Raw genomic sequence first — 144,179 nt, 5'->3', positions numbered from 1 at the left:
TTCGGCTTTTTCCCAGAGCTTATAAGTTTCACAGTAAGACACAGACAAATACAGTGAAACGTCTACAGACTTCTACCTAAATTTACACACACAGTGAAGTAATGTCCTTAATTATTAAAAGAAAGCCTTTAAATTACAAATATTTACATACAATCCAGAAAAAAAATATACATGGGTAGCAGGTGTCATGCATCTGCATTTTCCGTGTTACACTGTCTTCCTTCAGAGCGCCTGAACTACAGCGGAGAAGGACCCAGGAGCAGATGTGTAACTTCCTCCGTTCAAAGCATGTCGGCACAACGGGAACTTGGTGAACTGCCCTGTCATTAGCTCACGCCTGTCAAAACAGCTGAGCTAGAAAGATATCACACAGATCAGCCAAGAAAAGAAAATAAGTGGAAAATCGTGTAATCGTAAATGTTTGTACAGCGGTAAGAGGAAGTGTCACGAACATTCTGTAACTCGCCACCATGGGATATGAAGGTGGGGGTGGGTGGAGGGCACTTTATGGTTAGTTTTTGTATATTTTTATTGGATAACTTGCAACCCGTGGGCCCTAGCAACAACATTTTCTTGAACAAAATTAAACTGTACTGAATTTCTTTAAAAAAGTATACTCATTTTTTCTTCAGTACAAATATTTTCTTCATTTGAGGGGACGGAAAAATCGAAGAATATTAAAAGCAGTGTTTCAGTGATATAAAATTACTGTTTACCGTTAAATGAAGTGGGTTAAGAACAAATGTCAACTGTGTGCACCATGTCTGAGTGCAGCAAAGCCGTAATGAGGGATAAATTGTGTTTTGGGGGTGTAACAAGATGGAGAGTGCTGAGGAAGGAGGGCGTGATAGAGGGCGGAAGTGCAAGTGAAGATGGATTACAGGATTGTAATCGTGCACTTCCCCGCTTCGTAGGTCGGCAGACACACCACTCTATCTACCCCACTACGAAACAAGAAGTAACGACGTTAACACTGCACGGAATTCAGACATGAGTTACTAGAAATGCTTACACAATAAATGGACACGAACATAATCTGTGTAAATCTCTGAACATTGATTTACACTGCTAGAGTGAAAATTGATTCCTAGCCATCCTGTGTGGCAGCTACCCCCACGAGGAAGGCTGCTCGCTTTTCAGTTTACAGATAGATTATACGTCCCTAGCGTTTCGTATCCACTTCTCTTATGTCAGCAGACAAAATAGCTTCACTGATCTCGTGTTTACAAAGTGTGTCTCTCCTTAGAGTCGTCAGAGAGATATTTGCAATGCCGCTTTGGAAAGGTGTAACTGGTGACACCACGAAAAAATACTGCTCATCACATCAGTCATGTGACTCCCAGCGTCGATGGAAAACGTCGGTTTATTTCTCATTATAAACAAGATTATTTTAAACTGAAATTTTACGCATCCATTCCATAGTACTGTTTCAAATTAGTGTAGTGCGTTATTCGTTTTATCGGTGTGTATTAATAGTGACAGTATAAAACAAAGAATATACAAGACTCTAACAGCGACAGCATTGTCCTGGACCACGTTGAGTGCTGCCCAAATATTGCGCTAGGAAAATATGAGACCTCTCTATCGGATAGGCTCAAAAAGTTCTGATTTTCTGTGATTGGAAACAAGCCGACACTTTCAATTGAAACTGTGTGCTGTGTAAACTGTATCATGAGTGGGATTTGTTTTGGCTGCCTCCAGTTACACGTTACAAAAATCTGCAACGAAAGTTCAAATATCTGCCTAAACAGCAAAGAAAATGTGCCTGAAGACCCATAGGAAAGACAGCCAGTATAATGGAATTATTTTCGCTTTACTAAATCCGTACTTGTTTGCAGTTCTTAATTGAGTTTTGTGTTAAGTACGTTCCTAAGAACAATGGTATAGATGCATATCATTTGTAAGTGTAATGTTACCGGTGGCCTTTGTAGTGTTGGTGAGAAAGGGAATCGATTGGTAAATTTAGCACATTGCCACAGTCTTTCGTTGACAGTCATTGTTTGACGAAAAGAATTTCTGATTTTTGCTGCTTGGGGCTCTGAAACATTTCATTGGTGATAAATAAAAATTTGTGCCAGACCAGGATTCGAACCTGCATTTCCCCCTTTGCACGCGCAATTGTCTTAACTGCTTCGGCTTTCAAAGAACGTCTCCTGTCTCACCAAAGTCTCTATATACTGCACCGAGCGAAGTGGCGCAGTGGCTAGTTCACTGGACTCCATTCGGGAGGACGACGGTTCATTCCCGCGTCCGGCCATCCTGCTTTAGGTTCTCCGTGATTTCCCTAAATCGCTCCAGTCATATGCCGAGATGGTTCCTTTGAAAGGGCACAGCCGACATCCTTCTCCGTCCTTCCCTAATCCGATGAGACCGATGGTCTCTTCCCTCAAAGAACCCAAACCCTCCTCTCTATATACCGCACACTACATCTTTGTGCCTGCCCCCCCCCCCCCCCCCCCCGTCTGTCCGTCATTCCTCTTTACTCATTGCCCTACTGTATTCCCACGAGAGGTTGGACATTACTGTGCATCTGCCATGAGAGATCGATGCGTGGCCGGGTGCACGTATTATGTTGGTAGGTGTCTGTTCTTTCGGAGATGCAACCTGGTCGGATCAACAAAAAATACATTTCACTGCAGATTTCGTGAAATGGGAAGCTGCTATTTGGGCAACTGATGGTCCAAATTGCACTGAGCACAATGGGACTTAACTTTTGAGGTTATCAGTCCCCTGGATCTTAGAACTACTTAAACCTAACTAACCTAATTACATCACACACATCCATGCCCGAGGTAGGATTCGAACCTGCGGCCGTAGCGGTCGCGCGGTTCCAGACTGAAGCACCTAGAACCGCTGGGCCATCCGGCCGGCTTGGGCAACTAAAATAGATGAAAACTGTCAAACTTATGAACAATCTGAGAAAGGGTTCTCCTCAAAGTATTGGTCGAACTGTCAACAGGAAATGCTTTGCAAAGATGTGTTGAACCCCGAGTCATACCACAGTAAGCAAGATAGGCTTTGAACATAGTTTCAAAGTATGTACATAAAACTACATATTGGGATGGACCTACTTCGCACACAGATGCGTTACGAATACCATAATCAAATTTGCCTCTTGTCACAAAGGAGAAGTTAGTACACGTTCCACAGACCGATTTAGAATACTTTATGTCCATACTAGAGTCTACTGATTTACGACATGAATATTCTAAGGTGAATAATAACAATAACAATAATGGTGGTGCAGATGTGTCCACTCTGTCTTGCACACAGTTGTACACTCAAAGCAGATCAAAAGACTACAGCAAAGTGCTCAAGAAAGATAAATATTTACTGTTACTTTTCCAACATGTAGAGGCGTGTGCAACAATTATTAAAAACTTTCAAACAAATGTTGTTATGCAGAACCGCACAACCATTTAGACAGAAGAGGAAATGAAACTTAATTTCTTAGACATTACCATACACGGAATCAACAACAAACATAGTTTTGGAACTTTCAGGAAACCTACAGCCACAAGTACAACCATTAACATCAACTCCAACAACCCACAAGCACACAAACTCTCCATTTTCAGACACATGCTACACAGGCTCAACAGAACTCCACTGTAAAATCTCAGCTACACACTGGAACTAAATACAATACACCAAATATCCAGAGAGAATGGGTACAACATACAAATGATAACCAAACTGAACAACAAAATTAAAAAACAAAGTAAAAGAGAACAAACCATCAACAAATCACCGGTCTCAACAGAGAGCCAAGAACACAAGAGCCATGCAAACACAGGATACCAGGAATACCCTACAAAGAGTACAGCATGACACACACTAACATACAGTAACAAAAATGTAGACAGGGGGGGAAACATACTGAAGAAACAAGGCTACAAATATCCTTCCGCACAAATCTGGAATATATCAGTTAACCTGCAGTTCATGCCAGTCGTTCTACATAGGCCAAACATGCATAAAGTTTAAAACGAGGTACTCCGAACACCACGAAGCCTTAAGAAGTGATAATACACACTCCACTTTTACAGACCATGTAACACAAGAAAACTACCACCCAAAAAAACATGGAGACTGATCTTAAGATCCTCAGAGAAAGCAACAGTCTCTATCAAATCTCACAATAAAGGAGAACAACCACATACAAAAAGCAATAATACAGGGAAAGAAAGTCCTGAAAGCAAACACAACAATGTGCAACAAAACACTGTTTGGAACACTCAATGAACTATACAAAAGTGACTCCCCACAAGAAACATAAAAAAAGGAATAAAAGCTTCTGTTTTCTCAACCCACCTCTCTTACCATCTCTCTCTCTCTCTCTCTCTCTCTCTCTCTCTCTCTCTCTCTCTCTCTCTCTCACACACACACACACACACACACACACACACAAGAACAACATACTTACATTCAAAATCAGCGCCATAACAAACACAAGATCAACGATGAACAAATGAGCAATGACAATAATATGACACCTTTCATTCAGTGTGTTGTCAGAAGTGTCTGTGCAGATCACATTTCGCCACATTTTGTGTAAGCGCATGTGAGATGAAGTAGTGAGCGGAAATTTGTGACAAACTGAGTGAAAGCAATGCACTAAACAGCAGCTGATTGAAACACCAACCAGGGACAAGAAACAGGACGGAAAATGTAAGTACAGAAACATACATAACCTCTACCCTCGAAACAGCTCGCCACAAACACGTAATAATTTTCTTCATGGCTAGTTTGCAGATGACATGCTTTCAAAAAATCAAGGAAAACGAGCACTAAAGTCGATGTATAATAATGCAGTTCAGTTAGCGATGTAATTTTAAGGTGAGTGTCCAAACGTAACGAAGCAAATTGCAAATATTGTATTTCCCAGGCCTACAGCAGTTAAATTATTACAAATGTGATATTGTACTTTACAGTAAGAAATTTTTACCCACAGAAGATGACACCTTGGTATCAAAACATATCTGGGTAAATATAAAAAATAAACTAATTGTGTTCCCATAAGGCTGATTTCCAAAACCACCCAGCCTTTAATGTGTCTTTCCTTAGTTTACACTTAACTTTCTTACGTATGATAAAAATTACAAAACTCCACACCAGAGGTAAGTGGTATACTTCCCTAAAGAATGAAATTCATTCAGAGCCTAGCTCTCAAAGGACAAATTTAAGTCTTCAAGTCCTTTCATTTCAGTCAGTCTAATATTTGTAGCGCCAATGTGTTGACCTACGTATAATTTGCCATACAAAATTCAGGAAATTCAATAAATTCAAGTTTGTCCTAAAGGTAGAATCTTGTCTTTACTATTGAACAGAATATGGGAAATAGTATTCATAGCATAGAAAGATGGTGCATATTTCCTGGATTTTAGTTTGCTGGCAAGTACCTGTGAAGTCCTTGCTATATGTAGCGTGGGATCCATTTGTTGTCACTATGTGACTAATGTGCAGTGTCACTAAAGTGGTGTTACATTTTGTGTCGGTTTTCTGCTAAGTGTGTTACAAATTAAGGTACGACTACAATCATTGCTGCATTCTGTTTTAATCATTTTAATTCATATTCATCTTATAATTTTCGTGTACAGTTATTATCATGAATACTAATTATCCCTGGAAAACCAGTCTTTGTAGAGCGGAGATCGAGCCGTTTGAAATACGGTGCTACAGAGAAATGTCCAAAATTAGATGGACTGTTAAATTAAGTAATGGGGAGGTTTTCCGCAGAAACCATGAAAAAAGTAACATATGAAAACGCTGACAAGGAGAAGCGGCAGGATGACAAGATCAAATATTCAGCGATGAGAAGGAAGATGCGGAACACAAATGGAAAAAATTTAAATGAATGATTCAGTATGCCTGAGACATGTACGTCTTAAGGGATAGGAAACACCAATCGTGGTTTAATAGTTGTGCTGCAAAGCTGCTACGTAAACAGGGAGAGCTTCATCTTAGATACGAGAGTTGGCAAAACCTAGCTGATAAACAAAAGCTGAAAGAAGTGAAAATGAATGTAAGGAGGACAATGAAAAAAGCGGTCAGTGTCTTTGAAAGTAAAATTTTGTCAACCTGTCTGAGTATAAACCATAACAGATTTTGGTCTTTCTAAAATCAGTAAGCATTTCGAAATCATCTGTTTGTCCAGTCGCTGACCAAACTGGCACAGAAACGGAAGATAACAGATAAAACGCCATATACTGAATTCGATCTTCTGAAATTGATTCACCGCAGACGATCGTAAAACGGTTCTTTCTTTCAATCATCTTACGAACGTCGAAACGGCTGATTTTGATATAGCCGATCACGGAACGGAAAAGCAACTCAATCGCTTGTTAATGGAAAAGCATAAGAAACAGATTCTTATCGTATATCGGACCGATTTGTGGCTGGATTCAAGACTCCCTCGCAGACAGCACTCAACATGTCACTCATAACGGAGCATAACCGACAGAAGTGAATGTCATTAACGGAGTACCCCAAGGAAATATGAAAAGGCCATTATTGTTGACAATTTACTAGCATAAAAACCATCTAGTAAAAAAAGTCGGATGCTCTGTAAGACTGTTCGCAAATGGTGCGGTTGTCTATAACAAAGTAGCAACTACAGATAACAATATCGATTTGGAGTTTGACCTGCAGGGGATTAAAGAATGGTTCATGATCTGGTTGGCCCCGAACGTAAATACATTGATGCGCCAAAAAAACTGGTATAAGCATGCGTATTCAAATACAGAGATAGGTAAAAAGACAGAATACGGCGCTGCGGTCTACAACGCCTATATAAGACAGCAAGTGTCTGACGCAATTGTTAGATCGTTTATGGCTCCTATAACGGCAGATTATCAAGATTTGAGTGAGTATGAACGTGGTGTTACAGTTGGCGCACGAAGGCTGGGACACAGTTTCTGCGAGGTAATGATGAAATGGGGGATTTCCTGTACGACCATTTCATGAGAGTACCGTGACTATCATGAATCCAGTAAGACAGCAAACCTCTGACATCGCTGCTTCTGGAAAAATATCCTGCAAGAACGTGACAAACGACTGAAGAGAATAGTTCAACATGACAGAAGTGCAACCCTTCCGCAGATTGCTGCAGATTACGGTACTGGGCCACCAACCAGTGTCAGCGTGCAAAGCATTCAACGAAACATCATCGATATAGGCTATCGAAGCCGAAGGCCCACTCGTGTACCCTTGACGACAGCACGACACAATGCCTTACGCCTCGTCTGGGCTTGTCAACACCAACATTGGGCTGTTGATGACTGGAAACATGTTGCCTGGTCGGACGAGTCTCGTTTCAGATTGTGTCGAACAGATGGAAGTGTACTGGTGTGGAGACAACTTCATGAATCCATGGACCCTGTACGTCATCAGGGGACTGTTGAAGCTGGTGGATTCTCTGTAATGTTGTGGGGTGTGTGCAGTTGGATTGATATGGGACCCCTGATACGTCTAGATACGACTCTGACAGGTGAGACGTACGTAAGCATCATGTATGATCACCTACATTCATTCATGTCCGTTGTGCATTCCCGTGGACTTGGACAATTCCAGCTGGACAATGCGACACCCCAATCGTCCTGAATTGCTACAGAGTGGCTCGAGGAACACTCTTCTGAATGTAAATACTTCCGCTGGCCCTGAAACACCCAAGACATGAACATTACTGAGCGTATCTGGCATGCTTTGCAACGTACTGTTCAGAAGAGATCTTCACCTCGTCGTACTCTTACGGATTTATTGCCAGCCCTGCAGGATTCATGGTATCAGTTCTCTCCAGCACTACTTCAGACATTAGTCGAGTGCATGCCACGTCGTGCTGCGGCGATTCTGCGTTCTCGACGGGACCCTACACGATATTAGGCAGGTGTGCCTGTTTCTTTGGCTCTTCAGAGAAAATGTAACATACTGCTCATATATAGGAAAGGAAGTCTGCTATTGAAGGCAAGGTGCTGGAAACAGTGACTTTAAGTGAAATAACTACACAAAACAAATAGCAGGAAAGAAGATGCTAGGATGATATTTATCAGAAATAACTCAACGAAACGTTACTCATCCAAAATGGAAGCATCTTATAAGATGGTTGTTCGACCGACTCTTTTGTTCATCAATGAGAGGTCCTTACCAGACAGGGCCGATAGAGAAGATCCAACGAAGAGCGACGAGTTTCGACACCGGGTCCCTTAGTCAGCGGGAGACCGTTACCCGTACGCTCGACAGATGTTACCAACAGGCGTTGTGCGTCACGGAGAGATTTGCTACTGAAATTTCGAGACAGTATTTTCAGGGAAGAGCCGAACAACATATTTCTTCCTCCCACCTACAATTTGCGCATTTACCACGACGAGAAAGTTCGAGAAATTAGAACCAATACAGAGGCTTAAGGACCGTCATTCTTAACGCGTGCCATTCGCGAGTGGAACAGGGTAGTGGGTGATCAATTGGCGGTAACTTAAGTACACCACACAACAGTAGGTGGCTTGGTGAGTATGATGTACATGTAAGGCATGTGAAGATATCAGGGAATAACTTCGCGGAACTGGATGGAGATGTAAAGGGCAAAACTGTAGGGGAAGGAAGAGATTGGAATACATCCAGCAACTGAGGACGTAGGTAGGAAGTGCTCATCTGATATGAAGAGGTTGGCACAGGAGTGGAAGTCGTGGAGGGTCGCATCAAATCAAAGACTGATGATTCAAGAAATAAAACAAGAAGTAGCTATTGATGCGTGGACTATCTGTTTAGTATTAAATTTTCTGATAATTGTCTAGACAGCCGAAAGTCGCTTCACAACGAAGTCTAAAAGAAATATTGTTGTGCAACATCAGTACAGTGAATTTCGTTTTTCATTTTAAAGAGTGTGGTCGCAGTAGAGTATGCGGTTTAGGAAAGGAACATTTCGGTGTAACCGCTATCCTTGTCGAAAACCGCTGACGTGCAGGGAGGTTGGCGCAGCGCGTTTGTGGACCGTGGCCGGCACTTAAGCCGAGGAGCGGCCGTGTTTGCGCAGCTCAGTCCCTGCCCGTGCTGCTCCGAACCGCGATACTCCACACAGTTTGTGTGAAGCAGGCGCTACGTTTCACGACAGACGACGTTCGTGCAGGACGACACGTGAGATAAAACAGAAAAACTCAGAGCGCGACAGTGATAGCTGCAGAGAGGTTGCAAGGTGCGCAGACTGTAGTAAAACGTTATTACAGCTCGGGAGAGACATGCTAGGTATAAGTAGTTGCATTACATGGATTTGCACTGCAGGAGTAGGACTGTGCACTGTGAAATTAGCATGCTTTTAAGTTTAGTAATTAGAAAGTGTGTGTGTGTGTGTGTGTGTGTGTGTGTGTGTGTGTGTGTGTGTGTGTGTGTCTGTCTGTCTGTCTGTCTGTGTGTGTGTGTGTGTGTGTGTGTGTGTGTGTGTGTGTGTGTGTATTGTACGGGCATGTACACTACTGGCCATTAAAATTGCTACACCAAGAAGAAATTCAGATGATAAACGGGTATTCATTGGACAAATATACTAGAACTGACATGTGATTACATTTTCACGCAATTTGGGTGCTTAGATCCTGAGAAATCAGTACCCAGAACAACCACCTCTGGCCGTAATAACGGCCTCGATACGCTTGGGCATTGAGTCAAACAGAGCTTGGACGGCGTGTTCAGGTACACCTGCCGATGCAGCTTCAACACGGTATCACAGTTTATCAAGAGTAGTGACTGGCGTATTGTGACGAGCCAGTTGATCGGCCACCATTGACCAGACGATTTCAGTTGGTGAGATATCTGGAGAATGTGCTGGCCAGGGCAGCAGTCCAACATTTTCTGTATCCAGAAAAGCCCGTACAGGACCTGCAACATGCGGTCGTGCATTATCCTGCTGAAATGTAGGGTTTCGCAGGGATCGAATGAAAGGGAGAGCCACAGGTCGTAACACATCTGGAATGTAACGCCTTCTGTTCAAAGTGCCGTCAATGCGAACAAGAGGTGACAGAGACGTGTAACCAATGGCGCTCCATACCATCACGCCGGGTGATACGCCAGTATGGCAATAACGAATACACGCTTCCAATGTGCTTTCACTGCGATGTCGCCAAACACGGATTCGACCATCATGATGCTGTAAACAGAACCTGCATTCATCCGAAAAACTGACGTTTTGCCATTCGTGCATCCAGGTTCGTCATTGAGTAAACCATCTCAGGCGCTCCTTTCTGTGATGCAACGTCAAGAATAACTGCAGCCATGGTCTCCGAGCTGATAGTCCATGCTGCTGCAAACATCGTCGAACTGTTCGTGCAGATGGTTGTTGTCTTTCAAACGTCCCCATCTGTTGACTCAGGGATCGAGACGTGGCTGCACGATCCATTACAGCCATGCCGATAAGATGCCTGTCATCTAGAGTGCTAGTGATACGAGGCCATTGGGGGGATCCAGCACGGCGTTCCGTATTACCCTCCTGAACCCACCGATTCCATATTCTGCTAACAGTCACTGGACTTCGACCAACGCGAGCAGCAATGTCGCGATACGATAAACCGCAATTGCGATAGGCTACAATCCGACCTTTATCAAAGTAGGAAACGTGATGGTATACATTTCTCCTCCTTACACGAGACATCACAACAACGTTTCACGAGGCAACGCTGGTCAACTGCTGCTTGTGTATGAGAAATCGATTGGAAACTGTCCTCATACCAGTACGTTGTAGGTGTCGCCACCGGCGCCGCCCTTGCCTGAATGCTCTGAAAAGCTAATCATTTGCATATCACAGCATTTTCTTCCTGTCGGTTAAATTTCCCGTCTGTAGCACGTCATCTTCATGGTGTAGCAATTTTAATGGCCAATAGTGTATGTGTGTGCAAGACAGTACATGTCCGTAGCAATGTGAAAGCAAGTTCTTTTACATTTCGATGTCTAATTTAGAATCATCTTTGCTACCCTCCTTTTAAACACGTAAATCATAATTGTCCAAATTACTTTTCATGTATTTGATACCAATTTATCTAAACTGCATCAGAGGAACTGTACATGATTGTAAATATTGGTTATTATCAATTAAAATGGCTTTGTCGTGAAACAGTCACAGAGTGGCTAACTACTGTGTAACAAAAACTGAGCACTGTTACTAAAAGTAGCTATTGAATTCTTATAGAATTTTGGTAATGGAAACTGTTTGTGTTGTTCTCACAAAAGGTTCGTTTAGGCCCTACAACGGACACTTACCTTGGCGACAAACAACTCGGCTTCGCTACGTTGGCAGCGCAAAAATGACGAGCCGAAACAAATCTCTGTGCGCCGGTTTGTCTTTCTAGTTCTTTTACCAGTCTGTATTAGCAAATTAAACTTCTTGGTTCTTTTTCTATAAATGATAATAGAAGTTCACGCATTGTTAAAAGGCGTCAAAAATACGTTTTTAATTAAATCAGTGGGTATAAGCTTTAGTGAAATCTTTCTTAAATAAGTAAGAGGATAATTTGCAAGTGGACTGAAACCTTTTAATAACACACAAAGATCTCGAACTAACATAAATTATTACTGTTTCTCAACATTTTCTTTCTTATTATTGTCATGCACTATGCTGAATACTGTCAACACACACACACACACACACACACACACACAAATATAATGGAATGTTTACTCTTATAGGTGCCTAATGAAATATGTCGAAGTTTATCTTGGTGACGGAAACTAATCAGAATACTCAACAGAACTGTTCCCTCTGAATACCAACATACAGATATTTTTAAACACAATGAAATCACACTACAATAATGTTATTATTTTATCCATCTTCAGCAACTGTATTCTTATACATGAAATAATCAGCAAACAGATCACGAAAGGAATTTCATTCCCTTAACCGTTTTCAGACACTTAGTGCCCTTCTTGAGAATGTTAAAACGTTTAGTGCTTGAAACCAGTGTATCAAATAAAATTTCCTTATTTAGATGTATAATACAATAATTATTAACTAGCGCTTGCAGCAAAATAAACTCTATACGAATAACCCTATTTTTAAATGAAACATCTCTCTATAAAATCATCCTCTATTCTCCATGCTGCACCTCGAAAAATCTCAAGTAAATCTGTTTGTGTGTCAGATCCGCTACCCAAGCTTCTCACTCTGCTACGACCCAACACTCTTTCTCTCTTGCTCTCTGGCCGTCAACTGCGTCCGACTTCTTCGTTAATCACGGTTCTATTCAATAATATTACAACCTCTGTTGGCCAAAGAATGTGTATCACCTATGTGTTCCACACGTAAAGTGGTGAAAGTTCCAAATAAACTGTCAAATATTCCAAACAAACTGACGTTCCTCGAGATATATACATCATCCATAAACATTTCTCCGTTCGGCAGCTGTATTAAAAGATGCAACGATTTGAAATGCTGCAAGTCGATTGGGTACGCCCATGCCACTATCGGCGCTCACAGTGAAACCTTCCCCGCGAAGTCGAGACATGAAGCCAATGGCTGACAGGACCTGAAGCTGCTCTACACTCGAACGAGTCCAGGTGCTCGAGTTCCGTGCGATTCAGCATCCACTATTACCGAAGTCTGAACTATCATTTCGATTTGATGGCTTTCTCAGCAGACATGTTCCCGTATAATAAGACCTGGTTCGTAGTAGGTATTTAATGCCTCACTTACTCAATAATTTTACCAGAGTGACAGAAACATGTCGATGTCAAACCTCTCCATAAGAAAGTTGATAGGAGAGAAGCCAACCAATGAGTAATGTCATATCTAACCAGAACGAATGCACTATGGGGATGTAATATTGACAGGTGAGAAATCACTATAAGGTTCCGCAAGGCTCGATATTGGGTCCACTCTTGTTCTTGATATTTGTAAACGATCTTCTATCTAATGTACAACAAGCAGATGTATTATAATGGATCGGTGCATACGTACAGCAACAGAATAAATAGAAAATAATGTTCTCCAAAATGTCATTGACTACTTTTTTTGTGAATGGTACTGCTTCCAATTTTAAAAATATACAGCGTTTTCAGTTATGGACATTTAGAGGTACTACACCAATTATAAGCGTATCACATGGTAAGGAAATAATAAATAGGGGGAATCTCAAAATGTTAAGGTACTCTTTGTGATAAGAATTTAAATTGGATAAAGCACATTTTGGAACTTCTAAAACAACTTAGTTCACCAACATATACAATTAGAATCATCGCAAATTTTGGGAGACACTTATTAGTAAGCTGACATATTTTACATATTTTCTATCAATAATGTCATATGAAATAATATTCTGAGGTAGTTAATCTTCAAGAAATAAATTCTTCTTGTTCCAAAACTTTTTGTAGGAATAATACGTGGCGCTCAGCCACAAGCATCTTGTAGTCGTCTACGAAATATGCGTAGATCTGTAGTTTAGCAAGCTAGGTCACATGAAAAGTTATACAGCAGGTGAAGAATGACTTTACTGATGAGAAAAGTATGCATGATGCGTTTCAGAAAGACTCCCATCTTCAGAAATGAAAGTGCACAAGTAGCACAAGGACAACAACACTGTAAGTTGTGTACGCAAGATGAGATGATAGACTACATCTAAGAAGTTACGCATTTTGACAACATCTTCATAGTATATTTATTCAGAAATGTAGAAATATACCAACTCACACGTAACTTCTGTCAAACTCAATACATACGACAAACAAGCAGAAACTTCTGAACAAAGTGCATAAAGCACATGAGAGTTCTGAAGAGTAACAGAGCACACACTTCACTTTCACGGAACACCTAATGATTAAAAACCACCATCCCACTAATTTCGAAACTGGTCTACACATTCTAAAACACATCAACAGTTTACACTGAAAACTAACTTCAGAATAAAATTATTACATACAAAAGGCTACGGTTTGAGGGAAAAAAGGAATAAATGAATACACAACATTTTGCAACAGTACACTCTTTACTGCTCTAATGAACAGACACAGGGCACAGAACAGAAAAAAAACACACACACGCATACATATATACACAGACATAAATAAGGAACAGAAGTCGTCAAAACTCCTGCTGCAATTTTCAAAACCTTCTGGCAATATACGACACATTCTTGCAACACACGTGAGCAGTGAGATGACGTAATGTTTTGAATTACTACCAAGACGCAAAAGTTACGTTTATCTAAGTTTAAAAGCAACTGCCTGTCGACCAATGAACCATGAGAACGTGACAAATGACGCAACAACCTATACACACCGAAGCTGTAACCACAACACTACTGTAAGTGTCACTGCATAATGCTGATATATCTAAGTTCACTTTCTCGTGTTTGTTAATAACAGCCACTCATACAGTTGCAGATGAAGAAACAAATGAAAAATCAATGCAGTGACTTAAGGTAAATAACGTATTACGAGTCTATTCACAAATACAATTTTTGGAACTAAACACATGTAATAACGTTTTATATTTAACGTTTTATATTTATAAAGTTGATGGCTATATTGTCTCTGAAACTAATTTGAGAAATAATGTAAAATAAAAACAAAAGTGTTTTGCATCAAGGTGGATCCACAATCTCATTTCCTGTTTTATATTTATTCTCTCGTGAACTGTGTTATAAATAATCCACTACAGATCAAAAGGAACAATGGTGTACATAATTACAATACCAGAAGAAAAAAAGACATTAAGATTGTATTTAGCATAAATAGTGGTGTAAAATGCTGCAACCAGACAACTGGAATATGAAAAGTTTCTCATTGACGACACCTTCTGTTCCACAGAAGAATTTCTGTTATTTTAAGGTGCAAAGTTGGTGACATTTGATCACGGAAAGCTTCTCATTGACAACTCCTTCTCTTCCATAGAAGGATTTCTATTATTTTAATGTGCAAAAGTGGGTGGGTAGGAGTTACTGACATCTACATATTTTTAAAAAAATACAGGTAAAGACGTTTTAAACCATCTGCATGTACCACATTTCCAAAACCATTCGTGATGTCAGTATGAAATGACTCGTTTCAATTCATCGTGCAAATGGCCCACGAAACATGAAAATAACTAACCAGCTACTCTCACTGTTCTAGGCTCATCACTGAGCAGAACAACTATACCCTGATCAAGGGTGAGGGAACCCTCACAGCGTCTCAGACTTGCTCATTTCGTGAAGGACTGCCGAAGAAAGTAGTCATTTGCTTACAGTTTGGTATGACATAGTATGTGATTCGTAAGAATCGTGGCACAATGTAATTAGTTACTAGCTTAATGCCAGCATCTAGGCCAGAAATAATGATAGCGTTACTTCAATGAAGAGTTAGACTAACGAAGTTTGGTTTACAGTCTAGTGTTTCGTGTTATTGGAATTACGAAATTCGCCTCATCATGCCTGCGAATAAATCTGACGATCAAAATAAATGCTTGCTTCTGCTTTTTCGATGAAACTTATCACCCTGTTGATCCTAGTTAACGTTTCAACATCCTTCCAGACGGTGCTTGGTGAGTACTATTTCCAGCTGTTGTGTATCTTTTAGGATTTCATGGAATTCTTTTTGCCTCAATCCGTTGCGTTACAGTGCCCAGTACAAAGAGACTGATTTATAAGGTAGCACGTAATGCGGTGCAGCTCAAGGTGCAACCAACTCACGTACGAAGTTCCGTAACCATACAATACCTTCGACGAAAAACAAGCTTTTCAATCGCTTTGCCTTATTGACGAAGAAAAGGTAATATGAAGTGCAATATCAATCTAATCATTTAGAGATACGTTTACTTCAATAGGGTAATGGTTGAAGGATGCTCAGGTGTTGACTATCAGCTGACACTCCATGAAATAACAGAGAAGTTTATCGTGAGAATAGAAATTATTTACGCAAGTTATAATATCTTATATAGTCAACGATGGTTCTTTACTTTGAATATTCTGATATCAGAACAGCTGAGACTTTAGTGAGAAAAAGGTACAACGAAGTGTTTAGCCTATTGTACAAAATTATTTTATTTACTATTTTATTTGCTATTTTCTTTTAGTCTGTTACTTCTGAAGAAGGACAGGACGAATATTGAACATGAATCGGTATGAATACATCACATGATATTTTAACATGTGAAATTATGCTAGTATTATGTTGTTTAAAGGGAAACAGTCTACACATAAATCTACATAAACAGAAAAAATAATTAAAAATGACTGAAAATAAATGTCTACATACTACAATCTTGTGGAGCCTAATTCATCAGAATTCTGGCGTCACGTTGCAGGTGTTGTAATTGTGGTAGAGGAAACTCTTGTAACTTGTCAAGGTAAATATGACTGTCGACAGTGGACTCGCAGTTAAAGAATGAACCAACGATGCAGCTGTGCATAACACCGCGCCACACATTGACTGCGGGTCTGAATCTTCAATTTCATCTGTAGCAGGAGGACACTCTGATCCACTTATAATGTTGTATTCATTAAATAAGTTTGGCGGCCAAGGTAAGAGGCTACAGGAACCGAAACCACTACCACAAAAGTTGCTGTACAGAAATTCCATGCTTGCAGGCTTGCGACGAATCCGATCACAGCACTGCCACAAATAAAAGAGAACGTTATTAACACCAAAAGTATCAAATAACAATCATTTATTAAAACGCTGTACAAGATAAATGTTCGTCTTTAGTTTGATGATGAGTAAGATAAACGAACACTGATCTCATAGATTAATTAATCTATTAGTTCAGTCTGCGCTTTAGGACATTTCGAGAGACAAATGTTGAGTCTGACCTTTCTTTTTGTTATGAATATTAGATGAAAACTGTAGAAATTGCAAAAAGATTGGAAGTTAAGGAGATGTGAACTGGGTAAGTTGAAAGAACCAGAGGCTGTTGAAACTTTCAAAGAGAGCAATAGACAACAACTAACTGAAACCGAATTAATGATTACAGCACAAGAGGAATGGGCAGGTTGAGGAAATGAAATAGTGAAGGCGGCTGAGGGACAAACAAAAAGGCGAAGCCCATAATTGGATATCAAAAGAGACTGAATCTAAATCATGAAAGGAGGAAATATAGGCTTGCAACAAATGAAAAAGGTGAAAGGAAATACAGACGTCTAACAAATGTGCTCCGAACTATGTAATAAAATCGTTTGGCCACGAAATGATGAATGGGTTAAGGAAAACTGGAATGAAGAACGCTGTAATAGTTATACGAAAACAATACCCTAACATTACATGTAAAATACTAATAGCAGAACCACCCTCTGAACATTTCAATTTGAGATATCTGAAACTTCAGCGGGTCTACATTTTATAAGGACGCGGTATCTAGACGGACGTAAGCGTCAAAACATACGCTGTGGTTACCCTATTACCGTACATTTCGGCAAGTAAGTATGTGCGCTTTGGAATGGAGCTCGTAATGTGTCAGGGTGGCAGAATTTTCGTACTATGAACGTTGAGACTACGATATCTGTTGTAATTAATCTTCATGTCTGTCAAATGCCTGTAGCATTTTTTCTCTCATTGTTTAGGTTGTTTCTAATGATTTAAAATGCCGAGTAGGAAGCAAAAAATAGAAACAGATGGAAATCTCTCTCTCTTTGGTCTAACCCTACTCAAGGGAGTAGTGACATAATGTGGTAAACCCCTTGGCGACCTCCGCCCACGAATCTCTGAAACGAAATGTGGTACGTTCCCATGGGACCAAACTGCTGAGGTCTGCGGTCTCTATGCCTTTACACTAGCTTACGCTGAGGACAACACACACATCGATGCCTTAGGGAGGACTCGATCCTCCGGCGCGGGGGGGGGGGGGGGGGGGAGGAGGGGGCGAACGTGACAAAGTGCCATAGACAACGCGGCTTCCCTGGGCGGGTGAATCTCTGACTTGCTTGCTCCAAGCTCATCCCAGTAAGCTCTTAATTGGTCTTAATTTAGTCTATCCACCGCGTTTGCTCTATGTCCTTGGCCATCAGGTATTCCACAATTGTTCCTTCTACTGCCTGTTGCTTCCAGCTATGTGATCATGGTTGGACGTCATATAAATCGCTCCGTTTTCCGCATTACGACAACAACTACACTGTGTTTGCAGTCCCTCGATACGTTATACATGCCTTCCACTGCTAGTGCTGCCGCCTGCCGTCTTTGTATGATTATTGAATTTTGACGTGCAAAAGGGGCCGTTACGACAATGTGATTGGACCGTATATTACACCCTTGCAAAAGAAAATACGATAGCTCAAAATTTAGACACCGGTCAGAGATGGAGATGTGAGAAAGGACGGGGAACGCCTACGAAACAAGGAAGTACTCCAACTTGAGTAGCGGACACGGCAGACGCGAGAATCCACAGCGGGCCAGGGGTGATATCAGGCAGGAAATGGGGGAGAAGACGTCAGGCCGTGTTTGTTCAGCGCAGTCCTGTGACTCTTGCGTCAACTGAGCGGCCGGGCGGGCAGCGATCTTCCAGATGGGTGGGCGCTCGCGCGGACAAACTCCCTCTGTGGGTCTGCAGATAACCCGAGTCTCCTACCGTGGGCTACAGCAGACCGCTGGAGTGAGGCGATGGCGGATTGGGTGGGGGGGGGGCAGTGGGTTGGAGGTGATGACGCCTATCGCATATCCAATGAAGCACTCCACTCTACATGGGAGGAGAAAGACAAATAGTGTCGGTGATGAGGTTAACATTCATTTTGTTCGTGTTTAAGGGAACAACGCGAATACCTTCTACGAACACAGTTTGCAATCTCGTCGTCATCAGGGATAAAATACAGGATGTCCATAAATTATCTTTACAACTTTAGACTTGATTAAGTATAGAACTACACTAGATAAGGAGAAACTGAACATGTTACCAAATAACTTATACAGATTATGTATTTATTTTTCAGTTGCCACAGATTTGAATAAAAATTTTGATGTCACATGACAAAATTCAACGTGAAGTCAGGTTCATAGAGTCAAAGTCGAATACCCAGATAGAACCTTACTGTCACACACAGTCCCACGTAAAAGATTACGTCTTTAAGCGTTCGATATGGAGCTGCTTCAGGCACTAAAGCTGACAGCAAATGTCAACGTGTACAGTTCACTGCCAAAAGTAACGCAACATGACCCAATTGAAAACATTCGTTTCTCTGATGATTTAACGTTTCACATACGCGACTAATTAAACTGTCGTAACATCCCTATATGCTGTGTGCCTAGCCACACACGGTAGGCAGCTATACTTACAGAGGGTGCTACCAGCCAAGCAGTCATCAACCGTAGCGGCACAACTTATAATTAGTCAAATACGTGGCGCACATTACAGGACATTAAGATAGTTAGGTCAGCAGCCATAGCGGGCGTTGACACCAGGGGCTATTTCCCATAACTGACAGAGTGCGGATGACGGTACATCCACCAGACACGGATGAAAGAGCGTGCACGCAAGAGCCCTGGACGCGCTTCTGTTGTGGAAGTGAGAGCGCTAATACGTTTCACGAAAGTTGGATTAAGTTGCCGAACATTACCGATGCTAATGACAGCTTCGTGAGCGCACGTACACGCGAGTGACACAGCCGCGAGAGCCACACGGATTTCACGAGCCTGCACTCCCTTGCGCACAGGCTGCGAATTTGCAATGTGCGTGTGCACGACGCGCTCCTTTAGCTCTAGACTTGGGAGCAACTTATGCGAATCTTGAATAATACAGATATAGATTGCTATTAGTTATTCGTGACAAATACTGTTCGAGACATTGTTCACTTGAAGAAATAAAAGCACTTATTCTTCATCTATGAATAAAAAGTGCTAACAATAATACATAAATTTGAAATCCAGTTGTATTTTAACTCCAGCTGCAGTATTTTGTCATTTATAAATCGGATGTACTTTTCGTTTCTTTTAAATTAGTTTTAAGGACAATGATTCATTCGAAGTGAATCATCAGAAACTTTATTTGATTTACAGAGATATACCGTTGTGACACCAAAGAAAAGCAATGCACTTCTGAATTCGTCTTTAATGACGACTTTGAATTATGATCTTTAGCTCATAATTTTCTTCAGCAAAAATTAAGGAAGTCATAATTCCGCTTTAGTTTTGGCAAATAATTTCTTGTGATTCCACTTTAATTTCATTTCACATTCCAAATTAAATCTTTTTACGTCGTAATGTCATTCGAATCCTGTGACCAGATTTCTTTGACATTTATTTTGTTATTATGCACCTGCAGTTTTTAGTAAGCCTCCGTTGGTCATGGGGAACAATAACTGCTTCTTTTTTAATCGCGAATGAGACCTAGCTGCAATAATTTCAGTTGGTACAGAAGGACGAAACACGTCTTCGAACCGTCTCTGGACACTTTCACGATACACATGTTGCAAGTGTACTGCAGTGTTACGAACTCCTTTCTACAGAGTGAGTCGCTAACTGTTGCCACCTAGAATAACCCCGAAAGTATGATGGGAACTGAAAACTTTGTGGGACGAAAGTTGCGTGCGACAACGGGGCCGTAATGTAACGTTGGTTTTTGTTGCTAGGAGGGGTCGCTTCAGAAATATGATCAACTTGGTTTTTTAAATGGGATGCTATAGTTTGGTACTTATTTTCTGATAGCGGCTATCGAGACGAATCCAATAATGTGTATGAGTAAGGTCTTTGAAGGTCAACGAACGTCACAAGGGTTGCATGAACGTCCATTTACAGAATGTGTTGGAAGTGCTGCAGCCTTCTTATCATGTATTGAGTGGTATTCTTTATTGAAGCACATGCTCTGACAGTACTCTCTCGCATACCTTCAGGTGTAGTTGGAACGTCTTTACAAACAGTGTCTCTTACGAATCCCCAACAGAAAAATCCAGAGGCGTCAAGTCTGGCGAACGATCCAGCCACGATACGTCTTCTTCGCGTCCAATCCAACGATTTGGGAATTGCCTCTGCAACTCATTTCTAGCCATTAGCGAAAATGTGCCGGACACCCATCGCATTGATACCACATTCTATTCTTTGTTCCTAAAGGCATTTTTTCCAACAACAGACAATGTTTCCTGTAGGAATATGGTTTACTTCCTACCATTAAGATTTCCTTCGATGAAATAGGGACCTATAATTATGTCCTCCAGGACCCCACACAATACATTCACCGACCACCGCTTTTGGTGTGCAACTTCCAGCAGCCACCATGAATTTCCAGTTGCCCAATAATGCAGTTATGCTAATTAACATTTCCATGGTTCGTGAATGTAGCCTCGTCAGTAAATAAAATCAAATTAATAAATGTGTGATCTGTCCGAATCTGAAGTTGATCCCGTCGGCAGAATGCAATGATACGCATACAATCCATATCAATTAATTCTTGGTGGAAACTAATATGGTATGGATGATATTTATGGTGATGCAGAACACGAACAATACTACCATGGCTCATGCCAGACTCCCTTGCGATTTGACGCGAACTAACACAAGGATCTCGAACCACAGTGGCAAGAGTACCAATTTCCGTTTGTTCGTTAGTAACCTTCCGTTGCCGGATATGTTTCCGATGTGTTAAAAATCGAGTTGTTCTCAATTTATCATACGTTGAGGATATCTTTCAGTGTATAAGTCTCTAGCTCTCACTGAATTCTCCGTAAATGAGAAGCATATCGACTTGTTCTTTGAAGAAATACGTCATTCACATTCGCTTGATTCGTCGATACTACTCTTACCGTTTTTATTAGCGTTGTATTGCGAAATCGTCGAATGGTGTTTATATGCAGTGGCACGTTAGATGGATACGCCGCATTCGACGAATATGTACTATTTGCACGTTACACGGGAGGGAATGCTCGTAGCATGTGCTTCGATAAGTCCCGAAGTGACACGGAATACCACTCAATCCATACAGCACTGCATTGATACCAATGGTCATCTATTCGAACACCTTTTGTAAATGGTCGTTCATGCCACCCTTTCGACCTTCATTGGCCTTACTGTTACACATCATTGGATTCGTCTCGATAGCCGTTATCAGAAAATAAGTACCAAACTCTAGAATTCCATTGAAAAAAAAAGGTTGCCGTTCATATCTCTGACGTGACCCCACCTAGCAACAAAAACCTACGTCATATTATGGCCTCCGTTGTCCCATACAATATCTGTTCCACAAACATTTCATCTACTATCACACTTTCGAGGTTATTCTAGGTGGCAATAGTATACTCTCACCCACGTCTCTTCCGAAACTTCTGAATCTCAAAGCTCTAAGTAATTGAATAGGCGTATGTCGGATTGAAAACTATTCCGTATTGTAACTGTAAGTGTAGTGGCGTGGCCAGACAGCCAAGCCACTCGGAGGTAGCCGAAAGGCATGCGTTAAGTTCACGCAGATTGGCGTGAGGTCTGGAACAAGGTAAAGTAATTATCCTATAAAGAAAAGAACGTAGTTCTTGGAATACTTAACTTTAATCCACAATTGGAGAACATCTCTCGTTACTGTACCAGCTTCACAATATCAATTATCAAATGCTATGGCGCCTTGCTAGGTCGTAGCAAATGACGTAGCTGAAGGCTATGCTAACTATCGTCTCGGCAAATGAGAGCGTATTGGTCAGTGTAGCTTCGCTAGCAAAGTCGGCTGTACAACTGGGGCGAGTGCTAGGAAGTCTCTCTAGACCTGCCGTGTGGTGGCGCTCGGTCTGCTATCACTGACAGTGGCGACAAGCGGGTCCGACGTATACTAATGGACCGCGGCCGATTTAAAGGCTACCACTTAGCAAGTGTGGTGTCTGGCGGTGACACCACTCTAAGCTATAACACTTTGCATGAGTCTGGATCTCCAACAGCATTCCATGGAAGATTTATAATACTTTAGTTAAAATTCCGGTGATGTTAATCGTTAGGAACCACTGTGTTCTTGCTTGGTTCATTCAGTTAATAGCAATACAGTTACAAATTGCGTAATTATAGAACGGAGACAGGCATAATCGATAGTGCTAGTAACGCACTAGATAGGCAGTTTGAGGCAGCCAATTAAAAAAAAAAAAAAGTGCGTTGTAGTGGGCGCCCCCGCTGCGACAGCCAGCTGCCAGTTGTGAGCAGGTTGTCTCGTGGAGAACTTACGTCGCTGCCTTCTGTGTTCGTTTTCGAAGCAGCCAGATCTTCCATGCATCCTGAAAAAATTTCATGATGACTCACTGGAAATTTGTGGTAAGTTCCTATGGGACCAAACTGCCGAGGTGGTTCCTAGGCTTACACACTACTTAATCTAATTTAACATAAGGACAACGCACGCACACACACACACACACACACACACACACACACACACACACACACACACCCATGCCCGAGGCAGGGCTCGAACCTCCGATGAGGTTTGCCGCTCGAACCGTTACAAGGCGCCTCGTGATGACTTGTGGCAGCTTGTAGAACTTGGAGAATTTTCGGTTCTGGGGTGACGTACAATATTTCTTCAAATTTATAGCAATCTCTTTCTGGCACATTATACTGTAAAACACAACATGCATTTATTACGGCAATTGAAAATTATTATCGAACATTCATTGGGCAATTAAAATTTCTCCGTTCTTCACTTATTTGCGAGAGAGTTTTCTATTAACCGCCTAGTCCGGGACGGTCGGCATTTGAAGGGTCTTAAACTCCTTCCTCCATAAGGACACATTAAATTTTCATATATAGCAAATGCCTCGTCTCCGACAATGATCCACGACACTGGTACTTCCTTGTTTGATGTGAGGCTTTTCTCCTTTATTCGTAAAATTTACTAACGAGATTGTCATTCAAAATTCGCTGCATAAAAATAGTTAAGTTACAGCCCCAACTGTGTAAGTGAACTAGTAATACGAAGTGCTTAAAGCAAATGAAACAATGGAAAAACAATTTTTATAATTATTGTAAAGTAGGTTTGTCCATCTCGTTCGGCTTATCGGTCACGACTGACCGTCAGCAGGCTGACTAAATTGGCTGCTTAGCACTGCGGCTGGCTGGTGCGTTATAGCTGAAACTGCTGAAGTCGTCCGCCTGGTAAGCATTTTGACTTTTCATTTATTACGCTGTAAATCAAGCAAGACTGTGCTCAGATTAAAGGATGGTTTCAGCACTCCAGTGCTTTACTGGGCATGGTGATGTGCCCTTGACTTTCTACCACCTACGAACAGCCGCAGCTGGTTAGAAGAATCTACATTTCAAGATATACTCCGAGATAAGGTGCACCCTGACTTGACGTTATCGCCATTTTTACAGGTGAAAGAAGCGATAACAACCGAGAAAATTGTAGGACCGTTCCGGGATCGAAATCTAAGCCTAAGTTTTGTTGTCTGGATCTGAAGCCACTGATCTACAAATGCACATTTCTGGACAAACCAATAATAAGTTAATAATAAGACAGGAACTGCCCTGATCCAAGGGAACAAACATTAGTTCTGTACATGAAGTAAACAAAGAAAATGCAGAGGCATTATATGCCATTCGTTACTTAATTAACAAATAATTTATTGGTGAATACATTTGCTTGTAGAATCTACTTACTCGAATAATTACAGAGACAGAGATTTATTCGAACAATAACCATCTCTTTTCTCCACAAAACCTTAAAATTCCTTTCTCTTTCTGTTCATATTATCAAATGTAACCAGTGCTGCTAGTTAATTTGTTTGATTTATTCACGAAAGTCTATGGTGTAGCTGAATTGAAGATTTTTTGGTACTTATAAACAAATCTGACAATTATAGTCTGTTGTTAAACTTTCAAAGTAAATCTGCTTAATTTGTTCTTTTCAAAATGTGTATAAATGCCAGTGGGATTTTAACAGCTGATGGAAAGCGAGCATTAATTCATCAACTATTATTATACAGTTCCACAGCTGAAACAATGACCTTCATTATTACCCAATATTAATTTTCCTTACACTATGGCAGTAATTGTTGAATCTGAGGTCTGCAGCATACACCGTCTCCATAAAAAACTTGCCAAATCGACATTTAAATAGAAATTCTAATTGAAAATGCATTCGACCACTTGCCAGGCCCATTAGTGTCGCGACGTTATGTCAAAGCTCTATAAGGTGTAGTGTATGACTCCTTTACCACGTGGCAAGGACACGTGGCTGTTGCCTGTCTCTCCATGTGTGAGCACCGCGTGAAACCGAGTGAATGTACTGCCGACCGCTTGCGCGTGCCTAGAAAGTGATGTAGACGAGCACTGCTCACATGGATTCACCACATGGATGCAGTGACCTAGTGCGCACCTTCACTTAGGCGGCTACTGACGGGTTCCAGTTACTGAAGACTTGCCACAGATGTCACAGATGTACAAATGCCAGCTTTATAGTCCAGCAGCAGAGCTGCACTTTACAAAAACTATGGTTCAGAAGTTTTGACACACTACATAAATGACGCACTAAATGGTAGGATTACCAGTAGTATTCTTAGAATTGGAAGGGGAGGAAATATAAATGAATTTGTCAAGAGAGAAAATGACAGCCGACCCCTTATCTCGACTTTTTTGTTTGTTTGGTTGCTTGTTTTGCACATATTTAAAACTGCACCTCATTCAGTGTTAGACCACTGTGCATTTTATATGCAACAGAATATGAAAAATTTCGATTATGTATGTTCTGCACTTTAATGTAACCAAAGCAATTACTTTTGTTGCAAGTACAGTTCCATGTACATACACAATGTATACAGGGTGTTACAAAAAGGTACTGCCAAACTTTCAGGAAACATTCCTCACACACAAAGAAAGAAAATATGTTATGTGGACATGTGTCCGGTAACGCTTACTTTCCATGTTAGAGCTCATTCTATTACTTCTCTTCAAATCACATTAATCATGGAAAGGAAACACACAGCAACAGAACGTACCAGCGTGACTTCAACACTTTGATACAGGAAATGTTCAAAATGTCCTCCGTTAGCAAGGATACATGCATCCACCCTCCGTCGCATGGAATCCCTGATGCGCTGATGCAGCCCTGGAGAATGGCGTATTGTATCACAGCCGTCCACAATACGAGCACGAAGAGTCTCTACATTTGGTACCGGGGTTGTGTAGACAAGAGCTTTCAACTGCCCCCATAAATGAAAGTCAAGAAGGTTGAGGTCAGGAGAGCGTGGAGGCCATGGAATTAGTCCGCCTCTACCAATCCATCGGTCACCGAATCTGTTGTTGAGAAGCGAGGCCAATCAGCTGCTGATAGTGCCTGCACACGCTGTACATGGTACGGGAACAACTGGTTCTCCCGTAGTACTCTCCATACAGTGACGTGGCCAACGTTACCTTGTAGAGCAGCAACTTCTCTGACGCTGACATTAGGGTTATCGTCAACTGCACGAAGAACTGCCTCGTCCATTGCAGGTGTCCTCGTCGTTCTATGTCTTCTCCAGTCGTGAGTCATAGGCTGGAATGTTCCGTGCTCCCTAAGACGCCGATCAATTGCTTCGCACGTCTTCCTGTCGGGACACCTTCGTTCTGAAAATCTGCTTCGATACAAACGTACCGCGCCACGGCTATTGCCCCGTGCTAATCCATACATCAAATGGGCATCTGCCAACTCCGCATTTGTGAACATTGCACTGACTGCAAAACCACGTCCGTGATGAACACTAACCTGTTGATGCTACGTACTGATGTGTTTGATGCTAGTACTGTAGAGCAATGAGTCGCATGTCAACACAAGCACCGAAGTCAACATTACCTTCTTTCAATTGGGCCAACTGGCGGTGAATCGAGGAAGTACAGTACATACTGACGAAACTAAAATGAGTTCTAACATTGAAATTAAGCGTTTCCGGACACATGTCCACATAACATCTTTTCTTTATTTGTGTGTGAGGAGTGTTTCCTGAAAGTTTGGCCTCACCTTTTTGTAACACCCTGTATATATTATGTATGCTGTTACTTTGTACGAAATAGAAGGTTCATCATCATGAGTCTCATGTTATTATTGATAGGGTCGAAAGTCATTTATGATTAACAAACATTTTTATGTAAGTTCAATCAAGAACAGAAGTGAGGTTTGATACACACCGGAGAGCCAAAAACTGACACACCTGCCGAATACCACGCAGAAAACACGCGAACACGCAGAAGTGCCGCAACACGACGTGACGTGCACTCGACTCAAGTCTGAAGTGATGCTGAAGAGAACTGACACGATGATTCCCGCAGGACTGTCCACACATCTGTGAGAGTACGAGGTGGTGGAGATTTCTTCTGAACAGCACATTGCAAGGCACTCCCGATATGCCCAATAATGGTCATGTCTGGGGAGCTTGGTGGCCAGCGGAAGTGTTTCAACTGAGAAGAGTGTTCCTGAAGTCACTGTGTAGCAATTCTGGACATGTGGGGTGTCGCATATTCCTGCTGGAATTGTCCATGTCCGTCAGAATGCGCAATGGACATGAATGTATGCAGTTGATCAGACAGGATGCTTACGTACACGTCACCTGTCAGACTCGTATCTAGACATGTCAGGGGTCCACATCACCCCAACTGCACCCGCCCTACACCATTACAGAGATTCCATCTCTATACTGCACACGTCCATCCGCCCGATACAATTTGAAACTAAACTCGTCCGACCACGTAATATGTTTCCAGTCGTCAGCAGTCCAATGTCTTTGTTGCCTCGTGCAGTCATCAAGTGTACACGAGTGGGCCTTCGTCTGTGAAAGCTCATATCGATGATGATGTTTCGTTGAATGGTTCTCACGCTGACACCTCTTGATGGCCCAGCACGTAAATCTGCAGCAATTTGAGGAATTGATGCACTGCCGTCATATTGAACGAGTCTCTTCAGTCGCCGTTTGCCCCACTCTTGCAGGATCTTTTTCCGGCTGCAGCGATGTCGGAGATTTGATGTTTTACCGGATTCCTGATATACACGGTACACGCATGGAATGGTCGTACGGGTAAATCCCCACTTCATCGCTACCTTGTGTCCCATCGTTCTTTTTTTTCTTTGTTTTCGTTTTTCTTTTTTTCTTGCAGTCAGTATGATAGAGCTCGCGGCCGCTTCCCCTGGACGCGGTTCCTTCGAAGAAGCAATGTTTATGATACGATTTGTTTTGGACCTATCCACTACATTCGAATGTGGCAGTGTTTAATCCATCACACACCGTCTATTAGCGGTGTTTTGTTTTGACTGGCAACGAATGTTGGGAAAAAAAATTCCGAGGTTTTCCTCTCTAATGTTTTAATCGTGTGTCACATGAAGATGTGGTTCTTAGCCCCACGAAATCGGTAGTGGTACAGTAATAAAGGATCAAATGCAGCTGAAGTGCCTATTAATACCTAAGACGAATACTCAAGGTGTGGTTGCACTACCTACAAGATTGTCTGCAGTTCTTTAGGTTACCTGGACCCTTACATACCATCCCTCAGATTCTAAATGGTTCACTGCTTCCGGTTTCTAGTGGACTCTAGCCAGACATCGATCTCATATGTGAAGAAAGCGATCGTTTTGAGATAACGCCCAATGTACACCCAAGGCCGGTACGACCTACACTGACGAAATCTACTAGGAAAACTGCCATAGTCCAAAATGGTTCAAATGGCTTTGAGTACTATGGGACTCAACTTCTGAGGTCATTAGGCCCCTAGAACTTAGAACTAGTTAAACCTAACCAACCTAAGGACATCACACACATCCATGCCCGAGGCAGGATTCGAACCTGCGACCGTAGCGGTCTCGCGGTTCCAGACTGCAGCGCCTAGAACCGCACGGCCACTTCGGCCACTGTCATAGTCTACGATGACTTCCGGTAGTGTACGACGGCACACGGCAATTTTATACCTCTACCCACCAGCTATCAACGAGTGATGGTCAAACAATCCAAGTGTTTACCATAAAATGAATTTAAGCCAACATTGCAATCGGAACAGAAATTCTCCTCAACATTGAGGAAATAGAGAGGCTACTGTTCAGTATTGTGCTGCAGCTATGTGCATATGGCTTTCTACGCAGATGACCATAGGGAATATGTTTCATATGAATATCTTGCTTGACCCTTTCCATCTATTTGTAATTCTGTTATCGCTTTGTATTTCTGAAATATTACTACAAATCATACAACTGTGCGAATAAAAATACTATAGTAATTTGAGAGAAACGATGATGAATTCAACGCTTATTACACAACAGTATTATGTAAAGGAGAGTTGCTACTCATCATATAGTAGAGATGCTGTGTCACAGATAGGCACAACAAAAGAGTGTAGGGAAGACACAATACACACATTGACACTCACACAAATGCAACTCATACGCACCGCGCACAGTCTCCTTTTCATAACTTTTCATAATATTGTTAAATTCCATCCTGGGTTTTCCATTGCTCGTTTATCAAACAACAATTTCATCGCCCTGACAAAGCTCATATTCTCTCTTTCCGCAGTGCATGGAAATAGGGTAACCGTGGCGTTGACGTTATGTGACATTTACGTCCGCTCAGATATCACTTCTCTATAAATCTGCAGCACACAGAATTGTAAAAGTATCCCAAATCTAAACGGTAGCCAAGGTATATCAGGAACTAGTTCTGTTGTTAGTGTCTTTCATCTAGTCGTTGGCGTATGGCTTTTGTTATAATTACTACACATTTCTTTATTCCAACATTTCGTAAGGTTCGTTCATCATTTGGTAGCCAAAATATTTTATTACCTTGTTCAGAACCCATATTTTATACACCTGTATTTTATTTACTCTCCTTCGTTCGTTTTCTGCAGTTTTACATTTTCTCCTATTATCAATTTAATTCAATATCTTTCGTGTTGTTCAGGGACAAACTTTGTTTTTTTTTTTTTTTTTTTTTTTTTACCAATTTGATCCTATTCTACCTTCGCTGTTTCATCTCTTAAGCTGCAGTTAGACTTCTGCTGTATTCCTTTCTCCTAATTTCAGTCAATCTTTTCCTAATGCTCCCTTTGAAAGTCCCAACAGCCTGTGAATCTTTCAACACATCCGGGTGCTATCTCTTTAATTTTTTGTATTTATGCAATTTCTGCAGTTTTAATCTCCGGTTCATAAGCAAAAAATTATGGTCAGAATACACGTCTGGCCTGGAAATGTCTAAAAGTTTAAATCTGGTTCCGAGATCGCTGTCTTACTATTATTTAATCAATGTGGAACATTTAAGTGTCTCTGAATCTCTTCTACATACACAGTAATTTTCTTGTAATTCTTAAACCAAATGTTAGCATGATTAAGTCATTCTATGTGCAAAATTCTACCAGACGGCTACTTCTATCACTTTTTCCACCCTTTCACATCCTCCCATTACACTGGGCAACAATGAAAATGGTTCGGGCTAAAAATAGTAAATTTACATGTATTTCCATCCGCTGAATTAAAAAATGACATTTCATTTTTTAGTGTGAAGATTTTAAATATGTGGGAATTTTTTTTTTGGCAGTTGGCACACCTGTCAAATAACAAAACACAAATGCTCTTCAGCTATTTGTAAGTCATAAACATAGATACTGTTGCTGTGACTGTGAATTACATGTAGTTCCTACTCAAATTAATGCAAAATTTCTGGTTCGCGAGTGCTTTTTTAGTGTAAAATTGGTAAAAATGCCACGAAAATGTGTAAATATGGTGAATAACTTTTGTTATATTTATGATGAAATAACATTTTCCACACAGAAACGCAATCTGACGCCTCTTGTAAAGACTGCCCGTCAGTATTATTTCGGTATGAAAGTAGGGGACCAGGATAAGTCTTGGACTCCACATACACGTTGCAACGCATTTTAAGTTACACTGCGAGAATGGCTGAAAAAGAAGAAACGATCTATGGCTTTCGCTGTGCCTATGATTTGGCGGGAGCCTACAAACCATACAGATGACTGCTATTTCTGCCTGACTCCACCTATAAAGGCACGATTGTGTATGAAGAAAACAAGAACAGTTCAGTACCCGAATCTTCCATTTGCTATTTGAGCCATTCTACATTCGTATAGTTTACCAGTTCCTACTCCAGCATAAAATTGTGTGTTTGAAGTAGAAAATGAAGACAGTGTGGAACAAGAAGAACCAAACAAGCCTTCCACATCCCATGACCCTGATTTTGAGGGAAAAGATGATAAACCGCACAGACTGAGTCAAGCGGAACTGAGTGCTCTCAGTAGAGACCTTGGCCTGTCAAAGGAGAATGCAGAAATTCTTGGGTCTCGACTACAGCAATGGAATCTTTTCCAAAGTGATGTGAGAATCTCTCAGTACAGAAAACGTCACATGGAACTGCTTCCGTTTTTTGAGAGGAAAAATAGTCTTGTTGTTTGCTGCGACATTAATGCCTTGATGAAATCTTTGAATTTGAACCATGATCCAACTGAATGGAGGCTATTCGTAGACTCCTCCAAGCTTAGTTTGAAAGCTGCGGTACTTCACAACGGGAACCTTCCTTTATATATTCCTGTTGGTCATGCTGTTCACATGGAGACATATGCAACTATGACAGCTCTCTTGGACTCAATTAAATATCATGAACACAAATGGAAAATCTGTGGTGATCTAAAAATCATTGCCATACTATTAGGAATGCAGCTGGGTTACACAAAGTATTGCTGCTTCTTATGTATGTGGGACAGTAGAGACAGGAAATTGCATTATGTTAAAGATGACTGGCCTGCAAGAAATCTACACCCCACCGAGAAATATGTCATTGCCAAGCGTCTTGTGGACCCAAAAGGCGTTCTTCTTCCACCTCTGCATATCAAGCTGGGTTTGAAGAAAAACTTTGTCAAAGTTATGAACCGAGAAGGATGGGCCTTTAAGTACATAAGAGAGAAATTTTCGAAATTAAGTGATGCAAAAGTTAAGGAAGGCATTTTTGTCGGACCACAAATAAGAGCACTTCTAAAGGATCCTGCATTTGATCAGGCTTTGGAGGGGAAATAAAAGGAAGCTTGGGAAGCCTTCAAGCATGTTGTTCATGGATTTTTAGGCAACAAAAGGGATGACAACAACAAGCATTTGGTGACAGTGCTTCTGCAAAAATACCGTAAACTTGGATGCAACATGTCCCTTAAGATCCATTTTCTCCACTTCCATGTAGGCTTTTTCCCTCCTAGTTGAGAGATTCCATCAGGACATTTCTGTTATGGAAAAAAGATATCAGGGCAGTTGGAATGAAGTAATGCTTGCGGATTAATGTTGGTCTTTGCACAGGGATTCTGCGGAACTCCATTGCAAGAGGTGAGCTAAAAGACGACGAAGTCAGTAGGCCACCACATGATTCTCTTCAGACACGACCATCTGCGAAGTATTTTTCCAGCAATTTAGAATTCTTAGCATGTAATTACCAGTTAAAAAAATCAAATGCACTTTCATTGTTGTTAGCGTGTACGTAATTAAAATGTATCCTTTTCTCTCAATCTGTTAATATGTAATACTTCCACCTTGTATGTATCATAGAAACTACAGCTAATAAAAGTTTTTCATTGTCATATTTGTTTTTCTCAACCCAAAATTAGTAGGAATTGCCTCATAAAGTGCTCGAAACATTCAAAAATTATTTTTTTGTTACCCAGTGTTATTTTTCCTTCTCGTCCTTTTCCTAGCATTGAGCTCCAGTCACAATTAAATTTTCCTCTCTCTTAAGTGTCAGCATATTTTTTTTTATAACATCGTGCATTCTTTCAATCACTTCTTCTTCTACGCGGCTAGTAGACTTACAGACTTTTACTTGGGTGGTGGTTGTTTGCTTCGTATCTATGTCGGCAATAATAACATGTTCACTATGCTCTTCATAGCAGCGTACCTGAATCCTGTTTCCTTAATTAGTCTTAGACCTACTGCAGCATTGTCTATATTAGATACTGTGTTCATCCTGCCACGAAACTTAACTAAACACCAACGAGTCCACTTTCAACTTATTCATTTCCATTTTTAAATTCTCTAACCTACCTTCTGATTTGGAGATCTAAGAATCCACGCTTCGTCCCGTAGAAAGCAATCTCGCGTTATGTGTAAACGACATGCTCCTGAGTAGCCCCCCCCCCCTCACCTCCCCCCATCCATTAGAGATCTGGATGGCGTCGGTAAAAATGGCTGTAGTTTTCCATAGTTTTCAGCCTTTTGCAGCAACAGCACAGCAACGCCATGTTGACCAATATTACAAGGCCGGATCAGGCGGCCATCCACACTGCTGCCTCTGCAATTTCTGAAACTCACATTTGTCTGGCTTTTCATCGGTATCCCAGTATTGTCGTTGCATCTGCAGTACTACCCTCTGTATCGTTTGGAATACAAACCTTCTCACCTCGGCTGCGTCCGTAGTTTGTAGAAGGATGTCCCGTGTACGACACTTCAGCCTACTCTAGGTGTTGCGTGTGGTGTGATTGAGGATGCTATATCCGAGTAGTCCGTTATATGCAGGTAAGTGTTGAACATGTAAGCACTGCGCAAGTTAATAGACTTTGAACGTGGGATGATAATTGATGCAAGATTCTTGGGCCATAGCGTATCAGAGATTACACAGTAATTCAGATACTCGAGGTCAACATTGTCGCAGGTGGATGTTCAAAGTCGGAGAAACAATGTTTCTACTCGTATACACCGCCGCACAGTACGACCACAAGTATTTTGTACAACGATGTCCCGTCTTGTCCAAAGAGCTATACGTCAGATCGTAGCCCATTTGAAAGTGGAGTGCCAGAAACTTACTCACGCTAGGCTCGTCCGGAGTTATATGTACTACCAGAGATCGGCTCATACTTGACGGAAAAGAACATTACAACATTTTACTGCATAATTCAAATGGTGGAACTCACATAAGCATTTTGCGGAACCGAACGGGACATAATTGTCAGTGTTGCTCAGGAGTAAAGTTCTGATACTAATGTTGTTGTGGGGTTGGGGGAATAATGTAAATAATACGGCAGTGGCTAACAGTGGAAGTTAAACTATAATATTTACGTAGTGCTCACACATCTTATAATATTTGATTTCGTCCTATTACGTTTTCTCATTCTTTATTTTATATGCTTTGTTTTAGTAACGTATTGCAAACGTTCCATAACTATTCTGGCACTGTTTTCCATTGATTGTTCTTCCACAAGAAAGAATATACATCTAAAGAATAAATATTTTTTTTTTTACAAGAGTTGGACGAAATAAAAACCTACACTATGAATATAATGGCATAAGCCTTAATGAGATCTTCATTAAAAAACTTTTTTAAACGGTGAAAAGCCGTATTCATGAAAAAACATGTAGTTGTTGCTGACGCTATTTGGAAGTTAGAAGAAACACGCTGGATAAGGTCAAAAATTTTCTAAATTGCCTTCCAAATATTGTTAGATGGGTTTCTATGTGTATATTTTCCTTGGAAAATAGGTGTTGATGCAAGATTGTACGATAGTTCACCTATTGTTCCACTTCTCAGCATTTTGGTACACATAATTTTATCAAGAACGTCCATTATATGATTTTCTTTCGTCATTAATATACTTTAACATTTCTGATTCATGAATTGTAATACTATCAGAAAATCCTCCGCCCCCCTCCCACTCACGTATTCGTTAAATAATCGGTCTATCATCTGTAAAACCTCTAAATGGATTAAATATTAGTCCTTAAGCATGTAAAGAAATTTTGTTTAAGGTTTGCTGGAAGTCGCTATCTGCTCTTATCGTCGAACACTGGATCGTTGCTATGCATACACCGAACTCTATCGATGATTTCGTTGCTATATGCTTATTCTCTCAACCAAAAATTTACTTGTAATACTACCTGTAATAAGTGATGCTATATCTGAGATTATTGGTAGTTCGTTGATGCTAGATTAAATTTTTCTCTTCCCGATCTTTGTGGAAAAAAGTCTGGGAGTAATGCGACTGGTTTCCGATTTCAGCAGGCCGCCCATCACTAATCCTAAGGACATATTCCTTAAATCTAGAAAACACTTACGTGGACCTAAAATGTACCTCTGACACTCGGGAAGCCGCTTCGTCTGCTTTTACCTTTGACATAATCAAAACGGTGTAAAGAAAACACCCACCAAAATTACATGCATAAGCTCTGCGCCTACCAAGTATTATAGCTGTTCCCAGGAATTTAGGTTCTTCGGCTTTGTCAACACACAATCAGTACCCTTTCGACTTAGTCTACATAAGGTGCTACACTGCATATCACTCTGCGTGGGAAGTAAGACTCCAGTGTAACGAAACTAAGCCATAAAATTCTGTGTTACCTACTCCTGTCTGGAACTGGGCCATATGTGAAGAAAACAGTGCTCAGAGATCTGCTTTGCTTAGTTTATTCTATGAGCTTTGGTTATTTACTTCCAAACTTAACGAAAGTAACCACGATAGAGTTTGGTCACAAATACCAATACAGCATAAAACTGGAAAACTCCAGTGAATCAACAATGTTTTCACACCTGCCACTGGAACTTAGATGCAGGATAATGACAGAGAAGCAAAATAAGGCTGTATTTTTTCTATTCTTACTCTGCTCACGTATGGCGTCATGCACTTCAACGTGATACTTTATCATACATCTAACCTTTGTATCTGCACAGTGAGTGAACCTATGTGTGCAAACTTAGCTTACCACTTAGCGCGCAGATGGACAAAACCTCACAACTGTCTCCTCAAGCCCAGGGTGTCAAACAGATTTTTTAAATAAATATGACCCTGGCTCTGTAAGGCAGCTAATATCAGGTGTGGATGGTAACAAAAATAATTAGAAATGCTGCTGTAAAGTACCTAGAATGCATTAATTAATAAAAGTGAAAATTTGGGCTCTATTCTAGAAAGAGAAAACAGCTAATCCGTTTTTTATTCTACATATAATTTATCAACTGTAGCTTTCAGGGTTCAAATGATAAACAACACTCAATTTCTATTGCTTTTGATAATCAATAACCAATATTTAATTCTTGGGCATATTGAAGTGACGATTATTAAAATCGTTAACTCTACACATGAAAAATTTTTATCACAGGAAAAAATGAATATTTAATATCCTCATCAGTTCATTTAAATCTACGTTGTCGTAGCTGGTCAGTGAGCTGAGTTGGTGCAGAACAAATTTACTTTTTGAACCAATGAAAAATACTCTCATGTACTCAATGTGAAGAAAGGTTAGTTAGCTTTTGATTTTCAATGGTCAAAGTGTACGCAAGTTGGAGTGAGCAAAATGTAGTCTCAACATATACTGTGGCCTAATGTGCGATGTTACTTCACCAAGTGGCATCTGCAACGGCGTTGTCTCCGTGCTGGATCTGAAACGCTAATTCCCTACTCTGGCTTCAAGTGAATTCACTTAGTCGCAGCTTTCCTGCGCTGGGTGCCTTACAACTTCATGAGTCTAGGCTTACATCCAGTACCAACAGATTCAATTGGCAACTAACCTTTTTTTTCAGCGCTAATATAATTGCTTTTGCTACATACCTGTGCGTCCTTCGAATTTAACTGGCCATCTGTGAGTCTTTCTTGTGTCATTATCTAAGTGATAAAAGATTTTATTAGTAATATTATTGATGCTTTTTGAACTAAAGTGTACATTTACATCTGTATCTATAGCTATATTTTGGGTAAGGCACCTAACGACGTAAAACTGAGAATCTATATGTAATTCCGTAGCTTGATCAGTTAACAAAAAACTGTTCCAAATCGTAAATTTAAAAAAAAAGCAAAATGTCACTAAACAGATAAAACCGTTAACCTACTTTACATCATGACGCCGCTCTTCACTCAGAGAATTAGGGATAAATGATGATATTTAGTAAATTTCTGTATTTTGCCTCATCTCTTGTTTATTTCGGGACTGGTGCGGGGGGAAAACATCTCTGTATTATCACAGTCGGAAACACACAGTTGTGGCACTAACTGTTGTGAAAATTGTCATCGTGTGACAATTGGCACTAGTTTCCCAAGTGCCGACAAAGTCAGTCGTCAAATAACTGTCATTAATTATATTTCTACTCCATTAATGGAATGATAATTACATTTTTGCATTTCGAGCATTAGGAAATAATAAAGAGGCATGAATTATAGCGAAAAAGAACGTAAGAGACACAACCAAATCTCAGTGATTTTCGTGAAGAAGTACTCTCGTATTTGCGTATAACTGCAGCTTACTCCGCTGAAAGCAAGAGAATATACATGCATATACTGATGACTCAAAACATTATGACCACCAACTTAATAGATTATTTGTCTGCCTTTGGAACGAATTATATAGTTGATTCTGCGCATCAGGGATCCGACAGTTTTTTGACAGGCTTGTGGAGGTATGTAGCATTAGCTGTCTATGCACAGGTCACGTATTTTGGGTAAATAACAGGCCGCTGATCTGCCTAAGTGATTACGGCATCGTATAGCGACCCAGGTGGGTTCCAGGGGATTTACATCAGGCGAATTTTGTCGCGGAGATATCAAGGGGAGTTCAGTATAATGCTCCACGTACAATTGTAGCACGGTTATGGCGTCGAGACAAGGACAGTATTATGGCCAAAAAATCACATCGCCGTCGGGAAATAAATCAAACATTAAGGGTTGCTGGCGGTTTGCAGCTGTCAGCATGTCTTCCATTGTCATCATAGGTCCCATGCAAGAACATTGTCAGTAGCAAGGCAAATGTACCACGAAAACAGTTTTGACATCAAATCAATTATGCAAATTAATTAACTGTTCAATTAATTACTTGGTAGATGACGTCATAAGTTTTCTCCAGCCACCATGTGGGTCCCTACCCCTCCCATACTCCTCCCCTTCCCCGTCTGCTCTATTGGCGGGAATTTCAAGTTTTGGCTGGAATTCCGAATTTTTGGCGGGAAATTAAAGAAATTGTGAGAATTTCAAGGCTGTGGTGATCTCACACCCGCACACTCCACCTGGGAATTGAAATTGGACGAAGCCCTTTCTGGAACTTGAACCTATGCTCATCTGGGTGGAGAGCCCAAGGGCAAACCGCCCCCCCCCCCCCTATCCTACAGTAGAGGAAGGTCAGGTTAGTGTGCTTTATTCATTTTTGGTGGCAAACTGAAATAAAGGTCGGCCCTAATTACATAATTAATCGTAAAAATCGATCCTATTTACACTTCTATGTGGACAGTGCTACACAAGAAGCTCCTAAATTCGCAGTAAATTTGAAAACAGCTGGTATTATCCTGCTGGGTAATCAAATTTGCAGTACCGTTTGAAACTAGTAGTAGACATACCCAAAACAAATAGCAACTCTACATAGGACGACCCCTTTACCTACAAATCTAAATAGAGTCTAAATATTGATAGTTGATTATTGTTAATGATGTAAAAGATACACTTAGTGGACACCAAATGAAAAAGCTACTTCTTATGTTACAGATCTAGACTGCCATAAAACTGCAAAGGAACTGTTAATCCGAACTCAGGGAGAAGTTCTAGTCTAATTCACAATCGATTTATTGACCTTAAACATGACAAGACAACAAAATTATTAAAGAAACACCATACAAAGAAATTTTATTTAACAAACGCCTTACTAAAATGGGATCTATGGTGGACAAAGTGATCCGCTGGGGATCAACACACGACACTAACCAGATCACTACTCACTCTATCTCACTTCATACACGTGAATCCATTTTACGGCATCAAACTGTGTCACCACCAAGCATCTATATTCTACCACACCAAAAAAGAAAAATATCGTTTGAAAGATCAGGGTGCTGAGAAATATGTATTATAGCTTTACATCGCAATAGTGAATACTTTACTGTCCTGCTATGATGCGTTCAGTGACTGAAGTCATGGATGTCGGCAATCTGTTGTTAAATGTGTGTTCCCAAAAAATGCAAGTACTCGGTCTCACGTTAGGTTAATTTAGAATGCAGGTACTTCCCTATAGCCTCTGAAGCCCTGATGGATTCCAGTGTGCAGAAGGACCCGTTTGCTGGTCTGCCAAACCAATTTGACTCCATGCCACAACCGAGCGAGGTGGGGCAGTGGTTAGACACTGGACTCGCATTCGGAAGGACGACGGTTCAATCCCGCGTCCGGCCATCCTGATTTAGGTTTTCCGTGATTTCCCTAAATCAATCCAAGCAAACGCCAGGATGGTTCCTCTGAAAGGGCACGGCCGACTTCCTTTCCCATCCTTCCCTAATCCGATGAGACCGATGACCACGCTGTCTGGTCTCCTTCCCCAAACCAACCAACCAACCAACCAACTCCATGCCACAACTGTGCATGTCGCAATATGTCAAATGTTTAGACGGCCGACACAAGACAATTAAGTACATGCACGTGTCACTTGTTGTGACCATCATGGTATAAGCAGTACCTCTGATGGTTCACAAGGTGACTGGCACAGGCTCTAAGACGCAAACTAGCAAAGGGCACAAGTCTCACCACTTAGGTAGAGACCTGCAGTTCTTTACTAGCGAAACTCCAGTACAAGAGACTTGCACAAGAGTGATCCTTCCTCCTTTCTCTGTGTTTCCTCTTCAGCACGGTTCCAAAAGCACATTTCTCTTTTTGACTTCCCCCACTTTCGAACAAGCCAATCACAAACTGGAGCCTGTCATTCTAAGTTCGGAGAGTGGTCCTTGCACTGCAAACAGATTTGATCAATCAAAGCCTTTAAAGTTAATTGGCAGAAAATGGAAAAATAATTCAGCTTCATGGCCTCTTTCCCACATGTTTGCCATGTTTTTTGCTAACACAATACAGGATGGAAGCACAGCCCTCCATAAACAGCTTGTTATCTCCCCTGTTGCGTCCATTTCAAAGTTTGCAAAGGATGGCCATAAACTCGCAAACAGCTTTGTTCATTGACAAAACGTGTTTTGAAACAGAATCTGGACGTCTGGGTGCCAGTTTCCCTATCACAAGGACATTTGCAGAATGTTTACATCTCTTTTGACGGCTAGCTCGCTAACAAGGGTATCATCCTCTGCTTTATTCCTGGCCTACATTACGCTGTCGGCGACTTTTTGGCGCTAGGCCGTATACCTGGACGACTTCCTCCTGTCTGGCGCCAAGCTAATGTATTTTTGCACAATGCGCCTGCAGCAAGCAGCCGTCTCGAAATGTCTCCTCACCGTTCTCCAGAAAAAACGCACTTTGTCGGCCCACCAACGTCGTGCTTTTACTGCAGTCGTTTAAGTCGACACCCTGTTCCTTTGAACACAGATAAAGCTTACCGTATTTCCTTCCCTATAGCACACAAACAAGACCATAAACTACTGCCCACCATTTCATCATAATGTATGAAATCCAATCACAGTAGATCGTGTTTCCTACATTGAATCAGAAGTAAGAGTGCCCTGCAATCTCTCAATATATCTGTCTGGTCCACTTGTGAATTAGCTGGAAAATGGCTGGAGTGGAGGGCAGTGTCATTGATGGGAAATGTGCTCAGCTGACTGGATGTTGGTGTTAGACAGAGGAGTTTAATAAGTGTATTACCTGTAATAAGCATATAGCTGTGGATTGTGTCTACAACCTCTTACACCAGGACGAGCCAAGATGGAATACTTGTCAGCAAATACTGGTGATGCAGCAGGGTGGACTGAAGATGCATTTCACAACTCACAGTGACTGTTGCCTGTGCTGGAGCTGTTCGTTTTTCTGAAATGGCCGATCAGTCCACAGTGCAACAGGCGACTTCACATGCTCACCACCATCCCTTTTCACCGATTGTGTGTGTCTGTGTGCATCTCGCTGTCTGGCGTCAGAGTTCGCTACAGTCACCTCCCGCCGGATTGCTGTATGTCCTACTAGGCAACACGCTGCAGCCCTGGTGTTCGAAATTCAAACAAACGGTGCTCTCTTCATTTTTCGACATCTTTGTCGTATTACACTGCCCCTGAGAGGTCACCTTGATACAGATGGAGAAGCTTGTTCACAGATACATAGTAAGAAGGGGCACGGCAGCATACCATCAGTGAAGTGTAGGATGGCCAATACACGCTGCCACATCCCTCGAAAAAAGCTCACTGTTCTAACTACACATCAAAATTCTCGTGAAAACACAGCACTCATAATCAATGGGTCATAATGTAACATACGTACTGGGAATTGAGAAAATTCATTCCAATATAAAACTACTGCAAAAACCGACCCCAAAATATTGCACCAGCCAGAGGAGCGGCAGCTCCAAGTGTATTTACACTAATGTGTGTTAACGGACTAACCAGCTTACAATCTGTTTTACCTTCTCTTCTAGCACCCCTCTTGCCTCCTTCTTGTCACCATAGGTAGGGATGCCCACAAGTTCTATTTTATCACCGACGGTGCACAAAGAGATCCATGTCATAGCAGTGATATACTATTTCTAGTCTGCAGAAAACAGTCCCAGATAGGAAAAAGACTCAAGAACAGGATGCTTCGTGCAAGCTCTTAGACGAAATTCTCTGATGAACTGTGTGACGTTCTTACAAGCTCAACTGCTGTGACGCCAGCTATTTATTAAAAAGAAAAGTGAGTGAATAAACACAAACACTAATTTGCTGCGTGAAGTATTACCATCGTGTACTCTCTAAGCGTGATGCTTATGCTTGCTTCAACGAATATCGAAAAATTGTGTAAGGGGTGTAGTGTTATGCTTTTAAATCAAATACTGTGACGTAATGAGTGAAAAACAAAGGATATAGTAATAAAATCAAGAAAATGTAGGGCTAAATAAGTTTAATCTCACTCTCGTGATATGGAATAATGGCATCTGCAATGAATATTGAACCGAGAACGTCGTATCTTGCGTTGAATATACTACAAGATAAGCACTTAACACCATCCAGCAGTTCTTAGACACATATTCGGCTAGAAAGTGCACACACTGTGGGGAGCAGAAGACATGACCAATAACATGAGGGTGACAAGACCGAACAGTAACACGATAACCTACATGAAAAAAAAAGAAAAAAGAAAAAAGAAAATCACGAATTCAGCTTCTAAACGAAGCGTCTGCACACCAGCCTTGGTTCAACAGGAATGTAAAACAAAGAAAAATCAGATGAGGGTATCGCTTTTCATGTTAAAACTGTACGTTATTTTATAAATCGTGGTTGCTAGTATTGTATCGAGGAACAGTACTGATTTCTACGATTTATTAAAAAAACCACGGTCGTCCACTACCATCTATTAAAGCCGCACTACACGTTGGTTGTGTCACATTAATCACGTATTAACTTTGGTGGGAAGTGCAGGATCGTGACGCCAAAAAGCAAGACGCCACATAGTGTAAGGTAGTAATAATACCTAATTTTTAGAAAGTGATGACATGCCCAAAGAGCTGTAGATCAGTCACTAGAATCTAATCTCATCTGCGAAGAATTTTACAAAAATGGTTCAAATGGCTCTGAGCACTATGGGACTTAAGGTCATTAGTCCCCTAGAACTTAGATCTACTTAAGCCTAACTAACCTAAGGACATCACACACCTCCATGCCCAAGGCAGGATTCGAACCTGCGACCGTAGGTGTCTCGCGGTTCCAGACTGAAGCGCCTAGAACCGCTCTGCCACAACGGTCAGCAAGAATTTCACCAGCAAACTCGAAAAATTGGAGGAATCTGGTAGTTCCACACTTGTAAGTACTTTTTTGTAATGAATACCGATGTCAGTGAGATCCAGATCATCCCTGTACTTTTCAAAGTCATCTAATGTTTGAATATTAATAATCATGTGTGTTTCCCATGTCTAGGGCACAAGAAAATATCTCTTCCACTGGTGTTTAACTATATTGGTCCAAACAACCCAGGTTCGAATCCTGCCTCGGGCATGGATGTTTGTGATGTCCTTAGGTTAGTTAGGTTTAACTAGTTCTAAGTTCTAGGGGACTAATGACCTCAGCAGTTGAGTCCCATAGTGCTCAGAGCCATTTGAACCAAACAACCCAACACAATAGATGTTTCTCTGATGATTACGTCTCTCTCCTCCTAAGACGCACTGTTGCCACTCACAATAAAAACACGTCTATCCATCCCGCATCTTTAATGTTGGTTATTGTGTTCTTGTTTGTTCCTACCAGCGTTACATTATGGCGGATGTCTTCTACTCACCATAGTGTGTGGCACTTGCTTGCTAAATGTGTATTTGAGGAATGTTGGATGGTGTTCCTTGCTTATTTTGTAATATATTCAATGCAAAACATAATTCTCTCGGTTCAATATTCATTGCTGCAAGCATTAGTTCATACCACGAGAGAGAGTTTATACTTATTTAAACTGAGATTTGCTTGATTTTAGTACTATATCCGCTCTCTGCACTATTTACGTCACGGTATTGGTTTTAAAACTTCGAGACTGTTAGTACAATATTCTTCAATATTCATGGTAGCAGGAATAAGAATCACACACAGAGGATATACGATGGTAGTACTTCTAGCAGCATATGAGTGTTTGTGTTTATTCAATCACTTTTTATTAAATAAACGAACTGACATTACAGCAGTTAAGCTGTTAAGAACGTCAACACTTTAGACAGGCACACATTGTGTTTCTTCACGAGAAGCATGCGACTTGTGTAAAATTCCTCCAGCTTCTATTTATCCAACCTCTGTATACCAGACATTCAGCTCTTTCAACACCAACATCCCTTAATGGTTGCGTGCGTGTACTATTTCTGTAGCAGGTTTCAATCATCCACGGTTATACCGCACATTGACATGTACACACGCACAACTGCATAACCTCTCTCCTATTGCGATATTTTGGGTCGGTTTTTACGGTAGTGGTGTGATTAAAATGATTTTTTCTCAGTTTCCAGTACGTGTGTTTCACTATGACTCATTGTTTGTAGTGATTTTTTTTTCAGAGGAATTTCGATGAGTAGTTAGAACAGTAAAGCATTTTCCATCATCTGTGGTAGCATACAGTTGTGTGATGGTTTCCTGCCCTCCCCCTTCTTAGGATGCATCAGTATTTCCCGCCAGTTCCTGGCGTCGACGGGGATTAGGGGTGTGATGTCAGCACAGCATTATGACAAGGAAATTTACACCATTTTTGAAATTCCTACCATTTATTAAATTTCCCGCCAAAATTCAAAATTCCCTCGAAAATTCGAAATTCTCTCCAAAATTCGAAATTCGCGCCAATACTACTTGTAAGGAGGTACCCACATGCCGGGTGTTGAAAACTCATGTGGTTATCTTTAGGTGGGAGGTGGAGGATAATTAATTAAACAATTAATTTATTTGTATAATTAATTTATTATCAAAACTGTGCTCTTATAAGTTTTGCTCTACTACTACTATTGTCTCCCATGGTATAATATTCCTTCTACCAGTCTGAATGCGAGGTATGCTACACGATTGGAGCTGCCATCCACTTCGATGACAGCGTTTATGAAACGGCCATCTACTTAGTGTAGCAAAAATGTGATTCACTCGAAGAGACACTTTTCCATTGATCGACAATCGAAACTCGGTGGTAACTTGCCTAATGCAGTCGCTATTGACGATCTTGTTGGGTCAACATGTGAAAAATGTACCGGTGGTCTCCTGAGGAGCTTTATTTTCAACAACGTATGATGAACAGTGTGCTGCAGAACACTTGTGCGTGCACCAGCGTTGTGCTCTTTCTGCAGAAATGCCACAGATCACCAGTGTTCTACTTTACGGAGCAGACCGCCTTCAAACTCCAGGTTCAGTGAAGAGTCTTAAATGTTCAAACACTTAAAGCCCAACGGTAGATTCACTTTCATTCTACTTTTTCTGTAGATGCTGACGATAGTAGCATGTGAACATTCGACCAGCTTCGCTGTTTTCTAGACACTCGTTCATTGATTCTGCGTGTTAATAACCTGAGTTTTGTCAAAGTCGCTTATCTCAATGGGTTTCTTCATCTGCAGCCCGCATCAGCCCATATCTTCGCTAGGATGGTTCCCCATACGTGTCCCCTCCGCTTACATACTTTTGCTACCGCATCATGTGCCCGCAACGCCAACAGAACCATCCAACGCTGCGGAGGGCAATGTTTATAATGCTCATTTTATGCATGATAATCATACATTTATCTTGTTCTCGATTCTTATTACGATAAGCAAGTACGTTTAAACTTAACAACTTGGTATGGAGTCCAGTGATTCAAAAATTCTTACTCTTTTCGCGATTTTCTAACACGAATATTTTTATAAAAGTAATTAATTTTGCTTCAGAAGTAAATATAATGGAGATTATTGCCATTTGTGTCTCAGTTGTAGCAACAATTGGGGAATTCGATTTTTCTGTCTTTTCCACTCACCTTACAGTTGTAGTGGCTTATTTGGTTCTTAAAGCAACGCAGGTTTTGATTTCCATAAGAGTTTCACACATTCCACATTCTCTTATATATGTGCCGCTCGTGGTAGCCACGCGGTCTAGGGCATCTTCCCACGGTCCGGGAGGCTGACCCCGTCGGAGGTTCGAGTCCTCCCTCGGGCTTGGGTGTGTGTGTTGTCCTTAGCGTAAGTTAGTTTAAGTTAGGTTAAGTAGCGCGTAGGCTTAGGGACCGATGACCTCAGCAGTTTGGTCCCTTAAGAATTCACACAATTCAAAGAAACGTCAGTTTCCAGTAAATACCTATAGGTTCCTAGATAATCGTAAATAAATTTCCCTGTAATAGACTGTTTCATACATCCTAGGGACGTTGGGAAACTAAAGAAGACAAATGTTGCGTCATTAGGATTTCGTACTTCAGCCCATAAAACAGAACCCTTATGGAATCGCTCTGTTGTCCGTCCATCTGTCGTCCGTGAAATTTGTAACGTCCCCCTGTGGTGTAAAAAGTTTATGCTTCTAAATCAATGGAATCTAAAGAGTCGGCTATTTATGTCAATAGTTTGAATATTTGATAACTCACTCGTCTAGATCAGTACAGTTCTTTCCATTGACCTAGCATCATGTGATTTGACAAGAGGCAAAAATAAAGGAAAAATGAAGGAAACGGTTAATTTGTAATTACATCAAACGAAAAAATTATTTTATTTTTTATCCGTCTGTCTGTTAAGATTCCTTTTCCACAGGAGTGGGTAGACGTATCAAGTTACAGTTCATGTCACATTGTAAGGTCTACAGTCTTTCAACAGTGGAAAAATTTAAGATTTTAAGTCAGTGTAGTTACAAAATAAGGCCATTTATGTCACGTATTTCCCTATTAGCTAATTCACTCATCATCACGTATCGGATACTGCCACTCGATCTAGAATCATGAAATTTGGCGTGAAACAATGTTTCGCCGGGTAAGTGAAGGGAAGAATTCCAAGAACTGTTAAACTGTAATTACGTCACATAAAGAGGTTTTCTACCATTAGACCTTAAATTTTTAGTATACATCATACATCAAAAGCATAATAGGAAAACATTACTACTTTCAGACATAAAATGATATTTTTAGTTATGTTTCAGCAAATAAATGGAAAGGATTTTATAAAAATCTTCTCTCCCTACATATACAGGGTAATTTTCTGACCCTGTACAAATGAGAGGACGTGGAACAAAGAAGGTCTAATGAAATTATGCCCAGAAATGTGTGGTTTCCATTCTAGAGACCATTTATTCTGTCACACTTTGTTACAGAGGCTGCAGTCTAATATGTTCTGTACCATGCAGTCACAGTTTCAATACACATGGTTTCCTCTTAGAGGGTGGTACTGTCCCAGTGCCCTCTACTGTCATAGTAATAGGAAATGTTGTGTATGATTCACTTCTCTTGTTGACTCATCTTGCAGTGGATGTTTTATAGCGTTGTACACAATGGCTCTGTACTCAAATCGAGAGCTTGCCAGTACAGTGTTTACTTATGCTAAGAGAAATAGCAATGGGCTGCAGTCGGAAAGGTTGTATCAGGAGACTTATCCCCACCAGCAGCAACCACAGCGTTTTCTATTTGCAACATTGTATCGTCATTTATCTGAGACAGCGTTATTTCATGAAGCAGAAAATCGTGAAGGACATACCCAAAATGTCCCAACACCAGACTTGGAGGGAAATTTGATTGACACGATGGAGGGCGACTACCATGTCAATATGAGGCCTTTGGCCTGCCAGCACAGTGTAAACCAAATGATCGTGGAACGTTCTCCCTGACAATTGTTACTATCCTTATCATTTACAGCAAGTGCGGGGCGTACTAGCGACGGACTTTCAACAGTAGGAGCAGTTTTGTCACTGGTTTCTTCACAAGGTTGTAAGGTGTCAAACAAATAACACACCTTACGTGGAATTCCTGAAATAATTCTGATTAACTCGATATATTACATGAGATAGTTACTTGAAAATGTATGAATTATTAATAGACAAAGCGTATAAAGAAACCAGCATTTTGTGAATATTACCAGTAACACACACATTAGTGACTGTATACAAGTAATTTCCCAAAACTAAGCTATGAGGCGCAGTTCTGAGGGAAGGAGAATTTAACGATGGCAATGCCCATCCCAATGTTAGGAGGAAACCCACACAGCAGGACATCTAGCAAAAACAATGGACACTGGAGAAACTGTGCACACCATCAGCAAAAGCCACCCTTTTCTTTGCTTTTAACCACAACCCTTTGGAAAGCCTTTCTACAGGAACACATGTGCAGACGGCAGATAAATGTCCAGAGAAACCCAACTCAAAGCAATGGTGACTCATTGTACCCACCTGTGTTAAAACTTGTATGAAAGAAAAAGCTGTTTATCTCAGTATTACGTAGCAGAAGTTAAACTCTGATGTATGAAAGAAACGATGGCTGTGATAGGCTACAAAAACTCTAATGGGTGGAGTTGTAACCCAGTACAAACTCTCTGACTGCCCAGTAAGAAAATGTGTGACCACCTGTTTGATATATGCAAATGTAGACAAAGAAGTTAGCTCTTTCTCTTGCAGCATATCATAGAGTGCTTGAAGAAGACGACACATGCCGTGGTCAGATGATTGCGAGAGTCGTTATGTGAACACTTGTACACAGGCTCGTCTTAACTCGTAAGGAGTTAAACTGCAATGTCTTTTAGTACAGAGAATTGCTCCAAGCACTGACAGTTAACGCAAGAGATTCAAGGGCAATGACGTACCCGCTATTCCAGCCAAATAGCGTGTACCATGCCAATTAACTCAGATAGGGAACTGCTAGGAATCTCGGTTTCACCGATGATGTAGGAAATGTCGAGAGAGATTTATACTCTCAGGTTCACAGCTCGCGACGACAGCCACCACTGCCGCCGCTGACCAAAGATAAACATGCGCGCTTGCGCTACGACAGCAAGAGATATTCAGTTGACAGTCAGAACTGCGGATGTTCCCGTCACTCCCATTTTTTTCGTACATTCAGCCATGAATTGTAGTTAAACATATTCACAATTGTCAGGCTTAACAGAAGCAGAAACGCGAGATATGCAATATAACGAATAGAGTTGATCAGCCACTGTAGAGGGCTCACACCCTAAAGTTATAAAATTATTTAACTGTGTACCTCTTTTTGATTGCTCGATCGTCATTTACTTTTGGGTCTTTTAATTGTGAATTTCAGCGTAACTTGTATCTCTGGCTCCGATTGTATTTCATTTGTTCGTATTTTATCAAGGACTAGACATGATCATCAACCATCTTACTATTAAAAAACCTCTGAATAGCTAGAAATTATGCTTCACAACACTCACTATCCATATTTTATCATAACAGTCATCTGTGGGATAGTACGCACAGCCCCTATGGTATGGTGACAGCGAATCATAAGCTTCGATGCAGCCGGAAAGTGTGGGCTGGGACCGGTCTTCCTTCCATGTCGCCTAACAGGCCGGAACTATCGGCGTATCTTGTGGGTGACTTTGCTTCCCCATCTGGAAGAAGTGCCACTGATGATTCAAAAATGGTTCAAATGGCTCTGAGCACTATGGGACTTAATAGCTGAAGTCATCTCTAGAACTTAGAACTACTTAAACCTAACTAACCTAAGGACATTACACACATCCATGCCCGAGGCAGGATTCGAACCTGCGGCCGTAGCGATCGCTCGGTTCCAGACTGAAGCGCCTAGAACCGCTCGGCCACCTCGTCCGGCCGTTGATGATTCAAAAGATATGTGGCTGCTACATTATGGTGCTCCAAACCACTTCGCCGTTTATGTCGGGACGCATCTCAATCGTGGCTTAGCTGGTTGATAGATCGGACAAGGAGGACCAGTTGCATGGCCTGCTCGTTCACTGGATTGGAACCCACGCCATTTCTGGTTATGGGGGCATCTGAAAAGAATCGTGTGTGCAGAGCCCATTCCAGATGTGGAGGGACTGGCGCAGCTTATTCGTGCTGCCTCTGACACTGCTCAGATGCAGTATGGCCCTTGTCAACATGTCACAGGACATGCTACGGTAGGTACAAGCTTGCATTGAGACACATGGAAACTATTATCAACTGTGGTTACATGGTACAGCGCGTGTTAGACCGCAGCCTTTGTAGCAATGTATGGTTGAATAAATGGTCTCTAGCATGGAAACCGCGCATTTCCGGAGATAAGTTCATAAGAACTTATTTATTCCATTTCCTCTCATCGATCAACCGCTAGAATTTGTACACAGTATATACACTAAAGTTCAGATGTCGCTTCTTTTTGTGTGTGTGTGCAGTCTGAAGAACTAATACAGAGATTTTAATACGGTCTTACAATTCCTAGGACCCATATCTTTCCAGTGTCGACATCAGTAACAAAGAAAAATTGATTCGCGAAAGGGATGAACTACCTATACGTACAATTAATTTTCTGCGGAATCCTCAGTGCGCAAGTCCCTCTGAAATCGGCCAATTGACATTTTTTCATTAGTGCCGATTTTTATGGCACGACATACGCCCGCTAATGTACGAGGGTCACTCCAAAGGAAATGCACACTATTTTTGTAAAAATACAGTTTTGATTCTGCGTGTGTGAAAGTTTTACAGTCTGTAGATACATCCTTCCCGCTTGTTTTCAAATTTAGTTGAACCTGTTCCCGTGAGTGTCGCCGTCGCAACATGTCTTCAAGATGGCTGCTACACTTGTTCGTCGGAAGCAACGATCTGTCATAGAATTCCTGTTCTGTGAAAACGAGACAGTGGGAAACATACATAAGAGGTTGAAAAAGGTGTATGGAGATGCTGCTATCGATCGCAGTACAGTTAGTCGGTGGCTAAGTAGGTTACGTGATGAAAGCTGGCACGGCAATATTGAGGATTGTCCTCGTAGCAGCAGGCCTCGTACTGCACACACTCGGGACAATGTGCAGAGAGTTAAAGAATTGGCGACTGCTGACAGACGCATCACATTGAACGAATTGTCACGCTACGTTGGGATAGGGGAAGGAAGTGTTTGCAGAATACTGAAAGTGTTGGCGTTAAAAAGGGTTTGTGGCTGATGGGTTCCCAGGATTCTGACAGTGGCTTACAAAGAAACAAGAAAATTCCATGCAGCGAACTTTTGGATCAGTACGAAAATGGTGGAGATGAATTCCTCGGATGAATTGTGACAGGTGATGAAACCTGGCTCCATCATTTTTCACCATAGACGAAGAGGCAATCAGTGGAGTGGTATCATTCAAATTCACCCCAAAAAAAAAATTCAAAACCACACCGTCTGCTGGAAAAGTTATGGCTACGGTGTTTTTCGATTCCCAACGGCTCTCGCTTGTGGATATCATGACAAGTGGAACCACCATAAATTCTTATTCATATGTGACGACACTGAAGAAACTTCAAGCTCGACTGAGTCGTGTACGACCACGTCGGCAAAAGCAGGATGTTTTGTTGTTGCACGACAATGCACGGCCACATGTCAGTCAAAAAACCATGGAAGCGATCACAAAACTCGGATGGACAACGCTGAAAAACTCGTCTTACAGCCGCGAGGGATTAACCGAGCGGTCTTAGGCGCTGCAGTCATGGACTGTGCGGCTGGTCCCGGCGGAGGTTCGAGTCTTCCCTCGGGCATGGGTATGTGTGTTTGTCCTTAGGATAATTTAGGTTAAGTAGTGTGTAAGCTTAGGGACTGATGACCTTAGCAGTTAAATCCCACAAGATTTCACACACATTTGAACATTTTTTGTTATTCAAACGAACGGTACATCCTCGGAATACCAGTTCTATTCCGACACTCCATTTCCGTGACAGTGGAATTTGTCTCTCTCTTATTTGTTTCACTTGTCTCTGCAGTATATACAGCAATATTCGCAACAAAATATTTATAAACGTCTTCACCCCTCTTGTTATATTGCTGCTCCAGAAGAAAAGGAGATAGCTTACTGCTCTTTTCTCTTGGCCTATTTCGTTCCATATGGCAGAAGCCTGAACGTGGTAGGGAAGCTAGTAAAACCGGAAAGGGAAATGCAAATACTCAATCTAGATATAGTAGGGGTCAGTGAAATGAAACGGAAAAACGACAAGGATTCCTGGTCGGATGAGTATAGGGTAATACCAGCAGCAGCTGAGAAATGGTACAACAGGTGTAGAATCAGTTATGAATAGAAAGGTAGAGCCGAGAGTGAGTAACTATGAACAGTTCAGTGATATTGTTGCTCTTATAAGAATCGACAGCAAACCAATACCGACAACGACAGTTCAGGTATGCATGCCGACATTGCAAGCTGTAGAACAAAGGAATAGAGAAAGTATATGAGGATGTTTAAAGAGTAATACAGTACGTAAAGGGAGATGAAAAACCAATAGTCATGGAGGACTGAAACGCAGTTGTAGGGGAAGTAGCGGACGAAATGGTTACGTAAGAATATGAGCTTGGGACAAAAAATGAGAGAGAGAAAGACTAATTCTGTAATAACTTTCAGCTACTAATACCGAATACTCTGTTCAAGAATCGTAAGAGGAGGAGGTATACTACACTGATAAAAGACCGTATGATACGGGTAGATTTCACTTAGATTACATCATGATCAGCCAGAGATTCCGAAATCGGATACTGGATTGTAAGACGTACCCAGGAGCAGATACAGACTCTGATCACAACGTAGTACTGATGAAGAATAGGTTACAGTTTAAAAGGCTGGTCAGCAAGGGTTAATACGCAAAGAAGTGGGATACAGAAATACTAAGGAATGACGCGATACGTGTGAAATTCTTTAAGGATATAGATACGATGCTAAGGAACAGCTCGGTAGGCAGTACAATTGAAGACGGGCGTCTCTATAAAGAACAATCACAGAAGTTGGAAAGAAAAACATAGGTGTAAACAAGGTAATGGTGAAGAAACCATGCGGAACAGAAGAAATACTCCAGTTGATCGATGAAAAGACGAAGTACAAAAATATTCAGGGAAATTCAGGAATACAGAAATACAAACAACTGGGGAATGAAATAAAGAGAAAGTGCAGGGAAGCTATGACGAAATTCCTGCATGAAAAATTTTAAGAAATGGAAAAGAAATGATTGTCCGAATGACCGATTTAGGGAATAGGAAAGTCAGAACAGTAGTCGGTGGTATTAAAAGCAAAGGTTGCAACATTAAGAGTGCAACGGGTATGTGTGTTTGTCCTTAGGATAATTTAGGTTAAGTAGTGTGTAAGCTTAGGGACTGATGACCTTAGCAATTAAGTCCCATAAGATTTCATACACATTTGAACAACACCCCTTACAGTCCTGACCTGGCTCTATGTGACTCTTCATCACTTTGGGAAACTGAAAGACTCTCTTCGTGGGACAAGGTTTGAAGATGATGACTCCGTTGTGCACGTTGCCAAACATTGGCTCCAACAGGTTGGTCCAGAATTTTACCGTGCGGGTATACAGGCGCTGGTTCCAAGATGGCGTAAGGCATTTGAGAGGGATGGAAATTATGTGGATAAATGAAAATATGGTTCCTAAAGGATGTATATACACACTGTAAACCTTTCAAACATGTAGAATAAAAGATTGATTTAAAAAAAATATAGCGTGCATTTCTTTTGGAGTGACCCTCGTAAAAACTATTTGTAAATTACTATTCGCATGGATCAGATATCGTGTTGAGGAACGTAGCTTTGTGCCCGCTTGTAGCGCTGCTGTCGCCGTGTATAGCGAAGATGAGAGGGGGTGAGGTGACCTTGCACCGTGGTACAGCTATCTCAGTACTGCACGGTACCCTGGTGGCGCTGCTGTTTCGCCTCCGCGGGCAACGTAATCAGGAAATCATTACCGTTTTCCCCCGGCCTTTTGTCATGCAAATAATACGGCAGCGGCAGGGGCTGCCTCTGCTCGGGGACTGGGTGCCGGAGTGGCGCCCGGATGCGGCGCGTGCGGGCGCCTGGGGAGGGCCTGCCAGCACAACGGCCAGGTGCGCTCGCTTTTATCACAGCCCTGCCCGGCTGCGCTCCACCACTCGGCAATTAAACACTGCGCCTGCAGAGCTGAGCTGAGGTGCTAAAGGGCCGCTCCAATTGTCGCCGCTGTCAACTTCGTTTCTCTCTCGGCTTTTATCCGCCGCCTACTCCTTCCCGATTGCGTGCGGAGCGCTGAGGTGAATGTTATGGTCTGTTTCCTGCCTCTTTACAACTTCGAGATCGGTTACCACTGGAGAATTTGCTCATTTACAATACAGTGCTTATGCCGCTGGTCTTGTTTATTATAAACGAAGAATAAGAAGTGGCAACTTGATTGGCATGTCAGCCCTTCCAGTAATTAACAATTTTTAGCTGACAACGTCTTCACGAAGTTAACAATTAGGTATTTCGGTTGTTAAAAAAATGTAATGAAATCTTCCATTGATAAAGAAGAATACACTATATTTGGTTGTTGCTAAGTGTTCTCTCCAACCCGGAACGTTGCAAATATGTGATGCTCTAACAGCCGTGAATCAAGACAAATGCAGTACCAGCTAGACGTATCTACACTTACATCTACATCCATACTCCACAAGTCACCTGACGGTGTGTGGCAGAGTATGGAGTACCTCTATCGGTTCTCCCTTCTATTCCAATCTCCTGTTCTTCGTGCTAAAGAAAGATTGTCGGTATGCCTCTGTGTGGGCTCTAATCTCTCTGATTTTGTCCTCATGGTCCCTTCAAAAGAAAAGAAAAAAAAGTGGCTCTGAGCACTATGAGGCTTAACTTCTGAGGTCATCAGGGCCCTAGAACTTAGAACTACTTAAACCTAACTAACTTAAGGACGTCACACACATCCATTCCCGAGGCATGATTCGAACCTGCGACCGTAGTAGCGGTCGCGCGGTTCCAGACTGTAGCGCCTAGAACTGCTTGGCCACACCGGCTGGCATATGGTCTCATCGAGAGATATACGTAGGAGGGAGCAGTATACTGCTTGACTCCACGGTGAAGGTATGTTCTCGAAACTTCAACAAAAGCCCGTACCGAGCTGCTGAGCGTCTCTCCTTCAGAGTCTTCCACTGGAGTTTATGTATCATCTCCGTAACGCTTTCGTAATTACTAAATGATCCTGCAACGAAGCACGTTGCTCTCCGTTGCATCTTCTCTCTCTCTTCTATCAACCCTATCTGGTTCAAATGGCTCTGAGTACTATGGGACTTAACATCTGTGGTCATCAGTCCCCTAGAACTTAGAACTACTTAAACCTAACTAACCTAAGGACATCACACACATCCATGCCCGAGGCAGCATTCGAACCTGCGACCGTAGCAGCCGCGCGATTCCGGACTGCGCACCTAGAACCGCTAGACCACCGCGGCCGGCAACTCTATCTGGTACGGATCCCACACTGGTGAGCAATATTCAAGCAGTGGGCGAACGAGTGTGCTCTAACCAACTTCCTTTGTTTTCGGATTGCATTTCCTTAGGATTCTTCAAACGAATCTCAGTCTGGCATCTGCTTTGCCGACGAATAATTTTGTATGGTCATTCCATTTTAAATCACTCCTGATGCCTACTCCCAGATAATTTATGGAATTAACTGCTTCCAGTTTCTGACCTGCTATATTGTAGCTAAATGATAAAGGATCTTTCTGTTTAATCGCAGCACATTACACTTGTCTACATTCAGATTCTGTTGCCATTCCCTGCACCATGCGTCAATTCGCTGGAGATCCTTCTGCATTTCAGAACAATTTTCCATTGTTGAAACCTCTCGATGTACTACAGCATCATCCGCTAAAAGCCTCAGTGAATTTCCGATGTTATCCACAAGGTCATTTATGTATATTGTGAATAGAAACGGTTCTACGACACTCCCCTGCGGCATACCTGAAATCACTCCTACTTCGGAAGACTTCTCTCCATTGAGAATGACATGCTGCGTTGTGTTATCTAGGAACTCTTCAATCCAATCTTCTCTCTCTCTTACTTTGTTCATTAAACGACTGTGGGGAACTGTATCGAACGCCTTGCGGAAGCCAAGAAACACGGCATCTACCTGGGAACCCGTGTCTATGGCCCTCTGAGTCTCGTGAACGAATAGCGCGAGCTGGGTTTCACACTATCGTCTTTTTCAAAACCCATGCTGATTCCTACAGAGTAGATTTCTAGTCTCCAGAAAAGTCATTATACTCGAACATCATACGTGTTCCAAAATTCTACAACTGATCGACGTTAGAGATATAGGTCTATAGTTCTGCACATCTGTTCGACGTCCCTTCTTGAAAATGAGGATGACCTGTGCCCTTTTCCAATTCTTTCGAATGCTACGCTCTTCTAGAGACCCACGGTACACCGCTGCAAGAAGGGGTCGAATTATTTCGCTTACTCTGTGTAAAATCGAACTGGTATCCCATCAGGTCCAGCGGCCTTTCCTCTTTTGAGCGATTTTAATTGTTTTTCTGTCCCTCTGTCATCTATTTCGATATCTACCATTTCGTCATCTGTGCGACAATCTAGAGAAGGAACTACAGTGCAGTCTTCCTCTGTGAAACAGCTTTGGAAAAAGACATTTAGTATTTCGGCCTTTAGTCTGTCATCCTCTGTCTCAGTACCATTTTGGTCACAGAGTGTCTGAACACATTGCTTTGATCCACCTACCGCTTTGACATAAGACCAAAATTTCTTAGGATTTTCCTCCAAGTCAGTACATAGAAGTTTACTTTCGAATTCACTGAACGCCTCTCGCATAGCCCTCCTCACACTACATTTCGCTTCACGTAATTTTTGTTTGTCTGCAATGCTATGGCTATGTTTACGTTTGCTGTGAAATTCCCTTTGCTTCCGCAGCAGTTTCCTAACTCTGTTGTTGTACCACGGTGGCTCTTTTCCATCTCTTACGATCTTGTTAGGCACATACTCATCTAATGCATATTGTACGATGGTTTTGAACTTTGTCCACTGATCCTCAACGCTATCTGTACTTGAGACAAAACTTTTGTGCTGAGCCGTCAAGTACTCTGAAATCTGCTTTTTGTCACTTTTCATAAACAGAAAAATCTTCCTACCTTTATTAATATTTCTATCTACGACTGAAATCATCGAGTAAGTGTGCACCACACATTCATGTCTAAGTACGAGGAGCACTCAGGAAGTGAAACAAAAATTTTTTTCTCAGCTAATTTAGGTTCAAGAAAATGTAGAGTCTTTTACGGAACATGGTTGAATATTCCCGCTGCATCAGCTACAGTTTCATGAACTTTCAATAGGGGGCGGCGCTCTGCGTAGCCCTCAAAATGACGTGTCTAACGGAAGTGCGTTCCTGGCTGGGAGACGTCACTGACTTTCTTTTCGAGGAAAACCAGAGCATCGCAGATATTCACAGTCTCCTGCAGAATGTCTACCGAGACCTTGCTGTGAAGAAAAGCCCGGTGAGTCATTGGGCGAGGCGTCCGTCACGCCGCATACCGGTGGGATGCGCACCGCTGTGACTCCTGCAGTGTTGGAATGTGCGGACACTAATTCGAGGTGACAGACGAATTACGAGCAAACAACTCGCTACTCAGCTGGACGTCTCTGTTGTTAGTGCTCACACACTCGTCCACTAGTTGGGGTACTCGAGGGTGTGTGCCCGCTAGGTCCAGTTTCCTACTTCAGTCTGTTTATCCCAGTGAAGGATGCTCTACGCCGATAATGGGGAAGTTATTGATGCAGCAAGACGTTGTCACTTATGTCGACCAGTTGAGTGATTCCACGCCAGCAAATAGGCCCTCCCAGTAAGGTAGCGTAAGATTTTCTCGTTGAGCGGACATTATGTTGAAATACAGCATTTTGTGACCAAAACAGTGGGGAATAGTTAGTTGTATTGGAATCTTGAATGAAACCACCCTGATTTCAGAGAAGAAAGTGTTATTTTACTTACTGAATGTCTCTAGTAGTTCTGTTTCGCATGGTCCCAAGGAAACTGGGAGATATAGAAACTAATAATATTAGTTGAAAACAGTCTCGGTTGTAATTTTAAATTTTTATATATGAACTACGCGTTTCACCTTATTTAGGCATCTTCAGGCTGATCCAAATAGAAAACAGAGAACACTAAGATCTATTTAAAGATCTCGATCGCGTTGTGCAGATTTGGATAACCTAAAAGCATGTTTAAACCGAAAACTGATAGAGGACATACCTTAATTTGGTATTTCTTAGGGATGCTCCCTTATACCACAGCTCCCATCAATTCTCCAGTCCCATCTCCACTGTTCCACCCCACTGTCCACTTATAACTTCCGCCACCTCAACACCCTCAACCTACTCAACCCCCTCCCCAACATATTATGTTTTTCTCGCACTTCTTTCATTTTCTGTGTATTTAAAACGTTTCCTCCTCCTCCTCTTCGTCTCCCCCAAATTCCTATCCCACGTCTTTCTGACAAAATGTCAACTAAGACTGCAGTGTTGTATAATCACTGTCTGATATATATTCTGATTTTCTTTGCAGTGTGCAGATAGTTAGAGGAAACTGTTACTTTTAGTACGTAGAACATTCTTATTTGGTAGATTACAGTCACCAATACAGTTATTTAACTGCAGCTATATTCAGGAAGTTACATCAGTAGGTTACAATCAGTTAGTTAGTTTCAATAGTTTCCAGAAGGTCGTTCTGAAAAAGTCATGAGTTTGCCGTTTGTTAGCCATATACATTTACGTTTAAACTGCTGTCCAAAGCTATAGTTCGTCAATATTTAACTGTTTTTCACACTTGTTGCATACAGGTAGTTTTTATCTTTTTTAACACAGCTCTTCTAGTAATGTATCGTCCGTAATTACAGTGTGTCAGTAAGCAGCAGGTATAAGTAGTGATCCTATTTACAGTTGTAAGTGGTTAGCCACTTTCATGGCCAAGTAGTTCATTTATTATTACAGATGCTAAGCCATTCACGACTTACAGGTGGTGATCCATTTTGTTACAGGTGGTTAGCTATGTGTAAGCTATGGCCTGTAGACATTATGTTTTTACGGTTACAGGTGCTTTACCTTGTAGTTATCTGTAGTATTTACGGTTAAAAACACTTTTAGTCACTCAGCGTCAGCTAATCAAACCTTCTGTACTTCCAAAATGAAATTCTCACTCTGTAGTGGAGTGTTTCTTGATATGAAACTTCCTGATAGACTAAAAGAATATGCTAGACCGAGACACGAGCTCGGCACCATTTCCTTTCCCCGGCAAGCACTGTGACGACAGATCTACCCAAGCACGACTCACGACCCGTCTTCAGAGCTTTACTCCCGCCAGTACTTCATCTCCTACCGTCAAAACATTAGTAAAGTTCTCTTGTAAAACGGCTCTTCCGAGTTCTTTTGGCATTTTATTGTTGTACTACGTATTGTTCTGGTAATTTTTAGGAGTACAGTAATCCGCTGAGTACACCTGTATATTGACCCTCTCTAGTAACGCGATAATGCTAAGTATGCACCATCCCTTTATCTTTAAATTTTTATATTAGGTCTACAACTTTTCTTCCGCTGTCTTGCAATAAATGGCAGTAGAGGTAGGTGATGGATCGTACCGGTAACTGTTACACAATAAGCTTAGGTGGTTGTAAACATAACGCCATCCAAATATTAGTGGAGTTGTGATTCCATCATAAAGTTATTCTCAACTGAATACATCACCTTAAGAGACCAATGCTCCTCATTTGCGGGAAATTTTAATTTGACATGTGGCTGAGACACACAAAATGATCAGTAAGACCTAATTAATGAAAGAGCGAGCAGCGAATTAAGGGGTGATTTTGGTGTCGAAGGCCGGCATGGTGATTTAAGAGAGGTTTCCGAAGTTACTGAAACCGGCAGAAACAATCACAGATAGTTTTCGAAAGAAATTTATGTGTTTGTGCCGAACACTGAAAGACAAACGGACACATACAGCGAAAAAGATAATATTGCAGTATAACACTGCTCAACTCTATATCACAAAACACGTCAAAACATACTTGGAGGCGTTGAAATGAGATTTCTTACCCCACCACCGATTCTCCACACATTGCTCCCTCTGTCTACCATCTTTCCCGAACAGTGGCACACGGCCTGGATGACTAGCAGTTTCGGTCATATGAATAAGTGCAAAATTCGATCGATTGATGGATCGCTTCAAATGATGCACGGTTCTTGCACCGCGGGATTCACATGCTGTCCGAAAGATGGGAGGAAGTATTTGCCTTTTGAGTCCTATAGTTTTTGCAAGTTTTTTACAATAAAGCCATTAACATCGAGAGAAAATGGCGGAAGCAAAGTTGTAGACCTAATACTCTTCTTTCTTATAGCGTGGACTTATTTATGGTACGTTTCCGTGTACATTCGTTCTGCAAACATTTTATAAAGCACGTGTTGCCACTTTGATGTTTATAAATAAGATGAGGTACTGTCAGTGCAGTCTGAGTTGGTCAGGCTTGGAACAAGCCTGCAAGGTTTGAAACTTGGCGCCTAATATAAGAACTGCTGCTTTTGACAAAATTGTTATTAAAAGCTTTAAGAACCGATATTTAATTTGTGTAGCTGGTTGCTGATTTTTTTCAATGAATACTCGTACAATTGCTGAGGATGGATAAAGCACTAAACATCAGAAAAGTAGCGATTGCTTCTCGAATTATCTGCTATTCAGTCTAGAGGTGATCATGGTGTAAACCCACATGTCATTCCATACGATCACACCTGTCTGATCCCGCACGTCGAAGATAAATGCGGTCTGGCAAAATTGGTTCCCCGCAGAAAGTCCACACAGCGGTATGTGCATCGTGATGTGTCTCCTCTGTCCAGTGCTGTCATTGGACGCAGCATTGTCAGCCATCTTTTCCCTGCTACCGCCTCAAGGCAGATCGCCACAGTGGTCGCAATCCAGATAGTCCGTGGCACTCCTGACGTTGTCGCAAATTCCGCCTCGATCCTGGCCTCGCTACATAATGGTTCAAATGGCTCTAAACACTTGGGACTTAACATTTGAGGTCATCAGTCCCCTAGACTTAGAACTACTTAAACCAAACTAAAATAAGGACATCACACACATCCATGCCCGAGGCAGGATTCGAACCTGCGACCGTAGCAGTCCCGCGGTTCCGGACTGCAGCGCCTACAACTGCTCGGCCACAATGGTCGGCGATCTCGCTACAGACAAGCCCATTTCCTGAATCGAGGTTCGTGACTTGACGTGACCGAACAAAATGTCTGTCACGTAAGTTCGTAGGCTTCCACGGCAGGTGTCGTTTTGGATAAAATAATTTTGGGTATTGGGTCGCGTCATTATAAACTACTATAACAGCAAAACTGCCTACATGTCGATCGACTTTCTGCGATATTCTCTCCAGGGCAGTTTAATGCAGTGAAACTGGAATTTAATGCAGCTAACTGTGAAATATGAAATCTTACATTGACATTTTATAACGTATTTCAGTTACTATGTTGTGACACGTTTATACGTGACATCGGCAGCACCAGGTATAAAGTTGGCTGTAGAGCAGTGATTGCAATATCTATGACAGCGTGTTTTCAAAGGTAATGTAGTATTCTTATTGAGCGAGATAATGTCCTATACAGGATCATTCACCTGTCCCTATCGATGTCGTTTTATGCAACTTGCAGTGTTATATGTCGTCTTCAAAAACCAGGAGCAAAATGCTCAAACTCTCTCGCTGACTACGTGCAAACTATTAGTCCTGCAATTAAAATGAAGACGACCTTTATGCAACAGATTCAATGTAGTTACATCAAAATTTTCACTGGATACCATGTTTTTCAAGTTACTCAAGAAAAACGTACAAAAGTGGCATTATTAGGCACACCCACTACCACACTCTTCTCAACCGGTCAAGATTTTTAATATGTTGTTCATGGCACCCACTCTTACCATTGTACAAAACTTTGTGACTTCACTGCGAGGCCTTCTTACTCCATAGGCTTAGCCGAGCACTTTAAAATCGTAAGAGTGGCGTTTGTATGAATTGTACTTGACAATTTTATGAAATTTAACGGTATAAAGTAAATAATTACATCGTTGTATTCGAGAGAGCTTTTGATTACGAAACTACTGTGGCTGTAAGGTTTACGTCTGGATCAAACTGTCAGGTAGTTATTAATTTTGGGGTAACGTTTATGAAAATCGTTTTTCTTTCATTACCCTCACGGAAACGTTTAAATTTATAATGTTAACTAAACAGTCGACTCCACAGGTAGCGTAATAGCCCACTTATTAGAGATCAAAAAGGTCGAATATCTGGAATAGTTCGTGTAGTCGGAAATTCTTTTACAGTGATGGGATGGTGCTTAACGAACAAGATATTATAAATCATGACTGGTGAAGGATGAGTGTAAGGTGGGGTACATTTGAATGTCGCTTTTGTATGTCTTTCTTGAATAACTCGAAAACCGTGGCCTACAGCGGAAATGTCTCCAGTATAAAATTGAAGTACATTAGATTTAATTCAAAAAGGTGCTGTTCATGTTTTCTATAGGACTAACAGTTAGCCAGTAACGAGCAAGGAATATGAAAAACACGCATGTGGTTTTTGAAGGCCACATGTAACACCGCGTGTTGCATTAAGCAAAACCAATAGGGGCAGCTTAATAACTCTGCATACAAGGTGGCCAGGAACAATATGAAAAGGCTCTGAGAATGTTTTAGGGCAGGTTGTGATGACGAATAATTGTTAACCAAAAAGGTTGGGATCGTTGCACCGTTAATTAGCATTGAAGCAAGTCAGTGAGAACTTTGCAGGCGCAAATTCAAGCGGAACGGTAGAGACAGTGTTGTCAAACTTGTACTTCATTTGGTTTCCTAAAACTGAACTAGGGAGTGACACAAAAATTAGACGTGGGGCGGTAGCAAGGATCGAACACAAGTTCCGTGAGCTATCATCTAGACTATGACAACCACAGACTCATTTATTGTATCTGGCGGGCTTCTCGAATTTGCGCGCACAACGACCCGACTTGGTAATTTCAGTGCTAATTAACTCGGAAACAGCACAACGTATCGAATTTTTTTTCTTGCTATTTTTTTCTCAGCATAACCTACCCTTTAACACCCTTACAAGGTGTCCCTACGGTTTCTGCCCATCCTGAATATACTCATAAGTTCGAATATACTTCACAAAACCAATGCATTTTAGCTACCTCACTAATGTCGAAGTAAGGTGAACTACTGTCCTTTGTAACGAAATTCATATTGTTACCGGAAACAAATATCTATATTTCAATCGCCGCTATTATGGTCGTGTATACAGATATATCATTCCTGCACTAGACAAATATACTAATTGCGAATTGTGGCAATCCTGATTAATTTATTTTCAGCAATCGCTGCTTCCCCTGCAGGCAAAGCACGCTCTCGCTAGAAATTCTAATCACTCGCATATCCAGACATCTAGTACACTTTTTGTAGTTTGTCTTTTGGTGAATGCAGTTGTTGTAGATTTAATTAGCAGCGAATTATTGAGTTCTAACTTAATGTTAAAAATAGATAATGGTTTTTACAGACAAGTTTAGAGTCGTTACCAAATCTTGAGAGAACACTTTTTTGTTTCTACCGCTCAAAAAGTTTCATTTTAGTTCCCAGAGGATAATTACCTCAGATTGGGAACCACTGCCCTAAAAGGTACATCAGTTTTACTCATGAAAACTAATAAACTTTCTGAAACCTGGTAATCAAGGAGTGCAGTATTCGGTTACGATTGTGGATGGGGCCATAATCGGTTACTATTGGTTCCCTTTTGCACTTACACACATTTATTTTAAAACGGTAATTCCAGACTCGGCAGTAAATCAAGATATCACATTATGAGACTGGAATAGAAGGGAGAACATATAAAGGTACTCAAGGTATCCTCCGCCACACACCATCATGTGGCTTGCGGAGTATCGATGTAGATGTTACTAATGAAGGAATAAACAACTGTGTAATTAATAGTGCTTTCTATGCGTTAAAATTTACCGAATGAGCATAAAATACAGACACAGCAAATAATGTTTTAAACACGAGCCAATGTGATCAAAATTAGAATTTTAAGGTAAGTAACTACAGTCACGGCTGAAGAGCTTTAACGCGAAGAACGGAAATTATTAAAAATTTGATAAACATACTGTAAAACAGCAATGAATTAGCAAAGGTTAATTTGAAAGGACAAGCAACTGATCACCAAACAGGTGAGGCAAAATGATGGTTAACTTGGTAACACAATCATTTAAACCTGCTGTAGTGCCAAGAATGGCAATTATATAAAAAAAATTAGAAACATACAAAAAAACAGCAAATACAATAATAAAACACAAGTGTCAGTTACAGACGGTGCACCTGGAATCGACATCTGAGTAGGTCCGGCAAAGAACATTTTCGTGAGCGATGAAATAGGTAGCCAAGAGTTGCATTCACTTCACAAAATGGTAACTCAGACTAGTGGCAGTCTAACGAATGACTAACGATAATCTAGCTGAGGCTACCTAACGTCCGATAAACCAAATGCAAAGATGTAAAATACGCCAAAGCTGGAACCGGTGGTCTGGGTTCCACCCACAGAATACTGTGCTTAGAGCGCCCAGAACGAGAAAGGAATCACTACAATCAGAGTAGAAGAATCGCCAACCAACCTACAGTCAAGAAACTACACGCCTCACCAGGCAGCAGTGGCAAGGCGAGGAAACGTAGACTGCCGTTACATGCACTAACCCCCAGGGCAGGTAAGTGGGATGTTAGCAGCCTCAAGGCAGGGAAAATTACCACTTGCTGAACTAATAAATGATAACAAACTGAAAGTAGTAAATAGTAATTAGAATTCCACGAAAGCTAATCGGAATCGGCTTCCCCAAACACTCCACTCGCTCCTCTTCACCTCGGCAACACTACGAGCAGTAACACGAACCCAAGTCACTGGACAATCAAAAGATCTCACAATGGTGGAGGTTTCTCTGCTTGAATCCAAATGCGCTCAAAGCTTGCAGGATCCGGTTTACGACGGGGTCGTGGTCGTGCACCCTCGTGGCCACGGGCCTTCGATCCAGCAGCCTATGCGCGCCGCCAGCGGTCACAGCTTGTGGACACACTGCCGGATCTGGCTCTTAATGAGTCCCTAACCGAACTTCCCACTCACACGACCCATAAGAAGCACGAGGTCACCCCAAAGATAGGGCCACATTTACTACATATCGATAACCGCTGCTGCTGCCACTAGCGGACAGGCAACACTTGATAGACCAAGTGGCGCCAGTCAACAAGAGAAGAAGACAAACTACCGCAACCATGTCAACTAAACGATGCGGTCTGGCCTCCAACAGAGGACAGAAACCTACAAGCAGGACCAACACGAGCCGCAGCACGGCTCAGTTTCGTCACGTGCTTTTCGTACTCAGCGATGCACACAGTTGTAATTCGATATTGATACCACAAGCGGCGTACGACACTCAGTTTTAATACGCATTTCACTACCAGCTCCTCCTTCCGACGCACTCGATGTCGACCTGCATCTCCTATCCTCAATACAGGTTTTTATAATTTTTCCGTAGCGTAGGGTTGTCATATTGCAAGATCCCCTTGTGGTACCAAACCACCATAAATACACTGACAGAAAAAAAGTCGCAACACCAATAAGGAGCTATGTGGCATAAACGAAAGTTGTTAGGCGTGTTTTACATCAGAAGGATGATGCATGTTCAAATTTGGTGGCAGACGCCTACGAGTGGCAGTAATAGCGCCACTAGGAATATTCAGATACGCACTGTAACGGTCGTGATACTTAGTTACGTTTCATATTGGAGGTGGTGAGTTGATATTCCTCAAGAATATCTTTAATGTGACAAAAACGCCGTTATCAGCACCTCACTGGGTTCAAATGAGGTCGTGTAATAGGGCTACGCGGATCTGGTCGTTCATTCTGCTATATTGCCCAAAGACTTCGCAGGGATGTAGGCACTAAACATGATTTCTGGCAGTGATGGTCAGATGAACGTTCGGTCGCAAGAAGATCAGTCTCCGGACTGCCATATGGCATTACCGAAAGGGAAGACCATCCTGTTCGGCGTACGGCTCCGGCGCATCGTACTTACATATGGAGCAGCAACTTCAGCAGCAGTTGGCACCATAGTGACACAAAGAACTGTTACAAATGGTTTACGTTAAGGACAGCTCCGAGCCAGACAAGAGAGAGCTCATTGGAGGGCAGGGTGGAGGTCTATTGTGTTTTCTGGTGAAATCTGGTTCTGCCTCAGTGTCAGTGATGGGCGTGTGTTGATTAGAGGGAGGGCAGTTGAAGTCCTACAGTCAACTTGTCTGCATGCTACACACACTGGATCTACACCCGGAGGTTCGGTGTAGTGTGCTATTCCGTATGACAGCAGTAGCACTCTCATGCTTATTATACTCTACCAGACTGCAAAACTATGGGTCAGTTTGGTGAATCGTCCTGTTGTGTCGCAGAAAGCATTGTAGGGGGTGTTTTCCTGCTGAATAATGCTCTCTCACATTCTGTTGTTGTAACCCGACACGCTCTACAGATTGTCAACGTCTTCCCTTGGCCTGCATGGTCACCAAATCTGTTTCCAGTCCGGAACTAGTACATCTTTCTACCGTGCAGTTCCGCCACTAGCGTTGACCCCTACCCTACCACACACTTACAGCTAACGGAATATCCCAGTATTCAGCTTCAGTTTCCTACGTTGGAAGTATGACTAAATTGGAAGTTTGCTATCGTTTTTGAGAAATGTGGAATTATTGTTGTTGTAGTTAATTTTTAGACCATGAGACACCACAGTTAAAATACTTAAACATAGTTCACAGAGCATTCTGGCAGTAAAATGTAGATGATAAAATAAAGTAAACTGACAAACACAATCATACAGCTGAATGAAAGCTCGTTAACCCACTCTACTTGTATTTATTGAAGTCCTTTTTGACTCACACTCTAGATTTTAATTGAATCTTCTAGTTCATCTCCGTATTAAAATCACCAGAGTTATCATTATAACGAAAAAGTAGTTACGTAGTCATATTACATTATTTATAGATTGAATAACTATTCTATGTAACATCCATATTTAACTCGTTGGAAGTGCCATAAGCTATGTAAATGTTGTTGTACATCACTCTTATATAGATGTTGCACGCGTCAACGCATTACAGTTTCTGTGCAACAAAAGTAACGTAATTCATATTACGAGCATTTGCATAATTACAGCCTTAGCCTGACAAAAAGTTAATGTGAGACAAATCGGTACATTAATTGGCACTAATGGCACACTTCCAACGTAATTACCCTTTTTATTAATTTTATTACACCTTTACTGTTACGGAAACAGTTAATCAGATACTCAAATAATCCCCATCCATCTAGAAACGATTGTTACGGTTTCTTAGATATTACGTAAAAAGGCAAATAAACTTTTTCATATTAATTTTTGTACGTTCTGTTTTTTTATTTAGTATGTCACTGGAAACAAAGTAGCACATAGAGACAATTACTCTCCACTGCTACACACAGCAAAAGAGGATTTGGGAGAAATCTTTTACCAGTTAGTGAACAACCGGCCCTTGAGAGAAATAAACAAATAAAATAAGAAGTTCAAATTGACATATTAAAATCTTGGAAAGAAATCTGTATATTAGCCCAAGCCACAAATAGGATTTACGGTCAACACTGTAGACCTAGAATCAATATTACTTCGGAAGTTACTAATTTGGAAAACTAGTACTAACCTACGAGTAAGATGCCATCATGGGTACTTCGGAATTCCTTTGTTTGAGCTACCTCTCGAGAGAACATCTACAGTGCTAACATCCTTTTATAAATAAAAATCTGATGTCTCCGATCAGACTGTCGAAAAATCACAGGGAGAAAGACAGTGTTTCAATAATGTTTATGTTATTGTCACGGAGAATGAATTTAAGATATTCAACGATACCTTGAAGGAGGAATCTTTCATCTGAATTTGTGGAAGAGACGTATAGAAGCTGAACTGCAGGGGATTAGCTGACAGCTATCTCCATAGCGTTACGGCCACAGTTCAGAGCCTAGCGACCCATTTCGAGCGAGTGCAAGTACGATCTAAAGAGTCTTCTTCGATGTTTCTCAGATGACGCTGCCGTTTACCCTCTAGTAAAGTGATCAGGAGTTCAAAAGTAATAGCAAAATTACTTGGACACGATATCTGCATGGTGCGAGAATGGCAATTGTTTCCGCGTAAGTGTGAGTTAATCCACATTAGTCCAAAAAGAAATCCCCTAAATTTTCGTTACACGATAAATCACACAAATTTAAAGGTTGTTATTCAATTAAATACCTACAGATTACATTTACGTGCAGCTTAAATTGGAACGACCGCTTTCAGATTCTTATGGGCACGGCAACCAAAGACTGCGATTTATTGGCAAAACACTGAGAAGATGTAACAGCTACTAATGAGACTGCCTAGACTATGCTTGGCCGTCCTGTGCTAGAAAAGTGCTGTGTGGTATAGGATGCTTACTAGATAGGGTTCGTGGGGGACATCGAAATGGTCCAAAGGAGGACGGTTCGTTGTATATTACTGCGAATTGGGGAGAGAGTATCGCAGATATGATAAGCAAACAAAGACGTTTTCTGTGGCATCGTGATCTTCTCACTCGTCCTCTGAACTAGTGATGGTGTTTGTAGCCCATCTATGGTCTTTTCCTTGTGTACACGATATTTTCCAACCTAAACTGGTAATATTTTTGTGCTACGGTTGCTGAATATTAGTGATCATCAGTTTACTTACGACTACGCGAAGGGAACTGCGAAATCAATCCCTGTCACTGTCAGTGTGTAACAATAGCACGAATGCTGGAGTATATCCTCTGCACAAAATGCATGTATTTCGACGCGTTGTGGGTATAATTTTGTTGCTGAGGATTTTAGATGTTCTACGCATTCATCTTCACACTGCAAGCCACCTAACAAAATGACTCTCTATGAATTTTAACAGTTAACTTCACCGTTATGCAAAACGCCTCTCTTGCAGTGTTCGACACTGAAATCAGCTGAAGATCTCCGTGACTTTTTCACATTTTCTAAATCAGCCTGTACTGAAACGCTGCTTTCTTTTGGTTAGTCTCTACTTCCTCTATCAGTTCTGTCTGCTAGACCGACGAGCAATATTAGAGTATTGAGACTGAACTACAGCTCCTAAGGATTATTTGAAAGCACCTTACATGGCATCTCCCTCACTTACTAATAGCGTTTTGTAGTTGTTCCTCTGTTAATTGCTCTGTTCACATGTTCCTAGATATTTCACAGATGTGACTGCTTTCGGTAATAGTTCTCAAACCTTACAATCATACAGTAGGTGTTCCTCTCTATTTACACTAAAAAATTTAAATTTGTGTTGAAATTCAGCTGCCAATCCTTGTATGGAGCAGTGATCCTTTACAGGTCCTCCAGCGTTTTGCTACAATTTTCTTACATTTTTAGCCAAAAGACTCATAGATCTCCTGTCCTTATGCACTCACCTCGTTAGGAAGAATTAGAAAAAAAAACTTCATTGGGGAACGCCAAACGTTACTTTCACATCTGAAGATCTCTCTCTTGTAAAAAAGACAAACTGTGTCCTATTTACCAGGAACTCTTCGGTCCACCCACACTTCTGGACTAAAGGTAATGCTACCTTACTAAAAAATAAGGTAGCAGAGTTTGCTTCTCTAAAAGAAAAGACCAAATACAATGTAGTGGTCAACATACAAAGCGTTAAAAATGACAATGAAACACCTAGAAGGGTAGGAGAAAATGATCCAAATCTTGACAGGCTTGGATGGTTTGTAATGTTATTGCATTACTTAAAACTCGAGTCACATTTGCAATGAACTTATCAGTATGAGCCCAACTACTGGTATAGCATTGCACCCTCCAGGCCATGATGCATGTACTTATTGGAAAGGATAACTTAAAGCCATTGTTTCCTCTCTTCAGCCAAGCTGGTGGTCAACTATTGTAATTGGTCCTTGATGTCCAACCTGGCCTCACCCAAGTTCTGTGAGTGACAGATGTAGTGAACCTGCTGGTCATAGGAGTAGTATGTTGAGAGTACTGGATCAAAGTGCATTTTTGAGTAAAAATTCCAGGTTGAAAACCAAGAATCGTATTTTGCAGTTTTCCCCAACCAAATTCTTCACAATACAATGAAAACAGAATGACCAATAAAGGTATGTTATTTAAAAACTTAGAAAATTATAGTATAGGAAATTTTAATTTAATTAAAAAACACAAAAATTTTCGAATTTGTGCAATACGAATAACATGAATTGAATGATATTTATTTATTTTTACCATGATAAGTAAATTGTAATCCTACAATTATATCAAATATATCATCGACATTTGTAAGGATTTTAGCTTAATGATGTACGAGAGTATTTTTATATTTATCATCTAAAAGAAATAATATTTTGTCTCCAAATTTAGATAATAATATTTCAGATTTTGGAAACACATAAGATTTATGTTTTTAGCTTCTGATAATTTAGTGAACACTTCTGAGCAATCATTACTATAATTGGTAACTTCAGTAAATAGAACTCCAATGCCACCATTCCTGTTCAATTACTTTAATATAGAAAAAATTGAAGGAATGAAAAATTATAACAATTTCTTGCTATTTGGAGAGCATTTTAATTTTTGAAAAATTAAAATTTACAGTTTATAACATGACAGTTCCCCAAAAATATAACAAAAGGAAATGAAAGCAGGAAGTTCTATTTTTTCACTCAATTATTTAATTGAGAATCTTCAGTAAGCATTCTATATTCTCTATCAAAATTTAAATTCTTTTTCGCATACATATTAAAATATGAAATTGTATGATTTGCAATATTTTCATTAAAGAATGCACATAATTTAGTTGTTTTTTGAACACTTAAGACATACATTCTTGTAGACTTATTAATTACATCATGAGGATAATTTTGAATAAAGGTAAAAAGGCTTATATTGCCATCACTATTTAATTACGATATTCTATTAAAGTATCTAAAAGGGTCATCATGTTTTAGGAAGTTACTGGGCAATTCAAGATTCCCAAATTCTTGAGGAATAACTTCACTTCTTCCATTTTAAAAATTGATATTTTGTGATTTAACAACATCAAATACGGAAGAACAAGTAATTTTTTCGATTAGTTTGAAAACAATAAAGCAAAAGTTAGTTATATCAAATTCTGTAGAATTATTATAATTAGTAACATCTACTTCAAAACTACTTTTTGCCTGTAAACCAACAAATTCAACTGCTTGAAGTTGAAAGAAAGAAACTGAAATCTTGGGATTATTAAGTCTTTTTGATCCTCTAATTCAAGTGAATATATCCCGGTTAATAAGTACAAGCAGGAAGGTGAATTTGCATGCATTTAACTACAACTACAGAGTAGAGCTATTATTTTCTGTTGTCCAACGAAGAATAGAATTATCTTGAACTTGTCTAGAACTCCAAGTAAAAACCCATGTAAATCTTTAAAAAATCAAACATATAATTCGAATGGATGAAGAACTTCATCTTGTTCAGTTCTAACTTTTTCCTTGTCAAGAATATATCTTTCCATATTAAATTGAATTGTAAGGGAAGAAATTATTGACTAACAATGGAGAGGAAATAATTGGATTTTACATACTGGATAAAATATTCTTTCATTGTCTAATTATAACAACATCAAATAATTTAAAAGTAATTATCAATTAATGTAACATATGGTTTACATCACATGCAAAAAGTCAACTCCACCTGTGTGAATAACATCAAACGTCATATAAAAATGTGAAAAGTTTGGATAAATCAAGTGATCACCAATATTAATATTATTTTCAGTTTCCTTGTTAGGAAGATATTAAATATTTTTGGTTTTCTGAGTAATGGGAAATGAGTAAAATTTTTAACTTTAGATTTGGTTAATGTTTTATTAAGGAAAAAATTAGCACTTCATTGTTAAAACAACTGTTACATAGAAACCATTAAAGTAAATTAAATTATCGTTTTCATCTGTTATAGTTATTCCTAAATTTTCTGTAGTATAGAAATTGGCATCTTTATTGGATGATTTAGTTCATGTTAAACAAATATATCATCAGCTACATTACAGTTTACATTAATTAATTCAAATGGGATAATTTTAAGGAACATTTTTAGCAACAGTTTTGTATTCAATTGAATAATTTAATTATTCATCCTAAAACCTTACCACAACAACCTTTCATCAAAATGGTTCAAATGCTTCTGAGCATTATGAAACTTAACTTCTGAGGTTATCAGTCCATTAGAATTTAGAACTACTTAAACCTAACTAACCTAAGGACATCACACACACCCATGCCCAAAGCAGGATTCGAATCTACAACCATAGCAGTATCACAGTTCCAGACTGTAGCAGCTAGAACCTCTCGGCCACCTCAGCCAGCCAAACTTTTTTATTCATAAGTAATTTAACACCACCTTAGATAATAGTTCTATTTAAAATTTCATTTGATGTGATGAAAATACTTAAATTCTTTATAAGAATATTTTTTTTTTTAGTTTTTAAAAAAATATTGACCACTTGGACTATGTATTGTTTCTCATTCACAGTATTGTTTAGTATTTTTTGATGTAATATTTGGAGTTAAAGTTGCTCTCATTGGAACTGTTCATCTTTTTTACAGAACAGGAGAATTATCACTCAGTTGAAATAATCTACTAATTTATATTAGGAAAAATTATGTAAATAAGTGACATTCTGAGAACAAAACATAAGAATTGCAAAAAAATATTAAATAATGAACACCGTACAAATTTTCGGAATTCAATTCGATTTGCAGTTATAAAACATAGTCTTTCAAAATATTTGGTGGTGAAATTAATTTTTAAAATATTTTGAGACACGATGATGCAAATGTAAGTCATATTTACCATGAATTTCTTGGTGGTGGTTTAACATATGCTGAATTTAAAGAAATATGTGGTATATGTTGGAATAAAGATGAATTTGGGTTTATTATGAATAATTTGGGAGAAAAAACGCATGACCGTTAGTAAAGAAGTTGAAAAACATGTAGTTCCTTACGATTAAAATTAATTGGAAGAATTTAATGTTTTTCAATTAAATAAAAAATATGGAATTTCACATTTTGGCAGTGCAAATAGTTTGATAGAGAATTATGAAAAGGAATTAATGAAAAAGACTTAAGAGAAAAGCAAAAATGTTGAAAATGTAATATAAGGAAAAGAATGTTTGAATTTTTTAATCATAGTGAAGATAATGCTTCCAGATTTAGACCTACTCGACAATTTAAATATGCTGGAAAATTAGCAGTCGAATACAGGCAATAAATTAAAAATTGATTAAAGAGAGTATGATGAAACTGGTCGATTAATGTAACTTTTAACTAGAACACTAATAACTATAGTTGAATTAGTTATTGAAATTTGAATTAGAAGAAAGATTAGCTAGAAATGATAAAAGAATTAAAACATTAGATGAAAAATTTAAGATGATGATATTTTTGTAGATGAAGGGGACTTTGAAAAAAGAAATGAAGCAGATAAAAATCACATCTATTTGCAAAAAAAATGAATGTACGGAAATGGTTTTTCATTAGGAGAGAAAGTTTCTGTAAGTGCCATTACAGAAATAATGTTTGGAAAACGAAAATTCGGAATTCGTTTAAATATTGACAAAAATCTATGGGTTTTATAAAAATACTTTATTGTTTATTAATCTGTACAAATGAATAACTTTTCAGTTATTTAGACTTTGCTACCTACTAGTAAAACTAAACTGCTATTAAATGAACTTAAACTGAGTAGTGCAAAATTAAATTATTATCGAACAAACAGAAAGAAAGAGAGAAAAAGTTTTGTAAGCTTATTTGTTTCATTAACTGTTGCTTTTCTTGCAAAATTTATATGAATATTTAACGAAAAAGAGGAAAAATCACAAGTATGGGGATTTTTACCATTATTGTTACACAAATTACCTTACTTAGCAACAACTGGGCCACTAGGGGATGGAATTGCTACAACTGCAAATGCAGTTAAAAATAAGAATAAAGGCGATAAAGAATTAGAAAATCTAAAAAGGAATTGAAAAGAAAAGAAAAGGAGTAAAAATATCAAAGAAATAATTAAAAAGTTTAATAATCCTTTTTCTAATTTGATATTATTTGTTAAATGTTAACGTTTTTTGTGGCGTTTTATTATTCTTGAATGATTAACAAACAAAAAAGAAATTTGAATGTAGAATAGTAAATATAGATACTTCTGTTCATGGTGGAACCCATTGAATTTGGTCTTATGAAAATAAAGATTTGGATTTGTTTTTTATTCATATGGTGGAAATATCGCTAAAGGTCTTGTTACTTACTTGAGTATAACTATCTTTACGTTATTCTCGAAAGAGCGCTAATCACTGATGAAGTTGACTTGTGGACATTTGTCTATTGTTGTTTTAAAGCTATTAAACGTGAATTATAAATTCAATGATCATTTATATTTATAAGTGGTTTATTTTTGGAAATAACGACGATTTATGTAAAATAAAATATTTTCTGTCATTAGATAGAAAATTTAAAAATAAATAAGTTCAGAAATCATAGTATTAAATTATGAGTAAACTTAAATAGAGTTTATGTTGTTAAGCATTGTCAGAACGATTTGAAAAACATTTTACCATAGCTGAATATTACATTGATTTTAACCTTAATGGAATAATATATTTCAAAGAACCACCAGATAATTTGGATGCAGTTAGTAAAATGATTTTGGGAAACTAGACTTTTAGAACGTAAGTAACAATATTAAATGTGTTAACTACTTTTCAATTTTGTTCTTTGAAAGATGCTTTGTCAGATTATTTTCCCAAAACAGATTTACAAAATCTTAACGATAAATTATATGATAAACAAATTATAGAACTTACTTTTTTGATTGGTGGTGAACAAAAAATGCACAAATACAGTAAACCTGTGTTTATCCTTATAAAAGTTGTTGTTAGTGGTGAAAACATGAACACATATGTCACATTTATTGATTTCGACATTTAACTAAGTGCTGTTGACAAACTTCATAAAATAAGTCATGAAATCCACAAAATAAAAAAGGTCACAAATCAAAGTTTGTTTCTTTCACATTTTTGATTGTGTAAAAACTATTCCAGTTGATGTAATGATAATTTTATTTGGTGAAAAAATTAAATAATTTAATTCTTTATAAATAAAAAATGAGAACCACATTTACTGTCTGAAGTGCAAAAGGATCACTGTAAACAATTCACCAACATTCGTAAACAACTAAATGTGGGAAATAGAATCAATAATGACTTACATAGACAAGTTATATAAATTTTAATTCAAAAAATGTAATTCCTCTGGTGTTTATATCTATGGTAATCTGATTTATTCAAAAGGATTCTGGAAATCTGATTGGAATTTTGAAAATGAATGATGTATGAAAATATTTACTAACTGCTATCCATATTTTTTCTAAATTTGCATGGACAATTTCAGTAAAAGGTGAGACATGTAAAAATATAGATGATTCTCTTAGACAAATATTTGAGTTGAGGAAAATAAAATATTAACAAAAGGTTAATAGCAATGAATCTTATTAGCTATAATTTCTAGAAATAATGAAAAAATTAAACATCAATAATTATTTTTCTTTTAATGACAGAGAACCTACTGATATTGAACGATTTAATAAAGGATTGAATGATAATAAATGTGGAAGTAATTAGATCTTAAATGTGTACATAAATGTGCTGATTTTTTTTCAAAATTAATTAATCAACACAATAACACAGACATTCGATGACAAAACAGATGGAAAGAAAGAAACTAAAAAACTCTCCTGAAAACAGTTTATCTAACAAGTTTGTTAGTTACTGAACTTAAATATAAAATTGATGATAATGTAATATTAAGTAAATTCAAAGGAATTTTTAAAAAAGATATACAGCAAGTTTTGCAACAGCATTTTTTGAAACAGAAGATATTAATCATTTAAATCCACTCATTTATAAATAGAATGTTTTAAATAGTGACCAAACGAGAAAATTTCTATGAACAAGAAATAATGGAAACGAAGTTTTCAGATGCTAAGCTTGTTTAAAAGTTTTAAATGATGAAGGTAATGAAGTTTATGTTAAAAGTTTAGTTTAGGTAAACCACACAATATTTGGTTATTTTTCCATTGCTGAATAATGAAGTTTTTCTAAAACCTAAAATTTTGAGAATTAATTTTTTTATTCATTAAATTTTTTGTACATAAATGGAGTTAGTTAAAACAGCTTCCTATGTGTTCAGTATTGAATATAATTTTCATTATGCATATTGTTTCATGAAGAAAACTTTTATATTCAAATGGACGCCATCAAAAACGAATTATTGAAAGATTTTAAACATTAGTTTAGGGTATTATATATATTCAATGTTATGTGTTAGATGCTTATAAAAAATTCTCATTAATAGTATTTAATATTTGATTATGGAACAAGTTCTTGAATCTAAGTTCTATGGTAGTTTATTTATATCTTTACACAATTCTTAAGGTGAATATGCAAAAAAGTATTCAAATGATCTTGGTAGGTAACAATTCTTGAATTTGGTTTCACTCATTTATATAAATGTACTGAATTTGATACATAGTCAATTTTTAAAAATTCTTCACTAATAGATGTTGTTTCTGGTAATATCTATTTCAATTGGCACGTTTTTAATTGTGGTCAAAATATTTGTAAGTAAAATCATGAAATCGTAAAACGATATGTTGGTCTTAAATTTTGTTGTCTTAATTGAGGAACAATATTGGTAATTATATATTTAATTTTCATTTCTTTCACTTACTAAATTTTGCAAGTTAATTATTTTTTCTTTCAATTTGTATTCACCATGTTTCCTAATGGATCTTAAAAGTTCTTCATATATTCGATCTTGAAAACTTTCTGGTAATAGCATTTTGGATTTCATAACTAATGAATATAAACAAGATTCGATAACAAAAATATGTATCTGAATGTAAGAGCAGCTTTTTGATACACTTCAATTCTTTCAATTTTTCCTATATTTACTATTAACAGTACCTCCTAAAGCTTTCCTATTTTTGGAATGTTCTGAATTATCATAAAAATTTTAACTTTAAATCATGGTTTATTTATTTCCATCAGTAATTTTAAGAAATTGTTTGATGTTAATAATAAGTTTATAATTTCTTAAATCCACAAATGACTCCATTTGTGTACAAAAAATTTAATATATACTTGACTTGTAAATACCAGTATATCTTTTCCTGTATAAATAGAAAGCGAAAATAAGATGATTTGCAGAGTGTGCAATGAAGGAATGGAAATTCACAAGGAAACTAAAATAGAAGAAACATAACTTGCTTTCAACTTCAGGTTGTCAAAACTTTAAAAGAATGAAACAAAAAGAACATCTTCATTGTCAGTATAATAAAACATTTATTTCTGAGAAATAAGGAAAAAAAATTAAAAATTCTACTAAATATGTTGATAACTCTGACCATTCACCATATGAGAAATTAGTTTAAATGTTTCAAAAAGAGAAAGTAAGAGGATACAAAAAGTTGAATGTTTATCTGGATAGCGTATTTATAAATTTTATTTAATGATACATAACAAATTAACTCTTCATGAAATAATATTAAGAAGGTAATTAACTTGTTGTTTTTATTGTTAAACTTTCAATCCTTCAGTGCACCTGTTTAACTTCCATATAAAAATAGTCCATGTTGTAATGCAATACATGTATGATGATTTGAACTTAAAACAATTTTAATTCATCCGACTCTATACAATTGATGTTTAAATGATCCAATAAAATACATTTTTATGTTCATTTAAGTTGTCAGTTAAACATTCTTTATAATCAGTGAAAGTAGTTTCATTTTTCTCATCAGATTTTTTAACTCCTAAAGATTCTTTCTCTTCTCTTATACCAATTTTATAACCATACATTTTTGACCTCAAATCAATGTGTTCCAACACATTTCCCACTATTTTAATTTTTCATTTTTCTAAAACTTTCTTATTATTTGCAGATGTCTATAAATATAACCTTTTGTACGAACACTTCAAACAAATAAGTAAATCATTGATTTCACACATTTATAGATACCTCCAGTATATGATGAAAATGAAAGAATTGGTATCCATCAATAATTTCCATATATTTTGATTTCATAATGTTGTAATTTTTTCAAAATATGTTGAATACTCATTATAATGTAATTTGGGTTATTGATCATTATTTTAATTTTCTTTTTATGATCTATTACTAAATTGTCTGTAAATATATTAATTTTTTCATAATTTGGGTTTGAGGTATAATTGGTAATTTTCTTGGATATCTTGTTATTTAATAGTTTTTCCATTTCTTATATTTTCCATTAAATCTACTAATACAGAATTTTTCATTAAATTTCAGAAATCTTTTTTAAAATCGTTAGTTTCCTTTTTCCTCATTTTTGTATTACAATCAATATGTATCTCTGACAATAGATTTTTTGAATGATAAGATTCTATGAATTTTCTTGAACACTAACCCAAGATTTAAACATTCTTTAATGAAAATCATATATTTTTTATTATTTACTGTTAGTAAATTATTTCTTCCATCGCTGCTAAAGGCAAATGTTCATGTAAATCATGTAATTTTCTTAGATATTCTAAATCAGCTTAGAAAATACAAATAATCTGACATTTTAGGTATTTTTCAGAATTAAAGCTTTTTGGTTCCACCCAACTACAATTTTTAAATGGCAAAAACAGATGATTCTCAACCCATTGTCATCTCTTATGCAATATCATTTTATTGTTTTCTGGCTCAAAATTTCTCAAATATTTATTATTTGAATTTTGATGTCTTTTAATACTTTGAGAAAACCCACCTTTAATTCCTTTTTCAAGAAACAAAATCATATCATATGTCTAAAAAACAAATTCAATTATTTTCATTTATAGAAAAGAATCCCAAGATAATACTGAAACTGTAAAATACCCAAAAGGATCTAGTTTATAAGGTTTTGTACATGTATCTTTAAAACATTCAAAAATATCTGTTAAATTTAAAACATTCGATTTGTTGTATACTGTAGTATATCAATTTTAATTTTTTGATTGTATTGTTGCTAAACTGTTTCCACTCTTTGATAATCTTCATCAAAAATATTACCTTTTTCAAATTTAGAATAAAATCATTCTTCTTTATGTAATTTAGATTCTTGTAAGTTTCCTTCAGAATCCATATATTCATAATTGAAAACACCTTTTTTAATTACTGAACCTATTTGTTAACCTTCAAATTATTTTGCTGTTTCTCTAAATTGTTCTTTTGTAAGGTTGCAGATAATTTATGAATACATGAAGCCAAAAATTTAAATGTATTAAAAAATCTTAATGTAGTTCCTTCATATTAAGTAATGGAAATATATTTTTGTTCCGTACTTTGAATTGCATCAAGATCTTTATTATCTATTGCTAATTCCTTAATAACTTGGATTTTAGGAATAGGCAAAGGAGATGTTTTGGTTGAGGAAAACTCCAAAATACGATTCTTGGTCTACATCCATGAAGTTTTCTCAAAAATGCACTTTGGTTCAGAATTGGCATCAGTATACTACAGGTGTACCTCAACAACCAGCTATCTGCTCATAGAGGCACCTTCTATATCTGGATGAGCATTGTCTTGACTAATAACACCCTGATGCTGTCACACAGAATATAAAACGTGACACAGAATGTCTGTGATGTAACATAGTTCTGTCAGTGTTTCCCCAATCACAAGCAGTCGTAACCTGAACTCATGCTCGATAGTTCCCCACACCATGATACCAGCAACATCAACACGTTTCATTTCTAAAAAATTAGAAGTTTCGGAACTTGCTTCAGGTCAATGTCACACTATTCACCAATGGTCATTCACGGTGTTGCAAAACCGCACTTCACCGCTAAAGACATTGTAATGCACTTTGTCAGCTGGCCATGTTACAATTCCAAACTCAGTTTGTGTTGTGGTGTTAATGGCAGCCTATGTGTGGCATGGTAACATCCCAGTTCAGCTGCTCCAATAGATGTTGCAGGATGACAGAATGTTCCATGGAAACCATTACTTGTTCTCGAATGGCAGGCACAGGTATGAAGTGGTGCAGAATACGACGACTTTTGTCTGTGGTGGTTTACAGACATTGTCACCTGCAGTGTTGTTGACATGTATTCCTGCCCTTATGTTGTCATGCAGCAAACCACTGGGCCACTGCCACATCCCAATGGCACCACTTATATGAGCACAGCATGATTCGACCAGCTGCCCTAAGGGCTACCCATAATTCCATTTTCAAGCATTGTCATGTGCTGTTAATGGTGCCTCACACAACAATGTGACAACTGGATTTTTTTGACAGTGATCACTCAACAATGGACGTTGCTCACGGTCCTCATATACTGTACTAGGCATTGTCACAACACTGAACATGAGCGACTGTGATATTGTAGAGAATATCACAGAGAACTGAAATGATAATCGTTTACAAATCTGCCGACGGTGTGTGCATGCATAAAGTAGCAATTACATCGAATCAAGGTGTTTGATTGCTTCATTTTTTGGTGAGGCAATCTGTAAAGATGATCCAAAATGACTTCGGCAGGCAATCTGACTATAATTCGCCTACACTGAGTTCAAAATTCTTTCATGGTTCCCAAACGTCCATACAAGCTTGTGTTTGCAGCACTCATTCTGTAATTTGTAGTATAGCTGACATACAGTACCAAGTCTTCCCACTGGAGAATGCGCTAGTTGAGATATCACTTTCATGGATTATCGTAGTAAAACACTGAGTAGCTTCTCCTACCTACTCTCCACAAAGCTCTACTAGATATGATCCCCAAAGCGGCTCTTGTAGAGCACTGCATTCTTCAGAGGAGTTAGCAGGCTACCTGTGATTCTCTATGGTGGTAGGGTATCTTATTTATATGAATTTAGACACGGGATACTATTGCGATGCGTTTATTTGCATACACAATAAAACAATAACATCTTATTATCATGAAAGGATTCCTCCATGAAATTAATAAAATCCGCGATCATAGTTAAGCTGTCTGTGGGGTTAGGGATGTCATCATCGCTGACTGACAAGGCTGGCGTGCAGACACAATCTCTTGATTACATTGTAGTTCCTCGTTGATCTTCGATTATATATATATATCTATATATCTATATATATATATATATATATATATATATATATATATATATTGCATCTATTCGTTTACTGCACAGTGTTAGTGTTACACTGAAGCTCCGACAGCCATAGACCTCTCTTTTTGCCAGTTATGCCAGAGAAGGACTTTAATAATTAATATTTAATAAAGTGAGATCAATGTGTCGCCCCAAGACGCCAGTGTTCCCCTTCATATATTGTATGTATTGTATGGTATGTTAACCGGGGACCTAGAAACGACAGAGAGGCTCTGTCCCCGCTGCAGCCGCAGTGATCCACAACCCCACGACATCTACCGCAGTCCACTTCACCCCTCCGCCGCCCCACACCTAACCCATGGTTATTGTGTGGTTCGGCCCCCAGTGGAGACCCTCCCCTCCCCCCAGGGAACATCTAACACCAGACGAGTGTAGCCCCTGTGTTTGCGTGGTAGGGCAATGGTGGTGTATGCGTACGTGGAGAAATTGTTTGCGCAGCATTCGCCGACATAGTGTAGCTGATTAGGAATAAGGGGAACCAGCCCGAATTCACCGAGGCAGATGGAAAGCTGCCTAAAAACCATCCACAGACTGGCTTGCTCACCGGATCGTGACACAAGTCCACTGGGCGGATTCGTGTCAGGGACCAGGCGCTCCTTCCCACTCCGGAAAGTCGTGCGTTAGACCGCTCGCCTTACATATCTGTTGCCAAATGATGTCAAGGCATACGTCCCCCTCTCCCCTCTGATTCGCCAACGTGCCATATGGTCCTGTAACTACCTCTGTTTCTGTGGAAACCAGCTTCCTGCTTGCTGCTTAATGAAGTGAACTGATTTCTGCTCTCTGCCGAGCTCCACTAAGCGTAAAATTTGGCAAATTACATACTTTTCGTGTTGCGCCACAAAACCTCCGAAGTCGGCACAAAAGGAACGTTTCAACTCAACGGCCATAATAACGCGAATGCTTTCGTTTCGTTCCTCACTCTGCCTCATGTTCGTAGTGGAACAAGTTAACAGGATAGAAGGTGTAGCGGTATCTATAAAACACCCGACCCTACCGGGAAAGGCGATGTCACTCTGTTATACACGGACTTTCGCCCCTGGTGCGAGGTAAGCGGTCAGCGCCGTGGGCGGACGACGAGTGTGTGGGGCGCTGCGTCCGGCTGCGGCCGGCTCTAATGGACACCCCCGCGCACAATGGGCGGGCACGCTCTAAGTCGCGCCTCTGCTACTGTGCGCAAGTCTGTTCCAGTGTTTGCCCGCCACAAAGGGGCCACACCACACAGTAATGGCCTCCACTTCTTCCTCACCGCAATTCTCTACCGTTGTAGCTACGCCCCCGGCTCACTTGCGCGCTCACACACACACACACACACACAGACACACACACACACACACACACACACACAGACAGAGACAGAGAGAGAGAGAGAGACAGAGAGAGAGCGAGATGTAGATACATTATCGTTCGAACTTACGGAGCCGGCCGGTGTGGCCGTGCGGCTGTAAGCGCTTCAGTTTGGAACCGCGTGACCACTGCGGTCGCAGGTTCGAATCCTGCCTCGGGCATGGATGTGTGTGATGTCCTTAGGTTAGTTAGGTTTAAGTAGTTCTAAGTTATAGGGGACTGATGACCTCAGATGTTAAGTCCCATAGTGCTCAGAGCCATTTGAACCATTTGAACTTACGGACAAAAGCCACTTTCCAAAGAACTATCGCTGCCACGTAACTATCGCTACCACGTAACGTACCTCTGTGAAACATTGACCATAAATAGGAAGAACTGCTAAATTTACAGTAAGGTGACAAAAGTCATGGGACAGCGATATGCACATATACAAATAACGATAATATTTCATACACAACATATAAAATGACCGTGCATTGGCGGAGCTGTCATCTTTACTCAGTTGATTCCTTCTGAAAACGTATCCGACGTGATGACGGCCACTCGACGCAGAATAGTAGTCGGAGTTAGACACCATGGACGTTCCATTTGAGAAATCGTTGGGAAATTAAGTATTCCGAGATCCCCAATGTCAAACATGTGCGGAGAATATTATATTTCAAGCATTGCTTTTACCCCGAATGACGCAGCGACCGACAGCCTTTACTTAACGAGCGAGAGCAACGGCGTTTGCGTAGAGTTGTCAGTGCTGACGGGCAAGCAACTCTGCATGAAATAACCGCTGAAATAACTGTGGGACTTAGGACCAACGTACCCATTACGACAGCGCGACGACATTTTGTGTTAATGCGCTATGGCAGCAGGCGACCAACAACAGTACCTTTGCTACCAACACGAGCTCTCCTCCAGTTCGTCTCCTGGACTCTTGACCATATCATTCGGACCTTAGACGACTGTAAGACCGAGACCTGGGCGCTGATCGTAGAGTTCGAGCTTGGCGCAGATGACACGATGCCATTGACCCAAATCGTCAACGAGCCCCTACGAGCCGGTGGCCTCTCCACAACGGTATGTGTTGTAAATGAAATGATCGTGTGGTATTGATGACCGGGAGGACCCATCCAGGGAAGTTCGGCCGTCGAGTACAAGTCTTATTTCAGATGACACGTATTGGTCGACTAGCATGTGGGTGGTGATGAAATGATGATGAGAAAAACACAACACCCAGTCCACGAGAGGAGAAAATCTCCAACACAGCCAGGAATCGAACCCAGCCCCACTGCATGCAGGCAAACACGTTACCACTGAGATAAGCAGGCGGACTTTATGAATAGAATGGCAGAGAGGTAGCATGGAGTGGGTCCATTGATCCAACTGGACCGATCATTGACAGGAAGTAGTTCGGTTACTTTTAGACTACCGGCAGCCATTCATAATGCCAAACAACGAAGAGCCATGTCACGTGTCCACAACTGTTCGTGATTGGTTTGAGTAACATCCTGAACAATTGGAGTGAATTATTTGGCTACCCAGATGCCCGGCCTAGATCCCATAGAACATTTACGGTACATAATCGAGATGTCAGTTCGTGCAAAAAGTCCTGCACCGGTAACACTTCTGTTGTTATTGACGCTTATAGAAGCAGCAGGGGTCAGTATTTTCACAGGCTCGTTTAGTTCAGGCCACACAGAGTTGCTCACTTACGCCAGCCAAAAGGAGGTACGCCCCGATATTAAGAGGTACCCAGTGACATTTGTCACCTCAGTTTACAAGGCACCTGATAGAAATGCACGACGAGTGTATATGAAGTGACACTTTTATACAAAGACAATAATTACACTCAACAATCTATTCATATTTATGAGCCACAGCGTTTGAATGATATCCCCCCACCCCTACCCCATGTGACGAAACAAATCTTACCTTTATTTTATATTACTGTCATAATTTCGGCCTTTAGCCATTTTCAGGTGCCACAATGATGAATGTAATTAGACTTTGTTAAATGAAGTCATTTTCAAGATACGAAGAACTGGTTACTGAGTACTTTCCTACACACTGAGACACAGAGTTCCATAGAAATTGACCATGACTTCGTTTAACAAAGACTAATTATACCGAACATTCTTGTACTTGATAATGCTTTAAGGCTGAAAACACGATGGTAATGTAAAATAAAGAAGTTTGTACACTTAAATGCTGGCCGGCCGGAGTGGCCGAGCGGTTCTAGGCGCTACAGTCTGGAACCGCGCGACCACTTCGGTTGCAGGTTCGAATCCTGCCTCGGGGATTAAGTAGTTCAAGTTCTAGGGGACTGATGACCTCAGCAGTTAAGTCCCATAGTGCTCAGAGCCATTTGAACCACTTAAATGCTGGTAACACTATTCAAACCAATTACTCTGACGTTACCGCGATTCATACTTTCCTGAACGTTACAAAGCGCAGGCCATGGTTCTCAATAGTTTATGTGGTCAGAAGGACCATAACGAATGCTCTATGACGTGGTCCCGCGTTAACCTCAAGGAGGTGAAGAGTTCTTGAAGTAGAGCGTTCCATTTATCCAGCAGCCACCACCATGGCTGACAATCGATGGAGGGTCGTTTCTGCATGAGAATGTGCTCCAGTATGTGTCCCCAAAGTATCCCACAATTGCTCGATGCGATTTAAGTCGGGGAAATCGGCAGGCAAGCCCATTCGCTGAATACCTTTCCTTCCAAGAGCTCCTCGGTTGGAGGGCAGAGGATATTAACTTGATATGGAAATCAATTTATTTATCATTTCTTCAGTTTCTCTTGGCGTATTTCTTGCTCGAACAGTCCACAGGTGTACTGCCGGTCCATAGTGGCCAACGGGCACTATATTTCGGCGATCAGACATGTCGCCATCGTCAGGTGCGCTGATGGATTGAGCTCCTGAGGGCTGTCGGCTGTCTTAAATCCCCTCCCCCAGCGAGGCGTTCTCTCCGAGGTCCACGCCCTCGGCCGCGCGTTGGCGGTCGTTGAGACGCTGGCGTCGGCGTCTGTGGTGGCATCCGTGTAATTGCCTTTTCCGTCCTGGTCGCCCGTTCGTTTTCTTTGCTGCAGGTCTTTTTAACTAGACTCAGTTTTGGTTCCCATGCTTTTCTGAGGTTGTAGCCGCAATCTCGATTGATGAGCCTGTCCCCGGTACGAAAATCAATAGCGTCTATAACGACGCTGTCCCAGTATTTAGACGTCTGTGCCAAGACCCTGGTATTTTGGTAGTCCATTTCGTGATTTTCGGACAAACAGTGCTCTGTGACCGAGGACTTGTTGGGGTACCTTAGTCGAGTGTGCCTCTGATATTCTCGGCTACGATATTCGATGGTGCGCGCTGTCTGTCCAATATGTCTTCCCATGCTGACACGAAACTGGTATATGCCAGCCTTCTGCAAACCGAGATCGTGTTTGACACTTCCCAGCGTCTCAGCGACCGCCGACAGAGACAACGTCTCGCAGGGTGACGATAGTGACATGTCTGATCGCCGAAATATTGTGTCGGTTCGACTCTATGGACCGGCAGTACACCCGAGGTGGGGGGGGGGGGGGGTCAGGCAGTTTATCGATTGATTCTTGCCCAGCTCCCCTCCTCCGGGTTTTCTCCAACCAGCACATGGGACCCTTCCACTTCTCCTCCTCTACCCTCCCCTCACCACCCCTCCCCCTCCTACACCCACCCTATTGGTGGAAATTCTGAATTTTGACTGAAATTTCGAATTCAAGAAATGGCAAGAATTGGAAAAACGGTGGGAACATGTTGGTCCCAAGGCTGTACTGACATCCCGCACGACAACGCACCCGGCAATAGGTGGGAAATATAAAATTGCGGGGATCCTTTCCGGGACACGAATCCTCGTCTTTCTGGGCGGGAAGCTGTTCGTCGCAGGGCGTGCAGAAATGCAGCGGGAGGTGTATGCGGCGAACTTCGACGTCAAACAGCGGAACTCATACGCGGTCGGTGAAAAGGGTTGGCTGTGCGCGCGTGAAGTTTACTATTGCACATTTCAGAAACATGAAAAGCTCCAGTACAGGCAACAGTCTAAGAGTTGTGAAAAGTATCTTCAGACCATCCCACTGCATGACCATTATTTGCTGAAATGTATTCCGCCTACGCTCGTACATTATCATCTCTTTAGATTCCTCGTGTAAGAGGGTATAGACTCAGTTTGAAGCTGTATGCTTGCGAGTAATACACTTATTAAACACCTCTCTATCCAACACGAGCATCTCGTCACACCAAATATAAAGATAGCACCTTCCACTCCCAGCAATTCACAAGTTGATGAGAGAGATTTATTTCGTTTTGTAGGCAAAGAGATAATTCTACGTAGGGTTACTAAGTTCCTTTAAGTATGTATGCTATTGTGAATGTTTTTTTCCAACAGGATAACACCTGTTTCATGACATAGTCATATTTTGAGCTGTATTGCTATTTTAGACGTTCTTTGTGTAGCTTTGTGGATATAGTAGTGTAATGAGGACCGATTTTTTGATTAATTATGTAATTGGGACCCACCTTTACTTCAGTTTCCTGGCCCAAAATAGATAAAGAACACTAAACTAACCTTCCTCACCTACATCTGGTCAGAGATTGATCATTTACAAGTGCAGAGGGGGTGGGGGGGGGATGGGATGCACTTAGGCTTTCCACCCAGAAGGACCAGTTTTTGTGCCCTGAGAAGAGCGCCCGCCATTTTCAATTTCCCGCTGATTCCGGGCTGGGTATGGGTGTTGGATGTTAGCACAGCCGTTGGACAATACCCGCCATTTAAGAATTTGCTACCATTTTTCGAATTTCCAGCCAAAATTAGAAATTCCAGGGTAAATTCTAAATGCCTGCCAATAGTGCAGGCAGAGGAGGGGTAGGGGAGAGGAGCGTATCAGTTGGACGAGGATGTGAGGGGAGGGGGGAATGGACCCAATTGCCAACTGGGGAAAACCCTTGACACCATCCAGGGGTTTTGTGTGTGGCTGTGGTATTTAACTGATCAATTAATTAATTTGCATATCAATTTAATATCAAGACTGTGATCGCACCGGCTCTGACTTCCTCCTCTCCTTAACCTGCGCTCTCCGATGAGCATTGTCATACCTAACGCGAAGTCAGGGCCAAATGAACTCTTGAAAAGTCCTGCATTGGGAAGGAGAAGTGTCATAATAACACTGACCGGTGAATGTACCTTGTTTAAAGATTTGGAGGTTAGTATACCCTTGCAAAACTTTTTAACTTTTTAAATGTCCAGTTGATCATTATGAATCGCGATGTGTTCAGTGCAGTTACCGTCTTAAAACAGAAGTGTCACTTCTGCTCGTCTAAATGGGTATTACTCCCCATTACCTTCTATTACCTTCAGTGACATACGATGTGAAAGTTACTTACTTCCTCTTGTTTTGCACACCAACGCAGTAGTGTGTATCTATACTTAATGACAGTAGGAGGAATTAGATGGTTCACTGGATATTAACGCCTACATACTGGAGATCTGTGACATTTAACGTAAATTTGAGAACAGTACTCTTTTTGGGTCGGCCTATTCCACGTTGGACCCCGTTAAACATTGAGAGGAGTCTGATTCACCAACAGAAACAGCGGTCTTCAGTCCGGATTAGATGCAGATTTCTACGCTTCTCTTTGTTATGCAATCCTCGATGCAGTTCTATAGCTTTGCCACGCCACACCCAGCTCACATTACTAAAACCTACGTTAGTTTAAATCTTCCTTTTGTAGTCAAGTCTTGGTCTCTGAAACCTGTTGAAGTGCGTTGCCTTTTATGGTTTGTTATCAACAGTAATATGCCTGACTAGATGCAATAACACCAGATATACTTAAAGATCCTAAAATATGCTTTAATGACTACTTGCTGTCACTGTCAGTGACGAACACCTCAAATTCTAACAGTTCTCTTGTCAATATTTCATCCAAAATAGTTCACTGCTCGAATAATATCCACTGCTAGGCTCTCATTTGCCCTTTTCTATGGTTGGTAACGTGACATACACATACACACATGCACAAATTCGCATTTATGGTACATGAAAAATGAAATATGAAATCACTAGGACCTTCATATAACTGTTTAGAGAGATATTTCTTTGTTTTCGACTGAACTCCTGTGTAACAGTATGTTTAATGCATCTTTTATTGTATAGTTCTAAGAACGTATAACCTTATGTGAATTATTGACATTGTTGAACAAATTGTAACTAATAAGTTCATCTAAAGATAGATTGAAGCATATACTACCTAACGACTGAATGGTTGTGCTTAAATGTACTTGGACCTCCTTGTGTAAATTACGGATTATAAACTTTCATGAATTACCTAAATTACTGAGTAACTTTAGAGCAATGTTAAATACTTGGATGGAAAAGTAACGGGAAGTGTCTATCACCGGATTTCTATTGTAGTGTATGTAACTGTACCAATCAATCAATCTCATCTTTTACAAAACTGCTTTGAACGGCAGCCTTATAAACTACAGTTGACACCTGAAATAAACTTCATTTAACGCTGTTAGACATTAAGTACTATTTCACAGTCAACTTTAGACAGTGGATTGTACATCTGACTGTAAGAGAATTCTGTGCTTGACGGTTAAGTTACAGTTTTTTGAGTTATTGCTATTATTATTCTGATTAATTGTCTCCATCTTTAACATATTTTACGTTTGTCTAATTCTAGTTCTCTCTACGTAAAGTCTATTTGGACTAAGTATTTACTGATACATCAAAAGCAATGTCCACAGTCAGGAGTGTGTCACTGTGGTCCCTCTTTGATTCACGACAGATCTGTATTAATTGAGAGTTGCAGGACTTATGTAGCGTGAGAAAGAAAAGTGGGTCACAGGAAGATGACAATATTGCTGGAAGCTATCTTGTAACTAGTGTACTGTCGCATTGTACTTATAAAACTCAAAACACTGAGCTTCAAGGACTGTTTCAGAAAAGGTGCAAAAACACCCTTTTTTTGCACACGACAAGTCATTCACGCTTAAATAAAAGATCGTAAAAAATTTATGATTTACAAATTATTTACAACTTTCATAACAATCGTCGTTATCATGATACACTGTTTAATTAATAATGGAGAAAATATCTCTTCTACTACCAGTACAATTATTTCCCAAACACCTCGCGTAACTACCGCATCGATCCCTCCTCGATGCCTCAGGGTGGAAGTTATGTCACAAATTTCTTTCCATTTAGTACCACCTCATTAGTTACTCCATCTACCTATCTAATCATCAGCATTCTTCTCGAGTACCACATTTCAAAAGCTTCTGTTGTCCACTTACGGTCGTCTATCTTTCACTTCCATTAAAGACTGCACGCCAGAGAAATATCTTCAGCACAGAATTCGAAACATCCTCCATTTACGTTAGATGTATACGAATTCCTCTTTTCCACAAATGATTTTCAAGCTACAGAAAGTCTTATTTTTATATCGCCTCTACATTGACCATCATTAGTTAATTTGCTGCCCAAATAGCTAAACTCGCCTATTTTTTTTTTAGTGTCTTGTCCTCAGCATCGCATGATTTAATTTGACCACATTCCATTACCGTTGTTTTACTTTCGTTGATACTCACCTTATTACCTCTTTTCCATAGAACTTCTCTTACATGTCCTAATAGAATCAAAATTCATTGGCAGATCTCAAGGTTTTTCCCTTGATTTTAAATCCCTTTTCAGATTTCTCCTTGTTTCTCTCTACTGCTTGCTCAGCGTAAAGATTCAATTACAACGGTTATAATCTAAGCCCTATTTCACTTCCTTATCAGTTACTAACTCTTTCATTCCAATTAAAATTTTCAAAAATATCATCTAAATCAACAAAAGCTGTAAATGAAATTTTGCCTTTTTTTAACCTATCCTGTAAGATAAGTCATACGTTCATGTTCCTACATTTTTCCAGAATCCGAACCAAACTCCCCTGACGATAGAATTTATAAGATTTTCCATTTTTCTGCAAATAATTCGTGCAGTATTTTTCAACCATCACTCATTAAACTGATGGCTGTTAGCACCTGCTTTCTTTGGAATGGAGATTGATACAGTCTTCTTGAAATCTGGTGCCAAATAGCCTGTTGGGCATATCTTACACTATCTACAGTAGCTTTTTCAGGGCTACCTCTCTTAAGGATCTCAATAATTCAGAGGGAGTAACGGAAATTCCGAGAGTCTTGTTGAACTTAAATCTTTAAGAGCTTCTTCAAACTCTTCTCGCAGTATCATGTCTCCTCTCTTCGTCTACTTCCTCTTCCCTTTCTATATCGCCTTCAAATTAATTTCCACGTTTCAGCTCCCCTTTCTTTGCTTAGTGCTCATCTGGGTTCTTGGTATTCATACGACGACCTCCATTTTGTCCAAAAGCCACTTCAATTTTTCTATAGGCAGCGTCTGCCTTGCAATGATCGTCTAGGCAGTCCGGCTTTTGTTAATCTCATTTTTTTAGGCGTTAGACGTCTGTATTACATGTCCTCTGCTTTATTTGCTGCAATTTATAACGTCCTCTTTCGTTGATTGTATTTAATAGCCCAGTTTAATTTTTACTAGGCCTTTTCTGTCTACCTATTAGGTCCCCTGCTGCCTTCACTATTTCATCTGTCAAAGCTTCCCACTCGTCTTATATCATATTCCCATACCCTGTTTAAGTTCATCGTTGCCGAATTCTTCCTCTGAATTTCTCAACAAATTAAGTTTCTTTCAATTCATACAGTTAGCATATTTTTAATTTCCAACCCTTTAGCAATTTAGAATGAGAATTTCACTCTGCAGCGGAGTGTGCGCTGATATGAAACTTCCTGGTAGATTAAAACTGTGTGCCCGCATCTCGTGGTCGTGCGGTAGCGTTCTCGCTTCCCACGCCCGGGTTCCCGGGTTCGATTCCCGGCGGGGTCAGGGATTTTCTCTGCCTCGTGATGGCTGGGTGTTGTGTGCTGTCCTTAGGTTAGTTAGGTTTAAGTAGTTCTAAGTTCTAGGGGACTTATGACCACAGCAGTTGAGTCCCATAGTGCTCAGAGCCATTTGAACCATTTTTTAAAACTGTGTGACCGACCGAGACTCGAACTCGGGACCTTTGCCTTTCGCGGGCAAGTGCTCTACCAACTGAGCTACCGAAGCACGACTCACGCCCGGTACTCACATCTTTACTTCTGCCAGTACCTCGTCTCCTACCTTCCAAACTTTACAGAAGCTCTCCTGCGAACCTTGCAGAACTCGCACTCCTGAAGGAAAGGAAATTGCGGAGACATGGCTTAGCCACAGCCTGGGGGATGTTTCCAGAATGAGAGCTTCTGTAAAGTTTGGAAGTAGGAGACGAGGTACTGGCAGAAGTAAAGCTGTGAGTACCGGGCGTGAGTCGTGCTTCGGTAGCTCAGTTGGTAGGGCACTTGCCCGCGAAAGGCAAAGGTCCCGAGTTCGAGTCTCGGTCGGGCACACAGTTTTAATCTGCCAGGAAGTTTCTTTAGCAATTTCTTCAGCTTCAGTTTGCAGTTTGTAGCCAGAATCCATATATGCCACTGGAAACGATTTGAATTCCCGAATCTGGCTTCACAGTATCCGTCTTACCATTATATAATCAGTCTGAAACTTCCCACTGTCTCTAGATCCCCTATACGCGTATAACATGTCCCAGGTTAGACTGTCGGTACGGCACACGTTCTTCATCTGTCAGGATATTTCATATCATTGCACAGTCCACTGCAGAGTGAAAATTCATTCTAGAAACAAGTACTACAGGTTGTGGCTAAGTCAAGGCTCCACAGTAACTTTCTCAATTGGCCTGAGGCGCAAAGGAACTCAGACCGAGAGTCTCATGCATTATCTTACTCCTCACAACTGTTCACTCATAGTTACAGGCTTAAAGTTACTTCTCTCTAACGTAACACCATAGAAACGGAAATTCTTATTGACAGTGACGCAGGTGAGTGAGATTGTGTATCCACAATCGCTCACGATTTACCATTTTGCTTCAAATTTGTACAATTCAAATTGGCGAAATTTTGTGCCATCACCATAGACCGAGAACAATGCCCAACGCTACATTTAGCAGGCAGTGACCGTAATGTCAGTTGCTTTCTTCATGCCCAGCTCTATGACAGTGAAGCGAACTAAATAGTTGTTTAAATCCCCTAGCATACTACTTCGAACATTGCAACCAAAGATCTGTATCAGTAAAAAATAAGTTCTACGTGTACAAAGTTTCGAGTGCAGCTACAAATAAATACCTAGGCAAAGCCGGGTTCTCATTATGTGTATATACAGTTTGTTGGAGTGTAAGTGCAGATACTTTTTCTGGGGTCCGAGGAAATGTACTGAACAGCATAATATCCTTATTTACTTCATTTGCAAAAAAATAATTATAGCTATTGACTAGTGTGTTTTTAGGTTGTTTCATACCTCCAGATAAATATGGCAAGAGCAAACCATTAATACCGTTTTTTCCTGAGCAGCAGATCTCATGCTGAAGTGTGGATGCATGGACGCAAAACTGTAAGTCTATACTGACTGCAGTAGTTAATGTAGTGGTACAGTTCTGACATGCGGATAACATCAGGTAGTAAATTAAGAGCATGATTGTGGGATAATTGTTAGGCACAAAAAAAAAGATCCTAACACACTGCAGTGGGTACATATTAAGGTACCAATGAGCACAGTACCTCCACTTCTACCCCTAACACTATTTACATACAATTTCATTCTATCTTGGCGTGGTAGTACGACAACTGTCTATTGCTACTGTTTAAAAAAACCTGTGATTGTTAACACACACACACACACACACACACACACACACACACACACACACACACACACACATCATTCGAAACTAAGAAGCCAAGTAGACATGAGCTCTAAGACACACACTTTAAGAGCTATGAGATATTCTTGATCTTCGATACTGCAAAACAAATCTGTTCTACTGCAAACGCTTTGCTTTCCAGATTTTAGGAAGTGGTGATGAGGACCAAGACAAGAAAAAAAAGTCCAATAAACATGTGCTCTTTCTCATTAGAAGAGCTGTGTTACAAAGCACCGAAGATAGACAAGTGCTCATAGCTCTTAAGGTAAGCATTTTAGAGCACATGTTTATTGGACTTTTTTTCTTGTTTTGGTCCATATTATCGCTTCGCAAAATATGGAAAGCGAAGAGCTTATAGTAAGGAGATTGTTTCACAGTATCGAAGACCAGGAATTGCTCACAGCTCTTAAGGTATGCGTCTTAGAGCCCATGTTTGCTTGACGTTTCTGTTTAGAATAATCATTCCTTTCATATCTCTGAGTATTGACCACCACTTCGGTAACATTCTTTGTGTGTATATATATATATATATTTCTGAAGTGATGGTCTTAAGGTAAGCATTTTAGAGCACATGTTTATTGGACTTTTTTTCTTGTTTTGGTCCATATTATCGCTTCGCAAAATATGGAAAGCGAAGAGCTTATAGTAAGGAGATTGTTTCACAGTATCGAAGACCAGGAATTGCTCACAGCTCTTAAGGTATGCGTCTTAGAGCCCATGTTTGCTTGACGTTTCTGTTTAGAATAATCATTCCTTTCATATCTCTGAGTATTGACCACCACTTCGGTAACATTCTTTGTGTGTATATATATATATTTCTGAAGTGATGGTCAATACTCAGAGATATAATAGGAACGATTACTCTAAACATAAACGTCAAGCAAATATGGGCTCTATTTCAGGGAATCTCATTCACGTCCATGAGTAGACTGCTTGTCATAAGACAGCAGTGTTACCATTTTGGGACTTAAATGAGGGGAAAACTAGTGCACACTTTTAGAGGTAGTAACAAGTTACGGGGAGGCATGTGATATGTGGACGATTGTTATGTAATTGACCTGAACGTAAACAGCGTTTGAAAATCAGGGAGACAGGTGTAGGATATGTAGATGTGACATACATCAATGACTGTACTTTTTATTAATGGAGCATGATTGTGGCAAAACGTGGTAAAAGTTGTATCATTCACAGAGAAGTGGCTTACGAAGCACTTTTTAAATAGCGATTTGTTTTAATAATGGATCCTCTATCTCTTCTAAATCGACTCCTGTTTCATCTTCTACCACATCAGACAATTATTCTCACTCATAGAGGCCATCAGTGCTCTGTTTTCACTTATACCGTTTCACCACTGCATTTCTCAGCGCAATTCCCGTTGCAGTCTTAATGTTATCACCCTTGCTTTTAATTTCACCGAATATTGTTTTTACTTTCTTATATGCTAAGTCAGTCCTTCCGAGAATCATTTCTCTTTAGATTTCCTCACATTTATCCGTATTAGCTTCCTTGCTCTTCCTGTTCATTTCATTCCTCAGCAACTTGTATTTCTGTATTCTTGAGTTTTCTGGAACTTTTTTGTACTTCCTCCTTTCATCGATCAGCTGAAGTATTTCCCCTGTTACCCATGGATTCTTCGCAGTTACCGTCATCCACTTATATTTTTCCTTCCAACTTCTGTGATGACCATTTTTAGAGATGTCCATTCCTGGTCAGCTGTTACTCCTTATTGCTGTGTCAATAGCCTTAGAGAACTGCAAGCGTATCTCGTCATTCCTTAGCACTACCGTATCCCACTTTTTTGCATATTGATTCTCCCTGACTAATGTCTTAAACTTCAACCTATTCTTCATTCATACTATATCGTCACCAGTATCTGTATCTCCTATTGGGTACGCCTTATAATCGAGTGGTGAGTTCTATTGACAAGGGATTTCGGATTGATTCCGTATTTCTGCATTTCCGGAAGGCTTCTGACACTGTACCACACAAGCAGCTCGTAATTAAATTGCGTGCTTACGGAATATCGTCTCAATTATGTGACTGGATTTGTGATTTCCTGTCAGAGAGGTCATAGTTTGTAGTAATTGACGGAAAGTCATCTAGTGAAACATAAGTGAAATTAGTTAACTAAAAGTATATAATGACAGTTTTGTTTGTTTGCTAGGGACCAGTTTCAGTCTACATTTTTCTGCCTCAGTAACCATTCATTCTTATATTTCAGAACAGTCGCTGAACGAATTTGCAGTTTCCAGTATTAACTTCACTCACTTAAAGCGACGTAAAATTTCACAGACTAAACTAATAATTAAAGATACAGCACAAATTAAACGTGCGCAGTTTCAGTTACTCTGTATTTAGCTTAGCGAGTGGCTTCTGCTGGCTTAGCACGTACCTTAGTGTTATATTAAAAGTAAATCAGTTGCTCATTTACTTAAAGTGAATTCAGTTCAATCTCTCAATAATTAAAACTAAATTTCTTGCCTTTTCCCAAATTTTGCTTCAAGTTATGCTGAGGTTACTCAAAGTCATCTTTTACGAAACAAAATTTCAATTACAATCAGTCACTTGTATAACCAACATTATATTCAAAATTATAGTTTCAGATTAAATAATTGCTATCTCAGTGCTTTCTAATTCATCTGTTCTCTCGTGAACTGTTGTGTTGTGGAAAAGGGTGACAACCTTCTGTTGCCACGCCGGTGATAATCTGCTAATTTTTTCGCCATTACCTTTCTTGAGATATTGGTAATTCATTGCCCTAGTGGGCCGGCGACCGTTTAACTGCCTCTTTTTTGCTAATCATTATTCTTTTGGATTATCAATTCCTTTTTGTATTAAAATATTACCTGGTGCCCTCCACCCCCCCCCCACCCCCACCCTCGCCTAACCCCCACCCCTGCGTGGTTCGTGAGCGATTGCACAAAATTCCACCCATTTCAGAATTATCATCAGTTTTAGAATAGATTCAGAAGCGCCTGCTGTATATCTTCTTCCCACTAACCGATATTATTTTCCTTCTGTTACGATACTAGACATACACGATCACAGTGAATGGGAGGTTACAATTAAATATAGAAACCACCGCTACAGTTAACAAAACGCAAAGGTTTCCTCCTAACAAATATTCCCAATATTCGCTACATCAAACTAAAAACGAAATGGTGGCAAAAATAAATCATCACGAAATATGCAAAATTGTTTTTGATTTTGTTACTGACAAGGTTATAGCAGCTTCTTGTTACGTGGGATGATTTGTTCTATTGAATTTAATTCCAAACGTGTTGCTAGAACATAAACAGGACACAATCTCCTAAACAATATTTTATTTCAGGGACTTACCGCACCATGAGAGCACGCTTCATTTACCTATTGTTATGAGTAAATAATTTCTGCCGCCTAACAGGTTTCAACATGTATAGTGATACTGAAAAATTTTGCGATAAACTTCCAGGGGCAACAGACCATCCGTCAGAGACAAAATCTTCGGTGATACATCACAGCGACTAATCGTTTATGACTGTTTTTGCCCCACAGAGGTGGTAGGGCGTAGACACACAGCAGCGTTCGCATACAGTGTGTTTTTCCAATCACAGGAAGTTGGTAGCTTGCGCAAGATTTTAGTTCCTGATTCGCTTAGAGAAGCTCATTCTTATGGTTTTGTCGCCGAAAATTATTCTGTCACTTTACTGGAATTTTAGGAATTGCAACCAAGACTGTTTTTAACCAATACGTGGTCTATCACTCCCAGACGTCGCTCGCAAAAACTTGGAGCGACCCTGGGTTTTGCTGTTGGTTTTATGTTAAAATAATTGCATATGCCACTTTAGGTACGGCCTTACACAGGGTCTGTGTTAATGATTGTCATTAGTTGATATACGACTGGGAAAACTTACATAACAGGATTAATCGTCAAGAAAATTACGAATATGCACTCATCGTATATCTCTATAAGTACGTTCGGAAGTTTTCATTTATAGTCCATAAATGACTTAATGCTGGACATAACGACAAATATTTGAGGCACCAAGTAGTAAATGGATTCCCCTGCGCACGGAATAGTATTTACTACAGACGACTATCACAAGTACTTGCATTTTGTAACAGTAAGAGGGTGCCTGATATCGACACTTCCTTTGCGGCCATAAGAAGACTGACCTACGTTAATTTTTTGCCAATTTGCGAAAGAAAAAGCTCCTCTTGCTAATGATCTGTTTGAAAGTGCGATCTTAACCGGGCACGTCGTTAAACCTTCCGTACCTTCCGTCGTCGTCGTCGTCGTCGTCGTCGTCGTCGTCGTCTCTCTCTCTCTCTCTCTCTCTCTCTCTCCCTCTCTCCACAATTTCTCTCTCTCTCTCTCCACTATTTCTCTCATTATTAAGACATTATTAAGGGAAGTTAGTAAATTGCTTCACTTACCTCCGCTGGGCATAAAATTTCAAACTCTGTTAGTAATGAATGCTTCAAGGAGGCCGGTTAGAGGGTAAAGAGCGTCATTCCAATTTTGTTTTTGGCTTGCAAAATGAGTCTTCATTGAGAACAGGGCACTTCAGAGCAACGCGCTGAAGGAGGACACTTTCCATGTCGTTTCCCACAGACTCGAGACGAGCGAGCGTCATTGCTGAAGCACATGAGGTTCAGTTACAATGCAACTGACCTATCGGCCTGTTCATCAAGAAAAATTGGGAACATAACTCGTTGTTTAACTCAAAACTCATTGTTAACCTTGGGAAAAGTTAAATTCCGGTAGAGATAAGACTGAATTGTGTGTCCAACGGAAAACTTCCTCAGAAAATGTCTACCGCTGTTGTGCTTCCCTAAGCTGCTGAGCTCAATAGTTTACAACAGATAGGTAGCAGAGCCCCCTCTGTGGTGACTTACCCGCGGTATCTGAGTAACGAGACCTCCAAAAGTTCGTCTATTTACGATCAGATTAGGGATGTCGGGAGGCGAAAGGGAGAGGGGCGGCTAACTAGAAACTTAAAACAGAAATCTCTGCCTCGTGATGGCTGGGTGTTGTGTGCTGTCCTTAGGTTAGTTAGGTTTAAGTAGTTCTAAGTTCTAGGGGACTTATGACCACAGCAGTTGAGTCCCATAGTGCTCAGAGCCATTTGAACCAACCAAAACAGAAATCTCATGATGAGGACCAAGCTTTTTTCGGAATTCCGAAGTAAACCAACAGCAGGGTAAAAATATAAAAGTAATTTCTACCTATTTTTCTTGACTTACTTTTGTACAGTTTGATAAATAGCACCATCATTTGTTAGTGTTATACTGTGTGTGTGTAAAAAAATATCCCAATATTTAATAGTATCATCCGACAGCATCACTTGTAGAGTGTGGGTCACAATTAAAGTGTAACACTGACAGTTTCAGATAAGTGCATGCACGAGGACTTCTTTGTTGTTTTCCAGCTTACAGCACCACAAACGCCACATATGCAAAATGGCGAACCATCCGTGGAAAGTGTTCTTTTGTTCTGAAATTTACTCAGAGTGGAGCTGTAATTTCAGTTCAACATGTGTTTTGCTAGAAGGATAAATGTGACCCCTTATGTAGCAAAAAAAAAAAGATACCGTCGATAGTATTGTCAGTTCTAAGCTACCGGATGCTTATACAAAGGGAAAAGTGCGGTGAGGCGTGGCGTGGCGCCTTATATCGCTCCTGTCTAGAGCCTGTGTAGCAGGAGAATGACTCATGCGTGCACAGTGACAGATGGTCTGAAGCGGGTTCAGTCGAGTACGTAGTTGTAGTTCTCATCTGCTAGAGGACAGCAGCGGACAGGACTAAACAGAAAGAACTATTATGTAGTTAAGAATTTTGGACACCAGAGTCCAGTAGTGCATGGGGACATTCAAGAAACAGCCCAAGAGAATATTTTTGCGAATTGTTCTGTTTATTTCTCGAAGGCTTTTTGTTTACTCATGTTTGTACAGTTTTGTATATGCTTTTAATAGTGTGAATGATGCTTGAATGTGGTCTAAAGTAAATATTTAGATCATTGTTCTACTGATGATTTCTGTACGAACTAGTATGAGAAAGTTTTAAGACAGTGTGAATGCAGACGACTGGAAACTTTGTATCATAATATGTTAAGAAAGTTTTGGTAAAAGGAAAGCTAATTCGAGTGCAAATGAAAATAGTTAATAACAATATAAACAAAATATCAGAATCTTACATATTTAATTCGGGAAAAAGTACAGTTCGAAAGTTTGTTATTGTTCGTTGTTTAGTAATGAAAAGCGCGCCCTAACGCATGAGAATAATGTTTCTCTATTGGCCTTAAAGAAAACATAGCAATTAGAATGAAGTATTCTTCGCGCGTTTTTCTCTTGGAGATATAGAAAGCTTACAGCAGTGTAAGCCTTTCAATGGTACTGTCGTGTGTAGTATGAGCTCCGAAGGAAGTTGTAATTTGCCGTTTTTTGTTGTGCTACATGTTTCAAATGTGTTTTAAAGTACAGCCGTATTTATTCTGGTATGATGCTTAAAACTACAGATTTTTAAGTAATGTTGCGTATGGGAAAAGACCGTAATTTCGCGTGGCATATTGAGCAGATCGGTGACTACCAAGTTGGGTGCATTAGAAACCGGTAAACTTAATAGTATGGCAAGCATATTCATTTAAGACCAATCCGTGCTTAGTAGCTGTTCAGCTTTCGGTAAATATTTTACCATAAGCATGCTAACGTGAATGAAAGGGTTTATTCACGACTGTGTTAAGATTAGCATGGGCTTGGCAATGAACGTCAAAAATCATCAAGGTTCAGAATATACCGACGTTTTGCCAGTATTTCCAACTCTCATTCGAAATTAAGACCTTTTCCTGATTCTTGGAATAGTCACGTTGTATGCAACCTGGTGCGAGTTCCAGCACGGTAGGTTTCTGCACGGCTTTCTTACCGAAGATCTTCTGCAACGAGTTCACAGGTAGGTGCAGGTAAAGGAAGAAAGAAACTGTGCCGCCGCTGCGGTACGACCAAAAGTGTCTGAAGGGAATGTTGACTCTGTCAGAGCGTCTTACCTTCCTAATGCTAAGATGTCTGTACTGAAAGCAAGTCTTTGCCAAAGACGAGAATGTGGAGGGTTTCACGCAAACTGTTGCACTTGCTTCCAAACAAGTGCCAGTTAGTACATGCTTTATAGCCAGATGACTATGGTGTACGTTAAAACTTTCCAAGTGAAGTGTTGCAGTGGTAAGATGACTGTCTTGATCGCGCGATTTCAGTGATGGAGCAGCTAGCTATTGTGACATGGGTGGCTTATGTTGCAAGCATGGTCTTTTCATCGATTAGAAAGTGAACCTTGAAGAAAACAATCTGTTCACACATTGCCAGCATACATTCAGAAAATATCATTATTGTGAAACACAACTAGCTTTATTCGCTTGAATTAATGAGTGCCGTCAACAGAGAAGCTCAAATTGATTTAATATTACTGGATTTCCGGAATGCTTTTACACGTTTCTTCATAAGATACTTCTAGCTAAACTGAGTGACTATGGATCATTACTTCAGTTGTGCGACTCCAGTCCTGATTTTCCTTCAGAAAGGTCACACACAGTACGTAGAATCGACGAACAACCATCGAGTGAAACAGAAGAGATATTCGGCATTCCCAAGAAAGTGTTATCATCACTCTTCTGTTCCTAATCCATAATCGCGATCCAGGAAAGAATCTGAGCAGTTCTCTCAGACTACTTGCAGATTGTAATATTATTTAAAGTATATAAAAGTCATCAGAAGGTCAAAACCAATCGCAAAATGATTGAGACAAAATATTTGAATGGTGCAAAAAGAGGAAATTTTGCCTGAATACGGAAAAGTGTGAATTCATCCACAGGAGTACTAAAAGAAATTTGCTAAGCCACACAAATTTAAAGGCTGTCAATCCAACAAACTGTCTAGGAATTACGGTTTAGAGCAACTTAAACTGGAACAGTCCCACAGATGTGGTTGTTGTGTAGGCAAACAAAGACTGCGTTTTATCGGCAGAAAACTGAGAAAATTCAAGAGGGCTATAGAAGAGACTGCCTACACTAAGCATGTCCGTCCTCTGCTAGAGTATTATTGTGCGGTATGAGATCCTTATCAAACAACATTGACGAAAGACATAAGAAAAGTGCAAAGGCGGACAGCTCCTTTTGTATTATCGCGAAACAGGGGAGAGTGTTTCACAGTCTTGGTAAGCGAGGTGGCAATCATTAGAACATGGCGCTTTTCGTTGCTGCAAAAGCTTTTCGCAAAATTACAATCATAAACTTTCTCGTCTCAATGTGAAAATATTTTCGTGTCGCCGCCCTCAATGTGGACAGGTGATCATCGTGATAAGATAAATGTGGGCTCGCACAGAAATACGTCCCACTCGCTGTTAGGGAGTTGAACCGTAGAGAAATAATCTGTAGGAGGTTCGAAGAACCCTCTGCCAGGCACTTAAGTGTGAATTGCAGAGTAATGATGTAGATGTAATACCCGAAAACTTTATTTGGTAGCAAGTTGGAGCCCTTCACCAGTAGCTCTTTGTACGAGAGTGGTTGAGGGTCGACGTCGCTGATCGTTGGAATGGTCTTAATGGGTACAGCTCTTTTTGATGGCGTCCATGTTCACCTGGCTTCACGCCATGTGATTTTTTGCCGTTTTACTACTACCTAATGATTTACCAGACAGTATTGAACAAGCTATTGCTTCCTTTACTACGGAATTACGTGGGAAGAATTGGATTTTAGGTTGGATGTGTGGCTTATAACTAAATGTGTACATACTGATTATTTGTAAGATAATCTCTGAGAGTTCACCTTCAATTTGATGTATGATTTGTTGTAAACAGTCTGAGTGAAAGTGTTAGAATATCCCACTGAAACTTGGATGTTATTTTATAGACACATTGTAGGTTTTGGTCAACTAAGATAGTCACATACCATGTAACACTATTTGTAGAATTGTACAGTACTACTGAACAATGTCGCTCTTTTTAATACTCGTCACCCAAAATAATTATTCAACTGCACAAAACGACATTTAGAAAGTAATTTACACTGTGGAAGGAAACAACAAAACGGAATACCTGAACCTGATTTGAAGAACATAAATAGAGCTAGAGGTAAAACTGATTTCCTATTTGTGAAGTGCTTTTGATTTACTTCGCAGCTCAGAAGAAAGCCGAAGCCGAATCTACATCGCAAGTAGTCGAGTCTAGATCAGAAGCGGTATACGACTTTATTCCTGTTTTCCAGCAACATTAAATCATCGAACTAATTGTTTTAGCGAAATAAATTTGCTTAATATGAATAACATGGTGTCGCTGGATTAGGTGCAGATTTTCTGCCTATTAGTGGCATCTGAAAATTTGTGCTGCACCGGGTTTCGAACCGGGATTTCCTGCTTACCGCGAACTCTCCTCTCACAATTAGGCATCTAAGAACGCCTCCCGGATTGACCCAGACTATGTTCCTTTCTATGTTAGATGAATATAGAAGACTGTGATACAGGATTGTAGATAGTATGACATATGAAAGTTCGGGTGGGACCGCTCACGATAAGCGGAGAAATTTTGGTTCGCGTCTCGGTTCGGCAAAAATATTCATACGGCACCAACGTATAGGATATCTGCTCGTAATATAGCTGAAGGTGAGTTCTTCGCATTCAGTGAATCTATTTCGAACTAATTCCGAACGCCTGCATATCATATTAAATGTGACTATTTGTTATACTTCGTCCCGCCTATCAGACGGTAAGGAGAGAGATGGTCATACGCTGAACTCAATTTAAATATAAATACATACTCAATGGTAATTTATTTACCCTAACTAAACAATAGCATTGACAGAACCTCCACAACGAAGAACACTTAAAGCTTTAGTCACAACCAATGAAATTTGTATTTTAAATTTCAGATAAAAAGCTGTTAAAATGTTCTTAAAATTTGAATTCAGAAATACCAAACTTTTAGAACACACAAAATGGAGATTACTGAATTAACGGAACATATACTAAATAATCTCGTTGAAAACAGCAGAATAAACTACAACAGTTACAAGTAACTCGCATTAAAGGTGCAGTCTCTTAGGCAGATTAGATTTAAAAACATGAAGGCCACATTTGAGAGAGGCAGCAACCAACTGCTATCAGGCAGCAGCTCTGAAAAGCGATGGGCTCCGTCTAACCACTTTAAATTTCAGTTATTCTACTGTACATTACAGCAAACCGGCCTCTAATACATCAAAATCATTAAAGACGAGAGCAATACTTGATAGATATACTGAATAGAACTGAATTTAATATCAGTACGAGATTTAATTTTATCATATAAAAGCTTCGAAAAATGCACACCATTCGAACCATACTTGAAATAGCCAACATAATCATATCAAGACAGTTAAGCAACGCCTAAACAGCTCAAAAATAGAACGTAAGTTATGGAGTTCTTAGCTTACTCAAGCACTAGCCCAAAAATAATGATGTGACAGAATTAATCCATAAACAATTACGCTGGCGTGAGAATATAGATTACGGCTAAACAAAAATTCACTCCCATTATTTGAATATAGCAGAGTCAGAACGCGCGGACAAAGTGTGGAGGGTTTGAATGACAGTCCAGTTTACTGAGAACAATGGTGACAGAACCTGATGCCCACCAAATAAACCACAGTTATCCCTTCAGAAACAACGAAAGGTCAAGCGGTCACATTTCATATCTTAGAGCTCGCAAAGTAATTGGAGTTTCGGCTTTAGAACTGTATGCTCCCTCCAGTAGAAGGAGCAACCAACGGCTTCCCCCCAAGGGGCAGCAACTCAACCGGAGGTAAACACCTCCACAAGGCACCAAAAAGTGAACGCTCTGGGTGAACCGATCCCTCGGACGTAAAGCGGAACCACAATGCTTACCGCAGTCTACCAAAAGCCGCACTGCATCGTATCAGCGCAACATCTAACAGGCAATTAGATCTCCCTTAAACTGGAGCTTTTTAATTGTCGTTCGATTCCCCGGAAAGCTGACCGCTTCAGCCAAAGGTATTTAAAAGACGGTTAAAATAAATAAAAAGATGAATTTATATAATAGGATAAATCCTTCGGAGGGCTTGCTCACGAAGAAATTTAGTCGGTAACCCCAGTTTGGTTCATCATAATTACAAAAATATGCAACAATATGTTGATTCATAAACATTCCTATACTGCTATGGTCGAACTTTCTCGACTACTTTATGGTTCATATCGGTAATTTCACTTGGAGTCTCTGAATTCAAACTATAATTCGGTTAGGGACTATAAAGTTAAAAAGAAAAGAATCAACGTAATGGTTTAATGCCTGTAAACAAAAAATTCTCTGTAGACGAAGCACAGGTCCGGATTGAACAAAGAGGGGAAGAGAGAAAGAGGAGAATCGGCCAGACCTTTCCAAAAGAAACAGCCTCGCCGTTCGCATCACGTACCGTGAGATCAGGCGATCCTGGCCGCCAGTGGTGAAGTCAAAAGCCCGTAAGCACTTAACGAGCGATCCGCCTTTGATGCAGCTCGCTACCAAACGCTCTTCCATTTAGGTGCCAGTAAGGCGGTGCTCCGTGCACTTGAAAAATAAGATTCTAGGCATACTCGCTCTGTTGAAAGTTCAAACAGTCACATCGAGTAAGCAGGCTGGCTGCACAACGTAGACCTCTACCGGTGACCAGGCGATTCGGTGACTTAACAGGGTGACCTCAACAGAAAAGTAAGTTTCGTTGCTTAAGTGTAGTTGCGCGCAAAGTTTCAGTCTTCATTCATGTAGAAGATAAGTGTCTTAAAAATCGAATTAATATATAAAACTACTTCAACGTCTAACTGCATTGCAAGTAAGATAATATGTTAAATAATTAACGTTAAGTTGTAAAACATGTATGGTTAAAGAAGCACAAACCTAACGAACTTTGTTTTAAGACAGTATGGTATTTTAGCCATCTCAATTTTTAAGACGCCATATATGCTGAACAATCTGTTGTGCAGCGATAAAATTTTCCTGGTACACCATTGGTAAACGAAGAGATTGTCTACAAATTGTGTTGCGAATAAAATTGGTAGTAAAGAATTAAAAATGAATATTGATTATCCGTAAAAGTTTTACGAGCCAAGATCGCAGAATGTAAATGTGTTATTTTCGGAACTGAAACATATTGAAACGAATGGTTATACGACAGGAGCTGCATTCTACATTATCAACATTTACAAAAGTAAATTTAACAAAATAATTGAATAACTCTCGAGGCATTTCATTCCTAAAAGTTGCATATAAAGTGCTCTCACGTACTCTTCTCACCAGATAAGAACAACAGACAGAACATATGATCGATGAATATCAGGCAGGCTTCCACCCACATCGATCCTGCGTAGAACAGATCTGGAACCTGTAGATGACACTGCAACACTGTCAGTCGAACCGCACGGTAGTCAGCTTCGTAGGTTTCAAGAAAGCATACGACTCGATTAATCGCACCAGTCTGTACAGTACACTTCGTGAATATGGTGTAGATATCAAAACTACTTCGTTAATTGAGCAGACATCAATAGACACAACCACAAAACTTAAATTAGTGGAAGAAGTTTCCGAACCTTTTGAAATAAGGACAGGAGTGAGACAGGGTGCAGGGTTGTCCCCACTCCTCTTTAATCTGGTACTGGACAAGATTATCAAGAAGTGGGAGAAAGAAATAGCCGGAATAAATATGGGAACAAAGGGCAAATGAATCAACATAAATTGCCTTACTTTTGTTGATGACCTAGCAATAATTACGCAGACTCCCGAGCAAGCCAAAAATGCCATCGAGAAACTTCATGAGGTTGCCATGAAAACCGGACTCCAAATTTCGTACGAGAAAACACAATTCATGGACTCCAAAAGTTCAAATCTGAAACCGCTAGCAACAAAATATGGTGACATCAAACAAGTTAGGTACTGGCAGTACTTGGGTCAAATGATCAGCAACACTGACAACGAAAACGTAGCTCACAAAACACGAGCAGAAAAATTACGTAATGCTTATACAAGGACCTGGCTCACATACAATAAGAAATCGCTGTCCACCCAAGCCCAAGTTCACCATTATCGTGCAGTCACTATTCCACAAGCGCTCTACACAGCTAAAACATCACCATTAACCATCAACATCATGGACATTGAGACAATGGAAAGGCAAGTACTTAGGAAAATATTTGGACCCAAGATTCAAGATGGTATCTGGATGCGAAAAAGCTCTGAAGAACTGTTTTGAAGGACTGGACGTTTCATGTCACTTGCAAGGTAGAGACGATTGAAATTTTACGGACATTTAACAAGAATTGACGCCACTTGTATGACCAAGAAAATCTTCCTTATCAGAGGAACCCGTCAAACCAGGGCACACTGCCTAACAGAAACCCAAAATGTCCTCACGGAACTCAATATTCATCCATAGACACCACACAGACTGCGTACAGACAAAAAATCAACTCTCATAAGTTCACAACCAAAAACCCGACGGAAAAGTATTTGACACTGAAAAGCACCTGGATACAGGATGCGGAAATTTTGGAAGAAAAGAAGCAGAGTTTTAAACATGGCTGCTAGGTTCAGTGACCGTTTATAAATTAAAGTTGAACTAATTAAACCCTCGGTCACAATTTCTAGTCTTTTTGACCAGGTTTCAACACTCATAAGAGTGTCTTCATCAGCCACTGTGGGCTACTCATACCTATAAAGTCGCAGGTAGCCTTTCATGTATTCTTTTTAAAAATTTTGTGACTAAAGCCCTTCTGGCTTGTTATGTATTTTAAACGTGACATGCCACTTCAAATATTTAAATTCTGATGAAGACACTGTTAGAAGTGTTGGAACCAGGTGAAAAAGACTAAAAATTGTGACCGACGGCTTACTTAGTTCAACTTGAAGAAAAGGAGAACATGAACGCTAAGAAGACCATTGCTAATTACTGGTTCCGCGTGCTCCTTAGAGGGCGAAACAAATGGTTCAAATGGCTCTGAGTACTATGGGACTTAACTTCTGAGGACATCAGTCTCCTAGAACTTAGAACTACTTAAACCTAACTAACCTAAGGACATCACACACATCCATGCCCGAGGCAGGATTCGAACCTGCGACCGGAGCGGTCGCACGGTTCCAGACTGTAGCGCGTAGAACCGCTTGGCCACTCTGGCCAGCGGCGAAACAAAAAGATAATAATAACATTGAACAGTATATATATATATATATATATATATATATATATATATATATATATATATATACTGTTCAATAGGGTGACCCATTGATGGTGACCAGGAAAAAATCTCACGAAATAAGCATCAAACGAAAAAACTACAAAGAACGAAACTCATCTAGCTTGAAGGGGGAAACCAGATGGCGCTATGGTTGGCCCACTAGATGGCGCTGCCATAGGTCAAACGGATATCAACTGCGTTTTTTAAAATAGGAAACCCTGTTTTTATTGCATATACGTGTAGTATGTAAAGAAATATGAATGTTTTAGTTGGACCACTTTTTTCGCTTTGTGATAGATGGCGCTGTAATAGTCACAAACGTATAAGTACGTGGTATCACTAACATTCCTCCACTGCGGACGGTATTTGCCTTTTGATACATTACCCATGTTAAAATGGACCGTTTACCAGTTGCGGAAAAGGTCGATATCGTGTTGATGTATGGCTATTGTAATCAAAATGCCCAACTGGCGTGTGCTATGACGCTGCTCGGTATCCAGGACGACATCATCGAAGTGTCTGGACCGTTCGCCGGATAGTTACGTTATTTAAGGAAACAGGAAGTGTTCAGCCACATGTGGAACGTCAACCACGACCTGCAACAAATGATGATGCCCAAGTAGGTATTTTAGCTGCTGTCGCGGCTAATCCGCTCATCAGTAGCAGAAAAATTGCGCGAGAATGGGGAATCTCAAAAACGTCGGTGTTGAGAATGATACATCAACATCGATTGCACCCGTACCATATTTCTATGCACCAGGAATTGTATGGCGACGACTTTGAACGTCGTGTACAGTTCTGCCACTGGGCACAAGAGAAATTACGGGACGATGACAGATTTTTTGCACGCGTTCCGTTTAGCGACGAAGCGTCATTCACCAACAGCGGTAACGTAAACCGGTATAATGTGCACTACTGGGCAACGGGAAATCCACCATGGCTGCGACAAGTGGAACATAAGTGATCTTGGCGGGTTAATGTATGGTGCAGCATTATGGGAGGAAGGATAATTGGCCTCCATTTTATCGATAGCAATCTAACTTGTGCAATGTGTGCTGATTTCCTACGTAATGATCTACCGATGTTACTACAAGATGTTTCACTGCATGACAGAATGGCGATGTACTTCCAACATGATGGATGTCCGGCACATAGCTCGTGTGCGGTTGAAGCGGTATTGAATAGCATATTTCATGACAGGTGTATTGGTCGTTCACCGGATCTGATGTCCCCGGATTTCTTTCTGTGGGGAAAGTTGAAGGATATTTGCTATCGTGATCTACCGACAACGCCTGACAACATGCCTCAGAGCACTGTCAATGCATGTGTGAACATTACGGAAGGCGAACTACTCGCTGTTGAGAGGAATGTTAGGTTATCACGCAGTAACAGCATGCGTTCTCAGAAATGATAAGTTCACAAAGGCACATGTATCACATTGGAACAACCGAAATAAAATGTTCAAACGTACCAATGTTCTGTATTTTAATTTAATAAAACCTACCTGTTACCAACTGTTCGTCTAAAATTGTGAGCCCTATGTTTGTGACTATTATAGGGCCATCTATCACAAAGCGAAAAATAGTGGTCCAACTAAAACATTCATATTTCTTTACGTTCTACACGAATATCTAGTAAAATATGGGGGTTCCTATTTTTAGAAAAGCAGTTGATATCCGTTTGACCTATATCAGCGCCATCTCGCTGGCCAAACATAGTGCCATCTGGTTTCCCCCTCCAAGCTAGACAAGTTTCCTTCTTTGTAGTTATTTCGTTTGACGCTTATTTCGTGAGATATTTGGCGCGGTCACGATCAATGGACCACCCTGTATAAGATAATGTAAGCGGGCCTATCCTTACGAGAATCGCCATATGTAAGGTACGATGTGGTCGTAAGCAGTAGCTACACTGTTAAGAAGACGTTCCCAGGTCTTGGGATAACTTCAGACACAGCTTGAACGTTACATAAAAGACACACAAACCACATTTAGAAAACTCACCGCCATGTGTTTCTTTGCTTTCATTTTCACTTGCAGTATCAGTTGATTCATAGTCCTTTTCACATGCAGAATCCATATTATTTCTGTTACTGCTCCAGTATCTATCATTTCTCACATTTATGATAATTTCCACCGCTTTGTCAGCAAACATATACTTACATATACTTGAAATACACAGCTCTTAAATTCTCTTTTCGTGCGTTTCCACCAGTCTTCCTTTGTTCTGTTTTAATAACGTGCGATGTTGTCCCATTGCGTTATGAAACGGCGTTCTCGACTCTTGCCCATGTCAGCCTTATATGGTCCAATCTTCCGGGCGGTATCGAGGGAATCGTAACACTGTTTCATCATGTTCGGTTAAGAGGACTTTAGGCTGTTTTGTTCTTTTTGATCAGCGAATACAACTGGTGTATTAGCAAGTCCTTTTCGAAAGTAATTCCCTTTTACTGTTATCCAGGACATCCTTTTTCTCCTCTGTAGCTTGACATTGGAGCGCGAATCAGTACCTTATTGTGTAGCAGGTGTTATCGATAACGAGACCAGCATGAGAAAGTAGCTTAGTTATTAACCTCCGTGAACCAGATTTCATAACCTGAGAAGTCCATGTCGTTGTAACAACGCCCTGATTTCTGGTTAGATTTAAACTTTACGTAGGCATTCGGTACGAAATTGCCATCCTCGCCAGCATGGATGACGATAATTTTATTTCCTTTCGAAACAGATCTCAACAGACTCTATTTGAAATTGCCATTCCATCCGTATGATTTTATGTTACAAGTTCAAAAAATGCCTCGTCCATTGGGACACTGGGACAACACTCAAGTCCGTGCTATCGGTTATGTTTCTAGTAAGCAATTCGTTTTGCCCTGATAATACTTCTTTCCTGGAGAACTTCTCAGTTATTCAACGTCCTCTTCCACCCAACTGTTAGAGTGCAAAGAATTTTACGAAGTGTGTTTATAGTTCCTTCAAAATATATTGCAATTTTTAACTTTTTATGAATTTCTTTTAAAGTTGTTTTTTCGTGTTTAATGTATAAGTTATTCACCACGTGGTGAACGGCTTCCTCATTGAAACTGTCTAAACTAGCCTTCCAAGATCTTCTGGGTCTTTCTTTATGAGGTGCTGAAAATGTCGAGGCTTCATCTGCCTGGACTCTTTCCATTTCAGCCACTCATTTCTATTTGGAATTCAGCTTCAATAGAACATCTACGGCATCTTCTTTGCCTATAACCTGGTAGATAATTGTAACAAATCCTCGTGTTTGAGTATGAAGAATTTTGTCTGCCTTGTACCTGTGGCATCTTCAATTTCGAATGTGTTCTCCAAGAGTATTTATTAGTTGTGCGCCCCACCTGCCCCCCCCCCCCCCCCCCCCCACACGTCTCCTCCGGCCGTCCCTTCGACTCGATGGCAAAACGTACAAAGCTGGTGACCAACTAAGCGGGGTGTACTGAGGATCGTATTTTCGTTGTTGACTCCAGTTTGCGTGAAAAGTACAATGCAATTTTAGTGGTAATACTGTATACCTTCGTCCTCTTAATATTATTCTGAAGGTCGCACAAATTCAAAATACGAAAAAGTGTAAAGTTTATACAAAATCCAGCTGACAAGACGGGGTATTACATTGTCTACACGCATAGTTGCCATGCTTTATCGGAAATCTAGCATATGTGTTTTATATGGCTGACTGCTATCCAGTCTTTACATCAAAGAAGTAATGACGGAAATAAAAGTAAAGTTCAAGAGCCGGCTTAAAATTCAGGTTGAAAAGATGTCAATGACAAGTTTCACTGATGACGTTTCTATCATCAATTAATATGGTGAAGAATTACAGGATATGTTGGATGGAATGAAATGTGTAAACAGTACAGAATATGGATTGACAGTAAACCGGATGAGGACGAAGGTAATGAGATGTATCAGACGTGAGAATACAGACAAACTTTACATCAAAATTGGAGATAACGAATTAGTGGAAATTCAGTAATTATACTACCTTGACAAAGCAAGGAGCACATAAAAAGCAGACTAGAACAGGAAAATAGATCATTTCTGGCCAAGGGAAGTCTATTGGTATCAAACATTGGCCCACCTTAGATCACACACTATGTGATAGTGAATCGTGGACCGGAACACAAGAGATCCGAAGCGTCGGAGATGTGGCGCAGCAGAAGAATGTCGAAAATCCGGTGGAGTGATGAGATAATGAATGAGAAGGCTCTCCGCAGAATCGGTGAGGGCAGAAAGGTGTAGAAAACACTGACAAGAAGAAGTGACACGATGGTAGGACATGTGTTAAGACATCCGGGAGTAAGCACAATGATACTTGAAATGTCTGTAGAGGGTGAAAACTGTAGGGTAAAACAGAGATTTGAATACATCCAACAAATAATTGATGACCTACGGCTACTTTCCGGGTTGCGGAAGTTAGCGCATTAGAGGAATTCGTTACGGACCACATAAAACTAGTCAGAAACATGATGACTCAAACACAACAAAATGACGTTACTTTTTGACGACTACGCGACCCTCACCAGCAGAAAATACAGGTAATTTACAGACGAAAATTCCTCTTCAGTTGTGGTTTGGTCAACAGTTTGGCTCTCAGCTAGCTGCCGGCCTTGACGGGTCAATCACTACCGACCAGCCAATGACGTCAGCTCCAAGCACATGGTACCGACCTTCTCACACTGCTTAGGACAAGTAGAACTTCTTAACCGAGATCTCTATAAATAAAGACTTTATTGTAGGTAACCGCTTTCGGTAAAATTAAGTTACCGTAATTCCAACTATCTTTTGCCAGCTGCACACACAATCTTTCCATTGAACTTCCAGGTAGATAAAACATGAAATGAGCGATGCGTTGGCATGTCAATATTTAAATTACTGTGTACATCACAAGTCGCCAAAACGTTGTTCCCATGACGTAACATCTCATACGTACCGGGGCGCCACCAGACTAACTGTCGACAGCGTCAGCTCGTCATTACGTATTTCAGCCAAATTTATGGTATATGAAGGGCTTCGTCAGAAATTAAAATGACAGAAATGGAAGCTCCAGATGTCCAAGCCATTTAAAAATAGCATTCATGGCGCGCGTCTGACGAGACGTGAGTTTCTCATGGTACTGTAGTTTACTCGTAGCAATAGGGCGCAGCCAGAAGGACCCGGAACGGTAATTCGACGATCGTGAGGTCGTGTCCCTATGCGGAAAGTTTTTCTTCTGTTTTTTTTTCAATCTTTATGTTAGTTACACACTAAATAAACCGAAATAATGCTAAATATATTGCATTTATTAATAGTTCCATAATAAGCCTAATAAGGAGAGGCAGAGATGATTTTGGGTTTGCAAATAAATATCCGACAGTTACATCCCGGAAAGACAGCGTGTAAATACATACCACTACACATCATGAGCTATCCCTAAAAGTACGATTGTCGTTCAATGAGTAATGCCCCACATTTCTTTAAACCAATGGTCGTTAATATTCATAAACAAAAGTCCTTATACGTGCTTCACATTTGATGTTTGTTCTGTGCGTCGGTGAAGTTTGGAACCGTTCTGGCAGATGGGAGAACCGTAGTACAGCGTCAAAATGGCGTCTACATAGGGCTCACGTTACAAGCAGCGTTCTGTTATTGACTTCTTTTGAGCAGAAAAAGAAGCCGTGGTGAACATCCATAAACGTTTGTGTGCAGTATATGTCGATGAAGCAGTTGATAGTACAGCTGGGCGATGCGTAAAGGAAGTTACAGCGTCAGGAAATGCAGAAACAGAGCTACTCGATCAGCCACGCTCGGGAAGTCCTGTCTTAGGCACTGCTCCAGACATGCTGAATCGTGCAGATGCCATTACTCGTGCCGACTGGCACATCACAACTCAACAATTGACTCTTCAGTTGTTGGTCAGCATTGGAAGTGCGTCTGCAATTATCGACACTCTCGGATATTCAAAAAGGTGCTCACGATGAGTTCCACGAATGCTCACAGCGGACAACAAGATTCAAAGAAAGGCCTTTTCAACTCAAATGTTGGAGCGTCTTGAGACTGATGGAGAGGCCTTTCTGTCACGGATCGTTACGGGGGACGAAAGCTGGATGCACCAGTTTGCGCCGGAAACAAAAAGGCAGTCCACGGAGTGGTATCATCCTCATTCACCAAAAAAAGAAGATATTCAAGACAATCCCCTTTGCCGGAAAAGTCATGGTGACAGTCTTCTGGGATTGTGATGACGTCATTCTCGTGGGTGTGATACCAAGAGGGTCAAACATGAACTCAGATGCATGCGTAAAGGTTTGGAATAAACTCGAGAACCGTTTCCGACATGTTCGATCGCACAAGAATCCAATAGAAATCTTGCTCCAACACGATAATGCACCCCCCCCCCCCCGCCTCCCACACCACACACACACAAGTCTGAGAACCGGGAAACACAAAGTCAAATTAGGTTGGACACCACTGCCTCATCCACCCTACAGTCCAGACCTGGCACCCTCGGGCTTCAATCTCTTTGGGCCCCATAAAGATTCTCTACCTGGAACACACTTTGAAGATGACGAGAGTGTCAGTCATACGCCAGCAGGACAAGAACTTTTACGAGCACGGAATACACGCTCTGCCACAACGTTGGCGTATGGCCATAGAACGTGATGGAGATTACGTAGAAAAATAGGACACGGAAAACGTGTTGATGTTTATTGTCAACAAATTCTGACTCTTAACAATAAATATGTTCTGAAAAAAAGTGAAAAGTGGGGCATTACTCATTGAACCACCCTAGTATCTGGATATATGCGGTACGTGTGCCAAATTGTGCGATGACAGAGAACCTTTAACGAATGTAAACAATGTTCGTTTTCCCACAGAAATTGTAAAAGAACCGTGTAATTGTAAAAATGTGGCGCCTATAACGTGAGAATAATCCGAGAAAATTACTACTGCTTCTGTATTTACTATTAATATCACCTCTGCACGTGGAAACATCAACTGTAAAATAATGAAGTATCTAGTTTTACTCACGGAGATCTCGTTCACATATTACAATCCTTTTCTTCGAACTTATTTGCAAACCCAAATTTCCCTTTTCCCTTCCTTTTCATACCTTTTGTGCAAATACTAATAAATACAACATGTTGAGCGTCAGTTCAGTTTACTTACAGTGCTAGTGAGGTAGAAATATAAAATAAATGAATGGTTACAAAAATCTCCATGTAGGAACTCGACCACACGACCCTCCGATTACCGTTGTCCCCTCTCCCCGCTGCCTGGAAACTACGCTAACGTAAATGGTTCATGGCTTGTCCTATCCGCGCCAAAAATGCTATTTTCTCTAAATGCTAAGTGTTCGGGAGTAACCACAGACGCCGGAACGAATACGAAGAACGCAAGACCAGAGAAGGTAGTGAAACGACGTCTGCCAATGGTACGCGGAATTGGACCGCACCACTACAGCAGCGCCCTCAATCCGAAATGAATATAAGCGCACTCCTGCCAGCCTCGGCCGCTCAGATCGGCTCAGTATAAGGACAGTAGTGGAAAGTATTCGCGGAGCATAGCACGACCTAGCAGAGAGTGGTAAAAGAACAGTTAGTACTGATCCACAAACTGTGTGACAGACCTGACTGAACTTTGCATACATCACAGGACGCTGATTTATGTTGCACGTCGCCCATCGCTTGCGACACCTTTGTACATTAAAGTTAAGCAATGTCAATCTGCTTTATAGAAATAAGGCTACTTGAATTGTTGTATAGCATTCCGAGAACGTAACATCCCTTAGGCACCCTATACGAGACAAGTGGGCAAGAGCCAACACTAAGTATGGTCGAAATCAGTGATGGCGAATAGACGCTATCTTCCAGTTAGACGGCTTCTCATATTGTCTCCTAAACCGTTTATGTTCATTAGGAACTGTATCGCCCTTAACATTATCTTTCGAAATGCCAGATATCACTCTTATTCACTTTTATTTCGCAGTTACTACGAACTGTGCTCGTTCTTTTTCTAAATGTCATCTGGCTTCTATCTATAAATTTTTTTTGCTACTGTAATTTCGGCATTAAGTCATTTTCAAGCACCTACAAATCATAAAACAAACTAATGACACCATGTAAAGTGGGATTTGCAACATTAAATTGTGTAGTTGTTGACAGTCATATGCTTACACAATTTTGATACATCGGTTTATACACTCCAGGAAATGGAAAAAAGAACACATTGACACCGGTGTGTCAGACCCACCATACTTGCTCCGGACACTGCGAGAGGGCTGTACAAGCAATGATCACACGCACGGCACAGCGGACACACCAGGAACCGCGGTGTTGGCCGTCGAATGGCGCTAGCTGCGCAGCATTTGTGCACCGCCGCCGACAGTGTCAGCCAGTTTGCCGTGGCATACGGAGCTCCATCGCAGTCTTTAACACTGGTAGCATGCCGCGACAGCGTGGACGTGAACCGTATGTGCAGTTGACGGACTTTGAGCGAGGGCGTATAGTGGGCATGCGGGAGGCCGGGTGGACGTACCGCCGAATTGCTCAACACGTGGGGCGTGAGGTCTCCACAGTACATCGATGTTGTCGCCAGTGGTCGGCGGAAGGTGCACGTGCCCGTCGACCTGGGACCGGACCGCAGCGAAGCACGGATGCACGCCAAGACCGTAGGATCCTACGCAGTGCCGTAGGGGACCGCACCGCCACTTCCCAGCAAATTAGGGACACTGTTGCTCCTGGGGTATCGGCGAGGACCATTCGCAACCGTCTCCATGAAGCTGGGCTACGGTCCCGCACACCGTTAGGCCGTCTTCCGCAACATCATGCAGCCCGCCTCCAGTGGTGTCGCGACAGGCGTTAATGGAGGGACGAATGGAGACGTGTCGTCTTCAGCGATGAGAGTCGCTTCTGCCTTGGTGCCAATGATGGTCGTATGCGTGTTTGGCGCCGTGCAGGTGAGCGCCACAATCAGGACTGCATACGACCGAGGCACACAGGGCCAACACCCGGCATCATGGTGTGGGGAGCGATCTCCTACACTGGCCGTACACCACTGGTGATCGTCGAGGGGACACTGAATAGTGCACGGTACATCCAAACCGTCATCGAACCCATCGCTCTATCATTCCTAGACCGGCAAAGGAACTTTCTGTTCCAACAGGACAATGCACGTCCGCATGTATCCCGTGCCACCCAACGTGCTCTAGAAGGTGTAAGTCAACTACCCTGGCCAGCAAGATCTCCGGATCTGTCCCCCATTGAGCACGTTTGGGACTGCATGAAGCGTCGTCTCACGCGGTCTGCATGTCCAGCACGAACGCTAGTCCAACTGAGGCGCCAGGTGGAAATGGCATGGCAAGCCGTTCCACAGGACTACATCCAGCATCTCTACGATCGTCTCCATGGGAGAACAGCAGCCTGCATTGCTGCGAAAGGTGGATATACACTGTACTAGTGCCGACATTGTGCATGCTCTGTTGCCTGAGTCTATGTGCCTGTGGTTGTGTCAGTGTGATCATGTGATGTATCTGACCCCAGGAATGTGTCAATAGAGTTTCCCCTCCCTGGGACAATGAATTCACGGTGTTCTTATTTCAATTTCCAGGAGTGTACTACGCAGAGTAACAATGTAATATGCATATCCAAAAACGACTGGACAGCGATGCTACTCAATATTCCATTTTATGTGCTGGATTGTATATATCACTACAGGTTGTCACTAAAAGTGTGCACTTATAATACGTTGGAGTAGATATCTAAAACACTGGTTCAGTAATTATTTATTGTGATTTTTCTTTGAAGGTGCTGTAAATTTAAATTTCTTCTAGAACTTCCAGTAACCAGCCTTTCCCTACACTACGTAGTTCCTTTAAGATGCTGCTCGTGTCACGACTGCCCTTTCGTAGATGTGCATTAAATGAAAACTTACAATTGTCGCTTACTTTCGTGTGCTCTCTTAAAAGAGCGCAGAGAAATCTGTGTGTTTGCACTACATAGAAATTCATCGCATCTGATTTTGTCCGATTGTTTTAGATATTTACTATAACGTATAACAAGTGCACACTTTTGGTGTCAACCTGTCGGCATACATGCAATCCATTGCAGTACATGGAAAGGAATATTACTGGTGGTAAGTCCCCATGGGACCAAACTGCTGAATCATCGGTCCCTAAGCTTACACACTACTTAATCTAACTTAAACTAACTTACACCAAGCAGAACACATACACCCATGCCCGACGGAGGACTTGAACTTCCGACGGGGCGTAGCTGCACGAACTGTGGCAAGGAGCCCTAGACCAAGCGGCTACCCCGATGGAATGTTGACTAAAATCGCTAACTAGTTGTTCTTTGATGTGCATATTACGTTGTTAACTTTTCATAACGTATACCAACATGTTAAAATGTTGTAAGTGCATGAATGTCAAGGAACTATAAAATTGCACATACACTTCCCGGGTTTGTCGCTGGATCGTATTGTGCAAATCCCACAATGTTAAATCGATGCAACTAATTGACATCTTCAAATGGTGGCAGTGCACAATATCATCCGGCGGCAAGGCCGAGAAGTGTATTTACAACAGATCTGTCGGTAAAGCTTGAAAAGTCCCAACTGCAAAACTGACTGTACATATATGTTCACTTTACATTGTTGCTATTGCGTCGTATTACGTTTCGTTGATGTTTGATAATAATGCCACAATTGTAATCTTGAAACACTAGCAGCTGAGAGCAGGATTACACAATTTAAGGAGTTTATAAGAGCTGTGGACCCATATTACAGGATATTCGTGTGATATTTCTGACAGGGCACTACGATTCCAGTTGAAAAACAGAGACAATGACATTAGGAACGCAATTTGATTAGGGTCTTACTTCAATTTTTTTTAAATTTCAGCTTGTTATAAGGTATGTCACCAAAAATTGTTTGATTTAGAACTCACATAACTGTTCAGTTCATTTCATCATGATATTGACACACCTGCAGGGGACAAACAGCAATACGTGGTGCGAATTAGTTGTTTTCCGACAGTAATGGCCTCGTTACCTACATATTACAGATCCGCAGCTCTTATAAAGTTTTGTTCATGTAGTCGAGAAGAATGAGGGTAAACATTAAGGTCAGAAGGGAGCGGCTAACGTCGAGAAGGTAGCTCCTCATCTACGATGGCTGCAGAAACGGGTCCGCTGCTGGCGGGATACATCCCCACCAAATCCAGGCGGATGCGCCACCCGGTGCCGACCGTGGACTTGATAAAAGAAACAGCGAGGTAGAGATTTCAGCGGACCAGCCCCCGCCGCCTACGCCGCTGCCGATGTTTTATTAACGAGGCTCCTGCCCGGCCCACCGCCTCCGCTCCGCGCTGCGTAGTTAGCCGCCCCCACCCACGCCCCCACATCCACGACCGCCCCCGCCCACCTTGCTGCCCCACCGCCTCTCGTTACCAGCGTCAGCCGCTCGTTACGAGAGCCCAGGCCGACAAATGAGGCGGCGCCCCCCGTAGCTGGCGGATGTAACTCCGTGTCGCTCCGTCTGTCACCGCGGGTCGCGACCTCCAGTTACGGGCACCCACACTGCTCCGCATCCGTCCGGTCAGAAAAAGGCAGCCATTATCCGAGAGACGGCTAAACGGAGAAACTGTCGCGAGACACTTAATTTACCGACGAACGGATATTGTGCTGTCTGTTTCGGAAAGATACTGTCTCTGCAGGCAGTTGTACTATGGAGTTCTACTTGAATTTTGTGACTAGCGAGCCCACTGGACGATAATAGAGGGCGCTGTCTGCACCGCCTAAGGGGCGGCTAGGACCACACGAGCGTGTTTTCCACACACGTAGATGTCGGAATTGATGCAAATCACGCGGCTCTGCCAGTGTTGGCCACACGAGCGATTTTCTCACACAACGTATTAAGCCCAGGGAAACTCCATCAATAGTGCGCCAGCGCAAAAATGGTTCAAATGGCTCTGAGCACTATGGGACTTAACTGCTGTGGTCATCAGTTCCCTAGAACTTAGAACTACTTAAACCTAACTAACCTAAGGACATCACACACATCCATGCCCGAGGCATGATTCGAACCTGCGACCGTAGCGGTCGCGCGGTTCCAAACTGTAGCGCCGAGAACCGCTCGGCCACTCTTCCCGGCAGCGGCAATGCAGGCTGTGGCAAAATCTACTTTGCGATCGTATAGTTAATATCGTTGACAACTGGCGTCAGTCAATGTACTAAACACTTGCAGATCTCAGTTAATGACCGATCTTTGTGCAGAGATTCGCCACTAGCTCTATGTAAATATCGATAACTGAATGGGAATATATAGAAACGTCACATCTACAAAAAGCTTAACTTCTCACGAGACACAAGCAGACATCGCAGTTCTTAAAATTACGCTCATATTCGTGTTTTCGTTAAAATGAATATAGAGAGAAAGAGACCAATGAACTGTAAACAATAGTGGTACATTTTCTTGATGTTAAGTTATAATTTATTTTGTAAACATGTAGGCTTTCTCAATATTTTGTACTAAATAAGCATACATCATTACTTAACGCATACGTTATTGCTTATATGAACTAAAATCAACCAAATTATGCCTATTTTTCATTCTCGATGGAATTATCCTCCTCCTATGGTTCATTCTTGCGCAACGGCCTTGCCACTGTGGATACACCGATCACCGATTCCCGTGAGATCAGCGCTGTCGGGCGTGGCTGGCACTTGGATGGGTGACCGTACAGGCCGCCATGCGCTGTTGCCATTTTTCGGGGTACACTTAGCCTCGTGATGCCAATTGAGGAACTACTCGACCGAACAGTAGCGGCTCCGGTCACAGAAAACCATCACATCGACTGGGAGAGCGGTGTGCTGACCACGTGCCCCTCCTACCCGCATCCTCCACTGAGGATGACACGGCGGTCGGATTGTCCCGATGGGCCACTTGTAGCTTGAAGACGGAGTCCTTTATGGTTAATTCTTCGACGCATGTTGGCCAATTGTGTATGTAAGTGTAGACGTTCTCGAAAATTTTTTCATTTGGTAGGAATGGTAGAAATCGCCTCAGGGCGTTCTTTTTCTTGTCATTTACAGGCACATAACGATTATTCTCTCTGTTTAAAACAGTGTTGACAACATAAATTTTTAAGAAAGCGCATCTCTTTCGTACATGTGGGGGTCTTCTTCGATCTAGCTTCTAAAATCGCTGTGTAGCAACACGGAAAATGCCAGAACATATGACGTTTCTCTTTATTATGATCGGCCAAAACTAGAAACTCATAGATAACCCAGTTTTATAAAAAAATGAATATGTGGGTTTATTCAGTATTCCCATTCAACTAATTAAAACCTGCACGTGTTTTTATATAATTACATCGCGATTTACACAATTTTTTCACTATTCTTTTATAAGACTTATAACCGGAATAACTTACGTAAATTTAAGTGAAAAATGCAAGAAATGTAGAGGAACAGAAGTTAATTAAATCAGTGGTCGAGGCACTGGGCTGCTATACACGTAACAGATTGGGAGTCATCCTGTACCGCCGTTCTTCCTGGAAGGCCGCTTCCCCCAGGTAGATCATAAAAACGCAACACGTCTCCGGTGCCGAGTTGTGCTGTTTTAAACAGAGAGAATATTCGTTATGTGCCTGTAAATGACAAGAAAAAGAACGCCCTGAGGCGATTTCTACCATTCCTACCAAATGAAGAAATTTTCGAGAACGTCTACACTTACATGCACAATTGGCCAACATGTGTCGAAGAATTAACCATAAAGCACTCCGTCTTCAAGCCACAAGTGGCCCATCGGGACAATCCGACCGCCGTGTCATCCTCAGTGGAGGATGCGGGTAGGAGGGGCATGTGGTTAGCCGATCGGTGTAAGATGCTGCTGTCATGGACTGTGCGGCTGGTCCCGGCTTAGGTTCAAGTCCTCCCTCGGGGCATGGGTGTGTTTGTTGGTCCTTAGGATAATTTAGGTTAAGTAGTGTGCAAGCTTAGGGACTAATGACCTTAGCAGTTAAGTCCCATAAGATCTCACACACATTTTTTCGTCTCCGGCAAGTGTGGCCAGCGCCTAGCATGAAAAACACGCAAGTGAAATGCACGTCAGCACGTTCGCACCGCCTGACCGCAGAAGTCGACGGGAGCGCCGCGTGCGAAAAAACGTCGCGTGGCTAGCACCATTCGCTAACTGTGATCTATAATGTCGGCGTGAATACCTGCACAAACGCGCGTTAAAAACACATCCGTGTGACCGCAGCGTACGTGGACGAGCGCCGCGAGTCACAAGTCTCCGACGGGAGTTCCAGTAGTCAGCAACAAACAGGATGCGTTGGCTATGTTGCTGCGAGGGGCAACGACTGATAAAGCGCTGCGGACTTAGATGGATCAGCGATGCAGCAAAAGAATGTTTGTGGGGTCCTCTCTTGTCTCTGAGAAGTACAGTATCTTATCACAAGTATCCGGACACCCGAATGTGAAGCAAAGTTGATTGCTAGATGGTACAAGCGACGCCCCTGCCTCTATAGAAGAAGGTAACATAGGAATGTTTCCGTCAGCGGCGCTCAGTGACTTCGAACGTTGCCGCGCGGGATTAGCCGAGAGGTCTAGGGCGCTACAGTCATGGACTCGGCGGCTGGTCCCGGTGGAGGTTCGAGTCCTCCCTCGGGCATTGGTATGTGTGTTTATCCTTAGGATAATTTAGGTTAAATAGTGTGTAAGCTTAGGGACTGATGACCGTAGCAGTTAAGTCCCATAATATTTCACACACATTCGAACGTTAGAACTTCGAACGTTGTCTAGTGACTGCATTTTACCTGAGTAACATCAGGGCTGCTTCATCCCGTCTAAAGCTCTCCAAGTCGACTGTCGGTGATGCGACTGCTGAGTGAGGACAATCACAGTGAAATCAGCAGACCTTATGTAGTGACGGACAGAGAATGTCGAGCATTTTGGACTGTGGCTGCAAAATATCGCAGGAAATCGTTAGCAGGAATCATTGTTGAAGTCCACTGTACTGCCACCAGTCCAGGTAGCACAATGACTATGCATAGGGATGTAAAGAAGACTGTTGTGCAAAGGTCGAGTAGCTCCTCAAAAGCCACACATTTCTGCAGGCAACGCTAAGGGACCCTTGAGGTGGTGTGCGAGTACATAGCGACATCACTGGATGACTGGAAACGATTTGGAGTGATGAATCATGATACATCCTGTGGAAATTAGATAGAAGCGTGTTCGCTTGACTAATGCCTACATAAAGTTACCTACTATCAACTGTTGTGTCAAAAGTGAAGTGCAGAGTTGGTTTTGTTACAATATGGGGATGGTGTTCGTGGTTAGGGTGTGGCGCACTTATTGTTAAACACGGAAGGAAATGAACACATTTTGCAGTATTGTGTCCTGCGTACTCAAGAGGAACAGTAGGCTGTCGATGATTGTATGACCACGACAATGCACTCTGGCACAAAGCAGCATCTCTGACGTAAATTTTTGTGGAAAATAACATTCCTGATATGGACTAGCCTGCTCAGAGTCCTAATCTGAACCCAGTGGAACACCTTTTGGAGGAGTTACAACTTCGACTTCGCTCCAGATCCTAGCGTCAAACGGCACTACCGTCTCTTTCTTCGACTCTTGAGAAGGAATGATAATGGGCTGCCATTCCGTCACAGACATTAAGACACCTCATTGAGAGTGTTACCACCAGAGTTCAAGATGTCATGAAGGTGAAGAGAGGGGATAGCCCATTTTAATGTCCACTACATCCACATTATTTTCGTCAGACCGTGTAAAAAATGGTTCAAATGGCTCTGAGGACTATAGGACTTGACATGTGAGGTCATCAGTCCCTTAGGACTTAGAACTACTTAAACCTAACTAACCTACGGACAACACACACATCCATGCCCGAGGCAGGCTGAAGCGCCTAGAACCTCTCGGCCACATCTGCCTGCCATACAGTGTATTTCTGATAGATTGTTGTTCGAATGAATTTGACTGAGTCATTACCGTGGTGTCACAACTGTCACCAATTACTGTGTAACCTTAAGTAGTAGTTATATTAATATTCTATTACTGCAATCGTTTCTTCTCCTTGCTGCTGGCTATTCACGGTGATTCATGAAGATAAGCAAATATTGTAATATGTTATTCTACAAGTAAAACTAAAGAAAAAAGTCCATATAAATATAGGTTTGCAAATGTTTCGTTACGGAGTTAGGGATAATAAACGATTTTGCCTCAAATTTAGCAACTTCGCTAATACGAAGCCATCGCAAAACTGACCAATCCTTTTCTGGTAAAAATGTTCATTTAAGTATGTACTAACGGCATTGGTGAAATGTAGGGGCGCGCTGTCATGTTGAAAATGCATTTGCTATGGTGTAACTCGTTTCAAGGTTAGGAAACGAATGAAACAACTCACTAACCATTGCCAACAATGACATAAACGTTTCTACGTTCTTAATGGAAAGTAAACATACTTGTATAATAATATTTGCTTCTCTGTATGTTTTGGAAAAGATAAACGCAGTGGCCGATGCACATGGGGCGAAGCAGCCCCCACCCTCCCCATGGTGGTCCACCTCATTGCCACTCGCACCGCCCCAGCCAGTCAGCTCCCTTCGCTATTCGTTCTTTGAAGAAGAATTACTCTTTGTGATAAGAAAAGGTAACTAATGGGAGAGATTGTTCAACACAAGGAAAATAGCATAAACGCTCTTAATGATGGTGATTCTCTTATGCAAGAGTCGTTTGTTTGTTCCTAGACCTGACTATGCTGCCTTGCAAACGCTGTACAAAATATTTGCTTGTCGACTTGCGTCTATTGCTACAGCAGAAAGAAGTTTTTCAACAATGCGGTGCACAAAGACATGGCTGAGGTCGACATTGGAGAAGGATCGACTTACTAGCTTAGCTCTGTTGAACACTCACCCTGCCGTTGAGCCTCCTATTGACAATGTGATTAACCAATTTGCCTGGAAGAAAAGGCGCATAGAATTAATAATTTAAGGAAGAGAACCACAACTGTAACTTTTTTATAACGTAAGATGACATTGTGTGGTATATGTGTATAATCAGTTTAAATAAAACTTCCGTAAACTTTGCATCTGACTTGATTATTTTTTATTATGGTCAAAGTAAAGGTAGCGCACCCTCCTTGAAGCTTTTCTGTATCCGCCACTGGATACAAGACGGGGACATGTTTTATTAGTTTCACCAGATTAATAACAACAAAATAAATGGAAATTGTGCTTTAGTTTAACCTCGCACAGTTTTGCGATGGCTTGATATTAGCGAAGTTGCTAAATTTCAGGCAAAATTTTCTGTTAGTCCTAACTCTGTAACTAAACATTTGCGGACCTATGTTTATCTGAACTTTTCCTTTAGTTTTACTTGTAGAATGACATATTAAAATGTTTGCATATCTTCGTGAATCACCCTGTATAATACCTGTTATCAAGCTGATCTTTTACATCACTTTGTATCTTGACTTTTACCGGCGGAAGGAATATCCCATCATCTTTGGGCGTGCTTACAGGACACCCTTATTACTTCTGCCTATATTTCGATTGAAAGTGGTACAGCCATATTCAAGAAGAGTCGGAGATAAAAGTAAAACTACTTGACATAGTACTGTGGAGTAAATGGGCGTGCTTCAGAGATTAGGAAGTAGTCAATAAGGCTGTCACTCACATGTAAAACTTTATATGGCTAAGAATTTTTCCACAGGGTGTAGTGAAACGAGATCTTGTTTATTAAGTACGTGAGTGACAACTCAAAATATTTAGGAATTAAACACATACAATGTGCGATTAAAAACTGAGAAATAAACCTTATATTCCATAGAATATAGCAAAACAATATTCATTAATACAGTAATACAACGAGTAGTACTAATAGCTACTTAGACGGAGGGTGCATGTACAGGACACAGGACGTCGATATTTAACTTCCTTACTGGCCACTCAGTTGCAGGGTTACATAAGAAAATGAGCCTGGGCATCTGAAAAATGGTATGGGACTAACTTCAGCCTCGACTCTTAACATTTTTCGTGCCCAACGATCCAGTATGGATATTATAGCTGAGACCCAGCTCGAAGTTAACTCTTCAAAATTCATTAACAAATCCACAAACCATACTGCACAATACAATTATAAAATACAGAATATTAAGATGAAGACTCAATATTTAACAATTATAGAATTAAAATAATTTAAAATTACACCCAGTAGGAATTATATCATGAGGAGCCCCACTTAAGTTCCAAAACCCCACAGCCAGCTGGAAGATACAAATCATAAGATCAAGCTACAAGGTATATCTCTTACACTACAGCACAAAAAATGCTTTACATTACACTCCCAGGCCATCCCTGTGGTCTAGAATATTGAATGAGTTCAGCACGGCAAGCAACTGGAGAAAACTTACATGAAGATACCACCAGTTACAATTGCACCTTACACCATTAACGTGTAACACACAGAATTCTTAAACATAAAACCAAGTGCTTAGAGAACTATACCAGTAAAGCCACTGGAGGCGCTGCTTGCGAGATCTGTAAATAAAAACCTCTTATTCAAGCCGAAACACGCGAGTTTGGAAGCTAAACCTCAAAACAACCACTACAAAATCCCGCAACAGGGAATACGCTTGAACACCGTCTACGTGTTCTACTTTATATAACTGCAGAAACGAACAGCCTGCATTTCATATTTTTGGAATGCCGTGTATCCATTCACCAAAGATTTTTCCCTCCTGAAAGCTCAGCTGAGTTCATAAGATACAGCAAGATATCGTAGATAATTACAGATCGTACAGTGCTGTAATACTCCACCCACGGTACAAGTACAACCCAAAGCATGCTGCAAAATACGCGGCCAAGAGTCAGACAACAACGACGGCCCCACACCTAGAAGTTCCGCCAGCTGATCGCAGTCCCCCGTTTACCAGCGCGGCCGCGATCTTCCTGGTCGAACAGTCACAGCCCCATCCGCTTCTCCACAGTAACCGCTTATAGCGGCACCACAACACTCAGCTGAAGATCCTGATGACAACTGGAGTGTGTCGTCAACTTCAAGTGGCACAGAATAAACACAGGAAGTGCTGCAGTGCTTGTCAATTGTGTGGTTAGCTATTAAAATGGATTGCAAGACAGCGAAGACTCAGTAAGTCCCCTGAGAGAGCAGACGTGAATTGTTTCCTTGATTTCACCAGCCGGAAACCCCCTTTTCGGTTGAGCAGGTTGTGTGCTGACTGCCTGTCAGAAATTTGGCTTTCGGCCAACAAAGCCATCCTAAAAAATACACCACACTCACACAAGAACTCACGCAAACGCTGGAGCCGGGGTCTGGCTCCAGCTGCCAGAGACTGTTGTCTATTTTTGATAAAGGCCTTGTTGGGCGAAAGGTAAATTCCCGACAGTCTTTTGTTGTGCCTGTCTGCGACTCAGCGTTTCCGCTGTATAGTGAGTAGCAACTATCCTTATCATTACATTATTTACATTGTTTTATTCTGTCCTCGATTGTCCATTGTTTGATTTTGTCTGCTAACTATATATCCACGCCTTCCTTGACCGCCGTATCCCACTAGGATTAGGCTTTAGCCTGTACCTAGATAGTCCTTTAATCGATGGGAAGTCCAATGCGACTATAATGTACAGCCACTGTAGATCCGTTGGGCTGGGGTTTGATGCACTCTTCTTGTACAATATATATTTGTCCTATGCAACTATCACAGACTGCCCAGGAATTCCATAGATACTCGCCTTTCGGGAAAGCAGAACATATAGAACCCAGAAGAGCTGCAGTCTTGGCAAGTGGGTGGAGTATTACATCTATTTTGTGCTTCTTGATTATTCTGTGAATTTTAAAAGACATATTTCCCACATACGGTAGAAAGGCCATAAACGTTTGCTCTTCCTTTGGTCGATCTGGCTTTCTCGCTTCCAAATATATCATAGACTGCAATTTTTTGTATATGCATCTTTAGTGGATACGTCTTCCAAGCGTATGATTTCCTCCTGTAGGTAGTCCGTGTCGGATACTGCACGAACCCTACGTACTTAAGGTTTAAGTTCACTCATAGACTGCGAAAGACGGACAGACGCCTGTAAGTCGGAGGATGAATGTTTAGGGTATTGCCTGTACCACAAACCCCCGATACCGATTTATACTCTACACAACAATATTGTATCACGTGGTTTTCATTCTGCAAACGACTGTTAGCGGCCAAAACATTCGAGGAAAAAATATTGCTGTGCTATATACACACCCGAAACATAAAGGAATAGGTTATTTTTTGTCATGAAATGTCATCTAAGAATTCGTAGAAACTGAAACAGTCTTCAGTCTCAAATTTATTTATACACTCCTGGAAATGGAAAAAAGAACACACTGACATTGGTGTGTCAGACCCACCATACTTGCTCCGGACACTGCGAGAGGGCTGTACAAGCAATGATCACACGCACGGCACAGCGGACACACCAGGAACCGCGGTGTTGGCCGTCGAATGACGCTAGCTGCGCAGCATTTGTGCACCGCCGCCGTCAGTGTCAGCCAGTTTGCCGTGGCATACGGAGCTCCATCGCAGTCTTTAACACTGGTAGCATGCCGCGACAGCGTGGACGTGAACCGTATGTGCAGTTGACGGACTTTGAGCGAGGGCGTATAGTGGGCATGCGGGAGGCCGGGTGGACGTACCGCCGAATTGCTCAACACGTGGGGCGTGAGGTCTCCACAGTACATCGATGTTGTCGCCAGTGGTCGGCGGAAGGTGCACGTGCCCGTCGACCTGGGACCGGACCGCAGCGACGCACGGATGCACGCCAAGACCGTAGGATCCTACGCAGTGCCGTAGGGGACCGCACCGCCACTTCCCAGCAAATTAGGGACACTGTTGCTCCTGGGGTATCGGCGAGGACCATTCGCAACCGTCTCCATGAAGCTGGGCTACGGTCCCGCACACCGTTAGGCCGTCTTCCGCTCACGCCCCAACATCGTGCAGCCCGCCTCCAGTGGTGTCGCGACAGGCGTGAATGGAGGGACGAATGGAGACGTGTCGTCTTCAGCGATGAGAGTCGCTTCTGCCTTGGTGCCAATGATGGTCGTATGCGTGTTTGGCGCCGTGCAGGTGAGCGCCACAATCAGGACTGCATACGACCGAGGCACACAGGGCCAACACCCGGCATCATGGTGTGGGGAGCGATCTCCTACACTGGCCGTACACCACTGGTGATCGTCGAGGGGACACTGAATAGTGCACGGTACATCCAGACCGTCATCGAACCCATCGTTCTACCATTCCTAGACCGGCAAGGGAACTTGCTGTTCCAACAGGACAATGCACGTCCGCATGTATCCCGTGCCACCCAACGTGCTCTACAAGGTGTAAGTCATCTACCCTGGCCAGCAAGATCTCCGGATCTGTCCCCCATTGAGCATGTTTGGGACTGGATGAAGCGTCGTCTCACGCGGTCTGCACGTCCAGCACGAACGCTGGTCCAACTGAGGCGCCAGGTGGAAATGGCATGGCAAGCCGTTCCACAGGACTACATCCAGCATTTCTACGATCGTCTCCATGGGAGAATAGCAGCCTGCATTGCTGCGAAAGGTGGATATACACTGTACTAGTGCCGACATTGTGCATGCTCTGTTGCCTGTGTCTATGTGCCTGTGGTTCTGTCAGTGTGATCATGTGATGTATGTGACCCCAGGAATGTGTCAATAAAGTTTCCCCTTCCTGGGACAATGAATTCACGGTCTTCTTATTTCAATTTCCAGGAGTGTACAATTCAATTACTGGATGTGGTCCTTACAGTCACCATCACATTCATCTGTCTTCTTAAACTTGCTGAAAGAACCAAATAAAACTTTTAGCCATGACTGACATCGTCACGAGATATAAAAGCATATCAATTTGTCTGAAGAGCACTCATGGTCTTTGGTATAAGGGCACAGCTAGCACATTGTCCGGGTGCTTGGAATGAAAAGGTTGTAACACAGAGAGGCAGTCATGTGCCCCTACTGTTCAGTCTGTAGATCGAAGAAACAATGATGAACATACAAAGTAGTCTGAGGAATGTGATTAAATTACTCGTGAAAGAATTAAGGAAGAACTATAGGACCTGAGGAATGTAATAGTGACAGTATTTGTCTTTTTTTTATCAATGAAATGTAACAGACAGTTAACATAACGGTGAGAATAGACATTCGGAAGTAATTCATTAGATTGTAAAGCGTAGTCAGGAGCAAATGTAATCCCATAGTTTAGTAATGATCAGTAACAGGTTAAAGCTTAAGGGATCGTGAATGTGAAAGAATGAGCAATATATAAAAACTGAGTAATGATGTATACATTCGAAAGAGGCTATTGTTGCTGCAATAGTGAATACCATAGTTCAGCTCAAGAGGAATGGACTTCCCTGGAAGGGCAAGCACGTACCCAAATCGGACAGACAAATACATACAAGCTAGATAGCTTCGAGGAAACTATGGGTGACAGACGAAATGTTTCAAAATGCCGCACACACCAGTCTGTTTTCGTCAATAGCGACGGTTGGAGAATGGAGGGTGGTGGCGGGTGGTGGTGGACGCCCAGCGTTGAAAAGACGCGGTTTTCTTCTTAGGGGCCGAGGAAGACATTCCAGACACACCGCAGGTCAAAATCAACATGAAAATGCATAAAGGGCCTTAATCAAACTGCCTCTCTCCCTGGGGCACTGATTCCAACACATTTTTCAGTTGAAAACCAGAGTTCGTAATGCGTTGAGCAACAGGACGACATTCTTCGCAACCTTTGACACTACCGACACCCTCGGGTGTTTCTACTCTTCTCTGTGGATACTGTGTGCCTGCAGCCGGATCGAACGTGATCATCCCTCGTTGGGAGCGCAATTTTAGCTCTCGTCTACAGGTTGGAACCACAAGGGACCGTTAAAAACCATTCGACGAAATTTGAATGTGATCCAAGGCAGCAAAGCGTGCTTACGCTTTTCTCATCCCTCCTACTTGGTGTCCTCTGGACAGGAGAGAGGGAGGTGTTCGACACTGAGCACATGCTCGAATAGTACGTAGTATAGTAGTAGATGGTCCGTCTAGGAGACACCCTCAATTTCGGCAAACCCCTCGGCAACATCCGCCCACCTTTATTGAGAATTTCAAAAATGTACCTACACATTCAGAATCCGCGACGAAGCCCTAGATGCTTCCAGACCGACAGCTCCTCCGACACAGGATTTTACCGAACTGCCCCCCCCCCCCCCCCCACCTTTCCCAACCATGTGATTACGGTACAGGAGGATGCGAAATAGGAGAGATGAAAGCACACTTTGCTACTCCGACCCACGTTTCGACGAATGGTTTTGAACGGTGTCTAGTTGTGACAACCTGTGAACGAGAGAGAAATTTGTAAGTTTGTGGTCGCACTGTGTTCTAAATGGCTGATATTACGTTAAATAGCGATGAAGCCCCAAAATGCCATTATAGAGAATGGTTGAAACCCCCAAGTCAGTGACTAAAGTCTTCAAATTGTCACTTCCGACCGCAAAATGTATGGGAATCAATACCCCTAGGAAATGTGTGGTTTTACAGACGCCGATTTACGGCTATTCTGAGAGACGGTGTGTCTGGAATGTTTTCCTTTGCCACTCACAAAAAGACCACCTGATTGCAAAGGTGGGCGTCGCCGCTCTGATCTCCACTGTAAAGGCTTCGAGAGAGGGCGTCAAACATGGGTAAAGAGTTGCCATGACGACGTCCCACCATGTGATGCGTACATGGTCGCGTAAGGCAGAATCGTGGTGACATTTGTGGCAGTGTGAAATCATAAGTCACCTTACACACCGCATGAACCTCTGAATTGTGGCCTTTTTTACGTATGTGTCGGCACATTGCAGTCCGAAGCATCGCCTGCTATTGCACCGTTTCACAAGAAGGTTGTACGCCCCTGTGAGTCACATTTCGAACTTAAGTGGCTAAAGGGATTAGAAAAAGTGATCCTTTAATTCTGTTGGAAAGGGTACTATAATTGATCGACTCAATAAACTCTAACACTGAAGTAATACATAATCAAGCTCTATCCCAGCAGTCATTATTATAAAATATGTTTTATAGTTCCTAATAATTGGTGACTATAGCAAAAATGACTGCAGCGCTGTTTGAACCATGCGCACAATCGATTCTGGAATATAACTCGGCTGACGGTCAAAGATATGGAACTCGAGAAAAATGATAATTTATGATGGGAAGATCAAAATTTCGAGTCTGTAGAGGTGTGCACCTTCCGTGTCTATTTCGCCTACTTATGACCGATGTATGTCTGTCCTTAAATGTTAACTAAGAAATCTAATTAGTAGTATAGTTGCTGGTTCATCCTATGTTGCGTGGTCAACGATTTGTATGTATGTGATTATTCCTTAATATTGGCTGTAGAATCTGAGTTTTGGAATTATTTACAAGTTTTGACAAATCAGTATTTTAGGCATGCCTTTGTGTGTGTGTGGTGCGTGCGTGTGCGTGTGTGTGTGTGTGTGTGTGTGTGTGTGTGTGTGTGTGTGTGTGTGTGTGTGTTTGTGTTTGTGTTTGTGTGTGTGTTTCTTTATTGTGTGCGCACACGAATCCCCAATTTTTGACGTACAAGAATGGCTGACTCTTCCTCATTTTTATTATATTACTCGTCGGCAAGCCACACTTCTCTGAAAAATAGTTTAAGGCACGTTCGTATTTTATTGGTTTGTCACTACGATATACGAAAGCTACATCCACATAATTTTTTGACTCATTTCTCCAAAAAAGCATTTGATACGTGCCCTTTTAGACCCAGTTTTGAGCTGCTTGGTCCGATTATAGTCAACAACAACAAAACAACGGCAACAACAATAGTTGCATGAGGATGGTGAAACATGTGGCTGTGTTCAGGATGTCACACTGGCATTTTCTAGAGTGACTTAGAGCAGTAACGAAGAGCATAGGAACTTTTGGAACATAGCGCCTGATGTTCCACCGTCAGACCGCGTGGATATATGACCTGCTGCAAGACTACAGCTAACATTTGTACCAAGAAATGGCCACCTCTCCTCTGTAGACATTTAAACGTCGCTTGGAAAAATGAGGTGTAAGTGCTGAAGTATTTTCTTGATATCATCAGAGTTACAACTTCCAAGAATAAACATCCGACGGGAACCTCATGAATGTGAATTAAGCAGCAAACGGAATTTTTAATATCACAAGCAAGACCGCACGGCAATGAAACAAAACAACAAACGCATCTGAATCCAACTAAGATATTGACGGAGATTCCGTACATAAATAAATTGTACTCAGAATTTTTTGTTTAAAAAGTAACGACAATGGTGAACGAAACAGAAGAGAAAACAAGTTAAGCATAATTTTTTTCAAACACGCTCCGTTCAGTTCCAATTTACTACAGTGTGTTGTTTTAAAAATTGATTGTAACTGTTAAATCCAGTACGAAAACATTGACTATGGTGGCTAAAAGACAGATGGTACGACACAATATTTAGGGTAAAGTCCATTCTTGAGGAAAATAAGCATGAGAACGGGACATTTTCTACATTATTAACATTTTACTGCAACCAGACATTATTTCAAACATCCACAATTCAGGGGTAAAAAGAAACCGCGGATGATCTGCAATATTTATCTTTCTGGCAGACAGTTATATTACAAAATAATTGTATGTAGTAACTGACTACTGTTGTCAAAGACTTTTACAGACACATGAACTTTCGGAAAAATGTTAAGTACAAACATATTGTTTCATAGAGTAAGGAAAATTATATTATAGCTTAAAGTGATGGGAAAACCAATTCTAAAACAACAGCAAAACCATTTATTTACCATCTATAAGAACTGAGTGTTTATGCAGAGAAAAGAAGTCACACTTAGGTGGGAAGCAGATGTACATGGTAGTCTGCAAAAATGATTTTCGCATTGTGAGTTTCGAGACTTACTAGCTCACTATGGTGAATTAATTGTCAAATTCACTTCGAGAAACGAGATGTATGGAGTGATCTTTATTCTGTGCACTTATTGAAGCTGCCTATTTGGTTCTTTATGCACATTAATTTATGATAATTGCATTTATGATAAATCAATTTTTAGCAATGGTGTTGTCATTAAAATTAGAAGTAAGTGCACAATGTTTCTGAATGTATATTAAAGTATAATTGTGTTTGTATTCACAAAATGTATTTGTTTTAGACCGTAGGAAAGTAGTCTACACTATAGCATTTCAACTAAAACAATTAATACGATGGTTGCCTAGAGAGTAATGCATCGCAATTGTTTTCTTTTTCAGCCGGAAACAATGCAACGAATGCTGAACGTTGCGCATGTGTTATTTGAAGTCACCTGAGTGAGCGCGCAAAGTTTCCATCACTTCCGACAGATATGTCAGCTGCATTTACATCCACATCTACATGGATACTCTGCAAATCACCTTGAAGCGCCTCGTACAGGGTTCATCGAACCACCTTCACAATTCTCTATTATTCCAATCTCGTTTAGCGCGCGTAGAGAATGAACAGCTATATCTTTCCGTACGAGCTCTGATTTCCCTTGTTTTATCGTAGTGATCGTTCCTTCCTATGTAGGTCGGTGTCAACAAAATATTTTCGCATTCGTAGGAGAAAGTTGCTGATTGGAATTTCGTGAGAAGATTCCGTCGCAACGAGAAAAACGCCTTTCTTTTAATAATTTCCAGCACACATCCTGTATCATTTCTGTGACACTCTCTTCCATATTTTGCGATAATACGAAACGTGCTGCTTTCCTTTGAAATTTTTCGATGTACTCCGTCTGTCCTATCTGGTAAGGATCCCACAGCCCGCCCAGTTGACCGTGCGGTCTAACGCACGGGTTTCCGGGCGGGAAGGAGCGCCTGGTTCCCGGCACGAATCCGCCCGGCGGCTTGGTGTCGAGGTCCGGTGAACCGGCCAGTCTGTGGATGGTTTTTAGTCGGTTTCCCATCTGCCTTAGCGAATGCGGGCTGGTTCCCCTTATTTCGCCTCAGTTACACTAAGTCAGCGATTGCTGCACAAACAAGTTCTATACGTACGCGTACACCACCATTACTCTACCGCACAAACATAGGGGTTACACTCGTCTGGTGTGAGACGCTCCCTGGGGGGTCCACCGGGGGCCGAACCGCACAATAACCCTGGGTTCGGCGTGGGGCGGTGGAGGGGTGAAGTTGACTGCGGTAGTCGTCGTGGGGTTGTGGACCACTGCGGCTGCGGCGGAGACGGAGCCTCTCCCTCGTTTCTTGGTCCCCAGTTCACATACAATACAATACAAGGATCCCACACCACGCAGCAGTATTCTAAAAGAGGACAGACAAGCGTAGTGTAGGCAGTCTCCTTAGTAGATCTGTTACATTTTCTAAGTGTCCTGCCAATAAAACGCAGTCTTTGGGTAACCTTCCGCACAACATTTTCTACGTGTTCCTTCCCATTTAAGTTGTTCGTAATTGTCATACCTAAGTATTTAGTTGAATTTACGGCTTTTAGATTAGACTAATTTATTGTGTAACCGAAGTTTAAAGAATTCCTTTTAGCACTCATGTGGATGACCTCACACTTTTCGTTAGTTAGGGTCAGCTGCCACTTTCCGCACCATTCAGATATCTTTACTAAATCGTTTTACAGTTTGTTTTGAACTTCTGATGACTTTTTAGTCGATAAACGACAGCGTCATCTGTAGGACGGTTTCAAAATGGTATCTGTAGGTGGTGTGCGTTACAAATAACGTGCCGTCATTGAATTTCCCCCTGCAGTGAAAGAACTGTAGAGAACATTCACAAACGCTTGTGCTAAGTCCATGGAGCATCTGCTGTCGACAGAAGTCCAGTTAGTCGCTGGGCACGGAGGATTAGGTCGCCAGAAGGCTGTTTGGCGGAGCTCCGCGATTCGCAGCGGTCGGGGAGACCATCCACGGCTGTCACACCTGACACAACTGACCTAACCCCCTTGGACTTCCGCGTGTTTAGGCCATTGGAGGATGTCATTGGTGGAAGACATTTTGAGGACGATGAGGAGTTGATTCACACAGTGAAGGGCTGGCTCCGCCACCTGGACAAGGATTAGTACCGACAGGGCATACGGGCACTTGTTTCGCGTAGTAGCGAGGCCCTAGAACGTGATGGGAGATAACGTGGAAAAATAGGGTTTGTAAATAAAACACCATGCTTTGGTGTGCTTAATTCTCATTATGTTCAATAAATGCATTGTTGAAGAAAAAATAATACAGTATATTACTTTCTGGGCAACCCTCGTATATTCCGATAACACAATACAGTTACAAAGAAAACGAATGTATGCATTTTATTAGTAATAATCAGATGTTAAATTATATGAGTGTTAGTTGCTACTTTCAGAGAACAATACATTGGTTGGCTGAAGTACTTTTGGATGCTATAAGGAATGTTTTCACTAGAAAGTGTATGGACGGTGTGTTCGTAGCCCATGATTTTCATGCTACATACATCACGTGGCAGGGAGCAGAATTTACGCTTACGTTGGTGTCCAGCAGGAATAACCTACGCATTTAACAGCAATGAATGCATCTGGCGGTATTCATTTCTGCTCCAACGTATAATGGATGGTCGTCCAGAAATCAATACTGTCTCACGCCATATTTAGGTGCAAAGTGTTCCACAGCAGAATTACCTCCGTTTAACTTCTCCTCTCGATTGTTGTAAAAAATCGAACTGTGAACTGTACTTAGGGACTGTCCGCTGTGGAAGTGCAGAATTATGGTACTTGTAAAATGGAATGATTTAATGAGTGCAGAATAAGAACTGATGATAATACAAAAATAAATTGGAATGCTGAGATGCAACAGAAATGAGGTTAGCGATAAATCTATCATCATAAACTGTGTCGACATACTAGACTATGTGAAGGAGTTCTGTGAACTTGGAAGCAGTCTATGCGAGACGCAGCATGGGTGATGTAAATAAATACTAGCACAGGAAAAGCGAACATTTCCCGCAAAAAGAAGTTAGCTAGTACTATGTATTCGTCTCATTTTCAAAAAGTGCTTCCTGGGAATACTTATGTGGAGCTCAGCATTGTATGAAAGTGAATTACAAAGGGAAAAACGGACGACGGTAGAATCGAAGTGTTGGAGATTTGGAATTATAGTACGGCCCAGAGAATTACATGTACAGGTACGTTACTGAATAAATGGGTCTCTTGCTTAATCTGCGAGGAAACCAAATTATGGAAAACGCTTACTAGTACTAGATGAATCGATAAGGTAGTAAGACCTAAGTCAAGACAGAATGGAATAGTGTTATTGGTACTGGATAAAGCCACAGAGCGCAAAAAGTTTTTGCGAATACAGAGATTATAGCATAGAGACCACATAATTGAGGTCAATAGGTATAGGTGCTATTCCGAAACAAAAAAGTTGAACAAGGCAATAAATCCTTGTGAACCGCATGATACCAGTCAGAAGACTGATCACCCCAAAACAAAAGGGCGAAACCCTTTTACTGATATTTCTCCCTGAATGTGTGCAAACTCGTCATCCTGCAGAGTTGTAAATCTTTGCTCCTCAAACAGAGCTAAGACTTGTCCCTTGTGGGTTGTTGCTGACAGCTGACCCTGCAGACCAAACTACTGGAATTCCATCCTGCAGACCAAACTACTGGAATTCCATCCTGCAGACCAAACTACTGGAATTCCATCCTGCAGCTCCAAGAGCATACGGGGGATACTCGCGCTGTCTTGTCTGCTCAGATCTTTCTGACATATCTTCTGGCGTAGCCATGTACTGTCACACCACAGTACCCAATATCATTCCCAAAATTGCCACCCGGCTTGCTAACGGTCCTGATGGTGCTGCTCAGTTACTGCCTGATTAAGCAGATCCAGTTTCTTATTTCAGAATTAACCTTTCACACTTCAGCCCAGTTTATGATGTTTATAACATCGCGAGAAATAAAAACTGCATAACTCAAACTCTGCATCTGCCCCTTCGTGAGAAATATCTTTGCCGATTCAAAACATTTGAAGCCTCTGCATTCAAGCTATAAGAGCACTGCCCATGTAATTAAAGTCACGCAACTAGAATATTTTTTTTTTTTTTTGGGTCATCAGTCTTCTGACTGGTTCGATGCGACATGCCACGAATCCTTTTCTGTGTCAACCTCTTCATCTCAAAGTATCACTTGCATCCTACGTCCTCAATTACCTGCCGAATGTACTCCAATATCTGTCTTCATCTACAGTTCTTGACCTCTACAACTTCCTCTAGTGCCATGAAAGTCATTCCCTGATGTCTTAATAGATGTCCTATTATCGCGTACGTTGTCAGTGTTTTCCACAGATTCCTTTCCTCTCCGTTTCTTCGCAAAACCTCCTCATTCCTTATCGTATCATTTCACCTAATTTTCACCAATCGTCTGAAGCACCACATCTGATATTCTTGGATTCTCTTCTGTTCCTGTTTTCCCACAGTCCATGTTCCACTACCATAGAATGCTGTACTCCAGACGCACACTCTCAGAAATTTCTTCCTCAAATTAAGGCCTATGTTTGCTGCTAGTAGTCTTCTCTTGGCCCGAAATGCCCTTTTTGCCAGAGCTAGTCTGCTTTCGATGTCCTCCTTGCTCCACCCGTTAGTGGATATTTTACTGCCTAGATAACAGAATTCCGTAACTTTATCTACTTCGTGACCATCAATCCTAATGTTAAGTTTCTCGTTGATGTGTGTGTGAATTCCTAAGGGACCAACCAGCTGATACTATCGGTCCCTAGACTTACGCCATACATAAACTAACTTAAACTAACGTACCCTAAGGACACCATACATACCCATGACCCAGAGAGGACTCGAACCTCCGGCGGGGGGAGCCGCGCGATTCGTGACATGGCGCCTCTAACCACGCGGCCATTCCGCGCGGCTGCTCGTTGTTCTCATTTATGCTACTTCTCATTAAATTCGTCTTTCTTCGATTGACTCCCAATCCATACTCTGTACTCATCAGACTGCTCATTCCATTCAGCATATCCTGCAACACTTCAATTTCGCTAACTATAGCAATGTCATCAGCGAATCTTATCACTGATATCCTTTCAAAAAAATGGTTCAAATGGCTCTAAGCACTATGGGACCTAACATTTGAGGTCATCAGTCTCCTAGACTTAGAACAATTTAAACCTAACTAACCTAAGGACATCCATGCCCGAGGCAGGATTCCAACCTGTGACCGTAGCAACAGCGCGGTTCCGGACTGAAGCGACTAGAACCGCTCGGCCACAACGGCCGGCGTTATCCTTTCACCTTCAATTTTCACTCCTGAACCATTCTTTTATTTCCATTGTGGCTCCTTCGATGTACAAATTGTACAGCAGGGGCAAAAGACTACATCTTTGTCTTACACCGAGCGCTTCTTTCTTGGTTTTCCCCTCTAATTATTCCCCCTTTGCTGTTGTACATATTGTGTATTACGCGTCTCTCCCTATGGGTTACTCCTATTTTTCCCAGAATTTCAAACATCTTGCAGCATTTTACTTTGTCTAACGCCTTTTACAGGTCGACAAATCCTATGAGCGTGTCTTGCTTCCATTACCAACCGCGACGTCAGAATTGCCTCTCTCGTACCTTTACCTTTCCTTAAGCCAAACTGATCATCATTTAGCAAATCATCAATTCTCTTTTCAATTCTTACGCGTATTATTCTTGAGCCGTTTAGCTGACTGTGCAATAATTCACGCATTTGTCAGCTGTTGCAGTCTTCGGAATTGTGTGGATGATATTTTACCAGATTCGTACATTCTACACACCAACGTCAATAGTCGTTTTGTTCCCACGTCCCCCAATGATTTTAGAAATTCTGATTGAGGTTAAGTTCTCAAAAGCGTTCTTAAATTCTGATTCTCATTCTGGATCCCCTATCTCTTCTAAATCGACTTCTGTTTCTTGTTCTCTCGCATCAGACAAATCTTCCCCCTCATAGTGGATTTCAGTGTACTCTTTCCACCTATCCGCTGCCTCCTCTGCATTTAATAGTGAAATTCCCGTTGCACTCTTAATATTACCACCGAAGGTTGTTGTAACTTTCATGTATACTGAGTAACCCCTTCCGACAATCATTTCTTTTTCGTTTTCTTCATTTTTCATGCAGCCATTTAGACTTAGCTTGCCTGCACTTGCTATTTATTTCATTCTTCAGTGACTTACATTTTTGTGTTCCTTAATTTCCCTGAACATTCTTATACTTTCTTCTTTCACCGATCAACTCAAGTATTTCTTCTCTTATCATTGGTTTCAACGCAGTTTTTTCTTTCCGACTTCTGTGATGGCCCTTTTCAGAGATGTACATTCCCATTCAAGTGTACTGACCTAGTCCTTATTGCTGTATCTATAATCTCACAAAGCTTTAGGCGTATCTTGTCATTCCTTAGTACTTCCGTTTTTCATTTCTTTGGGTGTTGATTCTCTTAAACTTCAGCCTACTCTTCATCACTACTCCATTGTGATCTGAGTCCATATCTGCTCTCGCAAACGCCTTAAAATCCTATATCTGATTTTGGAAGTCTGTATGACAATGACGTAATATAAATAAAATCTTCCCATATCACCCTGCCTTTTTCAAGTGTACCTCCTCTTCCTCTCGTGATTCTTGAGCAGAGTATTCGCTATTACTAGTTGAAAGTTATTACGAACTCAATTAGTCTTTCTTCTCTCTCATTGCTTGTCCCAAGTCCGTCTTTTCCTGTAACCTTTTCTTCTAATCCCTCCTCTCAAACTGGATTCCAGTCCCCCATGGCCACTAGATTTTTATTTTCCTTTACGTACCGTATTACACTTTCAATATCTTCGTATACTTTCTCTATCTCCTTATCTTCAGTTTGCGACGTCGAATTTTATTCCTAAACTGTCGTTGTCGGTCTTGGTTTGCTGTCGATTCTGATAAGAAGAAACCTATCGCTGAACAGTTCACAGTAAGACACTCTCTGACTGCCTTCCTATTCATAACTAATACTGTTCCCGTTACAACATTTTCTGCCTCTCGTCTAAGCATAAATCCTTGTCTTCCTTCCATTTCACTTCCCTACTATGCCTGATTGAACCGCTGCATTTCCGTTTTCAGATATTCTAGCGTCCCTACGACTTTCAAGCGTCTGGCATTCCACTCCCCGTCTCATAGAACGTTACCCTTTCTTTGATTATTCAGTCTTTTCCTCGTGGTCACCTCCACTTGGCAGTCTCCCCCTGGACATCCGAATGGGTATCTCTTGTCAATGGAGATATCATTATTGAACTTTTTCAATTACAGGCCAGATGTCATGTGGATACATCTTATGTTTCTTTAATGCTGTGGTTTCCATTGTCTTCTGCATCATCATGCCATTGATCATTGCTGATTCTTCCTCGTTCAGTGGCAGCTTCACACCCAAATGACAAGAGAGTGTCTGCTCCTCCGCAATCTCAAGTCTTCGGAAGTCAGTGCTGATTATTGATCAAAATTTCAACGGTGGCGGGTTTCGTACTCGCAACCGAAGAGCTTTTGATAAGCAATAAAAAGACGCTACCCCTAGACCAGTTTGTTAGGAACTTTCAAATGTGGCATTGTTCCATCAGTTAGCGACTGAAGGATGCATCAACATTAACTTGCAGCATTTACGTACATATAAGCTAGTGAATATAAAGCTACAAAGTATGTAGCTACCGAGAGTAATGAGTGCTTTAATGAATCATTATGGTTTACATATTTTCAACCTAAAAAAAGAAGATATTACTGCATTTGACGTACTCTATCATAAATTTCGCCAACAAACAAAATATGCATCATCTCATTTCCGATATGATCAGTCTGACTTATAGACACAATTGTTCGAATATACGCTGCGAAAAATAATTAAGGTCTCACATTTTTGAAAATCTGTCATTTTCTCTCATTGCTACGCAGAAATTGCAATTTGGGCTCGAAGGGCCCACAGCGTTCCTCTGTAATGTTGAAGAAGCGTGGATTCCTTCAATGCTACTCTCGGCCTCGACGACGCTTCGAACAGCAGAGTGTAGAGACGTCTGAAAAAAGCTCACAGGTCTGAACTTCATGTGAGATGTGTGGTGGGTTAATAACGACACAGTTTTATAGCAATACTGCCCAACGCCACCAAGAGCGTGTTACAAAATGGGGAGGTAGTCGCATCTCCTCTTACCCACATCTCATCCCATGTCCTGACGCCTCTGCACGGAGGTCAGAACAGCGACGTCCGGTGGTGAAATCAAGCGGCTTTCTTGTGAGTGACGGAGGAAAACGACACCAAAAGAACCCATGAAGTGTTACAAATGGTGTGAATGAGACGACCCCTTTACTTGAGGACTTCATTCTCACACATTTCGCGATGGTAAACGGCAGTTTGCAGTGTATTCTGCAAAGTAGGACGTTGTTAGCAACTTTCGACACTGCTGACACACCTACATCAATAAGGACATCTGAAGACTGCAACGCCACAGAAAATGATTCAACCCGTATGCAGAATAGCGTGATAGTAGTTTTCGCTCTGGTGTACAGGGAGGATCCACTAGGAAATGATGGATCCAATGCAGGAAACAGTGTTTAGGCTTTTTAATCACTCCGTTTCCTCCTCCTTCTGTACCATGTGTAGGGGGAAGGTGGAGCGGCGGGGCAGTTACGACACTGACATGAGCGTTGGGAGGTTACCCCTCATCTATGGCATCTATTGGTTGGGCCTACTAGATGAGTGGCCTGCGAAGCGAGTGCTTTTATTATTCGTACATCAGAAATCTTTTCATGATTTATCGTACCCACTGCAACTATGCTTGAAATTAGAGCCCTAGTACCTAACAGCTAAGCTTAATTTATTCTCGTTTTTACTTCTTAACGTAACGGAATGGATAACACATCTGACTAATAGCTTGTGCACATTTCTGATGGACTCACTTCACCCTGGCAAGACCACATTTCCTCTCTGTGGTATATATTTTAATCAAAGCTTGGGCATCCTAGCAAACAATGGAGCTCATGGTATAATGCCTCAACAAAATGGCTATCCACAACTCAATAATCACCATTTGTTTCATATATTACCTCTTTTATTATAATAAATTATTTCACGCAAATGCTGCAAAATTTCTTGCATCACACTTAAACACAGTAGTTAAAAAACGAATTTTCCACTCAATGGGCATGAAATTACACAAGTATTTTACTATTCTATGGTCTCGTAATGTTTCTGTATATTGCTATTGTGCACTTTCTGCATTGGTAAGGAATCCTTCGCTACTTCATCCTCTCCTACATTCTCATAAGCTCATTCATTATCAACATAACGAATTTACTGGCTATCGGGCTGTACCAAGGAAAATCATACTTGACCCTCTGTATTTGAAACAAATTCGCTACTGTCTCATGCAAACCATACAGATTAAATATAAAAAATAAATCACATTGTCAGTATATAACACATAATAAAAACAAAATGTTGGTTATTTACTTGTTCTGCTTTCCCACATCAATCAATAGTCATCACAGATTCACACGTCACTGACCCACGTAATAAATTTCCCTACCACAAACTCTGGAGGATTTACGCACAGCTCCCTGTGTAATGCAACCCACATGGTGTTGCCGGGTAGATGGCTGACTCACCTTAATTCTCTCTGAGTATCAGAATATCAACCTAACGTCACACGAATGTATTTCATAATGGAACTTTTGGTATCTTAATTACTTCACACACGGATCCTCAAAAGAAAGCTTGGACAAGCCCTTCAATTTTTTATTGTCTCATAGGCAGGTTAGGACCCACACTGTACTCAGCACGTGAAAGTCCTTGTCTTTAATTCAAGTTCTGCACACGCAGTTCTTAAATATATTCAACTTAGATTTACACACGCAAGTATTTCATCTTATAATTACAACACTTGGTTTCATTGTGTCAGTTGGTCACTTCCAAACAATCCTATGTTCCACAAGAATTGTACGTGCCTATCTTTTTCGGAACAATTCACATGAGCCTCGCACCAAAAGTTTCTGAAAAGAGAAACCATTATTTTTATCTACTCTTAAACATTCCACATGCATACCATTTTCATTTAAATTTGTTATTACGGAGCACACATAAAACACATCTTCACACCTCACGAACCAGCGACAGAGTGCTGAAACATGGCTGTTCCTCAGGTCATCCCGCGCTTCCGCTGAAGTGGGGGAGGACTTTGCCAACGTTTGGTCAGCCACATCCCAGGCCCTACAGTGATATGGTATACTTCCTCTATTTGGTTCAGCCAAAGGTGACCAGAGGACTTTCTCAAGGATGATTATAGAATCTACCTTCACCATCTGTGGTCAGCAGACGACCATCCATTCATTCAACTCACAAACATCACCAAACTAGATATATGGATCTATTTTATGGAAGTGCACATCTGAGTAATTAAATAAATAACTTGTCCTTCTTTCCTACATACGTATCTGGCTTCGGTGTAATCAAAAATAATGGTGTTATTATACAAAAAATGCTGTTTAGACAAGAACAACAAAGTATTTTGTTGTACATATTTTGTATGTCGGGCAGTACTGTACCCTTTCTGCGTGAATAAAATTGCAAAGGGTCCCGCTAAGACCCACAGTTCGGCATCATTCCCAGTGGAACCTGTGTAAATTTGCTGGGCACTTGAAAAATTCCCTACACAGACAGCTATTCACGGTTCCCTAATCGCCAGTGGCATAGGCAACCCTTTCGACACCTCTCCGATTCGGAGTACTGTCAACATTCCCTGTACTTTATGTTACATGACATGAATATTGTGACGGGTGTTGAATCGATATCTCAACTGACATGTCTGACGACGTGAAAAACTGAATGCTAATGAACAAAAGTGCTGAAATCTAAACTGTGGAACTAAAAACCACTTTCGATTACAATAAGCTATGGATTTCCAAACTTCAATACTTTGAAATTGCTGTTACTATGATGGAACACCTTCTTGATTTTGAAGGTTAATAATTAAAAAAAAAAAAGAGGAAAACTTGTTTCATTCAGTGAATACTTACATTTCAAATCAATACCAATAACATAGAAATCATAATAAATTTTTGGAAGGTAATTAATATCGGAAAAATATCGAAAAATAGCAATGTTATCAATAGTTTTTCGCAGAACATTTGTTCACTTCCCACGGAATACCAGCATCCCGCAAAATGCTCATTGGAAAACACTGTAATAAGCCACTGGAAACTGCCACGATGGCTTTTACTGTAAAACAAACGATATCAAATATCCTGGAACAGGGACCTACCTGAATTACTTATACTGTCTTTGTTATTCTGTAGACACCCAGTCAGTCTGTTTTATTCTAAAGAGCTATTTTCATATTAAAGGG

Source organism: Schistocerca serialis, chromosome 9 (assembly GCF_023864345.2).
Source record: "Schistocerca serialis cubense isolate TAMUIC-IGC-003099 chromosome 9, iqSchSeri2.2, whole genome shotgun sequence".
NCBI classification, from domain to species: Eukaryota; Metazoa; Arthropoda; class Insecta; order Orthoptera; family Acrididae; genus Schistocerca; species Schistocerca serialis.
The sequence above is the reverse complement of the archived record's forward strand: the minus strand, read 5'-3'. Positions refer to the sequence as shown.